This window comes from Sphaerodactylus townsendi, linkage group LG01 (genome assembly GCF_021028975.2).
Source record: "Sphaerodactylus townsendi isolate TG3544 linkage group LG01, MPM_Stown_v2.3, whole genome shotgun sequence".
Taxonomy (NCBI): Eukaryota; Metazoa; Chordata; class Lepidosauria; order Squamata; family Sphaerodactylidae; genus Sphaerodactylus; species Sphaerodactylus townsendi.
Window position 1 is genome coordinate 84,578,594 of NC_059425.1, and position 113,067 is coordinate 84,691,660.

A 113,067-nucleotide genomic window follows, 5' to 3' on the forward strand; every position below is an offset into this window, starting at 1 on the left:
CAAAAATCCTCATGTTTGTCAAGTCAGGGTTTTTCTCATACAGTAGAAAATACGGGGTTTGTTCTACAACTGAGGACCACATTCTATTCAGCACATATGTGGCTGTATTAATTGCTTCAGCCCAGAAGTACTCTGGCAAATCAGCGTCTAACAGCATGCTTTGCTTCAGAGTCTTCAACACAGCTATTTTCCTCTTAGCCACCCCGTTCTCATGAGGTCGAAACGGGTTCGTTTTGCGATGCTGGATTCCCCTTCTTTCCAGCCATGACTGAAATTTATTGCTGGTCCACTCTCCCCCCCTGTCAGTTTGCAATGATGTCACCTTATGACCTAATTCCTTCGCCACCATTTCCACCCAGTTTTTGAACTTAGGAAATGCCTCAGCCTTCGACTTTAGGAAAAAGGAGTACGTGTACCTACTAAAATCGTCACACAGAACCATGAGGTATCAATTCTAGCCTTTCCCTGTAAGCTGAGCTGAAAGAATGGCCCTCTGCGCAAGATCCATATGGACCAGTTGGAGTGGCCGGACAGACTCTCTGGTGCTTCTGGCAGTTGAAGGATGAGCCTTCACTTTCGTTCTGCCACACACAGAGCACTCCAGAAACCTTTTGCAGGGTTTCACCTTCAGATTGCACACCTTTACTAGGTTGGCTAGTGATCTGAAGTTCATATGGCCAAAAACACGATGATAGTAATGTATGCATTGGTCATGAGGAGGAACATTTGACACACTGATACATTTGCATACCTCTCTCAGACATACAGACAGTACTCTCTTATCACAGTTTTCTTAAATATTATTACCAAAGCCATACTTACAAAGCTTACCTTACGCACACAAGACACCATTCTTAGATATGGTACATGTTTGATCAGCAAATTGAACAACATACCCATCTGTTGTCATTTTAGCAACACTGAGCAAAACAATACCAGTCAAATAGGGGCACATGCAAAGGACGCTTTTAATGTGTCCATTTAAAAGCCGGCACGTAAGCAGTTCCTTGCTTCTCCACGAGAGGCTGGAGTCCCCGCTTGCCAAACACACATACGTTTGATTTCACTGGGGTACGCTGGATCCTCTGTAAGCAAAATGCTCCACGGTTCATGATATGCATAGGAACAGGCAGAGTCAATGAGCCAAAGTTCCCATCTCTGTGTCCCTGTCGCTGCCACGTGACCAAAGGCCCAGGCAGATCGAAGAAGAGGTGGCAGAGTCCCCTTCTCCCAGGACCCCTTCTTCTGTCCCTGTTTGGGCTTACGCCGCCCGGAGTCTCAGCACTTTTCCATCAGCATGCTCTCAAGCCAGGTGGCCAGGGAGCTCCACACCTGTAGCAACGCATGCAGTCGCAGACTGGAAACAGCTGGTGCAGAGACGGGAGTGAACTTTCAGGAGTTGATTCCTTCTGTGGCACAGCAACGCTTCCTTCTGGACTTCCCTCTGTCGCTCGCAGAAGTCCAGCAGCTTCGAGGTGATCGTAGTCCAGGAGTTAAGGCGGCATCCGCTACCGCCTGGAGGCTGCTGACCAACGACTTTCCCCACAATTCGGCCCAGGGGATCGCAAATCAGCAGATAGGCTTTATGTGAATCCTCATAAAGAAGCAGACCACGGTCCAGCTAGTTCAGAAAACAAAAGTCCTCATTTTCTGTAAGTGCTCAGAGACAGAGTCACCTTTCCGCAGCCTGAGGTGATGCAACTGTCTTGTTAATAAGACTTTCACGCCAACAGACTCACGCTGGTAGACGTCTCTGAGTAAGTTCCAGCATTCCGATGCAGACGCTGCGTCCTTGATATACAGCAGTTGGGAGCTCTCCACTGCCAAGATAATGGACGCTCTCGCCCGCTCCTCAGACCTTATCTGTAAAGCCGTGGGCTGCGCGGGGAGGGGTGCTCCAACAAATGTCCACAAATCCTCACGCAGAAGATAAGCTTTCATCTTCAAACACCAGGTCACATAGTTCTGCTCTGTGAGCCGCTCGAAAGGCAAGCCAGCAAAAGATGCAGCCATGGTGCAGCCGTAAACTGTTTAGCACACAGCAATTCAAACAGTTACTCACGAGTAAGGGCAGAATCTGGGCCCATAACCTGTTGAAGCAGGAAGATAATTTTGAACACTAGCCATAGCTCCATCCAAAAGACACTCAAAAAGATGGCCTGAGGGTTCCAGTCCATTGGCCCAAGACCATTCTACTGGACAATACAGCTAGGTAATTATAAGGTAGGAAACTGTCCATGGGGATGTTTCCCAAATTCTTCGCCCTTGCACTTACCATGCAAATTTTGCCTATCAAATTCTCCTGACTCTGCTGGTGACCAATAACTACAGGTTATGACATGGTTTCTTAACTGTAGAGACAGAGAGAGCATTGCTGATTTATGGCTGTCTGCTGAAGACTGGCCAAGTCAACAACTTTGTCTAGTCACGATCCCAGTTCTTCTTGACTGCCTTTCAATTTTTTACACAGATGTAATTTACAGTTGGTTGCCAAAATATTCCAAACACACTATCCACATTAGGAGATGAGCCAGACAGAGTGATTTATGGATATGGGCAGAATATTCTACTATACAAAAGCCCAGCATGGTTCAAAAGACTCACTCCTTAAAGCAAAGGACTGGGAGATGTAGTCTGGGGGCCTCCATTTCCCAAACAAAGAATGGCCAACTGGGCCACAACTCCCACAATCCTTTTCACTCAACCAGTAACACTTCTTAAAGCTCTGAGAGCTTTGCAGGACTATTCCTTGCCTAAGCCAACTCTGGAAAAAGTCAGCAGCTTCCCTCCCCTTCTTTGCAAAGCTGGGATCTAGCTTTGTATAGGGAAGTGAGGATCCAGCTTTGCAAACAGGTGGGAGTTGCTTGTGAAAATGGGGATAGTTCTCACCATCCTGCTGGCTCCCCTCCCCTTGCAAAGCCAGAATCTAGCTTTGAAAAGGGGGGGGGGTATACCCTGTTTCCCCTCCTCCTTTGTAAAGCTGGGAGAGGAGATTCCTGTGGAAATGGGGATAAATCTTCCCATCTTCACAGGTACCCTACTGCCCCTCCCTGGGCAAAGCTGCGATTTTTGAGGGGGTGCAATTTCAGCCCCAGCTGCCATTTCCTATAGATTCGCCCCTGTCCACATCTCTTGCCCTGGGAGGATTAGTTTCTAGAGCCCATTGTATTTATTCTGGTCTAGAATACCTTTTTGTTTGAAATGCAATGGCAAATAAAGAATTGAATTGACTAAGGAATTAATGTGTTCGATGTACTGCTATTAATGACAGACAATTGCACACTGCATATTTGCTACAGATTACTCCAATAAGTTCATATTTTCCAAATGCAGGAGGAGGAAGATGCTTTGTTCAAGGAAATCCCCATAGAACCATGAAAACCTGCTTTCTCTGAAGGAAGAATATGTAGAAGAGGGGGGCGGTGGAAAGAATAGTGTGGGTAGTATGGAGGTTTGGCAGGAAGAATACAACTATGCACTGAAGGTGACACGACACAGCCAGGGAGGAGCAGGAGGAAAAAAGAAACTGAGAGCGCAGAACTAAACAGCGCATAAAGCATGAGTAACGCTTGCAGCCGCAGAGAAAAACGCAAGACTGCATCAGACAAGGGTTTCCCTCGACTCGGGTCAAGGTTCGGACCCGCCATTCCTATTGGTCCCCAGGGCTCACGTGGAGGGAGGGGGTGGTGCGGCGAGGGCGCTCGGGCGGCCCTGTTGGTGCTTTTGGCCCAGCGTTGGTGGTGCGGCAGCTGCCGGAGGAGGCGGGCTCTGGCGTTTCCTTGGCGACTGGAAGTGGAGGAGGGCTCGAGGCGGCAGGATTCCGCTCAGCCCCGGGCAGCTCTCGGGCGACGCCGCCGCTGTCAAAAGGGTAGGAGCGGCGTTGGTGGGAGGCCGGGCGCGGCGGCGGCTTTGCGCGGGACGCAGGAGCAGGCGGGGGACTGCAAGGAGGCAAGCAAGCAGATGCGCCCGAGGAGCCGTGGCTGCGCGAGGCCTAAAAAGGAGGGAAAGGGGGTGGCTGGTAAAGGCTGGGGAGCCTTTGCTGTCATGCTGGAACCTTGTTTAAACACAGACAGGGCAGGGACAGCCTGCAAAGTTTTTCTTCCCCCTTCTGTCGAGCCTTGTAGAGGGAAGCGGGGTCCTTCCTTTGGCTGCCTTTGCCCCCGCTGCCTCCTCCTTTATGGAAGTGATGCGCCTGAGTAGTTTGCCCTCCTTTGCTCAGCGTTGTCTCTGCTGTGTGATTCTGTGATGCAGGGAAGGGAGCTGCAAGGGTTACCAAATGCTGCTTTTCTTAGCGAGGTCTTTACGCTTAAACAACTTCTGTCTTGTGTCATAAATACTTATTTTCTTTCTTAAATGTGACAGTTTTAGACAACAGCTCTTATTGGTCTGCAGCTGTCCCAGGAGAGGGGGCATGTTATAATCAGAGAGCTTTAGGGTGTCAGGTGGTAACTTTTATTTGGCCAGTGGTAGAGGCTGGAGAGACAGATTGTTTGCCTATGTTATGGAGGGTGGTGGTGGTTCTCTTCCCCCCCCCCCCCCCCGGTGCTTGTTGCTGGATTCATTACAGTCCTTTCTACTCAACGGAAGGCTGATACTCTAGCCTGTAATCCACTCCCCAATGTCTGTCTCAGCCAGCATCAGGAAGCCTGCAGGAGGGTGGAGGGAAAGGTAGTGATGGTAATTAGTCATAACAGCACTCCAGTTGTTTGCAGAGGAGAAATAATGGATTGCATCAAAGGGCATTCATACAACAGCAGACTGCAGTTGGCAAATGCAGGCGAGGACTTCATCATTGCGTTAGAAGCTAAACAAGTTTTGCTGAAAACACGACATCTGAAATATCTCTTTCCCCTCCTGTCCTTTCCTGAGTCTTTCTGAAGAACTTGCTCACAGTGTTATTGGTTGCAGTGCTTGTGTCTGCTCTGTTATCCTGCATGCCTCATTTGCACAGTAGCAAGGCTTTCTTCAAGCTTCTAAGTGAAATGATATATTTAGAAAGGCACAAAGATGGTTTGAATGGAAAAGTGTAATTCTGACCCTCAGGGACAGGAAAGGCAACAATGATGGGATTGATTATGGTAAATGACTTTCTTCCCAATTCAGACACTCAGTTTGAGGTCTTGGAAGGAACCACATAATCTTTGATAGTGTTTGTATGCCCCATTGTGCATTAGCACTGTTGTTCTAGTGTGAGAAGAACCTAGCCTCCTGCAATATTGCTCATTTCTTCAGAATAACCAAGATAGTGATAGGGCAAGGAGGATCTAGCAGCTCCATGTGCCTCTTTCCAGGGAGTCCTGCTTTATATCTGAGGAGCACTGCCTGTGTGATTCTTAGCTGTATGGTTTAATTCCTTGTGTACCTTCATAATACAGATGCTCCATGATGTCTATAGCATCTTAATCTTACAAAAAATGTGACAATTGATTATATAGTATGTTTTGCCAGTCAGATTTTGTGCATTTATTCTCTCAAGATCCATTTTATTGGCGCCATGACTTTATTAGGTGGGCTAGGTTCGCAGAATGATTTGTTCAAGGGTATCCAGTTGTACTGAAAATGGCATCAACTTCCAAGCCTGGAAATATAACCTATGGCACACTGGTTCTCTCTCCAAAAAACCTCAAACCTGAATGTGTGTTTAGCAGGATGAATATTGTCAGCTTGATGATATCTGCAATTGTATGAAAAGTGTATTTAGTAACTTAAGATAATTTTGAACTGATAATGTGTAACTTAGCTGAAGTCTGGTGTAAACATTTTCCATTGAAGTCTGGTGTAAACATTTCCATTATACATTACTTGCACACATTCCTGTCTTATCTGTAGACAGAGGAACGTCATTAAAATATTCCCCAACTGGGTCTCTTTTATGGCCTGCTACCATTATAGGGTTTTCTCCTCCAGGGAGAAAATAATATGAGAAACTTAAGGGTATACATGCAAAGACCCCAAGACTTGTTCAGTATTCTGCTCAAAAGGTTTCACTTTCATTTTTACTGCTAGCCCATCCTTTGTCACACTTAGCTCCTTGTGCAGATCTGTTCCACTCCCAACAATCTTCTATCCCAGTGATGGCGAACCTATGGCATGGGTGCCAGAGGTGGCACTCTGAGCCCTCTCTGTGGGCACGCGCACACAGAGTTCATCATGTGGGGGGGGAATCGTTCCCCCCCACACACACACATCTAGGCTGGCCTGGGCCACTGGACTTGATGTGCGTGCACTTCAGCAGGCAGGGAGGACTCGGCTGGCGGGCCTGGTGCCTGTGCTCCAGGTGGCTGCTGCCTAGCGGCGGGGAGGTGGCAGAGATGCTAGAGGAGCGCAAAGCGGCGCACGTGGGACTTGCTGGAGGCTACAGCAGGCTGGCCCCTGCTTGAGGGGATTATTCAGGTTAAATTGCTGTGTTGGCACTTTGCGATAAATAAGTGGGGTTTGGGTTGCAGTTTGGGCACTCGGTCTCGAAAAGGTTCGCCATCACTGTTCTATCCATTTAACCTGTTGGAACTTAGCACTTAAAGGTAATTCTGTGTATATAGATTTGCAAAGGGATAGGGGTCTTCTTCTCAACTAGGGATGTTTATTTTATAACGTTTTTACTGAGAGGAAAAGACAGACACAAATTCACAGTTTTGAGAACTACAAAACCAGGCAACTGTGATAATACCTTCTAGACAGAAAAAAATGTCCCAAATAATGTTATTTATTTATTTATGGGGCTTATAGGTCATCCTTTCCTGCAGAGTGGGCTCAGGGCAGCTTACAACAATAACGCCACAGTACTAAAATGGACGATTGCAATACAGTATTCTGCTGCCTAAGTTACTAATAATAATTAAACCAGAGGGGGGAATGAACTAATAATGCAAAATATAAAACCAATGCACGGAACATCAGAAACAAGAAGAAAATAGAGGGGGGAGGGAAAGGGAGGCCAGCCAGTTGGATGCTGGTGCTATCCTCAGCCACAGGCATGGGGGAACAGTTTCATCTTACAATTCCTGTGACAATGTAATAAGTCTTGCAGGGCTGTGTCTCATTTGAAAGAGCTTCCCCTGGGGCCGGGGCCAGAGCCTTGAAAGCTGTAGCCCTGGTTGAGGACAGCCAGCCTTGTTTAAGTCAGGAACCACCAGTAAGTTGTGACTTGCTGAGCGAAGAGCCCTTTAGATGGGGTGTGTTGGGAGAGTGCAAGATCGAACGTTTTATTGGTAACTTTAAAAACAGATGTGCCCCCATTTGGTCTTTGCTTCCCTATTCTCCCCTGTTTATTCTCTGGGCCAATTATAGCAGTGATGTCACAACATTTAGCCTAATAAAAGTGTGAGTAGTGGAATTAGAGAGATTGTAAGGATTGCTTTGGTTCTTTTATGTTTATTTTGCATAATATAAGAACATTTGCTTGTGTTGGTAAGACTTTGTTTCTTTGGACAGTTCAGTAAGTTATAGAGTATAATTCTGTTCTGCTTGAGCTCAGATGGTTAGGCATGTAGGTACTTAAGAACCTCACTGTCCTTATGTGGCATAATGCCACAAATTAGCTCAGCAGTTGGCTGAAAGATAATTTAAAGAATGCTGCTACCAGGATGTTCCATAAAAGCTTTATTGTTCTCCTTGAGTCAGAATTTCGTTTTGTTGCCCTTTTTATCTTGAAGGACTTCCCAGAGGACATAATAGTACTTCTATGGGTTCCTTTTTAAAAATATTTAAGGGGCTTGGAAAAAATAGATGGCATTTTCCTCTATTTATGATTATGGAATGCTCAAAACTTTAGTACTTTATTCCTATTTAAATGAAAACTGATGTTTTTCTTTAACTTAAAGGATTGTATATGTAAGCTCTATGATGGCGATTGGAATTTCATATATTTGCTTTCTGGGACACTCCAGATAGCTGTTCCTTGTTCAACATAACTTCAGTTTGATCTAGTGTTAAAATAACATGAAACTCTGACACAAGCCCTTGTTCTCTACAGTTATGTGTTCATACTATAAAGTACACACATGAAGCCGCATTTCACATAGTAGAACCATTAGTATATCAAGTTAGTACTGTGCTCTTTGACTGGCAGTAGCTATTTGGGGTCTATAGGTTAATGTATTTTGCACCATCTACTTCCTGATCTTTTTAAAACTTGGGGATGCTGAGGACCTTCAGCATGAAAAGTTGGTTCTCTATTCCTGGGCCATGACCCCACCTCTACTATTGAAGGCTGTTACATTGCCACTGCTGAGCAGAAGGATTGATCCAGGAACTGACAGGACCTTTGTCCTAGATGGTGTTGCACTCCTACCTAAAGAAAAAAAGCTTGTAGCTTGGGAGTGCTGCAGTACCCAAGACTTCTATGAAATAAGGAGGTAGCCGCAGTGGCCAGAGGTTCTTTGGCTGGTGAGCCAGCTGTGGCTGTTCCTGGACAGGAAAGAACTTGCTGCTGTGGTACATGTCCTGATATCATCTGGAATTGAGTAGGGCCATGTGCTGTGCATAGGACTATGCTTGAAGAGCATTTGAAAGCTATCATTAGTACAGAATATTACAGGCAGAATGCTAACTATAATGGATTGAAGGAATATATACTTCTAGTCTTGTTCACCTACACTGGTTCCCAGTTACCTTCTGGGCCCAGTTCAAGGTGCTGCTATTGGCCTTTAAAGTTATCACTGCAGTCATCTTCAGGGGCTCTTAGTTGGGTGCTGTCTGAGGCTACATGTGTCAACCCAGTGTAGAGGGTTTTTTTGGTCATGTCATCAAAACTATGGAATTCTCTCCCCAGGGAGGATCCATCTGTCCCCCTCTGTCATCATCTTCTGCCAGCTGGTGAAGAATTATCTGTTTTGTCTGGCATTCCCAACTGACCTTGCTTTTAGGGTACAGGTTTTGATTGTGCAGGTAGTTGTTTTGATGACATAGGTGCTCTATTTAATTGTTTTAAAATATTTTTATACTGTGTATTTTGACATTTTGTTTTAATGCTTTTCATTTTTTGTACTTCAGCTGGGTAAAAAGGTAGCATAAAATGTTTAAAATTAATTTACCAATGTGCTCTCACCTTTGTGCCCTTCATGATATAACACTTCTGATTGAACCAATAAGGCTAGTGAATAATGGCTCAAAGTGGTTGTGAAACATTCTTCTTCACAGAACCTACATTTTGGCCAAGAAATATTTTCACATTGTACCCTGGAATATGTTCTGTTCCTTTTCATGTTGAGTGATGCCTTAGCCAGTTGTCATCATTGCTGTGTATCAATGCAGTATGTGCTTTGGAATATGTGCCCACACAGTTTCTCAGCAGCTGTTGGTTGCAGGCAGTGATCAGTAGCAATCAGCCATCTAACTTCCAAGAAAACTAGTTAGCTATTACTGATCCAATCACTGAGTTCAGTTCAAAGGGCCGCCTATGATATATTCCAACTATCACTCATCTAAGCCAAGCCTTCTGAAGATTCCAGTCTGCCAATGTGTAAGATTCACAGCTGATTGTTCTGATAAAGGACAAAAATGTATCACAAGGCTACAGCTTATTAAAGCCTCCAACTGGAATTCAATGACAACAGATTTTTACATATATATTTTGAGTGTAAGCAGAATACATCGGTGAATATTTGAGGAGAGGGTTTGTACTTACAGTGACTGGGCTGATAATCTTTTCCTTAGGTGACTTTGGACATTTCTTTTAGAATAAAGCAGACTAGCAGAATGAATGTTTTAGGAAGGACCCTGTTTTTGAGTCAATGTCTAATAATTAATATTTATTTTTGTTTATTTTATTTATATGCCACCCTTCCCACTTGCGGGCTCAGGGCGGCTTTCAACATTTAAAATACAATCAAAACATAAAACCATAATAACAACAATTAAAACCCAAATGGTAAATAAAATCTGCTTCCATTAAATAACCCTGCCAGTATCAACAGTAGAGGGGAGCAATAGGGGGAGGCTGGTCAAATGGTACAACCATAGCTTCCTCAACCATAAACCTGGTGGTACAGCTCTTTCTTACAGTCTCTGTGGAATTTCAGCAGGTCCAGTAGGGCCCAGGTCTTGCTAGTCAGAGTGTTCAACCAAGTAGGGGCTAGGGCTGAGAAGACCCTGGTCCCGGTCGAGGCCAGATGGACATCTTTCGGGCCAGGGACCATCAGTAGATTGTTATTTACTGATCACAGCATCCATTAGGGAACATACTGGGAGACTCGGTCCTGCAGATACCATGTGCCCAGACCGGTTGGGACTTTGAAGGTAACACCAGAACCTTAAACTTGATTTGGTCTTCCACCCAGACACAATGCAGCTGGCGAAACACAGGTTGTATATGTGCCCACCAGGGAGTCCCAGTGCTGTTCATATTTACATTGTGAGAATTGTGAAAGTGAGAGAGGCAACTTCCACTACAAAAACAAAAGCTTATCTGCTCTGTGCACCCAGAAATTAACATCTGAAATGGTATATCTTGATGTACCCAGCAAAAGTTATATGTTACTTGTAAATAGTTTAAAACCCCATTACTGACTTCCCTTGTTTCTGTTATCCTTGGTGATGAATAAAAGTTTTTTTTACCTTGTTTCCATCATGCAATAAATGTGAGAACTGCATTAAGACAGGCACTTGGGTTCAGCCTGTTAGTAGGAGGTAGGGGTAGCGACCACTGTGGTTAAACTATTCAGCACACTACCCCCCTTTAAAGCAGAAAATATTTTGTCTTTTGCCAAAAAACAGTAAGAATGCATTAATTATATTTACTAGGTAGCAGGCTGGGGCTTTACTTTGTGAGCTGACCTCCATCCCTTTATTCCTGTTTCCCAACCCCTGTCTGTTAGCTGTGCTAAGGATGGTTACAAATGTAAGGCTGAACACACTCAAACAAAGTCGACTTTATGGAAAAGGAACGAACTTTATTGATATATGTCGCCCTAGATACAGGGTGCTGGAACTGAGGGTTCTTGCCCTCAGTCCCAGTATATATAGAGTATGTGGGCGGTCCAAAGGATTTAGGGTTTAGGGATCAGGAGAAACGAAGCTTAAAATGGAAACTGGGGTAGAAAGTCTGTAGGACCTTGGTCCTGACAACAATCATCCCTTCATCTTGGGCTGTTTTTGACCAATAAGTGCTAGTTACGTTTCCCACTGGTCTGAGATTGTTCATATCGGCAGAGAACTGCAATTCCTTTTAATGCTAAGAGATTAAACATGTATAAAAAGGAGATACATATTGGGTTCATTCTGTTGAAACAAACCGAGCCACTTGTGGACTGGTGTACTTGCAATCCATTGAGGAGCTCCGTCCAGCTACTGTCATGCGAGGGTGAGAACAGATGTTCATGCTCTTTATTGGCAGTGATAGCATAGGTTTTTTAAATAAAAAAACTTGGAAGGCTGTAAGACAGTGGTTCTCAAACTTCCCAATGCCACAACCCTTTAGTACAGTTCTTCATGTTTTGGTGACCCCCAACCGGTGTCTTGATTCCTAAGACCATCGGAAATATGTGTTTTCCGATGGTCTTAGGTGACCCCTGGGAAAAAGTTGTTCGACCCCCAAAGGGATCCCAACCCACAGGTTGAGAACTGCTGCTGTTAGTGAGTCAGTGTGATGGACTGATTATATTACAAGGTGCTCTTCATATATTCAGCCATTTATATATGGCCTGTATGCAGTCAAATTTAAGGAGGTGTTAAAGACTGCCAGCTTGACTTTCATCATCACTTGCAATCCATTTTGTCTATTGTGTCATTTGGCACTCAGGCACATTTCCTAAATATAACTTTCTGTTTGGGCAGACTACTGATTATACTGATTACAGTCATTGCATTCCAAGCTTTTCATTGTTGGTTTCTAGTCTGTGGAGATGGCTTCAAGCTCAGCAAAAAAGAGAAGAAATTTGACATTATATGGGTACTGATTTAAAAAACCTACCAGGTGTTTATAAATGTGACTAAGAAAATTCAATGAGCATATATTTTTGTGTAGAATCTTTCTTACTTGTGTGATTCATTTTGACCAAGAATTTCTGTTGCTGGTGTTGGTTCTGGGAAATAAGGAGTCCAAGCATGTAGAGTTTCTGGATGTAAGTGTTTCAGCAGAAATGAGCATGTATTGTCAGAGAAAACTGCAGAAGATTCCCATCAGAGGGCCTGGGCAGAATTTAGGAATTAAGTCCATACAGGTGTAGTACAGGAAGGACAACCCAAAGATAAGGGAATTCCAAAACAGAGCAGTAGAGTTCATATAAGACATAAGTTTATTGCATGTGGCCAAAGGCGGTCACAATCAAAAGACAGAAATACACTTTAGAGGAACATAAAATACAATAGTTAACTAGGACTGACTCTAAGGCAGTATGAGGAGATCAGCTGTAGGGTGGAACAGTTTCCATATGTCTGATCACTCCCATAAGCTGCCTTAATTTCAGAGGGACCTCTGATCAGTTGATCCCCTGTACCAGCTAAAGTTGAGGCATCTTGTGTGTGGAGGAGTGATCAGCTGTAGGGCAGTGGGGGACCCAGTCTGCCCTGTAGCTGATCTTCCATGATGCTGTGTGGTGATTGGAGTTATTTCCTCCCCTCCCTCCACTGTCTGAGCGATTCTGGAGTTCCATTCTTGTTTTGTCTAGAGTCCTAAAACCACTAATTATGCCCTTGAGCTTTACCTAGAGTAGACTGAAAAAGCTTCTTTGGGTCCCCACTGAGGAGACAAGTGAGGTGTAAATATCTAAATACAATAAATAAGAGAGAGGGGTTGTGCAGGCGAGAGCCAACCCCCCCCCCTTAATAGAAATGTAAAGAGAAAAATCGAGTCACAGATCTCCAGTCATTGTTCTGTTACTACAGATGACCAAGGAACCTGTGAAAGAAATGTACCAACCACAAATTGGTCTGATACAGTGTTCGTTGAGTAGGGTTGTGCTATGTGTTCCATGTGCTAAGGTGGTTTTTGTTGTACCATAAGTTTAGTCTCCAACCCACCATAAACTTACTTTGCTTTCTCAACCAGGTTGGAACCTGTATGAAAGATCCTGTAAGTGAAAGTAGAGTAGTGAGTTTGAATCATTACTAAAGCAGAGTAGTGAGTTTGATGCATGACTAAACTGTTACACAAGTACTTTCCCAGAAGCTCCGAATGAGAATAGCCCACTTTTAAAGAAAGTGATAAGGCAGGTTAGAATTAAGTGGTTTGGAAATGTGCTCAGACTCTTATATGTATCCAGTTAGAAATTTCTTGATAAACTAAAATGTATCATTGTGGGGGAGTCCCCTAACACCTGGGGAAATTCAGGATTTCCTTCCATGTTTATAAGTACTCAAAGTTGAACATCCCACATATGCTATTTCATCAAAACTATTTAGGACAGTTCCACGTGGGTAGCTATGTTAGTCTGTAATAACAGAACACATTTTGAGTCCATTAGCACCTTAGAGACTGGCAACATTTTCTGAGCTATAAGCTTTCTTGAGTCAAACCTTGCTTTGTTAGCCTTCAGAAAGAATAAGGATCTATCAGCTATTAGAAGGTGGGAGGGGTGTCTACATTAGACAAATAGACTAGTCCTGATGCAAAAGAATAAATGAATATAAATCTGGCGTTAAAAATCATAACACTCAGATACCAGTGCGAGAACATTTTAATATGTCAGGGCATTCTATTACTAATCTAAGAGTTGCAGTTTTCTTACAGAGAAGCTTCAGAGAGAGATTTCAAAATGGTGAACTAGAATTCAGTAACAGGTTTGGCCAGAGTTTAGCCCTAATCTTAGAGTGGCATCCTGACAAACCTAATTTATCTTGTGGTATTTGCCAGAAGTGATGTTGCATGCCATCTCCCCCGCCCCTTTCTGTGGTTGTCAGTCTGTTTCTAACATGCACTTCCATCTAAAGATCGAATTATGGGTGCCTGTCAAAGTATTTTCAAGTCTTACTGGCTGTCTGCAACAGGAGAGAGTTAAATACATGTTTAGCTTCTTGATATTCTCAGGTGATTTTAAAAGAGCCAGAAACATTCTAATTTTAAAGCACATGCAATGAAATAGAAATAATCTCGATTTTTGGTACTTTGGTTCAGATAAGGTGCTGTCTGTTCATTCTATCCCAGTTGCCATGGTCTTTGAATGTCTTATGCTGTATAATTGCATTTCTAAATTTTGTAATCCATTTTGAGGCTCAGCAAGTAAGGTAGGACATAAAGTAGGCAAAGATAAACCATGAGCTGTTATTGCATGAAAGCACCTGGGCAGTCCTTGGGTTCATATGTACCCCTTCCCATTGCATGTGGCAAGATTGCAGCTCTGCTGTTAAAGGTGAACTGGGAAGTGGTGATTAGTACTTACCATATAAAATGCAGTTTCATGCTGGAACTAAACAGTTGGATATCTTGCTTTGCAGGACAAGCATAAGCTACAGGTTATCCTGAAAACAGGATTTAATCCCATACGTTCACTGGATATATTCAATATATTTTTTTTATTTTTCAATTTCTTTGTTTTTTTTTCTATAGGGCAGTCATTGATGGGAAGGTCTTAGCCATATAGTATCATCAGTGAGAAAGGAAGTGTAATTTCTGGTGAGTATTAAACAGTGTGTAGATTGGAAATAAAGATATTAACATGATGACCCGTTGATACATTGGAACTGAAAAAAATCAGACTTTACATCTTGCTGTATTCCTTCATGTATATCTGTGGTAAATTATTAAATTCAATTTTAAAAATATGGAATGTAGAACTGGAGATATTAAGGGTTATAACATGACTGACAACTATATCTTATAACTGAAGTCACTAGCATTAATAACTAACAGCTAACTAAGATGTCACCTGGAACAGATTGCAACTAAGACGCTCTAGCCTAGTGCCAGGAAAGTTTTATTACCCCTTTTTTCTGTAGTTTGTTTTGGGAGTTTGTGATGAGGCAACTTTACTGTATAGAGAACCCCAAAGAAGATTCTGGGACAGAAGAGAAGCCAGAAACTGCATTCGGTGCTGCTGGTGTTGTTAGACCTCACCACAGCATTTGACACGGTAGATCATGACCTTTTGGTCTACCACCTCGCCGATGTCAGGGTATGGGGGACCACTGGAGAGCATCAGGGGCCAAATCCGGTCTGCCCACCTCCGTAAGGACAAGCTGGGTGTCATCTGCATATTGATGACTCTGCAACCCAAAGCTTGGCCAGGGGGTGCTTACAGATGCTAAAAAGAATTGGGGAGAGAATCGCCCACATTCAATGGGGAATCGCCTGGAACTCTCTTCCCCCAGCACTGACCCCAGTCATCCAGTTTTCAGTTGGATAACCTCGTTTCTCTGAGATTGGGGTCAGCGGGTGATGCTGGGGGAGGAGAATTCCAGGCGATTCCCTATTGAATGTGGGCGATTCTCTCCCCATTGCTTTTTAGCATCTATATGCCCCCACCTGGTGGAATATGCTCCCATATGAGATCAGGGCCCTGTGGGACTTGAATAGTTTCCACAGGGCCTGTAAAACGGAGCTATTCCACTGGGCTTTCCCAGATGGCTGGCCAGATTAACATCTTTTCCTGGCCTCTGGGGTGGGTGGGGATCTATTAAAATGTGTAAGTCACCATCTGGACTCAGGTTTTTTAATATATTGTTATAACTGTTTTAATTATTTATTTTATTGTATGATTCTGATGTTTTTGTCGCCCTGAGCCCCCTAGGGCAGGGGTAGGGAACCTGCGGCTCTCCAGATGTTCAGGAACTACAATTCCCATCAGCCCCTGCCAGCATGGCCAATTGGCCATGCTGACAGAGGCTGATGGGAATTGTAGTTCCTGAACATCTGGAGAGCCGCAGGTTCCCTACCCCTGCCCTAGGGGAAGGGCGGGGTATAAATGCAAAAATAAATAAAATAAAACCTGAGGTTTATTATACGTGTGTAAAGTGCTGTCAAGTCTCAGCTGATTTATGGCAACCCCATAAGGTTTTCAAGCCAAGTGACTAAGCAGAGGTGGCTTGCCATGGCCTTCCTCTGCAAAGTCTTCCAGGGTGGTCTCCCATCCAAGTACTGACCCTGCTTAACTTCTGAGATCTGATGAGATCAGGCTAAACTATACCATTTCACATGGAGTTTATTACAGGTTAAAATTTATTAATGCATTCTTGTGTTATTAATCACCCATAAGTATATACTTCTTTTCTTTCTTTAAACTCTGTTCCTTTATGGACCCAAATGTTGTGTTTCTTATTTGTAGCCTGTAGAAACTTTACTTGTAGATTTTTAGTTCTACAGAAACTGCATTAAATCTGAAGTCTGGAAAACAGGTTAATTCTGAGATTAACTTGTTGATTTTTTTAAAATAGCTCAGTCATGAGCAGTGCTAGTAATGCACTGGCACGTGAATTTTTGTCAGATGTCAGCCACCTTTGCAATGCAGTGGACCAGAGGGCAGAGGCCAGGGAGGAAGAAGAGGAGAAAACGCACATAGAAGCACTTGGACAGTACCTTGTTCAAGGTCATGGATTTATTTTGCTCACTAAACTTAATTCCATCATTGATCAGGTAATGTAATGTACTTCTGTAAAAGTCAAAATATGGTAGCTCTTGTTTGAATTGCAATATCTTTGGCAGATTGTAACAAAGCAACGTTCAGGTACTGGACCTGATCCAGATAACTGTGAGTGCTTTGGAAGGCTACTAGTGTTCCTACATTTGGAAATTAAAGAATGTAAGAGTGAGAGACCATAAAATTCTTTGTCTGCTTTGGTTCTGAGATGGACAAGGAAAAGTACTTGATCACATTCTGGATTCCTTTTTTCTCCTTCCTGATCTTTTATGAATTCGATTTCTGCTTGTGCAGACTTCCCTCTGTGATATACCTCTGAAGATGCCAGCTACAGATGCAGGCGAAACGTTAGGAACAAAATCTACCAGACCATGGCCACACAGCCTGGAAAACCCACCACAACCAGTTGAATCTGGCCGTGAAAGCCTTTGACAATAGACTGGTTAATTGTTTGTTTTGCCTGATAATCACTGGCAAATGTGTTTAGTAGTTCAGTTTAGAACGTGATTTGCTGATTTGTGTATCATACCAGAGCAGTGGGTCCTGGAAACCTTGGAAATGAAAGCAGGACAACTTTTTGTATCTCTCTAGTAAATGACTGTATATAAATTTAAAAATTGTAAAAAGACTATAAATGAGTCTCTGTCACCTGTGTAGGAGCTGACCTGTCGAGAAGACCTTCTTACTCTCCTCCTCTCTCTTTTGCCATTGGTATGGAAAATACCTGTACAAGAAGAAAAGGCAATGGGTAACTTATTCTTTACTTTATTGAAGAGGTTCATATGCAGCATTTGCACATTCATTGAAAATATATCTTGAGACCTAAGGACTGAGTGAAATGTTGTTCATAGATTAGGTTTTGCAGTAGAAAAGCATATTCTCTCCCTGCCCCCCCCCCCCATTTGATTTCTGAGGATCATAGAAGCCTTCTGAATGGAGTGGGATGTGGCACATGAAGCTGTGGTGCTACCAGACTGACTCATGGTGGGTAGGTAGGGGGCAGTGTTTCTAAGACAACAGGGTCTCTACCCCTCCTGCCAACTCTTGGGGTGCCTAGCATGCAGTGCCAAGATGGGGAGTCCATTCTCTGCATTGGCTAGTGCACCCACAAGGACAGAAATCTTGTCTGGACTTACTCACACCCATATGTGCCTTGCAAAATATCTGCCTTATAAGAGAGACTATCTTCTGCTATCGAAGCCATTCCAACCTCCAGCCCTGATCGATCAACCTCTCTCTAAAATAAAGAACATGCAAACGTGCTTACTCCATTTCTTCCATCTTTACACTGATCTTAATTTCTTCCTTTGACTAACTTCTCTAAAGACCACCTTATTTGCATTGGCATTGTTTTATAGCTGTAATTTAATCAGCTACCTTCCCCCTTTTGGGCACTTCCTGGTTTTGCCACTTAAGTCTAGTGCTCAACCCATTAGATCAGGGGTCTGCAACCTGCAGCTGCAATTGGCCATGCTGACAGGGGCTGATGGGATTTGTAGTCCATGAACATCTGGAGAGCCACAGGTTACAGACCCCTGCATTAGATTAACAACTCAACACTTAAATTGATGTCCACCCCTTGTCCTCTCCCTGGAAAAGCAGGCTCTCCTTAGTCTAGTGAGAGTACAGGTCTTTTAGCATGAATAGTGGGTCTGATTTTCCCTATAAACTAGCCGGTCACCCAACACTCAGTGCCCAGTACTTCTGAATAAGCCTGTGGTTCAGTGGGGCTACATGCCATTCTGCTTTGTCCCCTGCCTTGTTGAAGCTTAGTGCAGGCTCTGGAACTTTTGCAGACTGTTTCTTCGGGAATAGGTCGTATAATCCTCCCAACAAATTCCTCTGCTTTTCCAAATGTATACCCTCAACTCTATATATATATCCTAGGACTGTGTGTGTGCTCTGCTGCTTTGATTATTGTGTGATTTTACGTTTATTATTTTCCCTTTAATAAAATTGTTAAACTTTATTTCATTCTCCTGTGGATTTCTTGTGCAAGCGGCTCTCCAAAAAAAAAGTTGGCAACCAAAATTCTGAGCATGCCTGACCCCTCGCTAAGCAAAAGGTCAGTTCTTGCTACTTCCCCAACTTTAAAAGGGACAGACAGCTACCTCTTTGGGTAACAGTGGCCAGAAAGGGGAAATTCACAGATACCAGGAGTCCGTCTCTCTTGTGCTAGCATTACATTCTTTCCATTACATTCTTATTTTATGAAATAAGTTGTTGTTCCTGATTTGCAGGTGGAATACCAGCTGTGGTAAAAACTGTGGGCCAGCCTTTTTACTTATAGGTCTGTTCACAAGGGCTCACATGTTGTTGATCTCTGATTGGGTTGTTCATGTTGATATCTGATTGTGGAATACCAACAATGTCTCTCTTCTTTTGACAGATTTTAATCTGCCCTTTTCTGTTGATATATGCTTGACCAAAGAAGTAAATCCAAGTTCTCTGAAATTTGCTCAGGAAAAACAAAGCGTAGAAGAAAGCTGTCACCCATCCACTCAGGCTTCTTTAAAATTAAATTCTTCCCGAAAAAGCAGACGTCAGCGCAAAACCACCCATCGATATTCTGTGAGGGATGCAAGGAAATCCCAGCTATCAACCTCTGATTCAGAGGGCAATTCAGATGAGAAGACTTCTGTAATGATGAAGCATAGAAGGTCCCAATTCCTGCAGCCTTTTCTAACAAATCCACCTAAGGAACAGTACACTGCTGGCAGGGGTAGCTTTTCAGAAACTGAAGAGGTCCAGAATTCTAGTAGGAAGAATATGGAAGACTCCAAAAAAAGATCATTCCAGTTCAAGAAACCAGTTCAGAAACTTTGAGTGAGCCAGCTGCATTATCTGCTGACAACTGTGAGAACTCTCCCTTTGACTTGTGTCACATCTTGTTATCATTGTTGGAAAAAATATGTAAGTTTGATGCTGCCTTGAACCACAAGCCTGCTCTAGCAGCAAATGTCATATCCACGTTAACAGAACTCTTGTCCAAACTTGCAGACTGTTACAAGACAAGCTGTGCTGCAGAAAATGAAGTTGTTTCCTTGAGCTGGACTGAGGAATCCGTTGCTCTGGTTCAGAGGATGCTTTTTAAAACCGTATTGCATCTGATGGCTCTAGATGTAAACAGTACTGAGACTATGCCTGGCAATTTGAGAAAAAATCTTACTGATTTACTTAAAGCAGCTTTGAAAACTAAATGTTTGCTGGAAAAACAGCATGATCCTTTTGCCTCAAAACAAAGGAGACCTTCACAGAAGGGGGTTCAGGATGGCTGTGTGTTTTCAAGATATTGTCACAGAGCCCTCCTTGCGCCTGAGTGCGTGGAAGGAGTTTTGCAAATTTTAATCTGCTGCCTTCAGAGTGCTGCTTCAAATCCACTTTATTTTAGACAGGCAATAGATCTAGTTCATGAGTTTATACAACACCAGGGGTTCAAATTATTTGAAAGCACAGTGCTGCAGATGGAATGGCTGGTTGCTGGGAGCTCTGAGGTACACCCAGAGGTGTCGGATTATCTCAGGGCTCTAATCAACAGTATCATGAAAATAATTAGCACTATCAAAAAAGTAAAGTCAGAACAACTTCATCAGTCAGTGTGTGCAAGAAAACGACACAGGCGATGTGAGTATTCCCACTTCATGCATCACCACAGAGACCTCTCGGGGCTGCCAGTTTCTGCTTTTAAAAACCAAGTCTCCAAAAACCCATTTGAGGAAATGGTAGATGGAGAAGTTCATTATCCTGACAGGTGCTGCTGCATTGCTGTTTGTGCTCATCAGTGTCTGCGTTTACTGCAACAAGCTTCTCTTCCCAGCACATGTTTTCAGCTCTTATCAGGCATCCATAATGTTGGGATATGTTGTTGCATGGACCCAAAGTCTGTAATTGTTCCCTTGCTTCACTCTTTCAAATTACAGTTCTTAAAAAACTTTCAGCTGCATATATTAACTGTCCTTAATAAGTTTATATTGGACCAATTGGGTGGAGCTGAAGTTCCTCAGAAACTGATGCAGACCACTTGCAACATTTGTACCATTGACTGTGACCAAATTGCTGAACTAGAGGCTGCCCTGCAGGGGAATGCTGCTTCAGCTCCACATAGGTTTCAAGGAATTTTGCCTAGCAGAGGATCTGAGGACGTGCTGCTCAAATGGGATGCCTTGGAGGCTTACCAAAGTCTTGTCTTTGAAGAAGATGACAAGCTGCGTTGCATGCAAATAGCTGGTCATGTTTGCAGTTTGATCCAAAAAGGCAACCAAGTGATTCAGTGGAAACTGTACCATTATATATTCAACCTGGTGGTCCAGAGAGGTGTTGAATTAGCTCATCACTCCCAGCAGCTAGGTGTTGTCACACCCCTTGGTCAGATAGGTAGCTGCCACAGAAGGTGTTTGCCACCAGAAGTGCTCCAGATCTATTTACAGACACTGCCTGCACTGTTTAAATCCAGGTTGGTTGACTGTCAACATAGTTGTGCCATAAAGAAATGCTTCTACATTTTGTGTCCCTCTCCCCCCCAATGAGGCTGGCTTAAAATGTATGGATGTATAAAGAACAAATGCTTGTGTTTAGGTAATGAGCACTGACTTACAAGTGCAATGGTTGAATAGCTTCCAGTATTTTTTAAGTAGGGTTTGTGTGCAACTGCTGCATGAGACCTGCTGAATTAAATGGAAATGGAAGAAAGGCATTCTTGCAAGATTCTGATATGAATTGGAATTTTAAAATATATCTTGGCGAATAACCACATTGGGTTGGATCCAGTCTAGTGCTGAGCAGTTTCTGCTCATGTGAGGACTTTTCTTTTTTAAGCACTTCTCCCGTTCTGGCTATGGTCCTAAGCCTTTCAAAAGCACTGCATTAAGAGTCTCTAGAGGTGCAATTAGTTATTGCTGAGTGGTAAAATAGCTTCCCCAGTGCAGGCCTGTGTATAGATGCTTTCACAGAGTGGTAAGTGAGATACTTGATCCTGCCCCACAAAAACAAAACCATTTTGTGGCATGCTGATTAAAGACATTGAATCTGATACAGTTTTTGTTTCCCATGGAAAATCTTTGTTCACAATTCCTATTTTCCCCATCTGCTCTTAATAGAGAGATTTTGGTACTTTTTGCTTTGTTTTGCAAGGAAAGATTTAGCTAGTAGATTCAATTGCATGACTTGTGAGCAAAATACTAATAGTTACTGGCATTGTTTTGCAAACTCTTGTTTAACAACTTGTACAGGAGTTCATACAGTAGCATAACAGGCTGTGTAGTGGATCTTATGTTTGAACTTGGGCAACACATTGCTTAAGCTCTTGTGCAAGTGGACGAACTTTTTTGGATTTAGCTTAACTTCACTTTTTCTAGTGTGATATGTTAAACAGCTTCTATGAACAGAAGATGCCTTCTGCATGCAGTCAGTCACCTTTGGATCCACCATATGAATATTTTGCAAACCACAGACCTGTTAATATACAAGCCGTTTAAAAAGCAAGAATATTGTGAATGTAAAGAGAGCCCAGCCAGATCAGACCAAAGATCCATCTTTTTTTTCATTCAGTAGCTGGCAGGAGGACCTAGAAGACCTGAAAGATGGCTTTACTGCGCTTCCCTGCTTGTGTGCTTTTCCCGTCAACTGATAACTGAGTTTATAGTGCCTCAAATCATGAAGATTCCATTGGTAGTAGCTCCCAAAGATAGAAAATTTGGTTTCTGAATATTTATTTTTTATTTTAAAATTTTTATTATATTTATACTCTTTCTATCCCTGGCAGTAGCCAAGCTTGGGGCAGCTTGAAAAACAGCTAAAATATTATATAAATAGAATTCATAAAATAAAACTATTTTATCTAAAATTACATTTACCAATGGCAATAAATAACATCCCATTCAGCCTATGAGAATCTCGATTTCCTCATAGGGGAACAAGATATAAGCATAGGGAGGGTGGTGCACAATTTGAATATAACAGAGGTTCTTGATGATATTGAAGTCAATGGCCGATGGATATGAATAATCAAATGGCCAAGGTGGTCGGGATGGTTCAGAGGCCAGCAAGATAGTAAAGAACCATGGATGGATGGATGGATGGATGGATGGATGGATGGATGGATGGATGGATGGATGGATGGATGGATGGATGGATGGATGGATGGATGGATGGATGGATGGATGGATGGATGGATGGATGGATGGATGTAGATGGATGGATGGATGGATGGATGGATGGATGGATTTGGATGGATGGATGGATGGATGGATGGATGGATGGATGGATTTGGATGGATGGATGGATGGATGGATGGATGGATGGATGGATGGATGGATGGATGGATGGATTTGGATGGATGGATGGATGGATGGATGGATGGATGGATGGATGGATGGATGGATGGATGGATGGATGGATGGATGGATGGATGGATGGATGGATGGATGGATGGCCTCAACCAAAAGCTTGGTGGAACATCTCTGTCTTGCAGGCCCTGCAGAATTAGGTTAAGTTCCATAGGGCCCTGGTGTCAGACAGGGCCCTGGCAGACAGAGAATTCCACTGGGTTGGAGCCATGGCCAAAAAAGCCCTGACTCTTGTTGAGGCCAATCTAGTGTCTTTAGAGCCAGGGATCAGCATCAGATTTCCATCAGAAGAATGGTGTGTCCTCTGTGGGCAATATAGGGAGAATAATACAGTTAAAATGAGGGATGAGAAAAATAACAATGTTGATCGATAAATATGTGGCTGTTAAGCACACTGGTTGTGCAGCCTTTGGAGTTGACATTTCTGGGGATGGGAAAAAAACACCTTTGGAGAGGGGAACATGAGAAACATCCTTGATGCTTTCTTGCCAATTGCAAGAGCAGGGGTCTGCAACCTGCGGCTCTCCAGATGTTCATGGACTACAATTCCCAATTGGCCATGGTGGCAGGGGCTGATGGGAATTGTAGTCCATGAACATCTGGAGAGCCGCAGGTTGCAGACCCCTGTGCAAGAGCAAACCAATGTATTCTGCCCTAACTTAAGTGCTGAAGCAAATTGGAACATTGAATAAATAATGAAGCTAGAGTAATTGAATCCTGGTTGATATAAGTTATCATATATGATAGCTTAACCTGGTATTCCTAGATGGTGTCATACCTGGGTGACATCTGGTGTGGTCTCAGCAGATCTTGTGGACTGTAATAAGATTTAGAGAAGAACATAATCTCTTTGGTGGTTGACAGATTTAGCATCAAAATTAAATGGCTACAGATTGCAGATAACAGATGAAAGTGGCCCTCCCACAGACAGGACATGAGATTTATTCGTTAATGCAGTATCCTGATATTTCCCAAATTGACAATAAAAACTTAATGGGAAAAATGTTTATGAAAACGTAAGCGGCAGTTTCTTGAAGTCACATGGAAATGAGGATTTATTTCTATATGCCCATTCATCCCTAGAGTTAGGTTATGAATTCAGAGTGACATGACATGATCCAAGGGGAAAAGCTAGCAAGAAAGTTTAAGCAAAAATTTCAGATGCTTGAAAGCTTAATCCTAGTGACCAAAAGCAAATAAAAAGATCCTACATTGCTTCTGAAAAATGCTTGAACTTTGGGGATTATTTTAGTTTAGAATATGCATATCAGCCCTAACTGGATTTGTCTGTAGTAAAAGGCCAAATTAAAAGGCCAAATTAATCCCAAATCTTGAAGTGCTTAGTTATTCTTTTATTCGTTTAAAATATTAATTCAGTTGGTTTAAATTTCCTCTAACTTTGTTGGCCTGAGCTTTGATTATTCTTGTGAAGGAAATGAAGAAGCCGAGAGAATGGCTAACTGCATATTTTCAATGTTGTCCTTGTTTTACCAATTGATAATTTCATGTTATTTTTTCTCTGTAGAATCATACGAGAGTTGTTCTTAAACTGCAATGGAGTGAATCAAATGACTGAATTAAATTACTTGGACTGTGTACGAAGTTATTCATTGAAAGCATTTGAAACATTAATATTTTGCCTTGGAGACCAGCAGACTGACCAAGTGATACCTGAACTAGATAGTTTAGACAATGAACAAAAGAAGTCTACATTAGATCTTGGTGTTTCAGTTCATAGGCAGCAAGCCACTTCAGATACGCCTCAGAGCTTGAGCAAATTTTATGCTGGCCTCAAACAAGATTATCCAAAGAAGAAGAAATCAGTAAATCCTGATGTACATATTAACGTGATAAACATATTTCTATGTGTTGCTTTTTTGTGTGTCAGTAAGGAAGCAGATGCTGATCGAGATTCAGCTAATGACTCTGAAGATACTTCAGGGTATGATAGTACTGCGAGTGAACCTTTGAGTCATGCGCTGCCATACCTGTCTCCAGAGAGTCTTACTTTGCCTTCCTCAGAACATATCAACAGGGCAGCAGACATTTGGTCAATGTGTTGTTGGATCTATTTGTATAATTCTGTTTTCCAAAGACAGTTCCATAGACTTGGTGGCTTTGAAGTATGTCATAGATTAATTGTCATGATTATTCAGAAACTTGCCAAAAAAGGAGGAAAGGAACAAGGTGAACAACCCTCCAGTGGAAATGGTAAATGTCCAACTGAACATTCTAATGCTGAGCCTTCTGACAGAAATGTCTCCTCACAATTGATTCTGAGAAAAGAGATGAATCAATCAGATCATGACAGTCTTGATGTGAATCTTGAGCATGGAAGACAGCCTCAGTGGGTTTCCTGTGACCATTCAAGTGCGGAACAATTGTCAACAGATGGCACTGCAGATTCAAAAAAGGCTTTAATGCAGGAAAATGAATGGTCACTTCAGAGTATAAGACTTTTGGAAGCTCTGCTAGCAATTTGTTTACACAGTGCAAATAACTTTCAGCAGAAGACTGAAACTGAGTTTCTTCTCCAGGTAATATGCCTGTGATACTCATAAAACTATTGCATCATAAGTGACAATTAAAAGCTATTTCAGAAATTGGGTGTTTACAACTCTTTTGGGTGTTTTACAACTCTAATTCTATGTATCAGTGGATATAAACTGATCTTCCAAGAGAATTAATGTTAGAGAATACCATTAAAACAGCAGGAGAGCATTAGCATTTTCAAAGATTTGTAATAGACTCTTCCTCTGAATGAGAAAGTTGCTTTTCTAGTACAGAAGAAAACCCATTAAAAACTGTGAAATGGATCTCTGTAGGAATATTAAGAATGGCTCTATATATTTATTTGCGTGATTTTCTTTTCCAGATATAGCTACTGGGGCTGTTTTTTCAAGGACAGGAATGAAGTTGGAGCAGGGAAAAGAAGTAGCTTTTTATCCCTCTCCTCCCAGAGTTCTTGTTGTCCTTGCTGGGGGTGGGAGGTACCTGCAGGTTTGACCAGCAGAAATAAAAGTGGCTTGGAGAGGTAGTTTTTACTGTGGAAATGGCCAGGAAGAAAAGGATTTTAGAGCTGCTCCCTCCCCTCACTGTTTTACCACTTGAAATTGCAGTCTTGGAAATGTAGTTCTTTGGAAAAAGAAACAAAGTGAACAAACCTAGAGCTAGATCTAATGCATAGTCCTGGCCTTAAGTGCCGTGTTAAACTTGAAGGAGTGTACTGTTGCTTCACAATGCATGGCAATGAAGTTTTCTCTCTTGGTTTCATTAACTGCAGAAAGAATGAGGCTAATGGACAGACAAGTGTAATTGATTTTTAGTATCACTTTCATTAGCCAGAATAAACTTCTAAACATAATTATTTATATTAATGTAGAATGTTTGTGTGGAAGACATATTACTTGAAATGAGGGACCAGCTTGCAAAATCTAGAATAATGGATACTGAATTGGTGAAACCCTTGTTTGATTCATTGCTTCGAGTTGCACTGGGGATGTGCTTTGCTGATCTGGATCACTCTGAAGAGAAAAAGGAAAAGGTAATAGCATGTTATGGAATGTTTGTAGGCATTCTGTAGGCATGGAAGCAGGTGAAACTGTAAATAAGATGTCCTCAGATTATTCAGTTTTAGTTAGGACTTCACGGGTGAAACTTTGTACTAGGGCAGGGGCAGTGTGAAGAAGTTGCTTTATATTCAGTCAGGTCAGTGGCCTCACTAGTCTAGTGTAGTGACTAGCAGTGATCTCAGTCAGAATCTTAGTTTTGTGGTTACTATTTGAAGTCCTTTTACTAGAAGCACCAAGGACTAGAAGCCTTGTATGTGCAGAACAGACTCCCTGTGCTTAAATATGTGTGGTTTTGAGTAGAATATATAGAGTAAAGGCAGAAAGAGAAGTTGTGGATTATCCTATTGTTGCCCTTACAGACTGGCGGGCCTATTGTGTGTTGAATGAAAGGAAATGGTTAGATGACTATGCTACAAAAGCTAAAGATGCAAATGTGTGTGGATTACAACAAAGCAGCGATCTTTAGTGTCAGATCTCTAATACATTAAATGAAATTTTGCAAAGTTCTTGCAGCAGTGTGTAAATTTGGGATCATTATATCCTTGAACTGCCAGATCTGAACAGCTTTTGTTTTTTTAATTCTACATACTTTTTACAAGTGAAATAGCATACACAGCTAGGTGGTAGTAACTGGAATTTGCAAAGATTAAAAGTAACATATGGTGAGGGAAATATTGCCAGGTAGTTTCCTGTTGGACAATATTGTACTGCATCCAAATATTCTGTGAAACCCAAAATATTCCTCTGTGGAACTTTCTAATGGGATTATTTGTCGCACAGGTTCATCAGACTGAAAAGGAGGCCGTGCCTCAGCCTGGTGACTTATCTGAAGAAACTGAAGAATCACAGTGCTGTAGCTTTAATGTTTTTGCTGAGGAAGAAGGTTACGATGCCGACAGTGAAAGCAATCCTGATGACAGTGAAAGCAAGGATGAAGGTAAGCCTGAACTTTGATTTGATAGAATGTGGGCATGTATTCTAGCAGTATTCAAGTAAGCAAGCAATCAGTACCTTTACTGGCATGAAATAAACAATTAAAAGCTTAGCGTGGAGAACAAAGATCATGATGTTAAAATCCTATTAAGTGGAAATAATAAATTATTGGCACAAGAACTAGCAAAATTCGTTCAAGCAGGTCTGCACCCTCAGAATGCCTAGTCAGTATCACCCACGTCTCAGGTCCTTGCAGCAGCTCAAAACTCTCACCCTGGTTACAAATGGTTGTATTTTTGTGTACAAAGATGGTAAATTAAATAAATTGGAACCAATTGATTGACTGTCTAATCTGATCCAAAACTATACCGATCAATTACCTGATATCATGGAATATTGCTGGCTGGAAAAACAAAATTGGTGACCGTGGCCTGCAGAAATTCTTGGGAACTACAAGAGACTTGGACTCCTAATGATATTTTGTAGATTATTTTACTGTTTTCCTCCTCACAGCTTATAAAATTAATTCCAAAGACCAACACAGAGCTAGATTGGCCATCTTACTAAGCAAGAAACTAACTTCATACTCAGAATATTTGGAACCATGTCATCTTCTAGCTCAAGCCCTTAAAATAACTCTACTTCATGTAACATTACTTCTAGTCAACGTATATCTTCTGCCTTACAAAAACACTGATGATCTTCAACCAGTGGAATAAATTAATTATTTACCTTTGCTAAATTAGAAAGTATATCCCCATCTGGCGATCTCTTAATAATGGGCTATTTTAGCCCAAGAATTGGAATTGACAATTCAAAAGCAACCAAAATAATGGGCCTTGACAAGCAAACCTCTTTATACCAGCTGTTCCGCTCAAGACTTTCCAAAGATTCCAAAATAAATAAATGCTATGTCCCACAACTTATATTTCTTCAAGCATACATGGGGCTTCCAAGACAAATTAGTTTTTCCAGCTCTTTCTTGTGACTAGAGAAACATGCTCCTGCACAGCATGAAGTATGATCTCCACACAACGGAAAGCTCCTTGGCATGGGTCTTTATATGCACTCTTTTGTGCTTGGCATCAGCTGCTGGAACATGAAAGGAAAGTGCATAATAGCACATGTCAGCAGGTCTGAATTTTTATATTTTAGTTAGAGCTTGAGACACTTTCATTTTAAATACAATGGTAGTAAACTGACTGTTTTGACAACTTGTGAAGCTGAGCCTGTGCATTAATTTTTGAGCTTTTTTCGGCTGTTTTGAAATCCTGGTAAGTCAGGGTTCCACTGCAATGAAGAATTGATGGTAAAGTCATTTCCCCCTGTACAACATGATGAGAATCTCCTAATTACAAATGCATTAAAATCTCCTGTTCAATACTGTGGATTAAATTATTTTTTTTAAACACTGATTCCCAGCATTAGTCTTTTATGGCTTATTTTTATCCTCTTTTGTTTCATGCAAGTCATCTATGAGAGCCAGGAACTAAGGATATATAGTGGAGGCAACTCTTATAGTCTTGCAAAGTCATTATTATTATGTTGTTGAAGCTTCTTGCTGCTGTATTCCCCGAGTTCAACTATTATGAAAAGGGGCAGTTGAGCGTAAAACATACACCCGTTTATTACTAAGACTGAATTATTTCTAGTATTGTCAATGTGATGTTTGAATCCTAAAAAGTACAAAATGGCTTTTTATAATAGATACCTTGTAGAGCTGGTTTTTTTACCTGAAATAGCTAGATGCAAAATTGTCTCTATGTAGCAGGAATGATGGTGAATTTATTTATTTAATTTATTTATATATTCGATTTGGTAGACCACCGTACCCCCAAAGGGCTCCGAGCGGTGTACAAGCCAAAAAGAACAATAAATTACAACTAAAAAGAAGGAACAAATCGAATAATCCCAATAAAATACAATAAAATCAGTAGCAACAATAACCCATCCATAATTAGGTAGATGACGTCCGGTCCTAACCCCAGGAGGGGACTGGCAGATTTTCAAATAAGCAAATGGTACATAGGGCAACAGGGAGGGGCGGACTCAGCGGCCAGCCCCCCCAAAAGCCCGGTGGAACAGCTCGGTTTTGCAGGCTCTGCGGAACTCCCCAAGGTCCCACAGGGCCCTAACAGCTGGAGAATTAGCACCTCAATACACAAAATGATCCAAAAATTAGATGATCTTGATAACGGATGGAAATATTTTGCCTGCTTCTACTTTCTGTTGCTGTGCTATCTGCTGTATGACTCTTGGTCAACAGGAGTCCTTCAACCATCAAGAAGAGTAGTTTGACAGCAGATACAGTTATTAGAGCTGCTACCTTTGTTATTCTTAGTGGTTATAGTGTTTGTTCTTTCAGCGTGTCAGACTTAAAAGACAACTAGATAGTTGTAGTGATTCACCGTTTTCATCAAGGAACAGCATTCAAACTCTGTCTAACACCCCAGTCCCTACTGGACTCTGCCTCGTTTGGATACTTTATATCCCTTTTCCCTTCCAAACCCAACTCCTGTTTTTGTCTGTTGGTGGTTGACATTTAAATTCATCAAGTTTCCCTCTTCTGCATTCCTTTCAGCCTTCCAAATCTCTTGGTTTGTTCTAAATCTTCTTCTGTCAGAATCTTCTTCTGTCCATTACAGACCATTGTTAGAATCTCGCCCACTGTTCTATTGTAGTTATATTAAGTTAGGAATTACTGAATGACTGGATTTTAGTAGGTAACCATATGTCTTTTTTTTTCCAGGAGCAGATGTGAAGACAGAAAAAGGATCCTTTGGTTATTCCAGTTTTCACAGTGACATAGCTGAAAACCTTGCCCAGGGGGAATTAATATACCCTGAAATCTGCATGTTGGAATTACAGTTACTCACTGTTGGCAGCCCAAGCCTAGACATACTCACCCATGTCTTCCAGAGTTTCTTGAAAGTAATCAAGCTGAAAGAAAAAAATGCAACATTACTTATTCAGCAGGTGAATAATGTCAAGGTGTAAGCCTAGTCACTCTTACGATTATCTTGATGTATGGTATGAATAAGTATCAGTTACAAGGAACTGATCTTCGAGAATTTTCTGGAACAATGTCCTACACATCTGCAATTATTTTTCACCTGAGCCATTTTGCCGATGTGGGTGAAAAGGGGGATGTTAGAAAGCGGGCGGGGTGGGAGGGAGTGATAAGCAGTTCAGAACACCTTCAGCATTTCAGTTAAGGAAGAGCCACAAGAGAGCTGTTGGTATTTTTCTGAAGAGACTACCAATAAGCATAACTGGCAACATTTTGAAAGTATAACTATATAATATTGATCATAGGGAATCAAAGACCTATTTTCCATGGTCTGAAGAAAACAAATTTTGCTCATTGTATACTTCCCTACTTCCACCTCTAGGCCATGTGTGTATATATGTTCTTAACATTTGGTAGGCTTCAACAGAAAAAAGAAGAGAAGGCAACTGGGAATTTGAGATAACTGCATTTGCAATGGCAGGAAGCAGGGAAGCAGAGAAAACCTGCTAGGAAAGGAAGGTGGAACTGGTTTATACCCACTCAGTGATAAGCCATTTTTATAGCCATACTTTCTCACTGTATGGTGGGAATTATAATGATAATTACAATTGTTCACACAGTCTCTATCTTTTTAGGGAGTTGTGAAGAGTCTCTTGGGAGGATTTCACCACATTTTGACACAGATTGATTCCAGCTTTCAGGGTGAGTTCTAATTAACAGTGATTTTTTCTTTTTATGCATTCCAGCATTTGGACAGTAACTATAATGCATATCTGCAGTTTAATAACTTTAATTTGAGATGAGAATGTTAAGTTTTAATGTGCAAAAGTTGAGTTCTCTGGAAGTTTTGAAAAAAACTTGCACAATCCAACATAGTTAAGCATTTCCCATAGGCAAGCAAAACTCTTGGCCACTTGCTTACAAACTCACATTGGGCAAACAGCAGCCTTTATTAGCTCATTTCATCAACAAAATTAGCACCCTCAAACTCAACTTCATTGACAGACTGATCAGTTTTGATGTGGTCTACCTATTCATCAAGACCCCAGTAAAGGAAGCTCTATGCTCAACCACAGATCTTCCCAAATATCACAGCCCTGTCTCAATTGTGATTAACAACCAGTTACTTCCAGTGGGACAATAACTTCCATGAAGAGATAGATGGGTGACCATGAGGAGCCCTCTCAGCCCTGTTATACATTTTGCAATTTGGAACGGCGAGGAAGAATTGATGAAATTTCTGGACCATCTTAACAGTAGCCACACAAATGTTCAAGGTTCTGTGAAAAACGAAAAAGAGCTAAAACTGCCATTCTAGGTTGTTTACAAAACAAACTTGCTTAACATAAGAGCCAGATAAAATAAACTTTAGATATTTGAGAGCCACAAAACATGAACAAATATTAGACATAGATTTTTTATCATTACAGGCACATTTTGTTACAAACCTTTTACATAACTTTTAAGAAAATATGCATACACAATTATTCATGTATGTAATTTTTAATTAACATTAAATGAGACCGCCAAAAATAAAAACAAAGGGGGTAAAAACAGATATTGCTAATGTGTATTTCTGGTCAAAACATGGAGACAGAAATGTAGACTAGAGATAGTTACTGCCTATTACTACTAGTGGAAATATTGTGAGTCTATCTGCTGTGAGTCTTCATCTTTTTTGTAAGCGAGGCTTCTGATTGACTATTGGAAATTTAATTGTTTGTGTGGATTTTTAAAAATGTTGCTTTGGCAGTAGTTGCCTCTGTAGTGCAAGGATCTATGTTGTGTTGGTGAAGTTAAACTATGACAGTCATTTTGTGGCTTGCTTTGCTTCCTGTGGCTTCTTCCCTGCCTTCAGCTCTTTCTTCTGCATCAGAAGTTGCCAGTGAGTTGAATCAAACATATGTGGAACATATCTTTTTTGTCTTTGCCGTTCTGCTTCCTCCCACAGAACTCCCCTAAATGCTACTCTTGAGGGGAGGGGGAGGAGCACTAAACATGAGCGTAGGGCTTGATAGCAGGATAGTGAAAAATCCCTTTGCTTCTGCCCATACAAGCAACACATGGAGATAACCATAGATCCAATCCATTGGTTTCTTGGTCTTTCGAAAAAACTTGCCCAAAAATACAGGGGTTGCTATCAGTATGTACAAGCAATTTAGAAGCTGTGGGTGAGGTTACAGATTAAGAGGCCCATTTCAGTAGCTTTTTTTGGCCATTGTTTGAAATAATGCACATTAACTTATAGCAAGTTGTGCTTCTTCACAGTGTGCCAGGAAGTATTGGTAGATCTCTTGGTATCTCTGATGGGCTCAAGAATATGTTCAGAAGAGCTATCCCTTCTCTTACGAATATTTTTAGAAAAGTCACCATCTACGGTAAGGATCCTGCTGAATTCATACAAGGAAAATACTAAACTATTGATGTGAATATTGCTATATGCTTTTCAGAATGAAATAGTCAGCAACTCCTCTATCCAGTGGTAAATCAACTGTTGTTGGTAGGGTTACCTATCTCAGAGTGAGGCCTGGAGTTCTCCCAGAATGATCTACATCAGGGGTAGGGAACCTGCGGCTCTCCAGATGTTCAGGAACTACAATTCCCATCAGCCCCTACCAGCATGGCCAATTGGCCATGCTGACAGAGGCTGATGGGAATTGTAGTTCCTGAGCATCTGGAGAGCCGCAGGTTCCCTACCCCTGATCTACATAGTGCAGAGATTAATTCCCGTAAAGGAAATGTTAGCTTCGGAGGGTAGATACCATATGGTATATCATAGTCTAGGAGAAACAGAAGTCTAGAATAGCTGCCTAAGCATTGCCCTCATATCTCCAGGTATTTTCTGAGATAGAGTTGGCAGTCCAACTTTTTGTAGGTTTGGCAATATGAACATTAGTAAAAATATTCAAATTATATTATCCATATTCCTGGTTCTGAATGATATAGTAATTCAGTCTTTAATAATTCTTCTGGAAAAAGTGAATTTAAAAGTACAATAGCAACCACTGAGAGTGGTTCTCTGCATTCTGTTCAGAATTGGGGGTACAGTTCATATTTTGAAAGTGTTATTCTAGTATTTCAATGCTTATTATGCATCTAACAGTGAATGCTAGGTTTGGGCAATACATTGTAAGTTGTCCTTACAGTTCCTGGGTGAATTTTTAGTCATGCGGCAGCCTAATAAAACCCCCGTAAAAACATAAAGCAGCAGCATGCACTGAAATGCTAAAAAACTATTAGAATAATACTATAAAGTGAAATATCTCAAAGTATCATAGAATCATAGAGTTGGAAGAGACCCCTGCAAGTCCAGCCCCCTGCAATGCAGGAACTCATAATCAGAGCACTCCTGACAGATGGCCATCCATCTTCTGTTTCAAACTAAAGGCTATGTGTGTTATTTTAATTGAAGCATTCTGTTTAACTAAAGGCTATGTGTGTTATTTTAATTGAAGCATTACAACACAACTGCTTTGGTCTTGGTGTATATCTCACATAGGTCTTTAACTCTGTAAACCAGGTCATGATGTAATGTCTTTTTTCTTTGGTTCATTTTTCTTAGGCCACGCTGCTTAAAGGCATTCTGAAGATTTTGGATGTGAATACTGAGATGAGGCCTTTGCAACAAATTTCATTTCCTTTGCATCATATCTCCAATATAGGTAGCAGCCCTTTGCAAAAATCCACCCTTGCTTTCAACAGCAAGACCACAAGTGGACAAAGAAGAGCAAGGTTTGCCCAGATAAAAAAGGAGGGAGATGGTGAGAGCTTACCTCATCATCTTCTTTCTTCATGGCATGTTGCTCCAATCCAGTTGCCATTGGTTGGTCAAAACTGTTGGCCACACATGTCTGAAGGCTTTAGCATCTCATTATGGTTTTATGTGGAATGTGTTCAGGAAGCACACAGTTCCTCAGAGAAAGCAAAAAGGATGAAAAGGAGGAGCAGGTCGCTCATTTCCCACGATAGCATTTTTGATGATACAGGTAAGTTCTGTCTTGCAATTCAATTAACTCCATCTATTAAGAGTTCTTATAGGCCTAAAATGCCCATTCATTCATGCATATTCTAATTGCTGCAAGTTCGAAGGCTGCAATTTGCAGGCACTTTCCCCCACCCAAGGGAAATAAAGTTGTTCCAAAGAGGGATTAATGACTTCAACCATTCGTAACAAACTGTACAGGAGCCTAAGTCATTCTTCATCTTTTGTAACATGTCTCTACCCTATTTTATTGATATTTACTGGATAATGAGACAATTTTGAAAAACAAATCTCTAAATTTCTTTGGCCCTTTACTTCAAATGTTTAGATTTTTAAAAAGATGATGCCTGCCAGTTGATTAAAATTTAGTTCAACAAAACTTCACACCAGTGTTTTTACAAGAACTGTTGATTGATAAATGTAGGAAGAACAGTCAAGAATTTACATGATTTTATTTAGAAACATTGAGGCCAAACTTTTTTTAAAAAGATCACTGTAGCAGTATTTAAAACAAAGTTGGGGCAAACATATTAGCGTTTCCTTTGTCTTTTCAGGGGTGTATGGTCCAGGGCTGGAAATGGGAACACTCTCCAGGACAGGGTCACTGTGCTTTCTTAATCCCCTTAGGAAGGGTGTGGTAGATGTGGGCAAGGGCAAGTCCTGTGGGCGAGGGCAAGTCCAGACAAGTTTTTACTTACTGTATATCTTTGTGGGTGCACTGAGCAAATGCAGAGAATGGGCTCCCCATTTTGGCACTGCACTGCTTGGCACCCCAAGGGTTGGCAGAATGGGTAGACGGATCACTGTCTTAAAACAGAGGGAGGGGGGCCCATGGGTCAATCTGGTAACAAGATGATAAATGAAGGCCCGAAGAGGAGGTTTATGTTCTTAATTATACTTATTATATTGTGAAGAAACTGGGGTAACAAGATGGGATAAACAACCCCCCCCCCCCCCAATCTGCTGGGCTAAGCAGAGTAGGAAAAAGAAAAAGGGACCCAGTAAGGGTAGTGGAAGTAAGAGCAGTCAGTGGGAAATTTCAGTTTTTGACAGCTGAACTGGAATAACCAGGAGAGGATAATTTAAAAAAAAAAGCTTGGTATTGCCAAAACAGTAAAATCTCAAAAATAGCAGACACTTTTATGTAGATAGTCTCTGGCTACTACACCTACAGTTGCTGTGTTTGGTGATACTGGCAGTTTCCTTTTGTTAGTCTTCTTTTTGTTCCCTAAAGTTGACTTGTTTGAGATACATTTTCTTTCCTGAGAAACATAAAACTGAATTTGAATAGGTGCATGTACAAAGAATGGTTCAGACCTAACTAGGACTCTAGATTTGTATGTTTTTCAAGAAGCTATATTTTCACACACTGGGATGTAAGACAGTTAAACCTTTTGCTATTTTGTATCTATGCACTTAACATAAACATTCTGTGTTCCAGAAGAAAACAAATCTGGAGTGGATTACCTGAGTTTGGGAGACAAGCTTCTTGAAGATGGCTGCCTTCACATATTTTCATTGGGTTCCAAAGCGCTGATGATACAAGTGTGGGCTAATGTGAATACAGGAGCTTTCAAATTTCGGTACTGTAATTCATTGGTTTTAAGGAATGAGACTGAACTTCAGTTGCTGTGGCTCAGTGATAAAGCAGCTGCTTTACAGGCACTAGGTAGCAGGTGATGTCAAAGACTTCTACTTGAAAACCTGCTCCCAGTGAGAGTAAAATGGCTGTGCATTTGAATAAAGCAGATCTCCCTCCCCCCCCCCCCCAAAAAAAAACCCAAAAAAACAAAACCAGGCTTCTGAGACAAAGGAGCTGCTAGAGTGGCACAATCCCTGCATGCAGCTCTTACCTACTGCCTCTAAATTCCAAGCAGGCTTCAGAGAAAGTGAAGCAGCCAGCAGAGCTGCATGCAGGGGGCAGCTAAAACAATCCCTGCATTCATCTCTGCGGCTGGGAATTTATTGGGTTCAGCTTTAAAAGACCTGAAAAATTCTTTTAAGCCAGCATGGGGTTGGGGGCTTTTTTTGAAAATGTCCAGGTCTTTTAGTGCTGAACGCGAAATATGCTGGGAGGGAAATGATGCACATCCCTACAGAGTATGTCAGGGGTCCCCAGCCTTTTTGAACCTGCGGCAGATTTGGAATTTTGACACCATGTGGTGGCTGTAGCAACAAAATGATTGCCACAGAAGATCAAGTCAGTCTCAGAATGATTGCCACAGCTTAACTTCAGTAACACAGTGTAGATCCTTGTGTTGTGGTGGCTGCTGCTGCCAAAGCAACATTTTAAGAAATCTGCACAGCCAATCAAAAGCTTTGCTAGGCAAATGTCCCTTCCACACGGGCCAATAAACACAGGTATAGGATGCTAAAAAACTCATGGTGGGGGTGGGCTTCACACAAATCCCGGCCCCCAAACAAGTCTGCCCCGTGTTATTTCCCCAACCTGTTTTTTTTTAATCGCTAAACAAGCAAGTCTTTTTAAAAATCCCAGTTTGCAGCTGCTCACAAGCTAACAGTCAGTCAGGAGGCGCTTTATTTTTCCTCCCTTTTTCTTTTTTTAAAAAAATTGCAGCTTCCATCTTCGTAGCTATGCAGGTGCAGATGGTCACATCATGGGACGTAAGCATGGCTGAGGGGTTTCATTTGTGCATGCCTGCGTATCTACGCATGGGTAATTTTTAAAACGACATGTCTCCATGCGAAGGCTCAACAACAACCCAGATTGTTTCCACGGGCTCTAGTCGCTGCATGCACGGATGCACGTGACCGCAAAATCAGGAAAACGGGTTCCTTTATCCCGACTACAACCTATTATACATTTGCTATGCAGAAGAGGCCAAAGCCCTACCTGACCTCTCCCACTTCCTAAAAACACTTGGTAGATGCTAGGAAAGATGTGGGTGGCCATCATGGTGTCCTTGGGCACCACAGTGAGGACCTTGTAGAGCAGACAATACTGAGATCACTTCAATACAAGACAGCATTGTGTGTTCACACCCCTCTTTCTGTCCAGTAGGTATGCCCTGCTTTAAACTTGAACAGCTTAATTCTTATAGACTCTTCCAGAAAACTCTACCATAATTTTTCACTAAATGCTGTACTTGCACTGGTGCCAGTACAGTTCTAGTAATTAAGTTAACAGAGAAGTTGAACAGAAATGTGTGTTTTAGAGTAGGGAAGGGGGCAGAAGAGTATTCATGAAGTTATTTGTCAGGTTTTCAGGGTTTCTTTATAAAGGGATTGATGGAAAAGTGCTGTGATGATGATAGTCAAAATAGTTCCTGATTGGCTTGTGATATCAGCACATTGTCAATTTTGGTTATATATACAATCTCTGATGGTCTGAGTCTACTCAAAATGGAATGGAATGGCAAAAAATGAAGGGTGTCACCATGTTAATGGCTGCAAACCTTCATTGTAGTTTTTTTGAGGCAAAAGATGAATTGGAAGAATGTTTGTCTCTGTCTAATATTCTCTTGTCATGTAATAAAGCTGTTCATGGGAGAAAGCTATGTCCCTCTTCCTTGTTATTTTCAATGAACAGCAACAACTAAAACTAAGGGGAAGAGATAATTCCTGTACGAGAGAAAGTTTAAAGTTTCAAATAGCTGCAGGCCAATACAGTGGCTTAGGGTTGCTGTATATGAAACTTGGAATGGGCCACTTGAAAAAATATGCTGTCCAAGTAATGCTTTCCTTGTGTGGTATAGAGTGGGAACTTTCTACCTCTGTTGAAACAAATACCATTTTGTAATGTATGGCTACTTTTGACAGGCAGCCATGAGGAATTCAAATCCTACACAAGGATTTTAATTTCTGTTCTAGGCCTTAGACTACTAGAGAACAAAACAAAAACTATTTCAGACTAATACTGATTTAAACCCTAAATTAAAAAAAGGAAAATGGTGATAGCTGATGTCAGTCTTCTCTTCTGTTTTCTTAGTATGTGTGTGGATCCAAATGATGAGATGAAAGCAGGGCTGCTAGCCCAAGATGAAACATCTGGGAACACTTTTCTTCTAGGCAAGTGGCAACATTTGGCTTTGACATACTTAGAACAGCCCGAAAGCAAGAAGAATATCCATGGAACACTGTCTCTATGGATTTCTGGTCAAAGGTAATTTTTCTGAAGCAGATTGCTTGGTGTAGTGGTTAAAGTGGTGTAGTGGTTAACCCCCATTTTACCATAGAACCCTGTTGGGTGACTTTGGATCAGTCGCACACTATCAGCCTTGCCAAGTATTTGGATGGGGGACCTTCTAAGGAATACCGGAGGCATAACTCACAGCTGGTCAATGGCAAACCACTTCTGAATGTCTCTTGCCTTAAAAACTCCACCAGGGGTCACCATATATCATCTGTGACTTGGTGGCAAAAACACATAAAACATGTACACATTGAAGTGGGACAAGAAGAGAATGGCAGTTTGATCTTTCTGTTACTTAGATGAGAGTCACTTAGTGGGGCACAGTTTGAGATGATAGTACCAGGTCAACATGGTTAAGGACTGCCTATGGTTGATTATGTACATGGGGGCGAGGAAGGGATTATAAATTACAGCTGTGGCTTTGTTCATTCTGTATTGTTCATTTCACCTTCTTGTAGAAAACCTGACATTAGTTTAGATTATACACTCCCAAGGAAAACAAGTCTATCATCTGAGAGCAATAAGACCTTCTGTATGACTGGGCATTATACATCATCCCAAGATGAATTCTTGCGATTGTCTGGCAGATGGGACCTGGGAAATCTTCTTCTGTTTAATGGTATGTGTTGTCTTAATATACCTTTAACTGTATTGTGTTGAATTTAGCTATATAGGTAGGAAATGATTAAAATCAGGAAGTTTAGATGCATGATTTTTAAGATGACACTTAACAGTGTTTTTTCATTAAATAAAACTACATCAAGGGGCATTTAATTTCATCAGAGAAACTAAGATATGTAATTTCTCGTGTAGGAAAACTCTTAAGTATCATGTCTTTCCGGATGGGTTGAAGGAGGCAGTGGTCCGCCCACTCTTAAAAAGACCACCGTTAGATCCAAGGGATCTGGCCAATTACCGCCCCGTTTCGAATCTTTCGTTCCTGGGGAAGGTAATTGAGAGAGTGGTGTTGGAGCAGCTTCAAGGTTTTCTGGATGACGCATCGGCCTTCAACCCCTTCCAGTCCGGCTTCCGTGCTGGGCATGGGACGGAGACTGTTCTCGCAAATTAAGCCGGTCACAGAGATACATCTCCGTGATTCAGCTCCTCCTAACCGTAGGGCGGATCGGCGCCAACGCTGGTATTGTTAGATCTTTACCAAGCAGTGTTTGGATGTGAGCTGCGAATACACCGACCTTTGACCTACCGCACTGCGCGCACCTCCGAGTGCGCGGGCACTGTCCTTCAGTGGATTGCCTCGCTGCCGTTCGCCGGGTCGAAGTCAGCAAGTGAGTGTCGCGGGGACCAGGCCTCCCGGAAGTGCCCGCTTGATTGCGGTGTACCCCAGGGGGGCTCTACTATCCCCGCTGCTATTTAATATCTACATGCGACCCCTTGCTCGACTGGTACGGAGTTTTGGGCTGACCTGCCATCAGCACGCTGATGACACTCAGCTCATTCTGTTGATGGAGGGGAGCAGTCGCCGCTTCCCCCTGCGGCTCTCCAGCACTGTTTGGAGGCGGTTGCTGGTTGGTTGCGGCAGAGCAGGTTAAAACTAAACCCATCGAAGACGGAGATCCTCTGGCTTGGCCGGTGGGGACAGGATTTTCCAGCCACCGGTGTGGGAGGGGGCCACATTGGCGCCGACCTCCCGCGCAGCCTGGGGGTCCACCTGGATTTGTCTCTTTCAATGGAGACCCAGGTGGCCCATACAACCCGGGCTGCCTTTTTTCACCTCCGCCAGGCCCGGCGGCTGGCTCCTTTCCTCTCCCAAGCGACCTAGCCACGGTGATCCATGCAACGTCACCTCCAGATTAGACTATTGTAACTCGCTCTACGCTGGCCTTCCCTTGCGTTTGATCCGGGGCTAAAACTGGTCCAGCATGCAGCGGCGCGCTTACTCACAGGCAGCCATCTACGATCACATCCAGTTCGTATTGGCGCCAGCTGCACTGGCTCCCAGTAGAGTTCCGGATCATCTTCAAGGTGCTGGTGTTGACCTTTAAGGCCTTACGCTGCCTGGGACTCTCGTATCTTCGGTGACCGCATCACCCCATATGTCCCTGCACGCCTCTCCGCTCGGTGGAGGCTAATCTTCTAGTGGTCCTGGCCCCTCTATGATGCGGCTGGCCTCCACGCTGGGCCAGGGCCTTTACGGCTCTGGCCCCGGCCTAGTCCAACACACTTCCTCCGGCTGTTAGCCTGGTTCTGCGGGACCTCAATGAGTTCCGCAGGGCCTGTAAAACGGAGTTGTTCCGCCGGGCCTTTGGAGAGACCAGCCAATGAAATGGTGCCCCCCCCCCATTGGCCTTTCATCTTGGCCATTATCAAATGTGACTCATCACCCTCCTCCCCCTTTTTTGGGGAGAATTTTAAAAATGGGGTTAGTCAGACGCCTCTATTATTACTTTTACTGCTATTGTTATCGCTGTTTTAAAGATTTTATAATTCGTCTATTTATATTTTTTGTTGTACACCGCCCAGAGCCCTCCGGGGATGGGGCGGTATAGAAGCTGTAACAATAAATAAATAAATAAATAAATGAATGAATGAATGAATGAATGAATGAATGAATGAATGAATGAATGAATGAATGTTTGGACCAATAAGTCATTCTTAATTATTCTGCTGCTGTATTATAAAATTTGGGTATATAAATAGAAGATCTGAACAGAAACCCTGGATTATGATATTCCCCTCATCTGTTTTTAGCAGACATATACAATTTTGGTGGGTTTTCCGGGCTGTGTACTCGTGGTCAGGTGGATTTTGTTCCTAACTTTTAGCCTGCATCTGTGGCTGGCATCTTCAGAGGTGTATGAAACAGACCTCTGAAGATGCCAGCCACAGATGCAGGCAAAACGATAGGAACAAAATCCACCAGACCATGGCCACACAGCCCGGAAAACTCACCAGAACCAGTTGAATCCGGCCATGAAAGCCTTCGACAATGTCCAATTTTGTTCTTTAAAGCAATTTAGACCTTGTGCTTCTCCTGTATTGAAGGAAACTTGTATTATGTTGGTTCTTGGATGGCACCATTTTTCAGGGATCTATATAACATTAGCCAGAGGATCGTGGCCTTCAGCCATTGTAAAATCTTTTATCTTTTAGTCACATTTTTGAGCATTACAGGTCATGGAATTTTCTTTGGTGGGTACGTGTTAGTTGTTGCACACTGTATTATATTTCATGTAGGTATACGTCTTACACCAACATCTGCAACATAACATTTATATATTCATAAGATTAATAACCCACCCTTCCACTGAAAAAAACAGGACAACCAAGCATGAAAATCAGCCATATGGTGACCTGTGTCAGACATTTCATTGAATCACTAATTGCCTGTTAATTGCTTCACTCAAGTGTTGAGAAATTGTGATGTAAGGATTGTTCATTACATAAAAAGTAGCACATACCTAAAGTGTCAATTTGTGTTTTTATTTTTATAGGATCAAAAATTGGTCCAGAAGAGGCTTTTTATCTCTATGCTTGTGGACCAGACTTTATCTCTGTAATGCCTTGTAAATATGGCAAAACAATTACTGATTATTCCAAATACATAGATAAAGAGATTCTGCAGTGTGAACAGATGAAAGAATTTTTAATGACAAAGAGAATGGTGGATACAGGACCATTAATTGTAAGTTTGTAAAAATGTGTTAAAGTTATTTCAAGTGTATATTGTACTTTGTGGCTACTTAGAAGAGGTGAGGCTAATCAAATGTGACTTCCTTGGTGTGTGTTTTTTTTAATTGCAGTGATGTAGCATAAAAGAAAGTGGGGGGGAGACCACTTCAGAAAATGTATTGGAGTGAAGCTGTGAGTAGGTTAGAAGGAAGAGAATAAAATTTGGTGGGAATGGAGAGGACTTCATGGAATACAGTGATTGGACAAAATTACCTTTTGAAAGACACTGCTTTAATTCCATTTTCCTTTCAATACTTTGTACAATATTTTTGTACCATAAGGCATAAAATAATGAATTATTTTTCTTCCTCTTTTACCCTACCTGTCACAGTTCTTGATTTTATACAAAGGGCTTTGATGATGTTTGCTGCTTGATGAACTAATGAACTTCCTATTATTGTGTTAGCTAGTAAGACTTTTTTACAATGTGACTGTTGTCTATATGAGACTAAATAGAGGTTAGGTAACAAAGGAATTGCACATGTTGTTCTTTTTATAGTAAAAATATTATAACAATCAAATCCTGATAGCTGTTTCCATGTTTTGAATGGTAACAATATAAAATTCCTTAGCACTTGATACCAGTACAGTTTTCTTCTTACAATTCTGTGCTGTTGTAGTAGTAGGAAGATCACTCTTATTTAGAGGTGATTTCGAAACATTAGAGCTTTAGCCCAGAAATGGGCATTCTTCTTTCCTGGAAGTGAGAAGGCATTTTCCCCAGGTTCCTCTTCTTAATATCAAACTAGCACTAGTTAATCCAATTTTCTTTATGGCAGGACATTTTAGGAGCAATCCTAATCAGATCTACTGAGAAGCAAGTCCCATGTTGTTCAGTGGGACTCACACCCAGGAAAGGGTCTTCAAGATTTCAGCCCCTCTCTCTTCCCCTCAACCCCCTTAAATTATTTTGGGGTCTAACTGCACATTATGTTTTCTCCGGGGACATGCCCAGGTTTAGTGAAAACATGTGTTCTATAGTTTTGGCCTTCCCCAGGTGAGTGTGGACCCAGTTCAGTTAAGAACATAGCACAAAGAGAGAGGGGGCTTAGACTTTCAGCTCTACATAATTTTATCCTGACCTGAAATCCATGGACAGCAGTATTTGTTGCACTGTGCAAATGTACAATGTAACCCTCATAAATGTATGCCTGTGTTCAGTGAGAGGGATGTGTGTATCCCCAAAGCTAAGAGCAACATTGTAAGGAGTTTAGATTCCATCAAGAAGTTAAACTCCTAGCAGAGTCACTTAAGGTGGAAGTGATTGCTGAGGCGCCAGACTAAGATGTCTTCACTTTCTTCAGGAATCAGCGACCACTTCAGCAGCAGAAAGCTGACAAGAAGAAAGTAGGTTCTTTTAAGTTGTGGTGTTGGAGGAATGCTTTTATGATCTGCCAGAAAGACAAATAAGTAGGTTCTAGGTTGGACCAAGCCTGAACTGTCTCTGAAAGCTACCAAACTAAGGCTATCATAATTTGGTCACATTGTGAGAAGCTAAGACTCACTGGCAAAGACAAGAATACTAGGAAAATGTGAAGGCAGCAGGAAAAGAGAACTACCAACATGAGATGGATTGACTCAGTGAAGGAGTCCACAGCCCTCGGTTTGCAATACTTGAGCAAGGCTGGTAACAACTGGACATTTGGGTGGTTGTTAATTCACAGTGTCACCATATGTTGGAAGCAACTTGATGTCACTTAACAAAACAACACAAACAGCTCAGCATGTACATATGCAGCCCTCAGTATAGTAATCAGCACCACTGTGCTTGTTCCAGTCAGGAAAAAAGCCCCCTCTGTTCTTGTGCTGCAGTGTCCATCCAAACAGGCTATACACATCCCTGGGAAGTCAAGAATTTGAGAACGTCCCTCTGCAGGTGATACAATTATAACATGTAGTTAGGCCTGTAGTTTCATTTTTTATTCATCGGATAACTTTCATGTAGTGCTGGTTCAGGAGACAGAGAATTTCAATTATTACTGGCTCCACTGGTGGAAGAGAGAAGTGGAGAATATTTTTACCTGATCTTCTCCCCACCCCACCCCCCCACCCCTGGTACTGGAGTTGGAGGGAACAGAAAGGGAGGAAGATCCTCAGTCCTTGTGAGAGCAGATCACTGAATCCAACCCTCTGATTCCAAAAAGTCCTTTCTTACGTAGCTATAATCTCATGACAAAATCCTTCCCAATAATCCTACTTCATCTGACCGCCTGTCCTAAAGAACTTGTCTTCCCACCCACCTCATCTCCCACAGGTTGTCACTTCTTGTCCAGTAATGATGTTCAAAAGTTATCCCCATGGCACTCATAAGACTTTCAGAAAAACAGTCATCATTTTATTAAATAACCTTGTAGAGATGAACTGGTGATACCTGTGGCATGAAGTAGGTGCTTCATTCAAAAATTAAGATGAACTGTAAATGCCTTAAAGTATTGTCCTGTCTTTTAGGAGAGCCTTGCTGCTGTTTATACCCCACGCTGCCCTGGCCACTACACAATCTATGAACCAGTAATCAGACTTAAAGGTCAAGCAAAAACTATACCTTCCCAGCGACCTTTCAGTTCAAAAGAAGTACACAGCAATTTGCCAGATCCTCATTATCTGAAAATGCTACAGCCAGCTGAATATAAAGGTCTTCAGGGAATACTGCATGAGATTGGTGGAACTGGGGCATTTGTCTTCCTTTTTGCCAGGGTAAGATGTCGAGAAAATCACTTTGCTTATCAGTAGCTTTGTTAAGACACTGACGTTCAGATTGTATTATTCTTTGGGATTTTAAGAGGGAATAATGTAAAATGAATAGGTGTCATAAATATAGCACTGCAGTAGGATAGAGGACCCAAGGAGAGTTAGTGTAATGTAGTTGCTAAGAGTCTGAGCTATAAAGTAGGAACCTTTTTTGAATCTCTCAAATGTGTATGAAATTCTTAAAACAAAAAGCTGTAGAAATGCTAATTATTGTGTCTAGGACATAGTCTCAAGAAAGGGCTTTACATACACTATCCTTTCCTTATTGATTTAACTTGTACTGTCCAAATTAGAAGCATATTACTGACAGAGATTGAATATACTACTGGTGCTTTCAGAGGAAATAGCTTTCTATATTATGGTCATCTTTTACTAAAGGGAAGTAACATTACAGTTAATTCTTAGTATGCTTTAATATTTAACTAATGAGTTGTCCTATACTTAGGTTGTAGAGATCAGCAACTGTGAAGAGACTCAAGCTTTGGCTCTAAAAGTAATACTTGCCTTAACAAAGCACAATCAACAGAGAATACATGAGTTAGAAAACTGCAATGGATACTCAATGATTCATCAGGTGTTGATAAAACCTAAGTGCATTGTTGGATTTCACATCTTGCAGGTATGGGGTCTCATTGAAACTTGTATGCTGGCTAAATTTGGAAAGGTAGTTAATCTGCTTCTCAAAGTGATATATTTCATTCTAAGGACCTGAGCAAGTGACAATATTTTTAAAATAAACATAATCTATTAAAACCAGCTGCATCTTAGAGGATGTAGGAGTTTTTAGATTATTTGCCTCACAGTATTAATGAAATTCTAAAAGTAAGTTTAAATTTAATTGCCTTCTCTCAAAATAGACCAGATTTGTGATGTTGTCATTATAGATATAGAAGTAGCCTGAAACTGTCACCAGCTATCCAAAGTCATTTTTATCCTTTTGATTATACAGCTACTTCTCTTCTCTGTAGATTTTGTTTTCTAATTTTTTTAACCTGTGTGTTTTTATCCAATACATGTCATCACTTGACGTTAGATTATTTAAAGATATAGATCATTCAGCATTGTCAGGCAAAATGTTCCCACACATTGTGTTTATTATGTGACATGTATACAGGAATTATAAAAATGAAGAGGGGAAGGCAGATTGGTTTGGAAGAGAATGTCTGTGAATCTTGCTTTTTTCCTCACTGAAAAATTAACCCTTATCTTTAATGTTTAAAATAGCAATGCTCATTTGAAATGTAAAATGTAAATACTAGCTGGCAGTGACGTGGGTATAGTTTTTTATGGGGGGGTCGGGGCGTAGCCACTCCTCCTGAAGCCCCGCCCCCAGCCTCAGTGCTTATAAAAGCAGCTCTCTGAGGCCTGGGATGGCAGACTCCCCTGCCCTGCCTGTCCCACCCCCCTCACCGGCTGGGCTCCCAGACAGCAGTCCCTTCTGCCCCCCCCCTCCGGGCAGAGGCATAGCTAGGGAAAATGGAGCTCAGTGCAAAACCTGAGTTTTGCTCCCCGCCCCCCCCCAATGGGCGGCCGCTGTGATGCTGGAATCCACCCCCAAACACCCCCAATCCACCCCCACACCCCAATCACTTTCAATGGTGTTTAAACTAGGGAGCCCAGATTCTTCTTTTAAATCTACCACCACCCAGAGCCCTCTGGGGGTGGGCGGTATAAAAGTCGAATAAATAAATAAATAAATAAATAAAATAGAGGGAGAATCTGAGGTCCCCATTCAAAACAATATTGAAAGTGAGGCTGTTGTGGGGTGGATTATCCCTGAAGCAGCATCACTTTCAATGTTTAAACTGGGGACCTCAGATTCTCCCTTTACATCCATGCCAAAAAAGGTGGATTTAAAAGGAGAATCTGGGGAAATTTGGGGGGTGCCTGCTGTCGGGGGTGCAATTGTTAAGCTAGCAGCACCAAACTTTCAGGGTATCTTCAGGAGACTCTCCTTCTGATACCACCCAGGTGTGGTGAAGTTTGGTTTAGGGGTCCAAAGTTATGGTCCCTCGAAAGGGTAGCCCCATCTACTATTAGCTCCCATTGGAAACAATGGGGGATGGGAGCACCCCCTTTGGGAGTCCATAACTTTGGATTCCCTGAACCAAACCTCACCAAACATGGGTGGTATCATCAGGAGAGTCTCCCATAAAATCCCTGAAATTCTGTTGCTGCTAGCCTAAAAACAGAGCTCCCCTGCAGGCCCCAAACTGAAAAACATTTTTAATAATACAAAAAAACTACAAATAGGGGAGCGAGCTTCAGACATGTAATGGGGGGGTTGAACCCGAGAACCCCACGCCTTTACCTACGTCCTTGCTAGCTGGGATATAAAAATTTCATCAAATTAATATTTTAGCAGCACATCAAATTTACTACTGGTCAGTGTGTTGTTAAAAGTGGGCCAAATCACCCCAACCAAGCAAGGTGGTGTTATGAGGCTTTGTTGTTGATGTTTCCTCCACTAATGGTGTTTGCTGTCTTTTGAAAGACTCTTCTTGCAGGATGCTGCAATGAGAAAATAATTAATCTAAATGACAATGGAGAATTTACACTTGATGTAGAGACTACAGCAATAATTCAAGATGTTAAATTGTTGGAAGAAGTATTACTTGATTGGAAGATATGGTCTAAAGCGCAGGTATAGTTTTTTTTATTTACAGAATGTGCATTGCACTTTTCAAGAGACCAGCCATGATGACTTTTGTATTTAGCTAAATAAGTTGCAATATTTTTGTTCATAGCCATTAAATGTGTGTCTGCTCCTTCTGAAATATTTGAACTGGTTTCTAAGTTTAAGTGGCAATTAAAGCAAAGAATAAATAATCCAAAACTTGCATTGGGCATCCTGATAGGTTTGTGCAGTTTTCCATCCATTCCTAAAATAATAATTTGTTGAGCTGAAGGTGCCAATGGGGATGTAGTACATATTGAACTACATTTAAGACTTTAGGAAAGAGAGTGAAATTGATGTCTGTAAGACTGCACCTAACATTGTGTTTTTTACTTGTTAGATTTCCATGTAATTGCTTAACAATTTTAGTGTGGACCTTTTAACTTGAGTACCATTTACCTTTATCTCTGCAAGTATAAGGAGCAAGCTTAATTTATTCATCCTTAGTGACTCATATGGGGTTAGTAATATCATTGGCTGTGTGAACTCTCTCATTGTTTCACCAATAACAATAATTCCTACTGAGCTGAATGAAACAAAAATCAATAAACAACATAAAATAGAAGAATAAAGAAATGTATTCCAGTATGAGGTGTCATGGATCAGATCTCATTTTTTCAGATCCATATCAAACTGCTTTGTTAGAAAGCATTACAGGCAGTCAATTCTTCAGAGAGAGCGTTAATTCAAAATCATGAAGGAGGGCAGAAACAGTGAAAGCTGGGAAGAGTATCCACCTGTCTGTGTCCTAAAGTGCTAAAACAAAATCCTTCTTGACATTTGTATGAGGAATTGTTATAAGTGATTCAGAAATGGTCTCCACTGTATTGTAGACTGTACATACAGAATTTTGGTCCTTTTAAAGTTCAATATTTTGTTGCTGGTAAGATGTATAACCTTGTGTTGTGCATCCGTGTGGTCAAGTGTACAAACTGTTACCCCTGTGAATACTAGCAATAGAAGAACGTAGTTTCTGAGTATTAGCTTGTACTATATTGAGGTGACTAAAAACCTCATGATTGGTTTGATATGTAAATAAGCATCAAAGGTCCACTAACTTGCATGCTCTCTTCCCTAGTGTCTGAATGATAGAATGAAGACATTGCAGTATGTAACAAACTGCAGTTTATTATGATGTCTTAATTGGGCACGTAATTTTTTAAAAAAATTAGAAACATAAATATATATAAAATACAAATGTCTTTCTTTGAGCAATACACAACATTGATTCAGTGAGATACGTGGGCTATAAAAAAATAACCTGATTCTTAATTCAGTGAGAGAAGCTCTGCATGAATATCAGCTCACTCAATTGTTATAATATAAATGATACATCTGGATTAATTTCCTATATAGATAGTGTATATGTGTTTATGTATTTTTAACATGGTCCTGTCATTATAAATAACAAAATGTTTTATGGTTATGCCTGCTATTTAATAAGTAATTGGATTGCTGAAGGCTTTCATGGCCAGAATCACTGGGGTGTTGTGTGGTTTCTGGGCTGTATGGTCGTGTTCTAGTAGCATTTTCTCCTGTTTTGCCTGCATCTGTGGCTGGCATCTTCAGAGGATCTGATGGTAGTCTCCAGGCAGTAAGCAGTCAAAGGGCTAGTCAACATCACCCAGAACACCACCCACCACTCTAGGCAGCAAATGGTTCTTTCTCCCACCCTAGACATTCCACAGGTATATATATTCCATTTGCTTTACTACCATCAGGTCCTCTGAAGCTGCCAGCCACAGATGCAGGTGAAACGTCGGGAGAAAATGCTACTAGAACATGGCCATACAGCCCGGAAACCACACAACACCCTAATAAGTAATTGTTTATAATAATAATGATTCTGTAATTCCTTAAAATATAACTACCAGTACTACATAGATATAGTAACTCATAGAAAATATATGTGAAATTTCCTCTGTAGCATTATCATTCCCAAACAGTATGAACATAACCCAATGTTCCATAAACATAACTTAAATATCAGACGAGTTTCTTAATGTTGTTTGGTGATAATTTAATAAGCAATGCATTCTCCCTGACATAATTCAACCAGTCTTGTGGAGGTGTGAAGCGTCTGCTTTTTTTCCATCTGGCATATAGACTTATTTTAGCAACCACAAAAAGGTTAAGACAAATTTCAAATCTGACAAAACAACATAATTTTTAATATAACATTTTGACCATGAGAGTTAATATTTAACATATCATTAGTGAAGTGCACTCACAAAATCCCCCAAATTCTGTGTTTTTGCACAACTCCAAAAATGTTAACAAAATTGTCACCAAATGATCCACATCTCCACAACAATCTTATAGTTAATAGACAGCCCATGTGGAGTAAGATGCCGATTAAATAAACCCTTAGCAGCAGTGGCGTAGGAGGTTAAGAGCTCGTGTATCTAATCTGGAGGAACCAGGTTTTTTATTCCATGTTCTGCCGCCTGAGCTGTGGAGGCTTATCTGGGGAATTCAGATTAGCCTGTACACTCCCACACACGCCAGCTGGTTGATCTTGGGCTAGTCACAGCTTCTCGGAGCTCTCTCAGCCCCACCTACCTCACAGGGTGTTTGTTGTGAGGGGAGAAGGGCAAGGAAGTTGTAAGCCCCTTTGAGTCTCCTTAACAGGAGAGAAAGGGGGGATATAAATCCAAACTCTTCTTCTTCTTCTTCTTCTTCTTCTTAAAATATTTTTTCCTCAATCACGTGCTCATACATCTAGGCAAATCAATATTCAGTGACCATTTCGGTTCTTCTAGTTTGATATTTATCTGTAAATCCCTATTTTCAAGCAAAAAAGCATAGATATTAGCAATAAATCTTCTAAATATATTACCACCTTAAGAAAGCTTAAACTGCTATACTTTCCTACCAGAGTATTAAGCATGTGTCTAATTTGAAGAAATTGAAATAAATGGAGTCTGTTGCCCAATTTAAAGATAATTTCCTCATAGCTCAAAATCTGTTCTATCAGGGGTCCTCAAATGGGTGCCTGTAGGCACCATGACACTTCTCCTGATGTTGTTATGAACCAGGTGGGGCCAGGAGAGGCTTTTGATTCACCAAACTTCTGATTGGCCATTGGAGATTTGATTGGCTGTGCAGATTTTCTAAAATGTTGTTTTGGTGGCAGCTGCCACCACACATCAAGGATCTTCAGTGTGTAACGGACAATAAACTGTGGCAGCCATTCTGTGGCTGTCCCTGCCTTTTTATAGCAGTCATTTTGTGGAAGTGCACACCATGCTGTATCAGAATTTGAATTCTGCTCGTAGCTCAAAAAAGTCGGGGACCCCTGAACTAGAACTTCTGTAGTGTCTAAACTCTAAACCTTTATCTCTAATTGGGGACTTTTGACATATTTTGGTTTTGCTTCTGGCTACAACCTGGAAGGATCACAAGTGTTTAAAGTGCATCACAACATCTTATTCAGGCATCACAACAAATTGTGGTTAGTTCAAAACAAGGAAGCCTTTCCTCCCAAGAGAAGTATCACATGAACCTGAAGACTTTGTGGCTTAATCTCAACATGAACAAACTGGTTATTTCAATACAATTTGATAAAAGTTGTTAACTTTGCTTCTGCTGTAATTTTGTGTTAACTAAGGCTTGCAACATTCTTTTGTTTTGCAGCAAGGTGTTTGGAAAATACTCTTATCAGCTCTAGAAATACTTATCCAAGATAATCACTGGCAACAGATGTTTAACATTAAACAACTTCTGAAAGCTCGAGTAGTACATCACTTCTTGCTGACATTTCAGGTGTTTCAGGTATTTCTATATAACGTTTGTTTTGAAGTTGACAGGGATTCAGGAAACAGTTCTGGGCTGCAAATTACGATGCCCTTGTTAGGAAACCGTTGAAGCATTCTACACCTGAAGTATTCAGTGATGGTATACAAATCCTGAACATTTTAAAATCTGTAGACCAAGATTTTGAAGAGGCTTAGAGATCATCTTTTCTAATTTCCTAACTTGAAAGAGAACCATAAATAATTTCCAATAGTGTTTTCTAAGCTTTTTCTTTGACAATTGTAAAAATAATGGGTTGGATCCATGGCAGCCTAGTGATTTCTGTAAAATGCTTGTACTGTGGGATTGGGGGACCATAAGGAAGATCTGCAGTGGAAAGGTGGAGCTGGTGGAAAATTTTAGATCCAACCTATCTTAATCACACTACTGAACATTTCTTGTATTCACTTGGAATTTTGAGCAAGAAAAGCTGAAGAGTAGTCTTTCAATATAAAGCTGCCCCCCACCCCACCCCGGTCTTTATCCTTGTATAGAACATAGAATAAAACAGTGATTTTGTGGGTTTTCCTCTTCAGCTATTTGCTTCTTCATTTTTTCCTAGGAGCACAAAGAAGAACATTTCATATCTATACCTACTGAAATTTGCAGATCATTTGTGAAAATAATTGAAGAAGTTCTTGGTTCTCCCCCAGATATGGAATTGCTGACATTGATCTTCAACTTCCTCTTAGCAGTTCATCCTCCTACTAATACATATGTTTGTCACAATCCCACAAACTTCTACTTTTCTCTGCACATAGGTAGATAAAATGTTTTGCTCAGTATGAATTTGTAAATAAGAAATTTCTGTGAAATTTACTAACAACTTTATAATGAACAGTACACCCTTCTAAGTCTTCTGAAATCATTACAAGTGCATAACACAATATCGATTGTAAGTCATCTCCTTTTCGGATAATGTTTTTCATATGTTTATAGCCTCTTCTGCTTTTACTCCTCTAAAGTTTCCTAATTGTAGTCATTTGTGTTTCAAATCTGATGTTTGGTTCCTCAGTCCATGTCTTATTAAAATATTTGATAGTGTCCAAATTTTGACTATGATGGACTTGAGGTACAGAAATAACTTATTGAAATCAGTGTTGTTAAATACAGTTTAGTATGTTCATTGCAAAGTATCAAGGCAGTATTATAGTACCTTAGAGATAAACTGTGGCACAACATTTAGTGAATTATGGTAGACTTTCAGCCCAAACCAGAGCCCTGGGTGGGCAGGGACGGAGCTGCTACTGCGCTTGCCCCACCTCCTTTGGAGGACTTTTCGGCTTTGTGGGGGTAGCAAAAAATAAAACTAAACTTCCCCACAGCTGGAAAGCCCTCCCTTGGGCTACATGGACTTATGACACCCAAAAGGGTGGTGCAGATCAGAGGGCTACGCTGCTGCATACCGGGAGTCACTGCCAAGGTGGAACATGAATTGGGCAAGATCCCGCAGGCTCTGACTCTGATGAAAGGCAGTTGGGTAGTCTTCAGGCCACAGATCACCACCAAGTAGTTATTTGCAGAGTGTAATCCCCTTTGGAGGGTATATTGGAGGAGGCAGTCTTACACGTACGACAGTTCCAGACTGTTTAGGGCCTTGAAGATTAAAACCAAAACCTTGAACCTGATTTAATACTTCACCTGGAGCCAATGCAGCTGATAGAGCACAGCCTGGATGTTGACTGTCATTGATGTCCTAGTCAGGACCCAGGCAGCTGCATTTTGCACAAGCTGAAGTTTCTGAAGCAATCTCAAGGGCAGCCTGCATAGAGTGAGTAACTGAAGACTAGCCTAGAGGTGACTGTTGCATGGATCACTGTGGCTAGGTCAGGGCAGCACAGTTAAGGTGCCGGTTGTCTAGCCTGGAGCAGATGAAAAACACCATGTTGGCCTTGATGGGCCAGTGGTCTGATTGAGTAAAAGACAGCTTCATGTGTTCATATGTTTTAAAATAGGGTAGATTCTCAGATTCTTTAGATTCTTTACTTTTGCTATTGAAATGAAAAGATGATTCTGTGTTGGTGATGAAACTCTGTGTGGTTATCAGGACCTCTCCTCTCTGGTCACTGAATTGGGATGCTTATTTCTTTAGCTCTGCACTTTGCTAGCCTGATGTTGTCTGAAGAAGAAGAAGAGTTTGGATTTATATCCCCCTTTCTCTCCAGTAAGGAGACTCAAAGGGGCTTACAATCTCTTTTCCCTTCCCTCCCCCCCACAACAAACACCCTGTAAGGTGGGTAGGGCTGAGAGAGCTCAGAAGAACTGTGACTAACCCAAGGTCACCCAGCTGGCATGTGTTGGAGTGCACAAGCTAATCTGGTTCACCAGATTATCCTCCACAGCTCAAGTGGCAGAGCGGGGAATCAAACCCAGTTCTCCAGATTCAAGCGCACCTGCTCTTAACCACTACACCACGCTGGCTCTCTGAGCTGATCTCAGAAGCTATCCTGGCAAGTATTTGGATGGGAGACCCCCAGTGAACACCAGGGTCATGATGCAGAAGCAGACAGTGGCAAACCACCCCTGAGCGTCTCTTGCCTTGGAAATTCCATCAGGGTTCACCATAAGCCAGATGTGACTTAATGACACCCCCATTTTGCTAAAGCTCCCTTTCTGCAATTTTAAGTAATTAGGGATGTTTACTCAGATGTAAGTTCTACTTCAGTTGGTGATACTTATTTCTTAGCAAGTTTGGTTATGATAATAAGATCCAGATATATAAAGAGAAATTGAGAGTGCATATGCAATCCAGTATACATACCAAATACTGGAAGGTCTATCAAGTTTGAGGAGATGAATCAACATGCATAAGATTCCACTACATGTCTCACTATGTAACAGTTACTATAGCTCTGTAGATGGCCTCACACATTTAAATGTTTTTATTTAAATTTTATTCATGAACTGTCATTGGTAAGTTTAAAATCTTATATGTTCAAGGAGCCCTTATGGTTCCTGATGCTAATTAAAATATAGTATACTCCAATGTAGGGTTTGCTACTTCCGTTATATTTTTAATCATGTTGCTTCTAACAGCAAGATCTTATTCATTTTTTTAGATGGCAAAATTTTCCAAGAGAAGATTCAGTCAATCATGTATCTGAGAAATTCCAGCAGTGGGGGGAAATCTGTTGACAGCCCAACATTGGCTATTACAAGTCCAACAGGATTTTCTGCTGCACCTCAAGAAGGTAAACAGTTGTGTTCGAAAAGCTCTTCAAGTCATAATCCACACCGTACCTTCTGAGCCCCAATGGTTGATTCTGTAATAAAGTGGGACTTTACCCAATGGATCTGTTCCTGCTCTTCTGCTTTTGGTTGGTTCAGAATATCAGTTGCTTGAATGGAGTGCATTATAACCCCTTCTCCCCAGATCTGGAGATCTTTTACAGTAAAATCCTAAGTAGAGTTACTCCAGTTTAAGCCCATTCATTGCAGTGGTCTTAGCCTGGAGTACCTCTGTGTAGGATCACACCATTAAGTGTCCCAGAAGTAAGAATGGAAGAGTCAGATGATATTCTGTCTCCAGGGTAATTCCACTGATGCAGATGGGATTCTTGTCTACTCTTGGAGCTACCTCACTAGGTTCATCAGGTAATGTTTGCATTGGTCAGGCTGTTATGATTGGTGCAGACATAGGCTTACTATACTGGTTCAGCAGCTCCCAGTGTTCTGTCTGGTTAGCAATCTGTCTTAGTAAACCAAGCCTAAGAAATTATGACAAACCATCCCAACTGTTTGGATGGTGAACTTGGGCTCGGCTAAGACGACCCTTTGTCCACCAGCTCTGCCTCCTGGTACATGTGGGAGTGCAAGCACCCCTGCTTCCTCCCTTCTCCCCTTCAGCCTGGGGTTTTCATGGAGCCTTTAGAAGCGGCGGTGGAACTCACTCTTCATCCAAGGAATTCCAGCCGGGGCTCATAGAGTGAGCACGGCAGGGCTGAGAGCACCAGATGTACGGACATCATGATGTCTCTCACTGGCCCCACTCAAGAATTGATTGTTTGTCCAGAGTTCCAACCAAAAGATAGGAGAGGATTGATGAGTCATCAGGATCCAAAAGGAAACCTCTTGAATGCTAATTGCTTGCTGCAGTGGATTCAGATGGGGTAAGTAATGGTCTGCTTAGAGCGCTGATTAAATCACCTTAGGGTGACACACTGGGGATTAATTAGCCCCATTGTCCAGCCAGGCACACCTTAGAACCAGGAGAATGTTCAGGGGTCCTTGTGGCGGATTTATATTTGACCTGTGTGCCATCAGCTGTACTGGCTTCCGGTGGAGCACCAAATCAGATTCAAGGTTCTTGTTCTAATGTACAAAGCCCTAAATGGTCTTGGCCCACATACTTGTGGGACTGTCTCTCCTGGTATGTCCCCCAAAGATTGCTTCATTCAGTGAATTACAACCTACTGGTAGTCCCCAGCCCAAGGAAAAACCAGCTTGCCTCAACCAGGGCCAGAGCTTTTTCAGCTCTTTCCCCAGCCTAGTGGAATGCTCTGTCTGAAGAAATCAGTATCTTGCAGGACCTTATGCAGTTCCTAAGAGTCTGTAAGATAGAGTTGTTCCACAAGGCTTGTAGTTGAGGCAGCTAGGCATTCCCCTTCAATCTTCAGCCTCTATCAACTTATTAGTCAGTTCCATCAGGATTCCTTGATGTTTTTGTTATGTGTATGAATTCAAATTTTACTGAATTAAAATTTACTATGCCATTTGGGTTTTATTATACTTTTTAGATGTTTATTTTTAGATGTTTCTTATATTTTAGAATGTTTCTTTATACTTTATCATTAGATGTTTACTTGTACATCATTGGATGTTTTACTGTGTTTTATATATGTTGTGAGCCACCTCGAGCCTGGAAGGAAAGGGGCAGCATATTACATCCAGTAAATCAAATCAACTGTCTTCCTGCCCGAACTGGTCATCTGGATAGATTCCAAAACCCTCTCTGAGGCATCCATTTTGTGGGGAGCAGTATCTTGCTCTTCTGTCAGTCTTTGACTTTGCGCCTTTGTGGCACCTTTAGTGAGATGAGGGGTCTAACTGCTTACATAGCATGGGGGCTTCCAGGTATTGCAGAAGTCACAACCTCTTCTTTTGGGCAACATATATAGCTGGTAGCTATTTTTATTCCTGTGACGAGTGAATGAAAGGGACTGCTATTGAGGCATGTTTGTGTGTCTGAAAGACTGTGGCAAGGAATTGTATACTTGCAGAAAGTTTAGTCAAGATTCCTGTTGCCCCCATTCCTGTTAAATTTCAAGTTAAATTTGGAATGAAATGGATATCCCATGCCTTGGAGCATTTTGAAACTAGTGTGTCTGAAATATTTATTATAAGTTCAAGTGTTGCTGTTCCTGTGGAGTAAAGCATGTGACATTCTGTTATCTTGGAGGTTATTATATACTTGTATGTGGCTTAGAGCAGATGGTTGTGGAACCAACCAGGGGAGAGGTGATCCTAGATCTAATTCTATGTGGGACCCAGGACCTGGTGCAGGAAATCAGTGTTGTTGAGCCGATAGGGAACAGCGACCACAATGCTGTCAGATTCAGTATCTCAGCATGCGAACAAGTAGCAACTACTAATGTAGTTACATTCGCCTTCAGAAAGGGAAATTTCTCAAAGATGAGGGGGATAGTGCGCAGGAAGCTGAAAGGGAAAATCAAGAGAGTCAAAACTGTCCAGGATGCTTGGAGGTTATTTAAAAACACAGTAATAAAAGCTCAGCTGGAATGTGTTCCACAGGTTAGAAAAGGCAGCACCCAGTCCAAAAGAAAGCCACCATGGTTAACAAGAGAGGTTGAGGAAATTATCAGAAAAAAGAAAATGTCTTTTAGAAAATGGAAGTCCGGTGCGACTGATGAAGAATATGAGAGGGAACAGAAATGGTGGCAAAAGAGAAGCAAGTTAGCTGTAAGGGAGGCAAAAAAGGATTATGAGGAACGCGATGGTCATGCAACATCAAGACCAGCAACAAACAAAGGCCCTTCAAGTACATCAAAAGCAGGAAGCCAGCAAGGGAAGCGGTAGTCCAAGTAGATGACAAAGGAACAAAGGGTGTGCTAAAAGATGGCAGGGAGATTGCAGAGAAGCTGAATGAATTCTTTTGCATCTTACTTCACCCAAGAGGAGGTGAGGAACATTCCTGCACCTGAACCAAGCTTCTTAGGAGGCTAATCCGGAGGAACTAGCTAAGATAGTGGTAGACAAGGAAGAAGTTCTGGCAGCCATTGATAAACTAAATGTTACCAAATCCTCTGGCCCAGATTGCATTCACCCAAGAGTTCTTGGGAAGAGCTCAAGTACGAAATTGCTGGATCTTCTCAGTTTAATATGCAACTTATCCCTGAAATCAGGCTCCATCCCTGAAGACTGGAAGATGGCCAATGTCACACCAATCTTTAAGAAAGGATCTAGGGGGGACCCGGGAAATTACAGGCCAGTCAGCTTGACATCTGTTCCTGGTAAATTAGTAGAATCTATCATTAAAGATAAAATTATAAAACATGTAGAAAAGCAAGACCTGCTGAGAAAGAGTCAGCATGGCTTTTGCAGAGGCAAATTCTGTCTTACAAACTTACTAGGAGTTCTTTGAGGGTGTAAACAGGCATGTGGACAGGGGTGAACCGGTGGACATTGTCTACTTGGATTTCCAAAAGGCTTTTGGATGTTCCCTACCAGAGACTGCTGAGAAAACTCAGCAATGAAGGAATAAGAGGGGAAGTCCTCCTATGGATTAAAAACTGGCTGATAACAGGAAACAAGAAAGTGGGTGTAAAATGGGAAGTTCTCACAATGGAGAGATGTCGGGAGTGGTGTCCCCTTAAGGATCCGCTTTTGGGACCAGTGCTCTTTAACCTATTCATAAATGACCTGGAAGTAGGTGTGGGTAGTGGTGGTGGCCAAGTTTGCAGATGATACCAAATTATGTAGGGTGGTGAGAACCACAAAGGGATTGTGAAGAGCTCCAAGCGGACCTTGATAAATTAGGTGAGTGGGCTCTCAGAAATGGCAAATGCAGTTCAATGTAGCAAAACGCAAAGTGGATGCAACATAGCGTAATTTAAACTTCACATACACGCCATAGGGGTCAAAAAAAAAGAACAGTCACAGACCAGGAGAGGGATTTAGGCGCCTTAGTTGGGATAGTTCCAAGGAATGTCAACTCAATGCATGGCAGCGCTGTAAAAAAGGCAAACTGTATGCTGGGGATAATTAGGTTGGAATTGAGAATAAAACTGCAAAGATTGTCATGCCCTTATATAAAGCAGTGGTGCTAATCGCATTCTGAGTACTGTGTCCAGTTCTGGTCACGCATCTCAAAAGCGATATTGAGGAGATAGAAAAAGTGCAGAGAAGGGCAACAAGGATGATTGAGGGACTGGAGCACCTTTCCCCAAGGAGGAGAGGCTGCATCGTTTGGGACTCTTTAGTTTGGAGAGGAGGCGGCTGAGGGGGGATATGATTGAAGTCTACAAAATTATGCATGGGGTAGAAAATGTTGACAGAGAGAAATTTTTCTCTTTCTCACAATACTAGAACCAGGGGGCATTCATTGAAAATGCTGGGGGGAAGAATTAGGACTAATAAAAGGAAACACTTCTTCACGCAACGTGTGATTGGTGTTGGGAATATGCTGCCACAGGAGGTGGTGATGGCCACTAACCTGGATAGCTTTAAAAGGGGCTTGGACAGATTTATGGAGGAAAAGTCGATTTATGGCTACCAATCTTGATCCTCTTTGATCTGAGATTGCAAATGCCTTAACAGACCAGGTGATCGGGAGCAACAGCCGCAGAAGGCCATTGCGTTCACATCCTACATGTGAGCTCCCAAAGGCACCTGGTAGGCCACTGCGAGTAGCAGAGAGCTGAACTAGATGGACTCTGGTCTGATCCAGCTGGCTTGTTCTTATGTTCTTATGTTCTTAATGCTTAGTTACTATGGTAATTAACTGGTCTGTATTTAGCAGAAATTTATCAGTGTTCAGTAGGAAATGTTAATGCTAAAGAAATGCTCTCCAGCATCTTGTCATGAGTAGAGTTTAAACTCATAGCCCTTCCTATACTTTTGAAGTCCATGTAAAGGCTGTGATCAATGGTTTAGGCCTCTGACTTAGGGTGTGATTTTTTTTTTTGTTCAAGTCTTTATTATGAAGCCCCAATACTTTAACAAGCAAACAAACAAAACAGGGATTTTAAGCATTGGAGCAGCAGGAAGATAGGGCACTAAACATTTTCTTGCCCACTGTTGCTTTTCTTCACATGCCCCCCAGCATGTTGCTGTCCCTCTGCAGGATTTCAAACACATACTGTATATACTCGTGTATAAGTCAACCCGCATATAAGTCGAGGCAACTAATTTTACCACAAAAAACTGGGAAAACTTATTGACTTGCATATAAGTTGAGGATGGGAAATGCAGCAGCTGCTGGTAAATTTCAAAAATAAAAATAGATATCAATAAAATTACATTAATTGAGGCATCAGTAGGTTAAATGTTTTTTAATATTTATTTCAAAGAAAAACAGTAAACTAGCTCTGTAAGTGGAAAAGAGGGTCAACAAAAGCAACATGGTCTCAACCATAACTTTAAAAGTACAAAAACCTTGGCTCAACCAGCAACCAAGCTAAAACACAAGAGTTGAAATCCTTCAAAACTGGATTTTTGGTCAGGGGAAGAATGTTTATGTTAGTAGTACCAACATTTCAGAGTATCTTTAGAAGACCCTCCTGATGATACCACCCAGGTTTGGTGAAGTTTGGTCAGGGGGCCCAAAGTTATGGACCCTCAAAATGTAGCCTCATCTACTATTAGCTCCCATTGGAAACAATGGGGGATGGGGGCAGCCATTTTGGGGGTCCAAAGTTATGGACCTGTGGAGACATCACCAAACCTGGCTGGTATAAGTAAGGGATTGTCCTGATGATACCACCCAGGTTTGCTGAAGTTTTGTTTAAGGGGTCCAAAGTTATGGACCCTCAAAATGTAGCCCCATCTACTATTACTTCCCATTGGAAACAATGGATGAGGCACCCCCTTTGGAGATTCATAACTTTGGACCCCCTAACCCAAACTTTACCAAACTTGGGTGGTATCATCAGGAGAGTCTCTTGAAAAATCCCTGAAATTCTGGTGCCACTAGCCTGGAGGCCAACAAAGTAAAAACCCTAAAATATTTTTTAAAATACACCTGATTCGCATATAAGTCGAGGGGGACTTTTTCAGCACAAAAATGTGCTGAAAATTCAACTTATATGCGAGTATATACAGTACTTCAAACAGGAATATGTTCAGGAAAAGACGTCCGTTTTCATTCTGTTTCTCTGCTTAAAATTAATCTCTTCTCCCCACCCCCTACACACACACACACACACACACACACACACACACACACACACACACACGAGACCCTTGTTGTTTTTAAAAGCCAGCCAACAGCATCATGAGTTTGCTAACCATGCTTTGTAGGTTATGTACTAGTCAGTTACTTGAAGGATGTGAGAGATTGCCAACAGACAAAAGAACACTGAATGTGCCTGTGTTCCTGTGCTGTCAGCACAATATATTGAGGTATCCTTTATGTACAATTGGTGCCTTGAAAATGAAGGTACTAGAGGACCAGTGTTAGTTTACTGGGAAGCCGCTGCAGGCGATGGCCATCCTTCCCTTTTCTCTGGCTGCTATGGTTGTTACATGTAATCTCTAGCCTTGTCCCTCTGCAAGAAGCCAGTACAGACTGAAAAGAGGCAAAGCGGTTACAGAAGTGCCCTTTTGTAGTGGTTAGAAGACTGCTACCCCCATTGATTGTAAAGATGATCAAGTTCTGCATTGTTTACTTTTATACTGAGGAACAAAGGTTACTCTTCTTCAACCCAAGTTCCATCTCAACCTTCTTTTTGTGATGGGAACAAGGACCTTAGACCTGGAAAAAGCAGTTGGTAGAAGGGAGATAATAGACGAGCCAATGGGTGGAGGAAAAGTAAACTCCCTGCTTCCCAGCCAAGGAAATCCTAAGTTTGCAGCTGGGAACCCCCAGCTGATCTTAAAGATCTTATGACAGAAAACACAGTTGTCTCACTAGGAATCTATTCTTCATGATATTCTGGGGCTAGTTTGCAAGAGTGGGAGCTTTTTTGCTGTCTAAATGACAATAAAGAGAGCAAAGCTAAAAAGTAGACTTGCAGGGTAAAGGTAGAATGATCATGCATTTTCTTCAGAGGCACTTACCAAACCCTGTGCAGGAACAATGAAACTCAGTGGTAGTTTTATTACAGTCTTTATTATCGTGTGAATGGGAATCATACAAAAATTTGCCATTTTTTTCCCTTAGGAAATGATTCTTCTGAAGTAAGTGAATCTCTGACGACAATTGCTCAGACACCTGAACAGCACTGTAGAAGCCTACCAGCATCTCCTACTTCCTCTCCACAAATTAATCAAAAAAGGTTTAGTGGAAACTTGGGCAGAAGTGCGGAGAACTTGCAAATAACTAGAAAGACTGGTCCAGTTGAGCCCTTGGAACAAATTAATGTTGGGAGAAACTCTGAGGTCTTTAGAAGATTGCAGGAGGAGCACTTGATCAGTAGCTGCGAGTCAGCAAAAACAGTAGTTGATTTGGAAGAAAGGACTTGTGTAGAGACACATGATATTGCAAAGGAAGGGGAGGAAATGTTAGATAACACCTGTGAAATCCAAGAAACAAAACAGGAAATGAAACATAAGGAAGATGGTTCTGCTCTTGAGAAATTGCTACGACGTCCTAACGATCTAAAGGGATTGTCTTCCTTTCAGAAAAATAGCAATTTAGCAGGCTTGGGATTAGCCTTTTCTTTTCAGGGTGGATCCACTATTGCTCGTTGGCCAAGTCTTGCTGACAAGAGTTTGCCTACTGAAGAGTGGGAACATCTTACCTTTCCTTCAGCTGAAAGGGCACCTCAAAAATCTGAGAATGGTTCTGACAGGTATGTGAGTTGCGGAATTGACTACAGAAACATTCAAGTAGGTGCTCTTGAGTAGAACTCAAGTAGGAACAGCAGTGGCATAGTGGTTAAGAGCAGGTGCATTCTAATCTGGAGGAACCAGGTTTGATTCCCCGCTCTGCCGCTTGAGCTGTGGAGGCTTCTCTGGGGAATTCACATTAGTCTGTGCACTCCCACACATGCCAGCTGGGTGACCTTGGGCTAGTCACAGCTTTTCGGAGCTCTCTCAGCCCCACCCACCTCACAGGGTGTTTGTTGTGAGGGGGGAAGGGCAAGGAGATTGTAAGCCCCTTTGAGTCTCCTACAGGAGAGAAAGGGAGGATATAAATCCAAACTCCTCTTCTTCTTCTTTCTCCTTCTTCTTCTAACATTGCAAGCTGGTAGTATTTGGATTATCATTTTTATGGATTTGTGTACAATTCATCTTGCAAGAACTAATTTTCAACTTGTTTGGCCCTTGAACATGGCTTGGTGAATTTGATTCTGAGCAACAATTCACAGAAGCATGCTTTGGCTATTTCCCCATACGATTTATTCCCATATATACCATGATACCAAAGCGTGTGAGTGCAGGGATTTACCAGCACCAACCTATGGTTGCACATCAGAAAGATGTAGTCATCAGTATGCACATATACTTGGCATTGGTGTTTTCTGAAGCCCTATGATTAATAAATTGTTCGTATATATTGGTGTACAGTGTTCATTTCTCTATTTGATCATATACCAAAACTGACCCTGCAAACTTTGCAAACGTGTTTGTGGAGGAATTGTGATGAACTGTTATACAAATACTGGGGCTATTAACTTTGCAGAAACATCTGTTTTTATTATAATACTAAAGTGTGGTTCCTTTACACTTTGTTGAATAGAAGTAAAACATGATCCCCTGCCAAAAAGAATGGTGAAGTAGAAGAATTGAAATAGACCTATAAGTATGAGGAAGTAGCTTCATGGCAGAAAGTCATCAGTCTATATATTTAATTTTCTTTGTTTTTGCTTTTTTAAACAGAGGTGGTTTTTAATCTCCATCACCAGCCAGATGTTTTGGATTCACTTTTCCTTCTGTGTAGTGGTACTGATATGGGGCATCCAAATAATAAATCCTCCTCTTTCCAACAGATCAACAGAAGATTGTCTTGTACTCATATGTTGTGGCCTGTATCGTCTCTTACGTGGAGTTCTCTTAATCCTGCCAGATGCCATGCTTCAGGATGTTATGGACAAGCTTATTCAGCCAGATGTTCTTATAGTTCTTGTAAATCACCCATCTGCTCTTATACAGCAAAGAGTCATTAAAGTAAGTAAAAATATACATCTATAGCAAACATTTTATCTCAGTTACAAATTTGTGTGAGCCAAGAACCTTTCCAGGCAGTTTTATCTTTCTTCGTTTCTTACTACCTGTTTTGGAACTCAGAATAGTTTGCAAAACCTTCTACACTGCTTAAAATGGAAGAATTCCATTTTGGGGGGTTCTTCTGGAGAGAAAGTTGTCTAAAACGCTTAAATAAATGAGATACTATTCCATACGGTTATATTAAAATCACCTCTCTTTAAAATTGGTTGTTTCTTGTAAGAACGGATACAGTTCATTTTGCTTTTATTGCTTAAAACACGAATACCACAGGTACGCAAGGTATATTTTAAAAACATCAAAGTACATGGAAAAATTCAGAATCTTTTCTCTTCATCTTCTTCCCTTAGCTTTTGGATGCATATTTCCACAGAGCAACCAGGGAACAAAAGGAGAGGTTTCTGAAGAATCGAGGTTTCTCATTGTTAGCTAACCAGTTGTATCTCCACCAAGGCACTCAAGAACTTATAGAATGCTTTATGGAAATGCTGTTTGGACGACCAGTTGGCCTGGATGAAGAGTAACTATGATTTTTTTATTTCTCTCCCTTCCTCTGTAGATCAGTTTATTTGTATTTGAAGTACTGATTGCACAGTCTCTTCCTGTCAGCAGGTTGCTAAAATATGCCCATAATGGCATTCTAAACTAAATCAATGTTATGCTGTAAACTCCAAAGAAAGGACTCCAAGGAAAATTATTTCATTGAATTTGGCCAGGGGAGGAAGAGGGGAGACTTGGCTTTTGAAAATGTACTTAGTGCATCTGATATCTCCAGTCTGGCATCAATATATTTGTTTTTTCTGCTTAAAGAACTCAGGTCGTGTATAAAATACACAGACTTGGCATTGAATACAAAGTTTTTTTCTCCTCCTAATGGTCTCTTAGACGTAATATTGCGTGGAATTAAATGATTGAAAGTGCACTGCAGAATCTTGGACTCCTTTCCTCTCTTGAGATTTTCCCCAACCCCCATCTATTCCAGCATGTATTTACAGCATGACTGTCATCTCTGGTTAACTTGAAGTTGGGAGTGCTCTTAACCCACTGCAGAACCATTATTCTAAACAGGACGGAACAATCAGATGTAATAATAAACTTGTGTCTCAGTGAAGGACAGATATTCTCTCACACCAAGGATGTACCTCGGAGGGGAGGGGGGCTTGTCACAGTGTAAGATTCGATCATTAGACTTGTAGATAGCTGAGTTTGTGAGGGGCATATTTACCAAATGGTGAATTGCCTGCCTAGTTCAAAGCCTGCAGACATCACCCATTGCCTAGATAGCTTGGTAGTTAGTGCTGGGGAGGAGTCAGTGGTTGTGGTGCATCTTTGCACCAATGATGTAGGGAAGTGTCGTTGTGAGGTTCTGGAGGCCAACTTTAGGCTGCTTGGTAGGAGACTTTAAGTCAGGATCTCCAAGGAAACTTTTTCCGAAATGCTACCTGTTTTATTCACAGGCACAGTTGGGGAGTCTCAGTGTGAGGATGAGATGATGGTGTATGAAGGAGAGCTTTAGATGTATGAAGCAATGGGGGACATTTTGGGACAAGCCAGGCCTATACAAAAGAGATGAGTTCCACTTGAACCAGAATGGAACTAGACTGCTGGCCTGTTATATTCAAAAGGTGGCAGAGCTGCTTGTACTGAATGATCAGTTCTTGCAGTGGAGGGATGTGAGCAGCAGGATCCCTCAGGGATCAGAATTGGGACTTTTCAACTTGTTGATAAATGACTTGTAGTTAGAGATGAACAGTGTGGTAGCCAGGTTTGAAAATGATGCCAAATTATTTAGGGTGGTTAAGATAAAAAGGGATCCCAAAAGGATCTCTGCAAACTCGGGGAATGGCCTTTAAAATGACAAATAAGATTCAGTATGAGCAAGTGTGAAGTGATGCATATTGTTTATTTGTGGGAATAAGGAACATTATACACTTCCCCAGATTCTCTGTTAAACTGGTCCAAAATCACTCTCTGTCAATCATGGGGATTCTGTGACTGGGACAACTCTTTGGATTGAGTTGTATATTATAACCAGGCTGTTAATGGGTACTGATCAGGATGAATGTCTGCTACTTCCAGTACCTTCCTTAAATCAGCTGCTCCAGAGCACAGGCAGAATTGTGCTGTTTTGCTGTTTATGGGCTTCATAAAGGTTGGCCATTGTGTGAATGGAATTCTGGACTAGATGGGCGTTTAGTCTGATCTACCCTGACTCACATTAAGTTGGCAACAAATTAATATGCAAGGGCAGAGAAGAGGAAGGGAAAATATCATCCCATTAATTTAGTCCTGGATTATGAACTTCTTTACCAGACCTTAGAAGTTGAGTATTGGGGTAATCCAGCAAACAAAATTTCCAAATTGTGAATTTATTCAGTCACCTTAGCTTCCCTATAGATTAGCAAGAATTATATATAGGCTTGCCTGATCTTGGAAGCTAAGCAGGGTTTGCCCTGTTTAGTATTTGGTTGAGAGACTACCAAAGAAATCAAGGATCATGATGCAGAGGCAGGTAGTGGCGAACCACCTCTTTTTCAGGATTGCGACAGCAGAAGAGTAGTACAACATGTAGATTTGTCTTTGCATCCACAAAACAATATCTTTCTTTTCAATCAGAATAGTAAAAGTAGGTCTTTGGGTTTTTTTTGACAAGTATAGAAAACAAAACAAAAAGTAGATATGCAGATTCTTGCCTCCTTCCCAAAATATGAGACTTCCTGCTCCTCCCAGGTACTGGTGCTACAAAGGGTGAGTAGGGTGGGGGAGGGCTTTCTTCCCCCTCCCTTTAAGCCAGTTAGCTCGAAAGAAAAGAAGCTGGCTGGCTCTTTTAACTTTTTTTAACAGAAAGAATTTGCAAAGCCATACAAAAAGGGAGCCACAAAGGCTGTAGCAAATCGAAGAAGTTACTTGAGCCAGAGCAGCAGGGCAGAGGGAAGCTGACTTTCGAAAGCAAACACTGTCAAATCTTCCAGATTCCCAGGAAGTGTAGGTGGGTGCTAGAAAAGGTGTCGTCTTTTGCACTTGTGCCCATAGGCTCTTGTTGGGGATCCTTAACCAAGGGATGTCAATGGGCCATTGGATTTAGGTGTTAAAAAAACCAGAAAAGCTTTTTTCATCTCTCGTTTAATTACCATTAGTTTCAGTAGTAATTGGCACCATAAAACCAATCCTGTGTTTATGGCCAGTGTATTTTATTTGTAGTAGAATTTATCAGCTTTCATGTTCATCATGGTTCCAGCTGTATAAGGTCTTATCACAGCTGATAAGAAACAGGAGTTTGACTTGCTATGGTAATAAGATTTTTTCTTGCCTGTATTACAAATACCTAACTAAATTTACTGCCTCTTATTGCTAAATTGTACGACTTGCTGAGCTAGCAAATAAAATACTTAGGCTAGCACACTGTCTCAGATTAAGATGCTACTCAGTGCCAGAGGTTTGATTTATTGACATACATTGTATAATTGAATCAGTATTACTACATAGGTGCTTGTAAATCTGAATTCCATCTTACTGGTAATACTACTTCTACTAAAACAGAAATGCTAACAAGGCAAGCACTAGTTTTTGCAATGAAATGTATTTAAAAATCCATGGCCAGTTCCTGTTTTTATTTATTTTCAGCTTTGATCCAGAAGATGTGAAAAATGCAGGACTCTTTCAGAAGTGGTGTGTGATTCCTGTTCTGGGGCTTCTGGAGAATTCCCTCTATGACAGCGTCTTGCTGCATAATTCTTTCTGCTTGGTGCTGCAGATCATAAATTCCTGTTCTAAAGTGGCAGATATGCTGCTAGATAATGGCTTTCTATATGCCCTGTGTAATACATTAGCAGCCCTTAATGGGTTAGAGGCCAGGTGAGTAGACTGTTAGTTTTGTGCCATTTCAGAATTACAACATAATGAAACTCTAGATGAATATTCTGGATGAATTTCAGACATTCAAGTGGGAAGTGGACGTGAGGGGCTGGGGCTCAGTGGTAGAGCCCTTCCTTTGCATGAGGAAAGTTCCAGAATCAGTTCTCAGCATTTTCTGTTAGGTAGTAGTGGGGAACTTAGAGTACTGCTGCCTGTCAGAGTAGACTATACTGAACATGATAGACCAGTGGTCTGAATTTGTATAAGGGAGTGCCATGTGTTTCAAGTAGGCTTCCCTAGAAATGCTTGAGCACCTGAAAGGAATATTTCAGAGCCTAGTCCTTTTGGGTTACTCTTTGTTTGGGCTGGTAACTTATAATGATAGTTTGATCCAAAGTTGTCTTCCACCCTCCAAAGGGGGTGGGTGGGGCAGGGAGGTTGCTGATTCCTCTGCCACATCCCATGGTATTCCTGAGGGATCCGAACATTTAGGAGTAGTATTTAGAGGACTGCAGTGGGAAGGCTGTACAGATCTATCTCGCAAATGGAGTTTCAATTGGGTCCAGTCCTTTGATTTTGTTATTAGGAGCTTTCTAGCAAGCCCATTATGTGAAATCTGAGGTGGGCCAGTCTTGTTGCAAGGCATCTTGTTCCCAAGTTTTTGAATCAGTTGGATTAATGCAAAGTGGGAAAACAGCCTTCTCATTTTAGAAACACTGAACAAAAGTGTAGCATTTTATATAGTTTGGGCAGATTTAATCCTTCATTTGGATATAATATGCAAAATGTTTCAATTCCTATATTACGAGTGTAAATTCCCAGTTTCCAATGTGAGTTGGTTACCTCTAGCATGACAGGCCTTTCTGATACAGGAGTGTGGGTTGTTCAGTGAGAAAGGATATGCTGCCATTCCACTTTTTATGTTGAATATTAGTATAAGAATGTACTCTGTTATGCTAGCTGTGTGTAGGACATAGCCTTTTTCTATGGACAGTGTCCAGGAAGTCAACAGTTGATCAATGTAGATATTTAAGTTATTATTATTATTATTATTATTATTATTATTATTATTAATTCGGTTTATAAAGTTGAAGGGTAGAAGAGAAAGGACAAAAAATGCCAGATAGTGAAAGCTTGATGTGGGTCAAGTGTTAGGGATATGCAGGTTCTCTTTCTTTTTTGAAGATGGAGTTTGATTAACTGAGTTAACTTTCTCTGCAGCATTCTCTCAAGTGACTACGGGCTACTTGTGTGTGATATACAGCAACTATTTGTAGCAGTGACGATCCATGCCTGCAGCTCTTCTGGTTCCCAGTATTTTCGAATTATTGAAGATCTCATGGTGTTACTCAGATATCTTCAGAACAGCAAAAATAAACAAACTCAGAGTAAGCCCCTACTTGCCATTCTTATAATATGAGTCTGGGGGTATTCTGTTTACTATAGGAATTACCTAAAAAAAATTGATATATAACTCCAAGGATGTGTTTATTTTATTTCTTGCTCTTTAAAACCGCACCCTTATTTGAAGGAGTGGTATAAATGGTTCACACACACCCTTTCACCCGCAATTTTACCCTCACAAAAATTCAGTAAGGTAGATTAAGCAAAGGAAGGGTGACTGATTGAAGATCACTCTGAGCCTTGTGACAGAGCAAATATTTGAACTAAGGTCTCTGTTTTAGCCACTATACCACATTGGCTACGAATTCTGTACATAGTAGTTCCACAGTTTTCTATTCAAGCAAAATTATGTTCTTGTTTAAGTTTCATCTGCTAATTTGTTGTGCTCTATATAGAGAAACTATTTAATTTTCTCTGGGTGCAGTGGCATCTGTTTGATGAGAAGACTTGTTCAGTATTGCTACACTCAATGACAAGGTTTAGGGCCTTTCAGTGATCCTTACTCACGAGAAGGCAGAAGGGTAGTTCTTCCCTAAAGGCCATGAAGTCCGCCCAAACATTTCTTGTAGTTTTCATTAGTGTGGTTGCACCAAAAAGCTACTTCAATTTTTTTTTATTCCTACATTTATGAGATATTCTGAAGAAAATACTAATTTGCTCATTTGATTCCTGTGACTTTCAGATATGGCAGTTGCTTTGCAGTTCAGGGTTCTTCAAGCTGCCATCGAGTTCATAAAAACTACAGCAAATCAAGATACAGAAGATCCAGGCAGTTCATCCCATTCACCTATTTCACATCATCAGGCTATATTTCAAAAACGTAAAAGCATTGCAGGTGAGTAATGTATGATTCAATTACGTGTGTGAAGTAAATAGAAGAAGGAGAGTTTGAATTTATATCCCCCCCTTTCTCTCCTGTAGGAGACTCAAAGGGCTTACAATCTCCCTGCCCTTCCTCCCTCACAACAAACACCCTGTGAGGTAGGTGGGGCTGAGAGAGCTCCAAAAAGCTGTGACTAGCCCAAGGTCACCCAGCTGGCGTGTGTGGGAGTGCACAAGCTAATCTGAATTCCCCAGATAAGTCTCCACCGCTCAGGCGGCAGAGCAGGGAATCACACCTGGTTCCTCCAGATTAGAATGCACCTGCTCTTAACCACTATGCCGCTGCTGCTGTGATATCAATAAAAATAGAACTAATCAAAGAAGAGGGTGAGTTCTATTAATACATTTGTTAAATAGTTTCTGATTCCACTGAAATAGAATTCGCAGATTTTTCTGTCTCCCTTTAAAACAGTGTTCCAAATTATATACATCACACTTTGTTTGGATTACTGTGAGAACATAAGAAGTGCTTGCTAGATCAGACCAGTGGTCCATCTAATACAGTGTCCTGTTTCACACAGTAGCCATTTAGTTGCCTTGGACTGCAAATGGGTCAGGGAGGTCATGGTCCTCCCCAGCTACTGACTTCCAATTCCAAGCTATTTATGAACAAATTGAATAGCACAGGTCCCAATACTGATGCATGCGGGACCCTACTGCTCACTCCTCTTCACTGTGAAACTCTCCATTTATTCCTCCTTTCTTCTTCCTGCCATTTAACTAACTTAATCCATGAGAGGGACCTGACCCCTTATTTGATGGTTTCTAAGCTTACTCAGGAGTTTTGGTTGAGATACTTTGTTTTTATATATGATCCAGTAGATCACCCTTATTCACATGCTTGCTAACCTTCTCAAAAAAAGTCCAGAGGCTTTCCACCTCCTTTCAATTAGCACTTGTGTCCACTAATTTGTGCTAATGATGTACTTGAACTCAGAAGCGTAGCAAGGGGAGAAAAGCGCCTGGTACACCAGTGTGTCCTCGGCCCCCACCCCAGAACACCCTTGCCACGTCCCCACAGGGGCGCGCGCTCAGTGCGTCACATGCACCCCCCGCCCCCTTGGAGCTATGCCTTTGCTTGAACTGTCAGAGTTTCTGTCAGAATTTCTCACAGGAAACAGTGCTAAATCCTCAGTGACTTCATTTTCAACACAGACAGTTGGAAGTCTCCTGTTTTTTATTTCTTTCTTGACTTCCTTCAAAACAACTTTTGCTGCTTCTTCCTACTTGCTGACTGACCTTCTGTCTTTACATAAATGCTGGCTGCTTTTGCAAGACAGACTAATGCAGGTTTGTGTGCCCCCTCTGATCTCCTACTGTTTTCAGAATTACCTGGTCTGTGAGGAATAAGTGGCATGGTATGAAGAAAGAGTTATGCTTGGCAACTAATGAGCAGTCTTTGGATCAACCATATTTGCTCTGGGCGATACCAGTTGTCAGTCCCTACAACCTTGCTGAATGAAGAAGACGAGGGGGCAGTTAAATTTTTCCCATATGCCATTTTTATTTTATTTTTCTTCTCTCTAACAGAGTATTGAATACATATAAAGAAAATTATTCACCCTCTCATATATAGGAAGACTACCAAGATAGTGGCTAAGATGAAGCATGTTTGACTGGACTTTGTGAAGGATGTTGTGTTATTAGTAATGTTTATGAAGGTTGTGTCACGCAAATAAATTTGGGAGGGGTGGACTGGAAATATGGGAGGGGCAAGAACTGGAAATATGTACAGGATGCACCAGATCATCACGGTTGAACTTGCATTTGCAAAGGAACAGCTGAAACAATCATTGATTGTAGGACCGAAAGAAAGAAGTGCTATAAGATGCTATGTAAACAATTAGTTTAGGCATGACCTACAACTGATATTTTTTCTATTAATTGTCTGAAATAAAGGTTCAGTTGCAATGAAAGACTCCATTGTTCCTCATCGGCCAAGACAACATTTCCATTCCTACGGTCATCTTCAGATGCTTTCTTCCTTCAGTCTGTTAAATTTGGAGTTGCCCCTCCAGTCCCCTCTTGGATCTACTTTCTGTTCATTCCTTACAGAAACAGGTGCAGTAATGGTAGCTGTGCCTACCAGTTCATTCTGAAAAAAACATTTCTCCTGAAATGTTTTTGTAGGATTAGGTTTGGAATATTGCATCATCAAAATTGTTTTGATGAGATGCCAACAATGGGCTTCGTTGTATCTCTTTTGACAGCTAACCTGATTGATTTTAACTGTAGTTCATATTAACAAATCTAATTCCTTATGAATCCAAAGTTTTCCCCTTCATCATCACCACCACTAATTTTGTGACTATGAGAAGATTATTTCTAAAATTGAAATGAAACACAAAGTCAAGACTGTTGCGCAGTATTAGAATTTATTTTAATTTTGCATTTGAAACAGGTAGAAAATTTTCCCTTGCACAGTCGGACTCACTGCTAATAAGGATGCGTCTGCTTGCAAATGATGAACTCAATCTAATGATGCAAAGAAGAATGAGTCAAGAGAACCCTACTCGTGCCACTGAAGCAGATCTTATGCAGAGGTTACAGAGACTTACTGTTCTGGCAGCCAACAGGTTCATGTATCAAGGTAGTTTTTGTCCTTCAAATGCTTTCTTAAAACCCATCCTATTTGCCATCATATGTTAACCAACTTTCACAGTTCTGATGCTTTAACTTGGTTCAATGAAACTGGAAAAACAGTTTTCATTTCTGGCTTTTTACAGTTCATATGGGAAGCATTCATGTTCATTTTGTTGATTATAGGAAGTTTTAATTGTGTGACCTTGTAAAGGTGATGAAGAGCTGGTCCCAGCTTCAGTAGACAATGTTAAAAGAATTTTTCTGTGAGTGAGCAGCTTTCAACACTGCAATATATTGTAAGAAAGAAATCCAAATAGTTCTGTAGTAACATTATGTGAGTGAATAACTAGCATGCCTGCTTAATGAACAGCAGGAGGAACTGTATGTTGAAAGCATTTGCTAAACAGTATATTCAGAGTTGCCTATGTGTTGCTCATTGTTATTTTTGGTCAAGTCTTCCACTTCATTTTACCATCTAGACTTCATTCTTCCCAGGCTCTTGATTCTAGTGTATCCTTTATCTCATTATCATATGCTTCTTGGCACAGCTGTTGTACATGTGGCTCACGAGAGCAAAATTTGATACAGTTCTATACTTTCTCACCTCACCTTGCTGTAATCTGATAGGACTTGTTTATATTCTTATGTTACGATGTTCCATGTCCCTTCCCTGATTGTAATCACTGACATGGAACAGGGAGCACGTAACAGATGTGGGTTAGTTCAAGATGTTACTAAAGAGGAAGGCGATAGCCTAGATATGTGGCTGCAGTTTTCAGCCACCCCTCTGTGTTCAATATGGCATCTAATGTAGCACAATCTTCACTGTGTTTTCCAAAACATATTTCAAAAGTCGTCAAGCTTCCACAGTGGCATTCTGTGTAGTCTTTAGAAACTCTTTGAACTGTTAGCTTCTGATAATAGAAGTGTATGAGATCTTTGTATAATGATATGTCAGAGCGTCAATATTGCATGTTGTAATCAAACTTTTAAACCATTCATTTCAAGATATGTGCATATAACTTATTGTATCACAAGAACTGTTTGATGTGAACCTCTTTAAGGATGAACATGGGAATGGTTTAGAATAGTCAGATCTGACACTGACCTATTAACGTTTAAACAAAATCACAGAGCTTACTGAAGATTGCTTTGATATGCTGGAAATGTCAGAGGCCACTGTCCAGGATAGAATCCCAGTTTCACAGCCAGAACAGGCAGAAGAAGTTTACCAGCAGGAACTGCCGAAAAATAAAAATTATTTCCTGCAAGAAATGTTTCAAATAATGATTGAAGGGATTGGATTATCTGTTGTAAGTAACCACACTTTGTACCTTTTAATGTGCAGTAAATTTTAAAAATCATACCCATGAAGACATCTGAGTCAAGTCTTTCCTGTGCTTTCTCCTTCTCTACCTCATTTTCTTAGTTTTTTAAAAAATTCTCCATTCATGTTTGACACACAAAGCAAAGCTATCTTTTAAAAAATTGTCTGTTTTATGAAAAGAGATGTTTTGGAATTTCCATACAGCTCCTTGTGTATATCCTAACTGTAGGAGAATAGTAACTTAACATGTCATCTTGTACAGCATTAGAAAATGCAATTAAAATGTTATTACTTTATTATTTAGTATGATTCTTAAAGCATTTTTAATATTATAGAAATGCTAGTTGTGGCCTCTTTCTTTGTCAGTGTTGTTCCGCTCCCCCTTAATATATTCATACAGAGAAACTTTGTGGAAATCAACTTTTAATTAAGGGGTTTGTGTTATGGTGGTATTCCATTTGCCCAGGTCTAATCTGAGAATACAAGTTTCTGTTAAGCAATAACAGAACTTAGGTTTTTATCCTTGGTTTTTAGGGTACAAGCAGACCTAACACCCCAAGCCCACAGTGGAAGAGAATTCTTTTGTCCTGCAAAGATACATTTCGAATGCAGCTTGGAAGACTGCTGGTGCATGCTTTGTATCCAGGACGCTCTTTCCAAGAAAGAAAGCAAATATTAGAAATATTACCTACAATTAATCACCAGGAAATATTACGAGACTGTCTAAGTCCAACTTCGCAAGTAAACATTATAGTGCATTAAATGCTGAATCATTATGATACCTCTAAAATTTATAATGGAAAATCATTAAGAAAAACTTTTAATATAAACATTATTGGATGCTTTTGGCAGTGGCCTTTGTGGTAGAGCCCTCTTTTGTTCTTTTTAGTCAGTTTACTAGAAATGTCTAAGAGTTTGAAACTTCCATGCTACTATCACAAATGGCCATTCAACATCTCTCAGCTTCCAGATTGATTTGCCACTTTTTACGTGGGGAGACTGTTTAGAGAAAGGCTCCTTGGGTGTGTTGAATTAACTTTTTATAAGTAGCCATGTCATAAATTAGTTGTGTAAACTTTATAAAGTGTCTGTGGTTTGAAAGAAAGCAATAGTTAGACTAGGACCTAAGAAATGCAGGGTCAAATGCTTGTTTTCCGTTAAACATACTACCAGCCTAACCTACATGAGGATAAACTGAAGGAGGGAAAACCATGTTGTGCTCAAAATCTTGGAGGAAATGCAGGATGAATATATACTAAATATATGTGACTTGTATATTCAGTAACCTTCCAGTAACTAATCCAGTAACCTTCCATTTTTTTCCAGCATGGGTCAAAGTTGTCACTCTACTTATTTGAATTGATACATGAGCACAAGGATGAACTGACTGAAGAAGACCAATTTTCAGTGGGAGCATTTATGAATACACTGAAACTTTGTGGTCACAAATGTTTTCCACTCAATGTACCACCAAACCCAGACCTCATAAAAACCATGAAAGAGGTATGTAAATTCACACAATCATTTTCCTGTCTCTTTAATGTAATTGAGATAGTACTGCTATGCAGTTGATGTTTCACTCAGTTACGGGCCTCTTGTTTGCCTTATTTAGGGTCAAAATGAGAGACCAATCATCTGAATAAGCTTTCATAATTGTAAAGTGGTGCTCTTGTGCCATCTATGCTTTTGGAGATGCTTGTTGCAGACTGGATGACTGGATGCCCTACCAGTCAAATGAGCAAAGTTTTGAAGCCTTCTTTCAGCCTACGGAGTCTTCCTCTAACTTTAACTTTTCTTCCAATGGGAGAAGGTTCCTTGGAAAATGTCAGTCAAAATGGGGAAAGTTGTAAAACACACAGATCTTTCAATCAGCGTATATGTAATAAAAAATAGGAAGTAAATATGAGACACATTTTTGAATCTGTTTAAAAACTGATTTTCGCCAGGACCAAAAAAAGCATGAGGCAGAAGAAGAGATGAACCGAGCTGCTTGGGAGAAGACCATGGCTAATAACCAGCAAACGTAAGTTCTTAACTATTTTTATTTGGGGCAGAACTAAACATTGTCGGAAAAAGTGGGGGGAGATTGCAGAGAAACAGCAGTTCTGAATCTAGTTCCCTTTCTACTCCATAGCATGTAGTAATGAAATGTATGTATGAATCTCACTTTTTTCACATTGTCCCCTCCCCCCCCAGCCTACTTCCTTTCACTATCTGGGCACAGGAAAAAAATAGTTGATGTGATAATTATTCACATTTTGAAGGAGAAATGGGAAGGAGATGCCATTTCAATGATGGTGGCATATTTTTGGAGCAATCAAGTCTTGCTAATTGCATTTTGCTCGAGTTGATTCAGTGTTTGCAAGTGTTTGCAAAAGACAGTGCAGAGTGCAACAAAAACTACGATCAGCATTATTTATCTTACATTCCAGGACATGAAAGAGATAGTTTAAATGCTGAAATGTCAAAAGTCCCCATTTTTTTTCTTCAAAGCTCTAACTAGTATGACAGAAGTGAATAGTGGTTGAACTTAAAGACCCAGTACATTATTTCAGCTCATATTTGGGGCCACTGCATTCGGGCTACCCGAATCACCAACCCTAATCTTGACCATACAGATGGTCATGTTATCGTAGGAGTTTGGACCTTTATTATGAATGTTATTTTATGTAGACTGGTGATGTTCATTTCTGAATTGGTTTCTACGTTCAGTCTTTTTCAGCGCCTGGATTCAAAGTCAAAAGACATTTCTAAAATAGCTGGAGAGATTACCCAGGCCGTGTGTCTGTCGCAAGGAATAGAAAGAAAGAAGGTGATTCAGCACATCCGAGGAATGTATAAAACAGACCTGAGTGCCAGTAGACATTGGCAAGAGCTTATTCAGCAGCTTACACACGATAGGTAAGCAATTTCATTGTGGTGAGCCTGCTCTTTATGTTATGAGCTGCTGTGTCTATTCTTGTCTTTTAAAGTCTCAATAGGAAAAAAAAACTGAAAACTTTTGCTCGTTGGTGGAGGACTTAATAAACATATACTAAAAATTCAGAGGGGGTGACTTTTACTTTCCTCTGGACATTTTCAGTGTATATCTATACAGTCCAAACTGCCAACCCTGTCAAGGTACAGATGGCAAATAAAATATTGTTCTTTTAAAACAACAGGGTGTTACAAACTTATTCAATTTATATATCTGTATATGCTACGTTTGTGTGTTAGTATTACTAAAATTGTATATTAGTATTATTAAAATATTACTAAAATGTTTCTAAAAATACATGAAGTGAGAAATGTAACTACTGATTGAACAGAACTTTTCCTTCTTTAAAAATCAGGATGATCAAAAGCATTTGAAATGAAAAATATGTATAAAATGTGAAATAAAAACCCTCCAGGCTTCGGAGTTTGGTTTGGATTCCTATCTGTAGTGGATTATTCCCGTGCTTGCACACAGCATTGTTGCCCATCCATTGTCTTTCTGTGGCTTCCCCATTGTTTCTCAAACCACCTTTCATTTGGGATTTTCTCCCACTACACAGCAGAAGTGTGCTTGCCTTCTGTGTGGAAGCTGTGCCAACTTTAAAAGGTGCCACTTCGAATCATAGAATCATACAATTGGAAGGGGCCATACAAACCATGTAGTCCAACCTACTGCTCAATATAGCATCAGTCTAAAGCTTTTCCTAATATTTTTATTTATTTATTTATTTTTGAGTTTTTTATACCACCCCCGAAGGGCTCTGGGCGGTGAACAACAGATTAAGCAACATACAATTAAAAACCATTTAAAAACACAACAGTCAGCATATAAAAACAGCATCAGCAACAAAATCCTTATTAAAAACCTTCCCAAAAAGGGGGGGGGAGGAGTCCCATAGGTGGTAAGGGACCTCAGCACAGAAAACTAGAGTGGGGGGGGGGGGGCACATCAGCTGCCGGACACTCCAAAAGCCCGGTGGAACAGCTCCGTCTTACAGGCCCTGTGGAACTCACCAAGATCCCGCAGGGCCCGGGCAGCTGGAGAAAGGGTGTTCCACCAGGCAGGGGCCAGGGCCGTAAAAGCCCTGGCCCGAGTGGAGGCCAGCCGCATCATGGAGGGGCCGGGGACTAGGGGGTCATGCGGTCCCGAAGGTAATATCCAACTAGTATCTTTCTGCCTGTAATATAAACCCATTATTTTGAGTCCTAACCTCTGCTGCCAATAGGAACAGCTCCCTGCCCTCCTCTGTGACAATCCTTCAGATATTTAGAGAGCAATCAAACCTGCTCTTCCCCAGACTTAGCATTCCCAAATCCCTGAGCTTTTCCTCACAGAGCTTGGTCTCCAGGTCCCTGATCATCCTGGTTGCTCTCTTCTGCACCTGCTCCATTCTGTACTTTTTGAAGTAAGGCCTCCAGAACTGCACAAAATACCCCAAATGTGTCCTGACCAATGCAGTGTACAGCAGGACTATGACATTTTCCTATTTGGATGTATGCCTCTCTTGATACACCCCAAGATCGCATTCACCTTTTTTGTCACTGCATCACACTGGTTGCTCATGTTTAACTATCCCCAGGATAAGACCCATAGGGCAAGAACAACTGACAGGCTTTGGCTCATGGCAAAGGCTAATGCCTCTGGTGAGAAGGAGCTTTGTAGTTTAAAGGTTTTCAGTCCCGCCTCTCAACTGTGCAGCAAAGTGGGGAGGGGGCATCAATCATCCCCAGGTGAAACAGAGCAGCAGAGGCAACAGGAGAACTGCAGGGATTCGTTGTTGTATGGAACACTCCTGTGTGAAGACTCTTTCAAAGTTAAGCCAGATCATTGAAAGCAAGACAGGACTGATTTGTTAGTGCTCCAAAACAATCCATTTTCAACTCTGAAGTTAATTAGAAATTATGTATGTATTGTATGCCTATAGTACTATTGTGAGGCTCTTTGAAACTTGGCCCTGTGGTCCAGTGGTTCTCAACCTGGGGGTCAGGACCCCTTTGGGGGTTGAACAACCCTTTCACAGGGGTCGCCTAAGACCATTGGAAAATGGTCTTTTTATATTTTATGTATACCAATTTTATGGTTGGGGGTCACCACAACATGAGGAACTGTATTAAAGGGTTGTGGCATTAGGAAAGTTGAGAACCACTGTGCTAGTCCCTTATTAGAACAAAATGATATTTGAAGGTGTTTAAGCTTCAATAAAATGCTTCCCCTTTCAGAGCACTCTGGTATGACCCTGCATCCTACCCAACGTCTTGGCAACTGGATCCAACAGAAGGTCCTAACAGAGAGAGACGCCGCTTGCAGAGGTGCTACTTAACAATTCCTAATAAGTACCTTCTCAAAGACAGACAGAAATCAGAAGGTAACTTTTAACATCCTCTGGTATGCAAGTTACTGTCTTCCAAGAAGCTATAAAATTAATTATTTTTTCTTTTTCTTAAATAGAGGTTATTAAGCTCCCTCTGGCATATTTATTTGAAGATAAAACACATTCATCTCATTCTTCCACTGTAAAAGATAAAGCAGCCAGTGAGCATATAAGGTTAGTTTAAATAAGGATTTATGAAAAGCTTAAATTTAATTTAATGTTCTGATTTATGACAAGCAAGTAAAAGACAAAGAAATTAAACTTTTAAAAAACAATTAACATAATGCAAACTTGTAAATAATCACCAGTTGCCTGGGCAAGCAAGAATTTTCTCCAGGGTTGCATCCAGGTGTCACAATAAACTCTAGTTTAAATCTATATGAAGAAAGGTGAGATATAAATGATTGAGATATAAATTATTTAGTAGTAAGTTACAGGTTTTGGTTTCTGCACAAGTATGTTTCTATGCTACTTGTCTCCCTTCTCCTAGCAAGGAGGACACCTTCCCCTGTGACCAGCAGCTGTAAAGGGCAGAAGTACATAACAAATGATGGTTTGAAATTCCGTTGTTGCAGCAAACCACAATTAGTACATACCATGATTAGCAAGGCAGCTATAAACTCCAATCTGAAATCCTGTTTGGTGCCAAGCAATGAACTCCAGCATTTGAGATATCTCAACAGATCAGTATTTGTTGGTTTATTGTGATGGCTTAATGGTGCCAAATGATGAGAAGGTGGTGGTCAAAGATGGAGGTTTCCCACGCTGGGAGCCAGCGTGGTATGGTTAAGAGCAGGTGCACTCTAATCTGGAGAACCGGGTTTGATTCCCCGCTCTGCCACTTGAGCTGTGGAAGCTTATTTGGTGAACTAAATTAGATTGTGCTCTCCAAAACATGCCAACTGGGTGATATTGAGCTAGTCACAGTTCTTCAGATCTCTCTCAGTCCCACCTACCTCGCAGGGTGTTTGTCGTGAGTGGGGAAGGGAAAGGAGTTTGTAAGCCCCTTTGAGTCTCCTTACAGGAGAGAAAGGGGGGATATAAATCCAACTCTTCTTTTCCCTTTGTGTTTCTTCCTCAAAACAACAATAGGATTCAGACCCTATAAATGGCATTTAGATACAGCATATAGGGCCACAGGTGAAGCACTTGTCATATAAAAATTTTCCTCTTCTGTGAGTTTCACCTGTATTGTGCAGTTAACTGGTTAAGCTCCTATTCTCCCTATTCCCTGTGCTTTCCACCTTCTGAGGTGAGATGAGTGGCATTGAAAGATGGGGCTGTTTTCAGTGGTGGCCCCTCATCTTTGGAATGTCATTCCCCTTGAGACTTACTTGGTCACCCAGCTTACCTTCTTTTAGGTGCCATTCCTTCAGGCTTTTAACTAAGGGGTTTTTAATTTTTTAAACATTTTATAGTCTGCTTCTGGCCCAAGGATTATTTTTTCTATATCATTCTCAGTGTATACTGTATGTTTCTATTATACTCTAATTAAGTTGGCTTTGGGTTTGTTATGTTATGTTTATGTTTTAATGTTTTTTTAAATAGTTGTAAGTACTTGTGCAGGTCTCTGGGAAGGTAGAATTTAAATACGCTAAATAATTCCACTCATATTAAGGACATTTTGTTGAGTCTAAATGTTCTAAACGATTGCATTTGAGAATGGTTCTTTTTAAGTTAATCCTTTCTGTTAATCCACAAAACCCAGCATTATTGTTTGCCTTTAGAGTTAATCGAAGATGCATCAGTGTTGCACCATCTAGAGAGACACCTGGTGAATTGCTGCTTGGTAAGAACAATTCATTTCACTCATCAATATATCTAATTCTCAATATGACCTGTCTGTGGATACTTAAATCCATGGATCAGGATTGCCAACTTGCAAAAGCTCAGGGAAGGCTGGAGCTGCTGGAGAAGCTGCCAGAAACATCCCCTTTGCTGACATGTCTTCCTATCCTTGCACTCTCTCTTAGTAGATGCCTCTGCTGGCTGCCATGACTGCTGGCCCCTTTTTCCTTGCCTCCCCAGGACAGAGGCCCACTGAGAATTGTCCCAAAGAGCTTAATGGTCAGTTCATTTTTGTTGGCCACAGGTGATCTGATTGGTTATGCATAATAAAATTATGTTGTTTCAGCAGTAGCTGCCACAGAGTGTTGTTTTATTCTTTCACTTCTCTTTCCCAGGCCCATTATGCATGGAACGCTTATCTCGGGGCTCTTAGCTGCACAACGGGGCTGTAGTGTGGTCCCCTTACTTTTCTCTGTTTACACGTGAAGAGGCATTCACTGCTTGCTCTGCAGCTTGCTTTCTGAAGTCTCAGTGGACCTCCAACTTTTCATGGTTCTCTTAACTCCACCCATTGACTCCCTCTTAAAGGCACAAATCTCATCACACCCGTAGTTGTAAGATAAAGGGCTTTGTAAAGCCCTTTAAATTGCAGTCACATCAATATACCTGTGATTGCAGTTATATCAATATTGTAGCCCCTTTCCAAAAATACCCCCCCCCCCAAAAAAAAAGAAAGAAGCAAAGCAATTCCCTGGGCCACACTCTGCTGAAAAGGGGGACCATGTCCAGGAACTGATATCCCCCCCCCCCCCCCCCGCTTTCATGCACATAAATACATGTTCCTCCTCCTGCTGCCACCAGAGAGAGAGGCTTGTTATTAAATGGTTAGCCCACCATTTGTAATTCATCCTACAGACATCCCCCATCCAGCCTGTTGTTAACTGCAACAGCCCTGGAAGTGAGAACATGAGGGAAACAGCTGATCCACCATTTGGAAGTTTTCAAATGCAATAAAAGACAGTGATTTTGTAGTGATTCTCTGTTTGTATCAATATAATAAATATCAAAAATTTAAATAATAACAAGTCTGAAAAGGGGGAGGTGAGTGTGAGGGTGTGAAAGGGGCTGGTGGGGGCGGAGGGAAGATGTCCGGGGCAAAGCTGTGCTCACTGCCAAATCTCTTGCTGCAAATAAAATTAAAGTCATTCTTGAGAGTATTGCTTGGGGTGGGGAGAATGGAAATTGAAAGTGGGGCTCAGAGAAATAAATCCGTACAAGAAATTTTGCTGTGACAGATATTCACCTCTGCCATGCAGCAGATGCCTTGTTCCTAATGGGCCCCAGTGTATTTTTAAATTATCCCTGTTCTCCCCTGCACCGAGGCTTCTTCTATGTGGTTGGCTCTGCCTCCTGCAGCAGCTGTTTTGTGGTTGTGTCCACCACCCATGGTCAGAATTCCAAAGGTGCTCACTGGCCTCAACAAGTTTGAGGACCCTACTGAGGAGACAAATTCATTTTTAGGGGATATGTGGGACTCTTTGTTGTTCAGCTATGACAGACTAACATGGTTACCTTTCTGAAATAAATATGCAATTACTGGGTGGGTTTTCCAGGCTGTGTGGCCGTGGTCTGGTGGATTTTGTTCCTAATGTTTTGCCTGCATCTGTGGCTGGCATCTTCAGAGGTGTATCACAGAGGGAAATCTGTTACACACTGTGATACATCTCTGAAGATGCCAGCCACAGATGCAGGTGAAACGTTAGGAACAAGATCCATCAGACCATAGCCACACAGCCCGGAAAACCCACCAGAATCAGTTGAATCCGGCGATGAAAGCCTTCAACAATGCTGAGACTGCTTTTTGGAATCATTCAGTTGCTCAACACCTACTGTCAACTTGTTCATCTGTTTGCTAATGGTGGGTAGCATTCTTTCATTGTGGATATCCACTATAATAAATTTGTAAAACACAAAGTATAAATCATGTATTTATCACTGGGCAGGTAAATTTGGAATGTATTTTGTGGAAGACAATGCTTCTGATGCAGTTGAAAGCTCAGTAAGTAAAAACTTCTAAGTTACTTTTCCCCCCAAGATCAAATGTGTGAATATTTTTTCCTTTTTAGTCATAATCAGAATATATATGAGGTCATCTGTAACTGTTTTTAAAAGTCCTGGGAATTTTGTTATGTAGAGGGTTTTTTAATTTGGTTTGTGAGCAGCAGTTTGTGTTAAAGATTCTGAAATAACTTAGTAAATTTCAGAACCAGCCATCCTTATGATTGAAGCAAGAAAATTGATAGATAACACTTGATTCTAATTCGTTTAAGGGCATTGGCTTCTCTTCTCTTTTCAGGGCTGTAATCAAGTCAAGGCTGTTTCTTGTTGCAGTCAACGGAATTACAATTGATTTATGAGTAGAATATTTTTTTATTAGGCAGAGTGTAAGGAAGGTTTTTGATACTATATGCTCCAAAATTTCATAGAAATAAAATAGCAACTGTAATTTAATTAATTTTACTTATTTAATTAGATTAAAGTAACAGTCTCTGAAATTTCAGAAAAATTTGAAGCCCGTTAACCACAGTAGGCTTGGTTTTCTTCAGGGTTTTCATGGAGAAACTGAACCAGCATCATTTTCTTGGACATATGAAGAAATCAAAGAAGTTCACAAGCGTTGGTGGCAGTTAAGAGACAATGCTGTAGAAATATTTTTGACCAATGGCAGAACATTACTGTTAGCTTTTGACAACTCAAAGGTAAAAAACTGTTCTGAATGCATTTTAATTTATTTTGTTTTACTTCAATTATAATCCATGTTTCAATCCAGTGGGGCCCCAGCATGGCTTACAACATCCCCCTCTATTTATCTTCACAACAACCCTGTGAGATCGCTTAGGCTGAAAGTATGTCACTGTTCCAGTGTCACATAGCAGGCTTTTGTGGCATTTTGTGTCTGCTGGAGTTTCTGAAGCAGTCTCAAAAGCATCCTTGAGTAGAGCAAGTTATGGTAGTCTAATCTGGAGGTGACCATTGCATAGATCACTGTGGCTAGCTCAGGCTGGGAGAGATAGGGGGCCAGGAGCTTCAGAGGGATTTAAGCCCTTCTCTACTATGAAGTCAAACTGTTGCCTTTAGCGTTGTTGTAGTCATTTTTAATTCTGAGCCAGAGAGACCAGTATAGTTGTGAGGTTTCTGAAGCACTTAATATGAAATAGTGTGTTCTATTAGGAGCAGAGAAGGTTGACAGTGGAGAACAACTGATCATTTAAATCTGTATGATTGCCTAAATTATAACAGCTAAATATAATTTAAGTCTGTAGGATCGCCTAAATATGTGTATGTGTTGTGAAATTAAGTTGTTTCTGCTTTTTGGCAACACTATGATTTAATGACCTCCAAATGTCCTATCATTGATAGTTTTGCAAACTGAAGGTTGTATTTTTATTGAGTCAGTCCATCTCATATTGGGTTTTCCTCTTTTCTTCTTTCAACTTTTCTTAGCATTATTGTCTTTTGCAGTGAGTCTTGTCTTCTCATAATGTGACCAAAGTATAACATCCTCAGTTTAGTAATTTTAGATTTTCAGACTTGATTTTATCTAAAACCCACTTATTTGTCTTCTGGGTGGTCCTTGATATCTGTAAAACTCTTTTCCAGGGCTTAACTGATGCATGTAGGTATGTAAATAAAGTACTGAAATAAACCAATAACTTAGAACTTAGGTGTTGTACAACAAACTAAATTATTTGTGCTTTAATAGAAGCTTGATGTGTTCATTCTTTTTTAGGTGCGTGATGATGTGTACCACAACATCCTAACAAACAATCTTCCTAATCTTTTGGAGTATGGCAACATTACTGCATTAACTCACCTGTGGTACACAGGACAGATCACTAACTTTGAATACCTCACTCATTTAAACAAACATGCCGGACGCTCCTTTAATGATCTCATGCAGTATCCAGTATTTCCCTTTATACTTTCTGACTATACTAGTGAAACCCTGGACCTACAAGATCCAACTGTTTACAGGTAAAACAAAGTGTCAGACTAACAAATGTGTTAAATTCACTTATTGCTATGAACTTCATTGCATTATTTAAAATTACAGCAAGTTCTCTACTTTATGATTGTGACCAGTGGCTAATGTTCATATTTCAGAAATTTGGTCAAACCAATAGCTGTACAATCAAAAGAAAAAGAAGATCGTTATGTGGACACTTACAAGGTAATTAATCTTTTCTTCTTTAGTGCCAAGTTAGAATGCGAAGAAAACTTTATGTATTACTTGCAAATTTGGCTTCTTCCTATATTTTTGTATGCTTGCTCAGATGAGTAAAGGGGAAATGAGATTTGCAACTTAGCTTCCCCCTCACTAGCTTCTGTTAAAAGCTAGGTGAATTGATCCTATCCAATACTGATGGATGTCTTTCTTGGCTGCTTCTGCTTATTATCCTGACTTGTCTGAAGCTATCTGAGCCAGTCCCAAGTTCCCACTGATTAGACTAAATACTATGAATTAAACCTGTAAATTAATATTTCATATTTAACTGCTATAAAATTATCTTGATAGTGCCCGAGTATGCTCTCTGATAGTTTTCTTTTTGTTAAAAGTTTCCCTCTACACCCTCCTCAGCATTAGATGAGGCTCTGATTAGGTCACTGTGTGAACAGTATAACATTTAATTTGAATAATGGAAAAATTATATATTTTATATATAATAAAATATAAAGTATATTAACTAAAATCTTCATAGAGTAATTAGTCTTTCTAGCCAATTGTACTCCGTAGAATCAAGGAAATCCCTTGTTTGAATAAACACAGGATAAAGTAAAAAGGGAGATCTCTTTTTGCAGGAGTGAGGAAAGCAAGGAAGCAAACTTGACTCACCCCTATACAACTTAGAAGGAAATATAAGCTGAATCGGCTCTGCAGACACAAAGCCAGCGTGGTGTAGTGATTAAGAGCAGGTTCACTTTGATTTGGAGAATTGGGTTTGATTCCCCACTCTGCCATTTGAGTTGTGGAGGCTTATCTGGAGAAATAGATTAGCCTGTGCACTCCAGCACATGCCAGCTGGGTGACCTTGGGCTAGTCACAGTTCTTCAGTGCTCTCTCAGCCCCACCTACCTCACAGGGTGTTTGTTGTAAGGGGGGGAGGGAAAGGAGATTGTAAGCCCCTTTGAGTCTCCTTACAGGAGAAAAAGGGGGAGATATAATCTTTTTCTTCTTAAAACTGTACATCTCATCAAGTTACAAATAAGTTGCAATGCCAATGTTGTACTGATTACTTAAATGACTATTTGTTCTTGTAGTATTTAGAGGAGGAATACCGTAAGGGAGCTAGAGAAGATGACCCAATGCCACCTGTGCAGCCTTATCACTATGGATCTCATTATTCCAACAGTGGAACAGTACTTCATTTCCTAGTTAGAATGCCTCCTTTCACAAAGATGTTTTTAGCTTACCAAGGTAAGATTATGCTAAATTTTTATCATAAAAATAACATGTATTTATTGTGTTCATATTGAGTTACAAAAGGTAGCTTAACAGCCAGTATTCCTTATACTCCTCAGATTATCATATAACAGTCCTTAGAAATTCATTAGATTAAAATAATGACCTACGAAATTGTGCCTCCACTTGTAAGTATAGATATAATAATGAGTCACACTTCTGTTATTTTTCTCTATCAGAGTTCTATTTATTGATCTATAAAAATTATTCATGGGGTAGAAAATGCTGACAGAGAGACAATTTTCTCTCTTTCTCACAATACTAGAACCAGGGGGCATACATTGAAAATGCTGGGGGGAAGAATTAGGACTAATACAAGGAAACATTTTTTCATGCAACGTGTGATTGGTGTTTGGAATATGCTGCCACAGGAGGTGGTGATGGCCACTAACCTGGATAGTTTAAAAAGGCCTTGGACAGATTTATGGAGGAGAAGTCGATCTATGGCTACCAATCTTGATCCTCCTTGATCTGAGATTGCAAATGCCTTAGCAGACCAGGTGCTCGGAAGCAGCAGCAGCAGAAGGCCATTGCTTTCACATCCTTCATGTGAGCTCCCAAAGGCATCTGGTGGGCCACTGCGAGTAGCAGAGTGCTGGACTAGATGGATTCTGGTCTGATCCAGCAGGCTTGTTCTTATGTTCTTATCTGTCTGGAATACTTGCCAAGGTGATTTTAGTGATTTAGAATAAGCTCAAAAGTAGGACTTTAGAATGCTGAATATTGGAACTGAACAGGACTAAAGTGATTTTCCTCTGGCTTAGAGAACACAGCATAGAATCGAGGTGTACAAGATAAAAAGTTGGTTTGTGGCTTCTCCCCTTATTTAATGTATTTTGTCTGAGGTTTGAATGTGGTGAAGGGCATGCAGTGTGTAAGAACTGAATTGTGCGAAGCTGTCATTTTGTGCAGCTGATGAGTTCAGCTGTGTAACCAGTGTGATGTATTCTTGTAACTATTTTAATATGGCTTCATTTTACAGACCAGAGTTTTGACATTCCAGACAGAACCTTTCACTCTACCAACACAACCTGGCGTCTGTCATCATACGAATCTATGACTGATGTAAAAGAACTCATCCCAGAGTTTTTCTATCTTCCTGAGTTTTTGGTCAACCGAGAAGGTATGTTTAAAAAATAGCAAAGTAGTATTCCCCACCCACCCCAAATACCTTGATTAAATTACCTGCAGCTGCCATCTCAGTGCTCAATCAGTCCTTGAATGAAGGTGGTCAAGTGGGTGAGGAAGAATAAACTGAAGTTTAGCTGTGATGAAGGTTGGTGAGATATTTTGGATCTTCCTGGTTCAAAACATAGACTTTACTTTGTGTTTTACTCACAGCAATCTACATCTTTTTGGGGTGTAACCTGGTAACATGGTGTGAGGTAGTAAGCCCTGCTTTTGAAGTACTGAAATGAGTCATAAGTTTGGGGAGCTCATCAACTTCTGTCCATTATTTAGCAAGATACTCTCCCTTTTAAAAGGTGATTCATTGTTAACTTGTGTTCATTCTTCTGCAAGTTGTGATCTTTATTTTATTTTACAACATTTATACCCTGCCTTTCGGCCTTTATTAGTGTCAGCAAGGCAGCCAACAGTTTAAAAGCATAATAAAATCACATCTTAAAACCATTAAAACCAAAGAAAACACATAATAAAAACAGAGATAAAACGCATGCAAAAAGATAAAAACAACAATTAAAGCAATGGGCAGAAAGAACACTGAGGGAATGCCAAGAGAAACAAAAAATTTTCACCCACTGCTGGGATATGGCTAAAGAAGGGGGCAGATGAGTCTCCCTAGGGAGAGAGTTCCAGAGCACTGGTACCATGACAAAGAAGGACATCTCCTGGGTTGCCACCCCACTAATCTCAGAAGGCAGAAGCACCCAAAGCAGGGCATCCAAAGATGATCGTACTGGTAGGAAAGGTTTGTAAGGAAGATTCATAGTTCGTCCCAAACCATATAAGACTTTAAAGGTCAGCACCAGCACCTTGAATTGTGCCTGGAAACCGATTGGAAGCCAGTGTAGATGGGCCAAGACTGGAGTGATATGGTCCCTATGACCCGCTCTGAGTCAACATTCTGTCTGCCATATTCTGCACCAGTTAAAGTTTCCAAACTATTTTAAGAGTAACCTCACAGAACACACGATAGTAATTTAATCTAGATGTATTTAGGGCATTCACTACAGTGGCGTGATCATTTCTGCACAGAAAAGTTAGCAAATGGGTTACCAGTTAAAGGTATCAAAAGGCACTCCTGGCCTCAGCTGCCACCTGCTTTTCCAGCAGTGGGAATCAGTCCATGAGTACCCAAGACTGCAGATTTGTTTCTTCAATCGGAGTGCACCCGGAATAGGTGACACTTTGAATCCCATGTCAGATCTGCTCACCCATAGCAATTTCATCTTGTTGGAATTAAACTTCAGTTTTAGCTTGCATCCTCTCTGAAACTGCTTTGGGCATCTGTTCATGGTTTTTGCAGCCTCCCTGGATCAGCTAGAAGATCAAGATGGAACTGAGAGTCATCCACATTTTGGTGACAACCCAGCCCCAATCTCTGGATGATCTCACATAGTGGTTTCTTGTAGATGTTAAAGCATGGGGGTAAAATAGAACCTTGAATTCAGGTACCAGTGACATACCTAGGGGATAAGTTTCCCCTAAAGAGAGAGAAAGAACCATCTTAATTTTAAATAGTGGTTCTTTATCAAATATAATTTTCAGGCCTAATCTCCTGCCCCACATATGATTGTTTTTCATGTCTGATCTTATTATTTGTTTATATGATTGTATGTCGCTGTTTCATATAAATAGTTATATTTATGTGTTGATAGGCATATAAATGCCATAATAGTTGTATTTATTTAGGGTAAATATATTGAACATTCAAGGACCATGTTTAATATCACAGCAGCCTGTATCATGGCAATGTTTAGCAGCGGTTTTTGGACCTATTAAAAGTTGTTTCCATCAGTTAAGCTTCAGACTTTGTACATGGTTGATGAGTACAAAGGCTATCTTATTAGGTACACACACCAATTATATGAATTCAAAAGTGAGAGTTTCTGAGAATTTGAACCACTATGATTAGTGCCACAATGGTGCATCTGTTGAATATAACCTCTAATATTGCAGGTGTAAGTTAAATGCTTGGGAGAAAATCAAATAGTGAGAAAGAAGAAGTTTTGTGGCTTAGCCATTCGCTACATAAAACAATCATTTTTTTTTTCAAAGTTACCATTTTAAAACTGGAAAAGTTCTAGTTTTGGTGACTAGTCCTGCATCAGAAGACAACAGTTCAAATCCTTGCTTAGCCAGTGAAGTTCATTTGATTACTGACCTCACCACATTGTACCAGTTATAGTCTCTCAATCAAGCTATCTCACATGATTCTTGTTATGATAAAATGGGCGGGAAAATAATGTACTGCTGTGAGTTGCTCGATGAAAGGGTGGGACGTTTAGGTGTTGGGTATTGAAGGCAAAGCCAACTAATAAAAATCACTGTTTATGCTTATAGGATTTGACTTTGGAGTGCGTCAAAATGGGGAGCGAGTAAATCATGTCAATCTTCCACCATGGGCTCGAAATGATCCCAGATTGTTTATCCTGATCCACCGTCAAGCTTTAGAATCTGATCATGTTTCCCAAACAATTTGCCATTGGATTGATTTAGTGTTTGGGTATAAGCAAAAAGGCAAGGCTTCAGTTCAAGCTATCAATGTCTTTCATCCTGCTGTGAGTACTTAAATTATTCTTCATTAATCTATCGTACAGAATCATGGGAAAACCTGAATAACTTAGCTGATTGCTTGGAATTGATATTTAGAGTTTTCCCTTTATACTATTGCCATCCAAGGAGCATAAGGAAAGGTCCAGCTAAGCTTAATGAAACCAGCTTGTATGAAACTTTTACAAAATTTACAGTTCAATCCAGAACAGAGTTACTTCCATCTAAGCCCTTTGACTTCAGTGGGTTTAGATTGGAGTAACTCTGTTCTGAACTTTACCGTTACTCATCTTTTAACTACTTAATGCACTCTCAACAGAGTTCCTGAGGTTTGTGCAGGTTAAGCTACCATACCGTCTCAGTAAATCAGTGGCACAGAGCAAGAACTTAAAACAAGTGCAGTAATTTTACATGAATGAAATACCTCAGGAAAATAATAATTAGTAGCATATAGACAGAACCAATAGTAGCACAGAGAAAACATTGTCTAACTCAAAATTTCAACAGTACCTTGGGTGAGTGAAACAAGAAGCTTTAACCTGCTGCTGAAAGGTAGATAGCATACTTTCTGAAATCGTACTTGAATTTTGATAGATGCATTTGACCTCTTCCTCAAAAACTTTGAGTTTGCAAAACAAATTAACATGTCTTTAAAACAAAACATTGTTCCGAAGCTTCATCTCAACTTACAAGTATTTGAATCAAGAATCTTTTAGACAAATATGCAGTTAGGTTCTACATAGTGTTTCCCCAGTATCTGATGGTGGGTTGGCCTTTGGGGCCTTCCTTTCAGTTTGCAAGTGTAAGGACTCCAAGACAGTGGTGGAGCTCCCACAGGGACATCCTGGGACAAATGACCCGGGCACCTGCCGTGGAAGTCATGTGGGGGCCACAAAATCACGCAATCGCGCCCCGCCCCCTCTTCTGCCGTCATGGTCATCGTCCTCCCTTTCCCTATCCCTGCCTGGGGTGCTCTTGGTTTTTCTAGAGCTTCCTGTTTCTCTCTATATATAGAAAACTCACTCATCTAGGTATTTATGTCTCCACAATCAGCAAACCTTTCAAGTTATGGTGAGTCTCAATTTCATTGAACACAGTTTCCCAACATCCTCAGGGCATCTGCAAATCACTATTTTGTAATTTGCCCTGATCCCTTTCTGCCCCTCCAAAAAGATATTTTATCCAAACTGTCCCCCAGCATCCTCAGAGCCTGCATGCAAATGAGCCTTCTTCTCATTCACTCTCAGTTTTGATTTTGCCTCATGAGGGAAGGAGGGAGAGAAAAGGCTGGGATAGAGCTGGGAGTGAGGAGAAGAGATCAAACATGCCCTTCTAAAAATCTCATTGGTAAGTTTTTTAAAAGAAAAAAGGTGATCTTTTAGAGAGGCTTCTGCAAAAGAGTTTAAACTCCCATTGGTTAGTCCAGTTAAGAATTGTAATGGATATTGTGTTAATAATAAAATAAGGTGGCCACCTTATTTAAAGTGCCAACAGTCCCTTTTTTCTCCAAACCACTACTCCTTTGAGAGGTACAGAAAGGAGAGAAAAAGGTGGAGAATGAGGGACAGAAGCAAAAACAAGACAACAAAGGTAGCTAATAGGGAAGAAATAGAGGTTGGAAGTGAAGGAATTTGGATCAGAGACCAGTAGAAAAAATTAATCTAGCTCAGGCAACCTAGCTAGCTGCTTCTTCCTTTGAGGCAGAAAAGAACGGAGGAGCAGGGTGCATTTCCTCACCATCAGGAAGAGAAAATATTTTTCCTGCCTTCCCAATTGGATGGTGGGAATCACTCACAAGATGTCCTGTCATCTCTCAGAGGAAAAGAACCTCTCACAGGTGGGTAACCAAAGGTAATTCTCAAGAGAAAAGATAGAAGAGTCATGTGATGACTAAAGTTTTTTTTGGGGGGGGTAAGAAATAAAATAGGATAGATATCTTGGCTAGTTGCAAATGAATTAATTTTTTAAAAAAACTTAGCAAAAAGTTGCCACTCTAATTTTCTTTCAAAACTTTGGGAATTTCCATTTCCATATGACTGTTCCTGATTCTGCAGCAGATATGAAAACCAAGATAACGTTGGCTGTTGTGAGTTTTCTAAGCTGTGTGGACATGGTCTAGTAGTTTTTGCTCCTAATGTTTCACCCGCAGCTATGGCAGGCGAGCTATAGATGCAAGTAAAACATTAGGAGCAAACTTTACCAGCCTATGACCATATAGCCTGGAAAAACGACCTAGTCAGTTGATTCCACCCATGAAAGCTTTTGTCAAAACAAGAACATGTTATTGGTAAGATCAGTATTTCCAGTCTGCAATTTTCATATGATGATGTTCAGGCTTGGCTATGCAGAGTTTTTCCTTATATATAAAGTATAAAGTAGATGTTTCAGTTGATCAGAACACTCTGAAAAGCAAAGAGATTTGTACATTATTGTATTTGGCTCACATTTTAGACATATTTTGGAATGGATGTGTCTGCTGTTGAAGATCCAGTTCAAAGAAGAGCATTAGAGACTATGATAAAAACATATGGACAAACACCTCGCCAGCTGTTCCACACTGCACATGTCAGTAGGCCTGGATCCAGACTTATTATGGAAGGGGAGCTGCCTGCTGCCATGGGATTATTAGTGCAGTTTGCTTTCAGAGAAACAAGGGAACATACAAGAGAGGTCATATATCCGGTATGTTAATATAACTCAAAAGCTATTTAGATTAATTCATATCAATTTTAATGGCCTCTGCAGTGTGATGTCTATTTCAAAAGAGAAGAATGTGTTCTGAATATATTTTTTCATCATTTATTTAATGCTGAATCGGTATTCTCTGCTTTTGCTTCCTTCAAAAAATCTTATCTTTATTGTTCCTCTTGGGAAAATAGAAAGTTTTATCTGACCAGGAATTTCTCTTCTTTCTAAAGCTTCTGCCAAAGTATGTGTAGAGACTGGGATTTAATTTCCATCTGCTGTTTCCCACAACTCTGTGTTCTCTTTAAAGTAGACCCTTTTGTTGGAATATATGGCACCAAATAAATATTTTAGTTTGGGAGCTTATTAAATGTAATGCCCATAGGTTTTTTTTCTGTACAAAGGCCTATCAACCAGAGGTGGGATTCAGATGGTTCACAACAGTTCGGTAGAACCTATACCTAATTTTTCCTTTAGTTCGGAAAACTAAAAAAAGCTGCCTCTCAGTGCTCAAGGCTCAGCAGGTTGCCCCCCTGAAACTTATCCCTGTTCCTTCTGGCCTAGGCCAGTAGGAGCTGAGGGTGCACACTTCACAGGCAACAGCAGAGAGTGTAGAGGCTTGCGTGCTGAGAGAAAAGGAAGAGGAGGAGTGGTACTGGAATGTTAAGGGGTGGGAAGGGAATGAGGCATAGATGCCAAAACACTGACCACAGAAATGAGAGGGGAATAGAAGCAGGGCCCTTTCCCAACTCCATGCTCAGGAGGAGAGCAGGGAAATTTACACTTTGAGGGAACTGCCTGCTGCCAAGGTCTCCAATAGTCTGCAATAGGCCAGCCCATAAGGTGCACACAGAAAGTGTCCTTGGACTTTGAACAGACCTGGGATTACAGCCTTTTAGTAGAGAATATGTTTGATCTTTTCATTACAATGGGAGTTATTTTTCAAAAAGTTTTCTTTAGCTGCCTTTAGCTGTTCAGATGAGATCTCTTCATCCAGGCTGACCATGGCAAATGCAGAAACTGAAATATTGAGAGAAAGGCTATTGGGGGTGTGGAGAAATGGCTTCCCTCCTCCCTTTTCTCTCTCTCCCCCCCACCCCCCCCCCACTTTCTCCAACCAGGCATCCTAGGACTCAGATTGGAGTGCAGAAAATGCGGTGTGCCTGGCAACACTGGTAGAGGGCGCCAAAAGGGGTGGTATTATAAAAAAACAGGCAGAAACCTGGGAGAGGGTTCTTTGGTTCTCTGGCTGTCTGCTGTTCTTTGTTGTTAAGAGAGAAGGTCTCTGGAGGCAGCGGCCATGTTTCCAGGCTGTGTTCTCAGCCTAGAGATGTGAGCTCTCCGTGAGTGGTAACTGTTTAAGCTGAGGACCTACTCTGCTTTTGAACATCTAGTAGGCAGGGTACGTGTTAGAGAAAGGGAAAGGGAATTTGCTGTTTGTCTCCTTTTATTTGTTTTTCCTTGCGTTATCTCGTGCGTTGCCAAAGAGTTCTTATGATTGTTTTCTGTTAATAAATACTTATTTTTCAAACCTTACAAAAGTTCTCTGTACCATGTATGTCCCCCTGGTCTGGGACACACTGTGTGAATAAGAAACTGAGGCAGAGGCCTTGTAACCGGGAAAGGAAGCTGGGAAATCCTGGTCTTTCCCAGTGGGCAGTCCTCAAAGGATCAGGTGGTAGCAGCATACCCTAGGAGAAAGATAGCCCTCCCCAAGGGAAAGTTGAGAACCCCTGGGAGAGTGCAGAGCGCGAAATAGGGCCTGCCAGCCATAAGCAAGCCCGTTTCGCCACAGGGGGATATGTAGTGGCAATGCAAAGCAACAAGAATTAGAAAAGTAGATTCATTAGTCTTTTCACTTAGTACTTGACAGACCACTGCTATGGGTATCAGTTGATTTCCATGTAGGACAGTCTGGCGCTGCAGTTCCATTCAAAATTAGATAGATAACGCAAGGTCCTAAAGTCAGGAGTCCACAGAGCAAGCACCAGCATGAAAAAGTTTGAAACAGCATTTCATGAATTCTCCATTAAATGAGTGTGAACTCATTTTTGGTTCTGTAGAAAACACAGACCCCTCTCATACTGTGAGCCACATTAATACTAATTAAAATTTGGGAATAAAGTTGTGCCCTATCATGACAGATCTTGATGCCACAGAGTAGGAGGAAGCACATTTAGGGCTGCATTTCAAGTCCTAAATGAAACTGATGCCCCCCCTTAGTCATTCAGTGAATAAGGTTTTCTTTGGTTCAAAACTACTGCAGAGATACAGAATTTTGTGCCTTTTAATAATTTTAAAAAGACTTACAAGCTGAATTTATAAATGGCTAATTTAATTGTACTTTTTCGTTCACCCTGCTGTAATTTCTTAAACCAAAATAGTACTCCTCCGGTTTTCTATACCATGTTTGTGTCATTCTCAGAAATGTTATCTTTTTTTCTAAGGTTGCAAATGAAAATGCTAAATGAAATAGAGCCCAGATATATTCTGAAGGAGCTATGCTGTTTATATTCCTGGTTGGAAGCTTGCCTTTTAGCTCAGAGTTCTCTCATCTTCTTTCACTCAGTTGCCTGCTTGTCTTTCTAAAAAGGAAATTCTATAATACTTTCAAGCCGGAGGATTAATTTCCTATATGGTGCTTTAACAATTGTTATTCTTCTAAATTTCAGATAAACTCCAATGCTAGTATGTTTTTATCCAGAATGCCTGATGATCTGCTCAGAAAAATTATCATATTAATCTGATGTGATCTACCATTAGGAAACTTATAGTCTATGTTGCCTCCTTCCCCACCAATAGTTGTCTGGTCTTTTTTAGTCAATGGAGTTAACTCTTTCTGTAAAGCTAGTATATGAAATGCAACTCTCTTCAGCTTTGCATTGCAAGAAAACTTATAACCTGGACTTTTAAAAATGCATTCCTAACAGGTGTTTCATGTCTCTGTTATAGAGCCCTTTGCCTTGGATCAAAGGCTTAAAATGGGGAGAGTATGTAGGTTCCCCAAGTTCCCCAGATCCTGTTGTCTGCTTCAGCCAGCCACATGGTGAGAGGTTTGGTTCCCTGCAGGCTCTGCCAACTAGAGCTGTTTGTGGTTTGTCCCGAAAATTCTGTCTTCTTATGATCTATAGCAAAGAGCAAGGTAAGGATGCATGGTCCCTTCAACAGCACTAGTTATCATGAAGCCAACTTGACAAGCTATTAAACAGCTAACTTGTCCAGTCTTTCACTTAGATTATAGGTAATATAATATTGAGGCTTGACTCTTCCATTACTTAGTTGAAATCATGTCATGATTCCCAGACAGAATAGAAGCAGCATTGTGTGGAAAGAGTTAGCTCCTGCATGAATTGCAACTATTTTAATCATCCACATAACTGTCCAAAACTAAATTATTAGTTGGCATGGTAAGGATTTCATTGGTTGGATTTCATGGTAAGGATTTCAAGGCATACATTGAAAATGCTGGGGGGAAGAATTAGGACTAATAAAAGGAAGCACTTCTTCATGCAACGTGTGATTGGTGTTTGGAATATGCTGCCACAGGAGTTGGTGATGGCCACTAACCTGGATAGCTTTAAAAAGGGCTTGGACAGATTTATGGAGGAGAAGTCAATCTATGGCTACCAATCTTGATCCTCCTTGATCTGAGATTGCAAATGCCTTAGCAGACCAGGTGCTCGGAAGCAGCAGCAGCAGAAGGCCATTGCTTTCACATCCTGCACGTGAGCTCCCAAAGGCACCTGGTGGGCCACTGCGAGTAGCAGAATGCTGGACTAGATGGACTCTGGTCTGATCCAGCAGGCTAGTTCTTATGTTCTTATGATTTCAATAAAGCACTTGACAAGGTCCCCCATAATATACTTGTAAAAAACCTAGTAAAATGCGGATTAGACCTTGCTGATGTTAGGTAAATTTGTAATTGGTTGACTGACCAAACCCAAAGGGTGCTCACCAATGACTCCTCTTCATCCTGGAGAGAAGTGAGGTGCTGCAGGGTTTTGTCCTGGACCCAGTGCTGTTCTGTGTTTTTATAAATGACTTGGATGATGAAATAGGGCAGTGGTGGCGAACCTGTGGCACTCCAGATGTTCATGGACTACAATTCCCATCAGCCCCTGCCAACATGGCCAGTTGGGTTAAAATTCAAAGTGACCTTGACAGGTTAGAGAGCCAGGACAAAGCTAACACAGTGAATTTCAGCAGGAGCAATGTAAGGTATTACACTTAGGCAGAAAAAAATGAAATGCACAAATATAAGATGGACAATACCTGACTTGACAACAGTACATAAGGGATCTGGAAGTCTTAGTAGAACACAAACTGAACATGAGTCAACAGTGTGATGTGGCAGCTAAGCCAGTGTGATTCTGAGCTGCATCAATAAGAGTATAGTGTCTAGATCACAGCAAGTAATAGTACCACTACCATGTTTCCCTGAAAATGAGACAGGGTCTTATATTAATTTTTGCTCCAAAAGATGCGTTAGGGCTTATTTTCAGGGGATGTCTTATTTTTTTCCCATGATTTTGCACCCCCCAAATGACCAGATTAGCTGCGCCAGAAAATCTGTAACTAGGGCTTATTTTTGGAGTAGGGCTTATATTTCAAGGATCCTCTAAAAATCCCAAAAAAATCATGCTAGGGCTTATTTTCGGGAAAACAGGGTATATTCTGTGTTGGTCAGATCTCCCCTGGTATACTGTGTCCAGTTCTCGGCCCTACAATTTCAGAAGGATGTTGACAAACTAGAGTATGTCTAGAGGAGGGCAGTCAAAACAATTAAAGGTCTGGAATTCATGCTCTATTATGAGGAGAGACTTAGGGACCTGGGTATGTTTAGTCGAGAAGAGAAGGTTAAGGGGTGGCATGATAGCCATGTTTAAATATTCAAAGGGATGTCATGTTGAAGAGGGAGCAAGCTTGTTTTCTACTGCTCCAGAGACTAGGACAAGGAGTAATGGTTTCAAACTATGAGAAAAGAGTTTCCATCTAAACATTATGAAGAACTTCCTGATGTTATGGTCTATTTGACAGTGGAATACGCTGCCTTGGAGAGTAATGGAGTCTCCTTCTTTGGAGGTTTTTAAACATGCTGAATGGTCATCTGTTGGGAGTGCTTTGCTTGTCTGTTCCTGCATAGCAGAGGGTTGGACTAGATGGCCCTTGTGGATCCCTCCAACTCTATGACCATATGTGCTGGACATGCAAAAAAGATTTTTTAAAAACAGTGGACAGAAACACATGCTGAAATCCAGAAATCCTAAATTAATCTCTGTGTGCTGGTTATTTCTTGTTGCCAGATTCCCACATCCTTGGAAGTCTCTGCAGCAGCTGCATTGTTCTGAAAATGTCTGAATTGGTCCTTGTAGTCTGGTTTAGCAAGGATTATGATTGTGGAAATCATGTGCAGATGCATACGCAGTAAATCTAATACAGTGTATTGTACTATTTACAAAGAAGTCTAAGAATTTCTGTTCTGTAACAGTCTCACACTCATGAATACGCAAAATACCCTCTGTATCACAAAACTTTAAAAGCAGATATGTCTGATGATTTATATAGAGTTGTAAAAGATTTAACTGCTGTCACCCATTGTTTAGACATTTTAGTCGCTATTCTAACAGTTAAAGATCAGTACATGTGTGCCTCTTCCTTTTTTATGTTTGTGAAATTGCATATGTGTTTACTGCAAGATCTAAATATCATCATTGTTGCTTTAGGTGTTAGAAGCATGCATAGTACAGATATACAGTGGTCAGCCATTCTGAGCTGGGGTTATGCCGATAATATTTTAAGATTGAAAAGCAAGCAGAGTGAGCCACCAGTGAATTTTATACAGAGCTCCCAGTTTCATCAGGTAAACTTCTCTTAATCTCCTAATTCAAGTTTTTATCTCTAGAAGGCAGTTAGAAAAAAATCCAGCGAGATGCCTGGTTTATCAAAAAGTTCTGTGACACCAAAAACTGACATTTTTATTGTGAAATAATGTTCATGGTCTAGAAGTCACCATCTGATGTTTGAAGCATTACCTCAAAGCAGAAGATGTACCTGTCCCAGACATGCTGAACCTCTTTAGTTTTTTGGCCTTTTGACTTCACTTTTTTAAAAACTCAGTTTGCTTAATTTATAATCCACCTTTTTCAAAGCCTGTGTGTACATATATGCACCAACTGAGGATAACACCATGCATGTGTTAGGCATTTAAAGCGTGTGTCATCAGAATTGTTGCCCTGTATGGTACCTAAACACTAATGTGTGAAAAAAGAGCTTTCAGAGTTCTCATTCCCCCTTCCCCTCAAACTATGAAGCTGTCTTGTATCAGATCAAATCACTGGTCCCTCAGGTGGTGAGCTTCTAAAAAAACTTACACCTAAGGAAGTACAATCACATGCAGAAGAATTCATTGCAGAGTTAGTACAGTCTATGTTACTTGAAATCAGTGAGTTTGTACTGAAATAATTCTGCACAGGATTACTGTGTGCGGTGTAGTGGTTAAAGTCTTGGTCTAGGGGACCCAGGTTCAAATCCCTTCTTCACCATGGAGGCTTACTGAGAGGAAGGAGAAATCCACATTGGGTCTTTGTTGGGAAGAAACACAGGGTATAAATGGAGTAAATGAATTTTAACAAACTATAGAATATATACAGGATGGTTGATACTAAAACTGTTGTGTTAGTCCATATAACTTGTCTTGAGAGCTTTTTGTGTCTGATATATTCTGTTTCAAACATCTTTCTTTTTTCTAAGGTTACAAGTTGTGCCTGGGTCCCAGACAGCTGTCAACTTTTTACTGGCAGCCGATGTGGTGTCATCACAGCATATATGAACAGATTCACTAGTAGTACAGTAAGTAAATGGGATGAAATATGATGTGTAAAAATATCTGGCTGTAATAGGCTGTATTCAGTGATTTTTCTTCTGTGCTATAATTTTTTTTAATAAAAGGAGAAATCTCTACTAGATCTGCCCTCCTAGTCAAATTAATTTTCTGGAAGGACTCCAGAAAAGTATTTTAATGTGTTGTCGAAGGCTTTCATGGCTGAAATCACTTGGGTGTTGTATGGTTCCCAGGCTGTATGGCCATGTTCTAGTAGCATTTTCTCCTGACATTTCGCCTGCATCTGTGGCTGGCATCTTCAGAGGATCCTCTGAAGATGTCAGCCACAGATGCACAGATGCCAGCCACAGATGCAGGCGAAACATCAGGAGAAAATGCTACTAGAACACGGCCATACAGCCCGGAAACTACACAATATCCCAATAGTATTTTAACTTTCTTACAGTCCCAATATATTGTCAGCTTTTCTTTTTAGCCTGGGTAAATGCATAACTTTTGGCAAAAACAGTGGACCACTGCGCTTTAGTGCCCCAAGTCCAGAGATTCTGTCCATGCAGAAGAGTGTTAACTCACTTTTCCTTTAGTGATCGTTTATATTCTGTTCAGAGGGCTTGCTTTTTAACACCTCAGATTGCTAAGTTTCCTGTCTGTTCACCTTTTATTTCTTTTGGCTGGTAGTGATAAGAGAGTGACACTATCTGTAGTTAAATTTATTATTTCTACTGTTAAATTAGGAACTTGTATGTGTTACCTAACCACAGATTGAACATTTTTATTTGTTTATGTATTTAAATATTTAATATTTAATAAATTGGAACTTTTTAAAAAATTTGCCCAAGTTTTTTGGCACATACATGCTGAATTTTCTGAACAGGAACAGACATGTATTATTTCATTCTTTGTATGTGAACATTAAGTTCTCAAGTAGGCATACAATCAACTTGGGAGGCCTAGCTTTTTTCCCAATGAAATTCTTAAGAAGTGGTATGTGGAGGTTTTTTCTCCCATTTATAATAATTAGCCCACACATTCATCATCACAACTCTTGGCTGTTAAAATTTGAAAAAAGAATATTTAGTGTCTATCATTAATACAGATCTTCACTGTATAAAGATCTAACACATTCTATTTGAAGCTGCCCTTATAAAAACAACTCCGAGACTTCAGTTAACACAGAGAGCCTTTCTGCACATGCAGAATAATGCACTCTCAATCCACTTTCAATGCACTTTGCAGCTGGATTTTACTGTGCAGAATAGCAAAATCCATTTGCAAACAGCTGTGAAAATGGCTTGAAAGTGCATTATTCTGCATGTGTGGAAGGAGCCAGAGAGTAACAGCACTTCTGTTAGCTAGAGTAAGCTGCTTATGCTACACCCATTCTGAAACATCTTCATTGATTACTTGTTTGTTTCAATTGAAGGTGCTGGTTGTTACCCTTAATGCCTTTTCACAGCCTGGGATACATGTACTTTAGGGACACTGTAAGTATGTGTGTGTACAATGTATATTTCTTACACACGCATGTCTGTGAGCCAGCTTCATTTCTTAGATCAACATCTCCTTGTTCCACTTCCTCAGGGAAAGCTGAAGCAGCTTCCGCCAACATATGGGCCTTTTCCAACTGCACCTCCAGTGTAACAGACTGGTTTTGACATTGGAAGATAGGAGCCTTTCTGTTCTGCTAACATTTTGAGAAGGCACGCAAGGCAATTCTGTTCAGGCAATCTTTCAGTTAATGGGGGACCAGGGGGGCTTTGATTTATGTACGTTGCTGTCACTTATTTGTTAAGAGTCTTATTGGTCGTGCTTTATTTATTATTGATTTAGTATTGATATTTTGACAGCCAGCTTGGGGAGAAACCACCATAACACAAAAAGTTGGGTGTCAGCATAACAACTGTGTCAAAACAGAAAAGCACTTTACGCTGTATAAGGCTCCCAGCACATTTTGTGGCAGCTCAGAGTATCGGCAGCAGATTGCAGTCCAGGGCGATATATGGGTTAAGTCCCTGGAGTCTACATTGTGGCAACCTTTGGAACTGTAATTTCTACAAGAGAGTGTTGCATACGTCAGGGGCCTTTGAGGTGCCTACAAGGTCGCATTTTTATCTGTGTGCCTGGCTACCTCAGTGGTTTAAAGTGTATTTGTGCTTGTGAAACTGGGTACCATAGTGGTGATGAAAGTTATTCAGCAGAAGTGGTGCTTTTTTTGAAGTGCTATTTAAGTTGTTTTTTGCCATCCTGGTTGATGTATATAGAGTTGCTAGATTTATGAATACATCATAGCAGAGAATTCATCCAAATTTTTCTCCATGGTTTTCTTGAAACTGTGATATAAGTTTACAGCTATGTGCTACAATCCTTGTACAGTGTAAAGAGTTCTACTGTTTTGACACAGTATGGGGAGAAAGGCAGGGTATACATCTTTCAATAAGTAAATTAATAAACACAAAACAGTAATGCTTAAAGTGCTCAAAATACATGTTTACAACCGGGGGCGGGGGGTATACACTCAACCTATAAATACATTCAACCTATAAATAAGTTTGCCATAAATATAAACATTCTCCTCACTGTTGCTTATGTGTCCCTCCATGGAACTAAACAATCTCTATAGGAGCCCCTGAGTGCTTTCAGTTCTACGTGGCTTCTGTATCTAGTCATCTGCCAGAGTGAGGCCATAAGGTGTGACAACATGCTCATATGCTCGCTACCATCTGTTCTGGTTTCTATTCCCAGCTAAGCAAAGGTGTAAGGGAGCAATTTGTTTCTGTTTAGTGCAAGAAACATCCAGCAAATACTACAATCTCATGTGAGAGTTACTAACATACTTGTACTGCAGGTCTAAGCATTTTTGATGCGTAGGTTTAACAAACTGTTCACATATACCTGAGAACAGGAAATCAGGGCAGCAGGGCTATTAATGAGCAGCTTTGTAGTCTAGCGAACACTGCTGCTGGAGCCTTCATGCATTTAGCAAAACGGCTTTTTGTCTGTCACCTTTTCCTTCTGTCCTTATCAACTTCTTTTACAGTGAAAATTCTTAATTAGTTCTGTGGCTGACACTTTTGAGAAGAAAAGGTGAAATGAAACAATAATATGTAGTTCTCAAATTTAGATTTACTCTTGCCAGTTTTGGGTTATTCGCCTTTCACGTCTTCAGTTGGACTGCACAGAGGATTTTTGCTGATGGAAATGGGTTGATTTTCACCAGTTCCTTCATCCTGATTCAGAACTCCTGCAGTTCCCAATACTGTTCCTTTGGATTCCCATCCCCCAGGAGAAGTGGAGGTTGGGGGGTATCACTGTGGCGTACAACAGAATGAGGTTGGCAAGGAAGTTGCACTCTGCTGATGAAAATCTTTCCATCAGCAGAAATCTTCAGCCAGATTCAAGCTATTTAATGTCTGTTTAAGTCAAGATCTTGACTGCCACTCAATATTGTGAACTCAGCAGCCAAAAATGAAATACTGATTTGGTAAAAGTGTTTCCTGAAGCCAAGACAGTTTATTTCCTGTTACACTTTTCTTCTGGCTATAATTTATTTTTAGGTGTGGCACTACAGAAGACTTGTAGAATGCTTAGGAAGCTGTGTGTGTGCAGCAAGACAGGCCACCTGTATCATTTCCTCTGTGTTAGTGCTTGTGTGAGAGATCTGAAGAAACTACCTTTCACAGCTAGCACCATACTATCAATTTTTGTTAGATGAGAATGCATTCTTAAAGATAAAGTGTTACCAATTGTTTAGCCTTGAGCAGTCCTGATATGCATTTTTGTAGTCAGTTGAGAATAAATGACAAAGAATAGAGTCAGATACACACAGTGATTCAAATTAAAAGTAATTGGTAAAACGCATACGCTTCCAGGATTACCCTTAATGTATTTGCAATACTGTGTCCCCCTTCTCCTGCTGTGTCCTTGAGTGAGTCCTTGAGCAAATAAGCATTATACTTAGGCAGAAAAAATGCAATACACAGATATAGGATGGGTGACACCTGCTTGACAACAGTACATATAAAATGGACCTGGGAGTCCTAGAAGACCACAAACTGAACATGAGTCAGCACTGTGATATGGCAACCAAGAAAGCCAATGCAATTCTGGGATGCATCAATAAGAGTATAGTGTCTAGATCGAGGGAAGTAATTGTACCACTCTACTCTGCATTGGTCAGACCTCACCTAGTGTATTATGTTCAGTTCTGGGCACCGCAATTTAAGGATATTGACAAGCTGGAACATGTCCAGAGGAGGGCAACCAAAATGGTAAAATGTGTGGAATCCATGCCCTACGAAGAGAGACTTAGGGGATGTTTAGTCTGGAGAAGCAAAAGTTAAGGGGGGGACATGATAGCTATGTTTAGATATTTGAAGGGGATGTCATGTTGAAGAGGGAGCAAGCTTGTTTTCTGCTGTCTCAGAGACTAGAACATGGAGTAATGGATTCAAGGTGCAGGAAAAGAGATTCAACCTAAACATTAGGAAGAACTTTCTGACTGTCAGGGCTGTTCGATAGTGGAATTCATTGCCTCGGAGAGTGATGGGAGTCTTTGAGGTTTTTACACAGAGGCTGAATTAACATATGTCGGGATGCTTTAATTGTATGTTCCTGCATGGCAGGGGATTGGACTTGATGGCCCTTGTAGTCTCTTCCAACTCTGTGGTTCTGTGAGTCTTAATTGTGATTTTGTTGCATTTCAGCCTTCTGAGATAGAAATGGAGTCTCAAATGCATCTGTATGGCCATACTGCAGAGATCACTACTTTGTTTGTCTGCAAGCCCTACAGTATAATGATAAGCGTAAGCAAAGATGGGACCTGCATTATATGGGATTTGAACAGGTACTGACATTTCTAGATTTTTCCTTCTTCCATCTCAACTACTACATTATCAAACTTAAAATATAATTTAGGATTGTTGTGTGTGTTCCAGTAACTGTACAAGTATGGTAGAAAAGCTCTAAAATGTATGTCTGTGTTTCACTCTTATAGCACTTAGCACGTTGGCACTACTTAAAAATATTAAAATCAGTTAATAACTCTGATTTTTTTTAAAAAATGTTGCTTTAAGAAAGCAATCTTTCTTAAGCAAGGTGGATGTTGTAAACTAATATTAAGATTGCTAAACTAATTCTTACAGGCTCTGCTATGTGCAAAGTCTTGCTGGGCATAAGAGTCCTGTGACAGCTGTGTCTGCAAGTGAAATGACAGGTGACATTGCAACAGTTTGTGATTCAGGTGGGTGTCTTATCAAAATCCAGCAAACTTAGCCTTGTAACTATCATAATCAAATGGAGCGGCTTGTCACATTTTCTGCATGTCTCTAGCATGTTGTGGTGTTTTGCACAAACCATCCTGGAAATAAGTCTGGTGCATAAAGTGTCAAGAAGTTCTTATAATACAAGAGTGTCTGCTTAGGTGAATCATGCTGTCATACTTTCTTCTTATATGTGCAGCTGAAAACAGTTTTCACCAATACAGAGAGTTATCTGCTGTGGCGGTTCCACAATATAGGAGGTGCAAAATTAGACTTCTATATTAATCCATCTTATGACGTTATGAGTGTGTGCATATCTTAGAACTGCAGAGAAATCTCCACTGGGATAAGAGCAAAGGAAGTCAGTATTCACTTCTACTGAAGACAAGTTGCCTTACCAGTGCAAATAACCAGAATAATGTCAGAAATACAACAGCAAGATCAGAAAGCATTTTGAATCTATTGATTAGTAGATTGTCCGATTGTTGTGTTGAGCCAAATCTTTGTTTCATTGGACAGGCAGGGTCTCATTTTCAGTTCACAGGTATGATCTTCTATTGTGGGCAAACACTAAGAGCGTAGAGGTTGAGGAGTATGCCAGATTGACCCAATAAAAAGGGACAGAACCAAGAGCCCCTTTGGCATGTCTGCCGCATCTTATATAAACTGAGGAGTTGCCATCAGTTCTTTTTTCCAGCTGCAAGCCATCACTTTTCATTGAATTTCACCCTGAAGGGATGCCTGACATTCAAATGTGGATTGAGGAGCTCTGGTGGGACAGAGTCCAGTGTGTACACATAGTGGACCTTAGAGTCCTTACCATTATGTTTATGCAAGTGCTTGGGTGAAATGAGAGCATATTGTGAATGCTGTGGAGATCAAGGGGGAAGGAGAGAGAGACTGATCTTGCAGCCTGTCAAAGATTTACCACTTTAATGAGCTCTTAAGGGACTTGAATTCTCTGATGTTAGCTGTGATCAGCTCTCTTATCCAAGAGATCAGAGTATCTTTCTATACTCTTACCTAATATATTGTATGATAAAATCTCTTAAGGGGGGAATGCACGCCGAAATTGCTTCTGTTAAAATTGCCTACTTCTTGTCTCCTGGTACTAAATAACATTCGGTTGCTGCCTTTTCTGAAATAATAGTGAACAGAACTGCACACAGTACGAAAGTTATTACTGGACTCAGAGGGGATGCTGTTAGATTAACAGAGAAGCCACCTAAATAACCCTAACATTTGAAATCTCCCAACATTTTCACTCTAACCTGGTAGAAACAGGCAAGATACAACAGCTCACTGTTACTGATCAGCTCAGTTAATGAAAAGAGCTTTGAACCAGGGCAAAGTGTCAGTTAATATTATTGACTTCTGAACCAAGCTAAGGGATGCTCTGGGAAAAGTTACCTTTTACCTTGGAAACTTAAAGAACAGAGCTTCTATCAAGATGCATCAAGTTCCAAGAAGGCTTGCTCAGTCACAGTTTTATAATCATACTCCCCACCACACTTGTGATCACATCATCTAGAAAGAGACAAAGAAAGTGTAAGATATGTGAAGCCAGTTCTACAATGTTAGACAGTGATACCATGGAATATTTGATTACTGCTTTATTAAATTAAAAGGCAAAATTGACCCTCCATGTTCAGAAACAATATAATTTTGATTTCCCAGTAATGAGGGCAGATGACAGTGAAGGACTATGACCATCATCACACCACGATTACAAGCTGTTTAGAGGTGTGTAGCTGGAGCCACAGTAATGATTTTTAAATTGGAATTTGACCTGATCAGCAGTGCAATTTTATTTCCTAGATATTTTGCCGTCTCAAATCAATTTTTTATTCTCAGTGATGAGTTTACAAATGAAAATAATAATAAAACTATTATGAAAAGAGCCACCATTGTACAGTGCCAAAACAGTACAATATAAAACCTTACCCACATATTGTTGAATGCTATGCAGACCATACAATGGCACAGATTTTAAAACCAGGTAGTAGGTTTAACGTTCCTCGTATTTGAATAGAAATTTTTAAAAGAGACATAAAGTTTGATGAGGTATCTCATTAGAGCACGACTCCCTAGAATCCATCTACCTCCCAATTTTTCATGTGTTTACAAGGAGTGAACAAAACCGAGCTGCAATGGCTCCTGCTCACTAACAGATAATCCAGTTTACGCTTATTATCCTTCCTACAGACCAGTTAACAAAGGGCCTATAGTTTCATTATGAAGCTTTTGGTAGATCATGTGTTTGGTAGAACAGGTGTTTGATTTTGTCAGTTTCCTTTAAAGGGCAGACAGAAAACCTTTTTTCATACAGAATTTTTAATATCTGCCTCCAAAACGAAGGCAAGGAATTACTTATAAGAATTACATTCTCCTTATGCCGTTGACTCCCAAAAAATAAAGATAGGTTGCCAGAGCAACCCTATATCTTACGTTGTCTGAAAATAAATGCCCAGGTGAAATTGTTAGGTCTGTTTGCCGCTCTGTGTTGGACACTCTTTAACTCTCTTGCCTGTTCAAGCTTCAATTTGTAGTAGTTTGTAAAATCAGTAACTAGAAACAAAGGCTGAGCTTCAGCTGAGGCTCCTCAAATGATGGAATATGCTTTCCATTCCTGAAACAGAAGTCCTGGACAAAGTTCCTAGACCAGGTGGATGGAAGGGACCATCTGTATATTGTGATTCTGGGAAGTAATGGAATTTACAACAGGGTTTAGAATCAGCTCAATTCAGATGGTCGTGAAGATGTAGGCTAAATTCCTGACAATCTGTCAGAAGCTGGGAGAGGACGGGGGTTTTCCCCTGTGTTATTAAAGTTAAGCTGTGGTGGCCATTTTATGACTGGCTGTTCCTCCTGCAGCAGCCATTTTGTGGTGTCCATTTTGTTTACTGTACGCACCATGCCAAGTCAGAATTCTAAATGTGCCCACAGGGTAAAAAAAGTCAGGGACCCCTACTCTACAGTATTAGAGACATGCTAAGAAATAAGGCCAGTCTCTAGAGACTTGCAGCAACCTATAAATAGGTTTTTAAAAATCCACACTTTCTACTAGATCTTTCTTTAGAAACACCTACACTGTATATTGAATCATTCCATTTTAGACACAGCGGAAACATCAATGCTATTTGCTACTATCCAGCTGTTATTAATGAACACTTTGATACAATCTGCATGCAGCCAAATTAGGGAGACACATACTAGAGGTTTACAAAATCATGCCCAGGGTAGAGAGTGTGGACATGGGGAGCTTTATTTCTCTTTCCCAAAATGCTTGAACTCGAGAGCATCCAGTGATGTTGATGGGCAAATACATTCAGACTGGCCAAAGAAAATATATACAATGAGTTATTAAAATGTAGAATTTGCTGCCAACGGCTATAGTGATGGCCGCAGGCATAGACAACTTTAAAAGGGGAGTTGGCATATTCATGGAGATTAGGTCTATCGGGCTACTAGCCATGGTGACTAGATGGAACCTGCACATTGAAAGGCACTTGACCTCTGAATCCCAGTACCAGGAGGCAACATCGGGTAGACCTCAGCCTTTATGTCCTGTTGGCCCTTTCTAGTAACTGGTTGGTCACTGTGTGAGACAGGAGGCTGGATTAGATGGATCACTGGTCTCATCCATCAGGGCTCATGTATTATGTATTATGTAATGTTGTAGTATCATGTTGGTGAGTTTTTTTTACTGGAATGGCCTTTTTGCATAGTGTGTTGCTTCATCATGTTGTAGATTTGATATGGCTCATGCAGTGATCTTTTGTATTTCAGTTGGAGGTGGCAGTGATCTCAGGCTTTGGACAGTGAATGGTGATCTTGTGGGGCATGTGCACTGCAGAGAGATTATATGCTCTGTTGCTTTCTCTAACCAGCCTGAAGGAGTCTCCATTAATGTGATTGCTGGAGGGCTAGAAAATGGAGTTGTAAGGTGAGCAGATATACCAGATAATCTTCCTTTTTAATATGTTCCTTGTAAAGTTACAGCATGCATATAGTGAAAATGTGTGCTATACTTTTATTTCCTAACATTTGTTCTTAAACTGTGAAAGGTTATTTCTGTAGAACAGTGGGAGCTACTTTCTTCATGGCTTTGATTTGGTTTTACAGCTAAATTACTGTATAAACTCGTGCTTCAAATGGAATGCCGTCATACAGGCTTGATTTTGTGTGTGTGTGTGTGAGAGAGAGAGAGAGAGAGAGAAGGGAAGACTTGTTACCTTAATGCCTGGTTATTGGCTTCCTAGAAATATGCACATGCAAGTGTTGAAATTGAGCTCCAGATTATGTGCCCTTTGGGTCTGATCCAGTAGGACAGTTCTTGAATACATGGTAGCCACCCAAAATATACATTTCTGCTATAGCAGTGCTAGCCATGCTTCTGAGGGCTTGTTTTGATTTTTCTGGGCTACTGCTTGAAGCACTATAAAATCCTGCTCAGAGGCAAAGCAGGATTTAAAACTGTGATTAGGTGGTCAGTGATAGTTCTACAATGCCACTTCCAAATCTGTAAAAAAAATATGATCTGTAAGTAAGATATGCATCATTTTATCTATCTTTTTAGGCTGTGGAGCACATGGGATTTGAAACCTGTACGGGAAATTACATTTCCTAAATCAAATAAACCGATTGTGAGGTAAACAAACAAAACTCTTCACTTTGTAGTATTTTCAACATTCTTTGTCATTAGAATTCACTTTACAGATAGTTTAGGCCCAAATTGAATGAGGCGCCGGAAGATCTATGGATGATTCTCCCAAGTAGATTTTGTTAATAGCCATTGGGCAATCCCCCATGTTTTGAATCTGGACCATTGCACTGCGTGTGGGAGGAAGCTGCAACTTTGAAGGTGAAATATGCAGGCAACCTGTATGCACCACCAGGTTAAACTGGAAATCTAACCCCTCTACTGTGCCACATCCTTTATCTGAATTAAGAAGCTAGTAGGGAAGGTAGTAACTGCTAATTGCCAGTAAAATATGCTTGGAAAAACCATTCATCGATCTCGCTGTGTTTCAATTAGATTGACCAACGATGGCACTTAAAACCTCTTTAATATTGTTGCCCACTTCCAAAGAGTTAGCTGATTCGACATTGTCTTACATACATCCCAGTAACTTTAGGAATAACGGTCTCCCTGTTTTGGGTAAGGAAGCATACTGGTGTATCTTTTCATAAAGCAAGACAGTGTTGATTCTTGTATTTTCCTTTGTGATGTAATAGCTGCTTTCATGTAGTCAGGTACTGTGCCACACTGGTAATGTTTGACATAGGAAGACCATGTGGAATGAGCAGATAACATGGTTGATTCCGTGCTTGTGTGTAAGACAAATAAATAGCTTCTCAGTCTTTTGGCTAAGATCAAATATAAAGCTAAACTGATTTCTGTAGCACAAGTTATTATATCTCCTCCCCCCCCCCCAATATATATCCGTAAACCTGTAAATGCACCCTATACCCTAAGATGGGGCAGTTATTTTTTTCTTCTTTTTAATTCTTTACAGCCTTACCTTTTCCTGTGATGGCCATCATTTGTACACAGCCAATAACGAAGGAACTGTCATAGCTTGGTGTCGCAAAGACCAACAGCGCTTGAAGCTCCCCATGTTCTATTCCTTCCTTAGCAGCTATGCAGCAGGCTGAGGGCTCTTCATCCTCCTCAATCTCAATTACTTTTGAAGCACTTTAAATCCAGAGTAGATTATAGCCCTCTCTGGTTTAACTGGATTTTGAAATGCCATTGAACATCTTTCTGACATGTGAGTAGATAAGAGATGCATCAGTGAAAAGCTGCTTTGTACGCTCATGCACCAAATTTTTCAGCCATATCATGGTTATAGGGAAGTTCTGGTCCTGTGTCTTTTGGTGCCAGCAGAGTAGTAGATTTGCTTATCAAGAAGTCTAAATGCTGCAACATATAATGTAAAAATGTTTTTATGGATTGTTTCATGGACCCCCCATATGACTTTTGCTCCTTTGTGTTGTACAAATAAAATAGCATTAAAATACTTCAAAGGTTAATTTTTTAAAAAGGAAATGGTAGTGTTTGTGTGTAACTTATTGGTATATGGTTATATACCTTACTCAAGGAAAAATGCAACTTCCATCACAGTTTTTAAAATCCTTCACATAATCAAGGACTCAAAACTGCTTTTTTGGTGAAGCAAATTAACTCAGTAGGTGCTTTTGCACCAACAGTGTTCAAATACGAGAAGTATAATTCTATGAAATGTGATGCTCCATACTTGGTTGCCTTTGTAATTTATAACAGTGTTAGTTCATAATGGGTTATAGTAAAAACTGTGACAATACGAAACCATAGTCAAAACAGATTTTTAGAATAATTAAAAATGAAAGGATATGGAACACGGTCTGAAGCTGGGAGAATTTTAAAAATTGCAGTTTACATATGAGATGTCAAGAAACAAATGTACTTTCATTTGTCATGCAAGAAGTGTGAAAGAAATGTTTTTGAGTTCAGACAGTTTGACTAATGTTTTGTACAAGTTGTCTTAAGAGTTTTACACAGTTACACATGGAGCCCAGTTCCATAATTTAAAATAAACCAGTAAAGAAACAGCTACATCTGAACATGATGCCCCACTTTGCCAAGATTTAAACAAGAAGTTAAATATTTACAGTTATTTTACAATAACTTCATGGCTGTCCTCAATGGGAAAAATTACATCATTCCAACATTTCGAAGATATATGTTTATACCGAAGCTATAGAGGAAAAAAACATGTTTCATATTCTATTTTTACATTTGGATCTCACTTTTGATACTGTATGTAGCTTGGAAAACACTATTCCATCAAAACTGTAACAGGTCACCTTGTGTGCAATCTAGATCCTTCTCTCTCACGATCATTCTAGTTTAATTTTTTTTCAATAACCTTTCCAAATTGCATTTTAAAAAACCCCATCAGACACAGAATTGTGGTGTGCATGTACGCATTTGGTTCCGTCTGTCCTCTAGAGTCTTGCGAGCCACAGCTAGTGACTCTTTGCATGTGAAGCATCAGAGGGAAGAGTTCTGGGGCCTGTTTTAATCACGGTTATGATTCAGTTGGAAATAATAGATGGGTACGTACTCTGTTTTGTACACCTCTAGGTTTCCACTGTTCTGGAAACATTTCATTTGCTCCTACACTGGGATATGGAATATTGCTTAGGCAGTCTTATTTTTAAAAATAATACAAATTGTTATGAATATTCAATTTATCATATAGCTGGCCTTATCATTTACAATGTAGTGTTTTTATGCAATATATAAAGTTTGGGATAGATTATTTAATCAGCATGGTAACCTTTTTCTGGAACCTTTTAAAACACCTCATTGAAAAGTCTGCATATCATACTGAATGTCCTTGTAAATAATCTCTTTATAAAAACTGCACCTATGTTGTTGGGCAATAAAGCATTTATTTCATACTACTATAGATAAGGCATTGATTTTATGCAGTTAAAAGATTGCTAATGAACAGTGTATAATTTTTAGGCATGTTTTCATTTTCAAAACTTATATCGCTTACCTGAGGGGTTTTTTTTCTTGCATTTGCTCTGCTTAGATGCATAAAAGAAAATGTAAGGGATGAATGACTGGAAAACTGTAGATCTTGTCAGAATCACAGGGAAAACATCTTCAGTTCATTGTACAGTTACTGCCATTAATTTCTGCTCCTCCCCTCATTGCTCCTTGATACTTTAATATTGTCAGCTTCTATCTGTAGTAATAGTTGGCTGTGCCTCTACCTTCTGCTACTGCAAGGAAAAGCAGTTTGAGGTCATAAGTGGTTTGGAGTGGAGAAATTATTAGCAGGGAGAGAACTAAACATTCCTGGTGGCTGCTGCTTTGTTCTCTACACACACACACACACACACACACCCCAGCTGCTTTGCTATCTTTAAAAGGCACTGGGGTCTTGTTGCCTATGTATAAGAGGTAGGAAAGCCACTTAAACTTGCCTCCAAATAACTCACATTTGCAGTGTTTATGATCTATGGAGACAATGTATGGCTCAGCCAGATCTGGAAAAGACCCTGATTATGAGAGAGAAAGCTTACC

At 40.6% G+C, this 113,067-nt stretch overlaps 1 protein-coding gene across 1 annotated transcript; it reads left to right on the forward strand.

Moving 5' to 3' along the window:
• The first annotated feature begins 3,734 nt into the window (after positions 1 to 3,734).
• On the forward strand, positions 3,735 to 111,020 carry LYST (lysosomal trafficking regulator). Its single transcript, XM_048485770.1, is given in 55 exon segments — positions 3,735 to 3,868; positions 14,483 to 14,548; positions 16,306 to 16,504; positions 17,166 to 17,256; positions 18,898 to 19,289; positions 19,292 to 20,961; positions 24,378 to 25,389; positions 26,235 to 26,396; positions 27,205 to 27,361; positions 30,107 to 30,333; positions 31,003 to 31,069; positions 32,636 to 32,745; positions 33,930 to 34,353; positions 35,791 to 35,932; positions 38,299 to 38,472; positions 38,961 to 39,121; positions 41,955 to 42,145; positions 44,641 to 44,886; positions 45,386 to 45,559; positions 47,435 to 47,584; positions 51,254 to 51,391; positions 51,975 to 52,173; positions 54,472 to 54,603; positions 61,752 to 62,382; positions 63,523 to 63,700; positions 64,108 to 64,277; positions 67,382 to 67,612; positions 68,834 to 69,000; positions 69,699 to 69,851; positions 71,798 to 71,959; positions 72,300 to 72,488; positions 73,616 to 73,794; positions 74,343 to 74,549; positions 75,135 to 75,311; positions 75,755 to 75,831; positions 76,521 to 76,709; positions 79,005 to 79,150; positions 79,234 to 79,330; positions 80,884 to 80,945; positions 82,948 to 83,003; positions 83,551 to 83,703; positions 84,735 to 84,979; positions 85,109 to 85,175; positions 86,264 to 86,420; positions 87,448 to 87,588; positions 89,991 to 90,208; positions 92,652 to 92,882; positions 95,838 to 96,027; positions 98,609 to 98,745; positions 99,636 to 99,734; positions 104,430 to 104,569; positions 104,868 to 104,965; positions 108,774 to 108,930; positions 109,564 to 109,635; positions 110,504 to 111,020. Coding segments are annotated over 53 exon segments (11,526 nt in total). The 5' UTR covers positions 3,735 to 3,868; positions 14,483 to 14,548; positions 16,306 to 16,312; the 3' UTR covers positions 110,643 to 111,020.
• The last annotated feature ends 2,047 nt before the right edge of the window (positions 111,021 to 113,067 follow it).